Raw genomic sequence first — 144,179 nt, 5'->3', positions numbered from 1 at the left:
TGTAAATATGTTCTACAAACCAGGTTTAATAATGTCCTCATGAAATATGACACCATGACAGATGACCAGATATTACAGATAGAAAGTACAAGTAAGATAAACTTACAATAAGTTTTGTAGGTAAAAGTCTTCTCTTTCCGAAAGGATGAAATAGTCAATTATTGAGAGAAACAATGCTTACTTATTTCAGGGTCTAACTCTGCCTCAGGAAGATTTTACAGTAAATTATCAACAATAAATTCCAAAAAGCCAAGTTTATTATCAATTCAAACAAAAAACACAATATTCCCACTTCTGTATATTTTTAGGATACAAGAGTGAAATAGTTAAATCTTATGCCCTAGAAAGTGTTAATAGTGTTTCACAGGATAATGAGTACCCTGCTTCTGCCAGATGGAAAAATTCATAATTAGCTAAGGCTTAATCAAGAAATTAATCTTTCTGCCCAAAGAAACCAAATTTTGAATACTTTCTCTAATCTCTATAGAGGTCTAAAATGAAGTGCTCGGAGATCATTTAAGGTAACCATAAAGATAATCACTTAAGGTAAAACTTTCTTTTGTGTAACTACTAGGACTTTTTACAAAGCATATTAGTTTTTTGTTTTTGTTTTTGTTTTTTTGGTGGTACTGGGGGTGGAACCCAGAGGCCTTCTACCTCTGAGCTATACTCCCAGACCTATTTTATATTTTATTTTGAAACAGGGTCTCACTAAGTTGCTGAGAGCCTCACTAAGTATCTGAGGCTGGCTTCAAACCTGTGCGATTCTCCTGTCTCAGCCTCCCAAGTGCGGGGATTACAAGCGTGTGCCACCACTCCCGGCTTACAAAGCATATTAGAAGTAAACTTTCCTAGAAATACCATTTGTAAAAATTTGGAACTATACAGAGACTGATATTAGACAGAAAATAGGATCAATAGAAGTGAAACAACACAAAAAGAAAGAGAAACCATGTTGGGCAAGAAAATGTACCATTGTTTTAAGCTATCCAAAATTTATAATTTTTGCCCATACCTTAGAAAGAAATTTAAAACATAAGAGGTGTGTGTGTGTGTGTGTGTGTGTGTGTGTGTGTGTGTGTGTGTGTGTGTAGCTCAAAGATTATACCAGATACTGATAAAAGAGATTCCTTCTGAGTAGGGAAACTGGAATACAGGGGAGAAAGAGGCTGTATGTCCTTTTGACCTTATTATTTTGTTATATGTGTGGGTACTAACTAGCTAAAAGAATGATTTTAAATGCATAGATATAATAACTGAAAACATACCAATAAGTTAATAGTGGTTATTTCTGAAAGATATAAGACTGGTCATTTGTTCTTCTTTCTATTTTTATAGTTTTTTAATTTCCATAATAAATGTGAAGTAATCTTATGATCACAAAAATACATATTTTCCATTTCTCTAACATGAGAAAATTTTAACCAAAGAACTAAATACATAAAATTAGTAATACCATTATTCCCACTGTATTTTATTAGTTGTATATGATTTCATTTAAATCAAGCTTATTAAAAACAAAATATAGTTCTCATTAAATACAGTTCTTTTCAATAACATCCTTTGTTTTCCTTGAAGGCCATTCAGGTATTATTACAAACTAAGTGATCCCAGTCTCTGGATGTGTGGGTATCTAGGGAGTACAAAACTGAATAAACATGTTCTTAACATGCTTCAACATGTTGCAACAGGACTGATTTCTACATAGTATTTGCTCAAAACTGCACATGGTTTTGCAGCAAATGTAAGAATAGGAAAACTATAAGTTCATATACAAAATGTCATTAAAACTTTTATACTTTTACCTGCAGATGTTTGGATTAATATATGGCAGGAGAGAGTTTTAACTTTCTTCATTATAGAAAATATGCAAATGGTTAATAAGTGCCTTAAATAGAATTCAACATCACTAGCCATTTGAAAATGCAAATGAAACTTACAAGATATTAGTTCACACCCACTAGGATGGCTAGAATCAGTAACAGACAATGACATGTGCTGACATGGGCAAAATTGGTACCCTTATACTCCTCCAATGGGAATGTAAAATTAGGCAAGTGCTATGAAAACATTCAGTAGTTCCTCAAAAAATTAAACATAGAATTTCTATATGATCCAGCAATTGCATTTCTATGTATATATCCAAGAGAAGTGAAACACATAAACATTTGTATAAGAATATTCTTAGCGGCATTAATAATGATAGCACAAAACTGAAAATAATCCAAGTGTCCATCAGGTGATGAATGGCTCAACAAGAGGAGAAATAGCTATATTTCTTAAATCTCTACATTTCTTTTTTTTTAAAGGGGGGGGCTGGACTGGGGTGTGGCTCAGAGATAGAATATATCTGGGTTCAATTCCCAGTACTCAAAAAAAATCATTGTGATATAATTCACATACTATAAAATTTACCCATTTAAAAGTACAACTCAGTAGTTTTTAGCACACCAAGAGAAATGAAAACACACAAAAATTTGCACAAGAATATTATTAGCAATATTACAAATGTAGTCCAAAACTGGAAACAACCCAAGTGTCCATCAGCTGATGAATAGCTCAACAAGAGGAAAAAGAACTAAAATTCTTAGAATTCTTAAAATAGCTATATTTCTTTAAAAAATATGAAAAAATAACTAGAGGTGTAGCTCACAGGTATTATGCCTCTGGGATATTATTCACCTATAAAAAAGGAATGATGTACTGATACATGCTTCAACATGGATGGACCTTGAAAACAGTATGTTAAATGAAAGAAGCCATATACACAAAGTCTCACACTGAGCTTCACTTACATGATGTATCCAGGTTCAGAAAATAGGTTAGTGGCTGCCAGGGATGAAGGCAAAGAAAGAATGAAGAGTATCTGTCAAGGAGCACTGGATTTCTATGGGAGATGATCATAATAATATGAAATTGGAAAATAATGATTGTTTCACAGTTTTGTGAGTATGCTAAAAAACTACTGAGTTTAAATGGGTAGATTTTTGGTATGTGAACTATATTATAATGATTGATATATTATAATGATTGATTGATTGATTGATTGATTTTGGTGTTGGGGATTGAGCCCAAGTCATCCTATCTCTGAGCTACACACCCAGCCTCTTTTTTTTTTTTTTTTTAACACAGGGTCTCACTAAGGTGCTGAGGCTGTCCTCAAATCTGCAATCTGATCCTTCTGTCTCTGGCCTCCCAAGTACTAGGGTTACGGGGATATGAAACACTGCCTAGATTGATGATCTTTTTCTTTTTTTTTTTTTTTTTTTTTTTTGCAAGTCTGGGCATTTGACCTCCAACCTACACCCCCTGCCACAAACCATAATCCTCCGGTCTCAGCCTCCCAAATGCTGGGATTTAAGCGCACACCTCCACACCCGGCTCAATTATCTTTTTTATTAGTTCATTATAAGTAGCATGTCTAGGGGTCAGAGAATAACCTGGTCTCACTTATTGACCCATGGGCATTAGAATCATGTGGGCTGATTCCTGGGAGACTGTGGTGTTATTACTACCTGTTAAATAGTGTACTAAAATTAATGCAATCCAGTCTACATTTAAAATCTCTTCAAGGATATGCTAATTCTTAAAATTTACTTTGGAGTCTATCCCAAAAGAAAGGTAATACGGCACACGAATAAAAGCAATTTTGCTTTTTTTTTTTTTTTAACCCGGCTTTTCCTATGTTTCTTTTTTTTTTTTTATTGGTGCATTATATTCATACAACTTATTGGGGTAAAAAACTTGTGTGTATAAACATGTACTCATCGCTGATTTAACCCCTACCCAAATACCACCCCATTCCCTCCCCGTCCCTCCCTTCCTTGCTTGGCTTAGTGATTGACTTCGATATGTTTAAGTACATTGTGTGCTTTAGAGATTTTTCTCTTCCCCCTCCTTTCTCTTCCTTTAGGTTATCTTGTTTGCTCCTCTTTTCTCCCTAACTCTCACATATTAGGGAAAGCATCTGATTTCTTATTTTTTATGACTGACTAATCTCACTTAGCACAATGTCCTCCAGTTCCATCCATTTCCCTGGAAATGACGTAATTGAGTTTTTTTTGATGGCTGAGTAAAATTCCATTGTGTACATATCCTACAGTTTTGTAATCCATTCATCTGTTGATGGACATCTTGGCTGGTTCCATAGTTTGGCTATGGTGAATCGTGCAGCTATGAACATAGATACACATGCATTAGTTTGGTAGTTTGGTTTCTTTTCTTTTGGGTAGATACCCAACAGTGGTATTGCTGGATCAAATGGTAGGTGTGTTCCCATTCTTCTGAGGATTCTCCATACTGTTTTCCAAAGTGGTTGCACTAATTTGCAATCCCACCAACAATGTCTTAGAGTTCCCACTTCTCCACATCCTCGCCAGCATCTGTTGTTGTTTGTGTTTTGAATGATTGCCATTCTAGTTGGAGTTAGGTGAAATCTCAGGGTAGTTTTGATTTGCATCTCTCTGATTGCCAGTGATGTTGAGCATTTTTTCATGCATTTATTGGCCATTTGAATTTCTTCTTTTGTGAAGTGTCTATTTAGTTCATTTGCCCATTTTGTTATTGGATGCTTTGTTTTCTTAGTGTTGAGTTTCTTGAGTTCTCTGTATATTCTAGATATTAGTCCTCTATCGGAGGGGAAGGTGGCAAAAATCTTCTCCCATTCTGTTGGCTCTCAATTGAGGTTCTTGATAGTTTCCTTTGCTGAACAGAAGCTCTTCAGTTTCATGCAATCCCATGTATTGATTCTCCTTTTAATTTGTTGTGCCTTTGGGGTCTTATTGAGGAAATGTTTGTCTGTGCCTATGTGTTGTAGTGTTGGACCTATGCCCTCTTCAAGGAGCTTCAAAGTCTCTGGTTTAATTTCCAAGTCTTTGATCCATCGTGAGTTGACTTTTGTACAGGGTGAAAAAGTGGGATTAACATCCAATTTTCTGCATGTGGTTAACCAGTTTTGCCAACACCATTTGTTGAAGAGGCTATCTTTTTTCCAGTGTATGTTTTTGGCCCCTTTGTCAAAAATCAATTGGCTGAGAGTGTGTGGGCTTGTTTCTGGGTCTTCTATTCTGCTCCATTGGTCTATATATCTGTTCTTTTGCCAGTACCATGCTGTTTTTATTACAATGGCTTTGTAGTATAGTTTAAAGTCAGGTATTGTGATTCCTCCTGTGTGGTTTTTGTTACTGAGAACTACCTTGGCTATTCTGGGCTTTTTGTTATTCCAGATAAATTTAAGGACTGATTTTTCTATGTCTGTGAGGAATGATCTTGGTAGTTTAATGGGCATTGCATTAAATCTGTAGATCACTTTTGGGAGGATGGCCATTTTAATGATATTTATTCTGCTAATCCATGAACATGGAAGATCTTTCCATCTTCTAAGATCTTCTTCGATTTCTTTTTTCACTGTTTTATAATTTTCTTTGTAGAGATCTTTTACCTCCTTGGTCAAATTTATTCCTAGGTATTTTATTTTTTTGTGGGAGATCCTGAGTGGAAGTGTTTTCTGAATTTCTTTTTCAGTGGATTTATGGTTGGTGTACAGGAAAGCTTCTGATTTTTTTAAGATTGATTTTGTATCCAGATACTTTGCTGAATTTGTTGATCAGTTCTATAAGCCTTTTGGTTGAGTTTGTTGGGTTTTCTAAATATAGTATCATGTCATCAGCAAATAGTGAAAGCTTAAGTTCTTCTTTTCCTATTTGTACTCCTTTGATTTCCTTTTCTTGCCTTATTGCTCTGGCTAGAGTCTCTAGTACTATATTGAAGAGAAGTGGTGATAGTGGACATCCTTGTCTCATTCCAGTTTTTAGGGGGAATTCTTGAAGTTTTTCCCCATTTAATATGATGCTGGCAGTGGGCTTGTTGTAGATTGCCTTAATAATGTTGAGATATGTTCCTTCTATTCCAATTCTCTGCAGTGTTTTTATCATAAATGGATGTTGAATTTTATCAAATGCTTTTTCAGCATCTATTGAGATGATCATGTGGTTTTTGTCTTTGATTCTGTTTATATGATGAATTACATGGATTGATTTTCATATATTGAACCAGCCTTGCATCCCTGGGATGAACCCTACCTGGTCGTGATGAATGATTTTCTTGATGTGGTTTTGAATACGTGTTGCTAGTATTTTGTTTAATAGTTTTGCATCCAAGTTCATCAGAGATATAGGTCTGTAGTTTTCCTTCCTTGAACTGTCTTTATTCGGTTTGGGTATTAGTGTGATGTTGGCTTCATAGAATGTATTTGGGAGAGTCCCGGTTTTTTCTATTTCCCGAAATAGTTTGAGTAGTATTGGGATTAGCTCTTCTGTAAAGGTTTTATAGAATTCACTTGAAAAACCATCTGGTCCTGGGCTTTTCTTTGATGGTAAGCTCTTTATTGCTGTTTCAATCTCTTTGATTGTTATTGGTTGGTTTAAGTGTTCTATATCTTCTTGACTCAGTTTAGGAAGGTTGTATTTATCTAGGAAGTTGTCGATTTCCTCCAAATTTTCCATTTTGTTGGAGTATAGTTTTTCAAAGTAGTTTCTGATAATCCTCTGGATTTCTATGCTGTCAGTAGTAATGTCTCCTTTTTCATCCCTTATCCTCATAATTTGGGTTGATTCTCTCTTTTTTTTAGTTAGGTTGGCCAGTGATTTATCAATCTTGTTAATCTTTTCAAGAAACCAGCTTTTGGTTTTGTTGATTTTCTGTATTGTTTTTTATTCTCTATTTCATTAATTTCTGCTCTAATTTTAATAATTTCCCATCTTCTGCTGGCTTTGGGGTTCAATTGTTCCTGCTTTTCAAGGGCTTTGAGGTGTGTCGTAAGGCTATTTATTTGAAGATTTTCTGTTTTTCTTATGTGAGCACTCAGTGATATAAATTTTCCTCTTAATACTGCCTTCAAAGTGTCCCAGAGGTTTTGATATGTTGTTTCTTTATTTTCATTTGTTTCTAGAAATTTCTTGATTTCACCTCTTACATCTTCTATGACCCATTCTTCATTCAGAAGTGTGGTTTTCAGCCTCCACATGTTTATGTTGTTTCTTTGGGTCTTCTTATAGTTGATTTCTAGTTTCATTCCATTATGGTCTGAAATGACACAGGGAAGTATGTAACATTTTTTAAATTTGCTAGTGCTCATTTTGTGTCCCAGGATGTGATCTATTTTGGAGAAGGTTCCGTGAGCAGCTGAGAAAAATGTGAACTCTGCTGTAGTTGGGTGAAATATTCTATATGTGTCCAACAGGTCCATTTGGTTAATGGTGTTCTTTAGTTCTGAGACATCTTTACTGACCCTTTGTCTGGAAGATCGGTCTAGTATTGTGAGAGGTGTGTTGAAGTCTCCCAGTATTATTGTGTTGGGATTTATGTGTGACTTCATGTCACAAAGAGTTTGATTTATGAAAGTAGCTGCCCCTATGTTTGGGGCATAGATGTTGATTATTGTTATTTCCTCTTGCTGGACTATTCCTTTTACCAGTAAAATGTGACCTTCTTTGTCTCTTCTAATAAGTTTGGGTTTGAAGTCTAACTTGTCTGATATCATAGTTGCTACTCCTGCTTGTCTTCGAGTACCATTAGCATGGATAACCTTGCTCCAGCCCTTTACCTTGAGTTTGTTCCTATCTTTACTTGTAAGGTGTGTTTCTTGTAAGCAGCAGATGGATGGATTCTGGCTTTTAATCCATTTTGCCACTTTATTTCTTTTTTTTTTTTTAATTAATTTATTTTTTAAATTGGTGCATTGTAGTCATATATCAATCACATTGGAGTACAAGACTTGAGAGGATATACAAGCACACATCATCCAATTAGCCCTCCTCCAGCCCCCGTCCCATTCCCTCCCCCTCCCTCCATCCCACACTTCTTTGGTGATTTACTTTGATACATTTGTTTATGTACCTCCTGCATTTTAAAGAGGCTCCGTCCTCCAGTATTACATACCCTCTGATTGATCACATTAGTTGCTTCACTATAGGGCCCTTTCTATAGCTCAACCTCTTCCTGTTGCCCTTTTCCTCCTAGTTATTGCTGATTAAGAGAAGCGTCTGATTTATATTTTCTGCGATATTTCTCTGTGCATGCTGCGTTGCAAGTACCAATCCCACTCTTGATGGTCCCAGTAGTGGCCTGGCTACTCAGTGGACTGATCCAGACCTCGCTGGCTCACGCAGCGGCCTTGCCTCATGGGAGGACCCAGTTCTGGTCTCGCTGGCCCCTGAACCGGTCAAACCCCTAAGCTGGCTTTGGTCCCGACCTTGGAGGCCGCAGGAGTAAACTTGCCTCACGCCAGGCTCCGATGCTGGCCATTGGCCCCTGCACCGGTCTAACCCCTTGGCAGGATTCCAATCCCGGCCTCGGAGGCCCCAACACTAGTAATGCCTCACGGCAGGCTCCGATGCCGGCCTCACTGGCCCCAGCACCGGCCTAACCCCTTGACAGGCTCTTATCCTGGCCTCAGAGGCCCCAGTACCGGCCTTGCCTCACGGCAGGCTCCGATGCCGGCCTCGCTGGCCCCAGCACCGGCCTAACCCCTTGGCAGGCTCTTATCCTGGCCTCGGAGGCCCCAGTACCGGCCTTGCCTCACGGCAGGCTCCGATGCCGGCCTCGCTGGCCCCAGCAGCGGCCTAACCCCTCGGCAGGCTCCGATCCCGGCCTCGGAGGCCCCAGCACTGGTCATGCCTCAAGGCAGGCTCCGATGCCGGCCTCGCTGGCCCCAGCACCGGCCTAACCCCTTGGCAGGCTCTTATCCTGGCCTCGGAGGCCCCAGTACTGGCCTTGCCTCACGGCAGGCTCCGATGCCGGCCTCGCTGGCCCCAGCACCGGCCTAACCCCTCGGCATGCTCCGATCCCGGCCTCGGAGGCCCCAGCACTGGTCATGCCTCACGGCAGGCTCCGCTGCCGGCCTCGTTGGCCCCAGCACCGGCCTAACCCCTCGGCAGGCTCTTATCCTGGCCTCGGAGGCCCCAGTACCGGCCTTGCCTCACGGCAGGCTCCGATGCCGGCCTCGCTGGCCCCAGCAGCGGCCTAACCCCTCGGCAGGCTCCGATCCCGGCCTCGGAGGCCCCAGCACTGGTCATGCCTCAAGGCAGGCTCCGATGCCGGCCTCGCTGGCCCCAGCACCGGCCTAACCCCTTGGCAGGCTCTTATCCTGGCCTCGGAGGCCCCAGTACTGGCCTTGCCTCATGGCAGGCTCCGATGCCGGCCTCGCTGGCCCCAGCACCGGCCTAACCCCTCGGCATGCTCCGATCCCGACCTCGGAGGCCCCAGCACTGGTCATGCCTCACGGCAGGCTCCGCTGCCGGCCTCGTTGGCCCCAGCACCGGCCTAACCCCTCGGCAGGCTCTTATCCTGGCCTCGGAGGCCCCAGTACCGGCCTTGCCTCATGGCAGGCTCCGATGCCGGCCTCGCTTGCCCCAGCACCGGCCTAACCCCTCGGCAGGCTCTTATCCTGGCCTCGAGGCCCCAGTACCGGCCTTGCCTCAAGGCAGGCTCCGATGCCGGCCTCGCTGGCCCCAGCACCGGCCTAACCCCTCAGCAGGCTCTTATCCTGGCCTCGGAGGCCCCAGTACCGGCCTTGCCTCACGGCAGGCTCCGATGCCGGCCTCGCTGGCCCCAGCACCGGCCTAACCCCTCGGCATGCTCCGATCCCGGCCTCGGAGGCCCCAGCACTGGTCATGCCTCACGGCAGGCTCCGCTGCCGGCCTCGTTGGCCCCAGCACCGCCTAACCCCTTGGCAGGCTCTTATCCTGGCCTCGGAGGCCCCAGTACCGGCCTTGCCTCACGGCAGGCTCCGATGCCGGCCTCGCTGGCCCCAGCACCGGCCTAACCCCTCGGCAGGCTCTTATCCTGGCCTCGAGGCCCCAGTACCGGCCTTGCCTCAAGGCAGGCTCCGATGCCGGCCTCGCTGGCCCCAGCACCGGCCTAACCCCTCGGCAGGCTCTTATCCTGGCCTCGGAGGCCCCAGTACCGGCCTTGCCTCACGGCAGGCTCCGATGCCGGCCTCGCTGGCCCCAGCACCGGCCTAACCCCTCGGCAGGCTCCGATCCCGGCCTCGGAGGCCCCAGCACTGGTCATGCCTCAAGGCAGGCTCCGATGCCGGCCTCGCTGGCCCCAGCACCGGCCTAACCCCTTGGCAGGCTCTTATCCTGGCCTCGGAGGCCCCAGTACTGGCCTTGCCTCACGGCAGGCTCCGATGCCGGCCTCGCTGGCCCCAGCACCGGCCTAACCCCTCGGCAGGCTCTTGTCCTGGCCTCGAGGCCCCAGTACCGGCCTTGCCTCAAGGCAGGCTCCGATGCCGGCCTCGCTGGCCCCAGCACCGGCCTAACCCCTCAGCAGGCTCTTATCCTGGCCTCGGAGGCCCCAGTACTGGCCTTGCCTCACGGCAGGCTCCGATGCCGGCCTCACTGGCCCCAGCAGCGGCCTAACCCCTCGGCAGGCTCCGATCCCAGCCTCAGAGGCCCCAGTACCGGCCTTGCCTCAAGGCAGGCTCCGATGCCGGCCTCGCTGGCCCCAGCAGCGGCCTAACCCCTCGGCAGGCTTCGATCCCGGCCTCGGAGGCCCCAGCACTGGTCATGCCTCAAGGCAGGCTCCGATGCCGGCCTCGCTGGCCCCAGCACCGGCCTAACCCCTCGGCAGGCTCTTGTCCTGGCCTCGGAGGCCCCAGTACCGGCCTTGCCTCAAGGCAGGCTCCGATGCCGGCCTCGCTGGCCCCAGCAGCGGCCTAACCCCTCGGCAGGCTCTTGTCCTGGCCTCGGAGGCCCCAGTACCGGCCTTGCCTCAAGGCAGGCTCCGATGCCGGCCTTGCTGGCCCCAGCAGCGGCCTAACCCCTCGGCAGGCTCCGATCCCGGCCTCGGAGGCCCCAGCACTGGTCATGCCTCAAGGCAGGCTCCGATGCCGGCCTCGCTGGCCCCAGCACCGGCCTAACCCCTTGGCAGGCTCTTATCCTGGCCTCGGAGGCCCCAGTACTGGCCTTGCCTCACGGCAGGCTCCGATGCCGGCCTCGCTGGCCCCAGCACCGGCCTAACCCCTCGGCATGCTCCGATCCCGGCCTCGGAGGCCCCAGCACTGGTCATGCCTCACGGCAGGCTCCGCTGCCGGCCTCGTTGGCCCCAGCACCGGCCTAACCCCTCGGCAGGCTCTTATCCTGGCCTCGGAGGCCCCAGTACCGGCCTTGCCTCACGGCAGGCTCCGATGCCGGCCTCGCTGGCCCCAGCAGCGGCCTAACCCCTCGGCAGGCTCCGATCCCGGCCTCGGAGGCCCCAGCACTGGTCATGCCTCAAGGCAGGCTCCGATGCCGGCCTCGCTGGCCCCAGCACCGGCCTAACCCCTTGGCAGGCTCTTATCCTGGCCTCGGAGGCCCCAGTACTGGCCTTGCCTCACGGCAGGCTCCGATGCCGGCCTCGCTGGCCCCAGCACCGGCCTAACCCCTCGGCATGCTCCGATCCCGACCTCGGAGGCCCCAGCACTGGTCATGCCTCACGGCAGGCTCCGCTGCCGGCCTCGTTGGCCCCAGCACCGGCCTAACCCCTCGGCAGGCTCTTATCCTGGCCTCGGAGGCCCCAGTACCGGCCTTGCCTCATGGCAGGCTCCGATGCCGGCCTCGCTTGCCCCAGCACCGGCCTAACCCCTCGGCAGGCTCTTATCCTGGCCTCGAGGCCCCAGTACCGGCCTTGCCTCAAGGCAGGCTCCGATGCCGGCCTCGCTGGCCCCAGCACCGGCCTAACCCCTCAGCAGGCTCTTATCCTGGCCTCGGAGGCCCCAGTACCGGCCTTGCCTCACGGCAGGCTCCGATGCCGGCCTCGCTGGCCCCAGCACCGGCCTAACCCCTCGGCATGCTCCGATCCCGGCCTCGGAGGCCCCAGCACTGGTCATGCCTCACGGCAGGCTCTGCTGCCGGCCTCGTTGGCCCCAGCACCGGCCTAACCCCTCGGCAGGCTCTTATCCTGGCCTCGGAGGCCCCAGTACCGGCCTTGCCTCACGGCAGGCTCCGATGCCGGCCTCGCTGGCCCCAGCACCGGCCTAACCCCTCGGCAGGCTCTTATCCTGGCCTCGAGGCCCCAGTACCGGCCTTGCCTCAAGGCAGGCTCCGATGCCGGCCTCGCTGGCCCCAGCACCGGCCTAACCCCTCAGCAGGCTCTTATCCTGGCCTCGGAGGCCCCAGTACTGGCCTTGCCTCACGGCAGGCTCCGATGCCGGCCTCACTGGCCCCAGCAGCGGCCTAACCCCTCGGCAGGCTCCGATCCCAGCCTCAGAGGCCCCAGTACCGGCCTTGCCTCAAGGCAGGCTCCGATGCCGGCCTCGCTGGCCCCAGCAGCGGCCTAACCCCTCGGCAGGCTTCGATCCCGGCCTCGGAGGCCCCAGCACTGGTCATGCCTCAAGGCAGGCTCCGATGCCGGCCTCGCTGGCCCCAGCACCGGCCTAACCCCTCGGCATGCTCCGATCCCGACCTCGGAGGCCCCAGCACTGGTCATGCCTCACGGCAGGCTCCGCTGCCGGCCTCGTTGGCCCCAGCACCGGCCTAACCCCTCGGCAGGCTCTTATCCTGGCCTCGGAGGCCCCAGTACCGGCCTTGCCTCATGGCAGGCTCCGATGCCGGCCTCGCTTGCCCCAGCACCGGCCTAACCCCTCGGCAGGCTCTTATCCTGGCCTCGAGGCCCCAGTACCGGCCTTGCCTCAAGGCAGGCTCCGATGCCGGCCTCGCTGGCCCCAGCACCGGCCTAACCCCTCAGCAGGCTCTTATCCTGGCCTCGGAGGCCCCAGTACCGGCCTTGCCTCACGGCAGGCTCCGATGCCGGCCTCGCTGGCCCCAGCACCGGCCTAACCCCTCGGCATGCTCCGATCCCGGCCTCGGAGGCCCCAGCACTGGTCATGCCTCACGGCAGGCTCTGCTGCCGGCCTCGTTGGCCCCAGCACCGGCCTAACCCCTCGGCAGGCTCTTATCCTGGCCTCGGAGGCCCCAGTACCGGCCTTGCCTCACGGCAGGCTCCGATGCCGGCCTCGCTGGCCCCAGCACCGGCCTAACCCCTCAGCAGGCTCTTATCCTGGCCTCGGAGGCCCCAGTACTGGCCTTGCCTCACGGCAGGCTCCGATGCCGGCCTCACTGGCCCCAGCAGCGGCCTAACCCCTCGGCAGGCTCCGATCCCAGCCTCAGAGGCCCCAGTACCGGCCTTGCCTCAAGGCAGGCTCCGATGCCGGCCTCGCTGGCCCCAGCAGCGGCCTAACCCCTCGGCAGGCTTCGATCCCGGCCTCGGAGGCCCCAGCACTGGTCATGCCTCAAGGCAGGCTCCGATGCCGGCCTCGCTGGCCCCAGCACCGGCCTAACCCCTCGGCAGGCTCTTGTCCTGGCCTCGGAGGCCCCAGTACCGGCCTTGCCTCAAGGCAGGCTCCGATGCCGGCCTCGCTGGCCCCAGCACCGGCCTAACCCCTCAGCAGGCTCTTATCCTGGCCTCGGAGGCCCCAGCACCGGCCTAACCCCTCGGCAGGCTCTTATCCTGGCCTCGGAGGCCCAAGTACCAGCCTTGCCTCATGGCAGGCTCTGATGCCAGCCTCGCTGGCCCCAGCACCGGCCTAACCCCTCAGCAGGCTCCGGTCCCATCCTCGGGGGCCCCAACACTCGCCTTGCCTCACGGCAGGCTCCGATGCCGGCCTCGCTGACCCCAGCACCGGCCTAACCCCTCAGCAAGTTCCGGACCCGACCTCGGAGGCCCTAGCACAAGCCTTGCATCATGGCAGGCTCCAATGCCGGCCTCGCTGGCTCCAGCATCGGTCTAACCCCTCTGCAGGTTCCAATCCCGGCCACGGAGGCCTCAGTAGTGGCCCTGCCTCACAGCAAGCTCCGATGTCGGCCACTGGCCCCGGAACCCGCCTAACCCCTCAGCAGGTTCCGATCACTGTCTCTGTGGTTAGTATTTCAAAGGTTCCAGTTGTAATGTATCAGATCTCTGCCTCCCCCGAATATTGGCCACTGGCATTGCCACTGCCTCCACCGTTTCAAATCCTTCCCAGGCTCTTTTTCCACTCTGAATGTTGTCCAGTGTTCCTAAGCATGCGTGATGGTAGCATTCGACATTTGGTGTAATGTCTCCAAAAAAATAAAGTTGGTAAGATCCGGTTTCTGCTTCTCCTGTATACAAGTCTCTACCACCATCGCGAAGAACTCTTTCAACACCGCATTTCTCCTTGGTCTCCGCTAAACTCTCTCCTTATATGTGATGTCTGAGATTCTTAACAATATAGAGAAATAGCAGTCCTCTTTCACGGCGAATTTTTCCATAAGTTCCGGTGCATTTAGATAAGTTTTGTCTGCATCTCCAGTGTCCTGGCATCCATAACGGCTTTCTTACCACCTCTCCGATATTTTTCTTTATCTTTTTCTGTTCTGGGCCCGGTTTCTCCAGGGGTCTGGCGTGCTACTCGCAGTTCGGCCGGGACCCAGAGTCCCGCGATCCAGGCCCCAGCTGGCGTGCCCTGTGCTCGACCCCCGCCCAGAACCCAGCGTCTTACTGGGCCTTGTTTCTCCAGGGGTCTGGCGTGCTACTCGCAGTTCGGTCTGGGGCCCAGAGTCCCGCGACCCGGGCCTCATCTGGCGTGCCCAGCCCGCGACCCCTGCCCTAGTGGACTTTTTCTATTTCTTTTTATTGGGGAGTTGAGGCCATTTACATTCAGTGTGATTATAGAGAGATAATTTTTAATTCCCAACATGTTAAGATCTTATTTCTGTTTGAGATACTGTTTATTCTTCTTTGCTTAGTTGTCTGCTGGATGGGAATTCTTGTTTCTTTGGTTCTGGCGTGTATTACCCATTTCCTCTTTGCAGTTAATCTCCTTGAGTATTTTCTCTACTGCTGGTTTTGAATACATAAATTCCTTCAGTTTCTGTTTGTCATGGAAGCTTATTATTTCTCCATCTAATTTGATAGAAAGTTTTGCTGGGTAGGAAATTTTTGGCTGGAAGTTGTTTTCTTTCAGAGTTTGGAATATGTTACTCCATGCCCTTCTGGCTTTCATAACTTGGTTTGGGAAGTCTGGAGTGATTCTAATTGGTTTGCCTCTGTATGTCATGTGGCCTTTTGTTTTTGTTGCCTTTAAGATTCTCTCCTTGGCTTCCACATTAGTCATTTTGACAATTATGTGGCGTGGGGATCCTCTTCTTTGATCCTGTCTAAAGGGAGTTCTATAAGTTTCTTGGACCTGTGTATCAACCTCTTGCTCTATGTTTGGAAATTTTTCTGCTATTACTTCCTTGAAGAGATTGTTGATCCCTTTGGTTTCACCTTCTTTTCCCTCCTCTATTCCAATTATTCTTAGGTTATCTCTCTTGAAATGGGCCCATATTTCTTCAATGTCAGATTCCTGCTGTCGGTTTTTTTTTTCTAAATTAGAAACTATGCGTTCACTTTTGGAATGGTCATCTTCAAGAAGCGAGATTCTATTCTCCATGTGGTCTAATCTGTTGTTTATACTTTGAATTGAAGCCTTCACTTCATTAATTGCATCCTTTATCTCTTTTTGACTCTCTCTAAATTCTTTTCGAAAGTCCTCTATTATTTCTAGAGTTATTTTCCTAATTTGATCTTCTAGAGATCTTTGGATTTCTGTGTTATCAGATTCTGATGCTGTGGGGTTGTTGGCATTCACTGCTCCATTGTTATTTCTCTTTCCCATGATTTTGGAAGTTTGTGCCTTCTCTGGGTTCTTCCCTGAGTCACTACGAGTTCACTTAAGATGTTCTGGATCTCGAGTCTGTGGTATCTCAGTCACCACTACTCCTTTACTGAGTTGTATCACAAAGTCTCAGACCCAGGGAGTCAATTGAGGCTGCTTAGACCGTGGGGGGTGCCAAGTTGGGTGTTCTCTAGCGGGGAGTTGTGACTATGGTATGATATCTCTGCCACTGCCACTCCCCCACTGGGCTGCACTGCTAAAATCTCCGACCCAGGGAGACTATCTGCGCAAGTCCCTGGGAGTGCAGTACTGGGATTTCTCCCCTTGGGGCCTCAATTTGACTCACGTTTGTTGAGTGCGCTGATGGAGCTGTAGTGAACTCGGTGGATTCGCTGCTGCCGCCACTGGCAATATGGCACCACTGCCACGCCCTCAGCCGTGATGTGGCCTATTTCTTCTCTGGTTTTGAGCTCTGCTGAGTCCCTGCCAGGTGTGCTGTGCCCAGCCCTTGGGAGCTTTAGACGCTCCTTGCACCGGAGAAACTGCTGACTGCCGCCCGGCTGTTCAGCAGCGGCTTACCTTGGCTCGCTGTCCACCCCTCCTCTCAGGCGTCTGGTGGCTGGTTGTGTGGGTTGGTCTAGGGCCGTCTGGTGAATTCGCCGCTGCCGCCAGCAGTAAGACGCTGCTTCTGCATCCTAGGCCGCGAGGCCAGAGTACCTCCTCTCTGGATTTGAGCTCTGTTTTCAGTCTCCCTCCTCTCTGGAGCCTGGTGCTGCTAGGGGAGATGTAAGCCGCGCCGCTCCGGCCGCTCTGCACTGTCGCAATTTTGCTTTTTTATATAAATTTATATTATAATAGCATAGCATAGTGAACCTGGTTATTTTTAGAATTTTTATCACCAACCTTGAATTACCACACAGTAAAACTGATCACAATAGGTTCCCGAATATCAAGTTAGACTCATCACAGTAAATGTTTAGCAGATTACATGAGTGTGACCAAAGTCTGACTTCAAATATCGATCAACACATCTACATTTCACACACAGATTATGCAATCCATATTTTAATTACTATTAACCAAACATTATTATGGCTGATTTTAAAATGAGAACCCTTCTTTAATGTTGGGTACATATGTATCATATATGTGTTACTAAAAGCCTCTTAATCCTCTAGGTTTTCCTTCAGAATTATTTAGTTATTTGTTAATAGGATGAGAGGACAAGGATATCATTGAATAATGGTTTTCACCCCTTTTCTCTCTTCCTTCCTTACACAGATGGAGCACTCTTAGTTTCATTTAAGGTGGTAAGCCAGGCATAGTGGTGCACACCTGTAATCCTACTACTCAGGAGGTTGAGTCAGGAAGACGACAATTTCCAGGCCACCCTCAGCAACTTTGCAAGCCCCTATTTCAAAATAAAATAAAATTGGGCTAAGGGTGTAGTCAGAGGTATATTGCCCCTAGGTTTGAACCTTAGTACTGGTAAACAGAGAGAGGGAAGGAGAAAGGGAGAGAAGAAAAAGGAAAAAACTAAATAAGCATTATTTCTGATCTCTAGAGATTAATTATTTTGGTACTGGGGATGAAACCCAGGGAAATTATACCTCCAAGCTATACCCCCAGCCCTAGTTTTTATTCTTTATTTTGAAACAGGGTCTCACTCAGTTGCAGAGGGCCTCACTAAGTAGCTGAGGCTGTCCACGAACCACGATCCTCCAGTCTCAGCCTCCCAAAAGCTAGGATTACAAGCATGCACTACCATGCTCAGCGCAGAGATTAAAATGTGAGAATATATATATATATATATATATATATATATATATATATATATATATATATATATGTGTGGTAATGGGGTTCCTGGAAACCCTTTAATTCCGGGCTACACTCCCAGACCTATTTTTTATAGTTTATTTGGAAACAGGGTCACTTAAGCCAGAGAAACTGGCTTCGAACCTGTATGATTCTCCTGTCTCCGCCTTCCAAACGAGGGGATTACAAGTGTGCACCACCACGCCTGGCTTGAGATAATATTTTATGTGTGACAAGACCTAGGGCTAGCTACATATTCCATATTCTATAATCAAATTCCCAAGCTATTTTTTATATTTCAGATATTTGGTCACAAGTGTCACTGAGATAGTGAAAGGTAGATCAAATGTGGGAGGTAAAGAGTATGGTGCTGTTAAAAATATATATAAAAATTAACAAGTCACGAGCAAAGGAAAAACAAGAAAGATGTGTAAAATGTATGACAGAAAGAGGGAGCAAGATTATCTTAGAACCTTTGACGAGACTTCCGGGAAAATGGCGACCGAGAAAAGCGGGGCTTAAGAGCCCCGCTAACAACCAATCTCCATTACCACAAAATCAGCGCCTTTCATAGCCAGAAAACACCATCACCAGAGAAACAAAAAAATCACCAGGCTCCAGAGAGAAAGTGGACTGAGAACAGAGCTCAGAGCCACAGAGGAGATACACCGGCCTCACACCCGAGGATGTGGCAGCAGCGCCATATTGCCAGCGGCAGCAGCGAATTCACCGGACGGCTACAGCAAGGCGAGGTGAGCCGCTGTGGAACAGCCAGGCGGGATTTTTCAAAGCAGGGAACATCTAAAGCTCCCAGTGGCTGAGCTCAGCACACGCTGCAAGGACTCAGAGTGGAATTCAAAACCAAGAAGAAATAAGCCAGCCTCACGGCCGAGGGCATAGCAGTGGCACCATATTGCCACCGGCAGCAGCAGCAGCGAATTCAACGAGTCCAGTACAGCTACATCTGCGAACTCAAGAACAGTGAGTCAAATTGCGGGCCACAGAGGAGAAATCCCAGTACTGTACTCCCTGGGACTAGACCCAGTGGGGGAGGGGCGGTGGCAGAGATATCACACCATAGGAGAATGTGCAACCTGGCATCCCCCCACAGTCTAAAGCAGCCTCCATCGACTCTCTGGGTCGGAGACTCTGTGATACAAGCCAGGAAAGGAGTAGTGGGGTCTGAGATACTTCAGACTCGAGATCCAGAGCACCTTAAGTGAAGTCATCGTGACCCAAGGGAAGAACCCAGAGAAGGCACAAACTTCCGAAATGATGGGAAAGAGGAATAACAATGGAGCAATGAATGCTCACAACCCCACAACATCAGAACCCGATAAAACAGAAAATCAGAGATTTCTAGAAGATCAAATCAGGAAAATAACTGTAGAAATAATAGAGGTGCTTCGAAAAGAACTGAGAGAGAGCCAAAAAGAGATAAAGGATGCAATTAATGACGTAAAGGCCTCAATTCAAAGCACAAACAACCGATTAGACCACATGGAGAACATAATCTCGCTTCTTGAAGATGACCATTCCAAAAATGAATGCATAGTTTCTAATTTAGAAAAAAAAAACCCGACAGCAGGAATCTGACATTGAAGAAATATGGGCCCATTTTAAGAGAGCTAACCTAAGAATAATTGGAATAGAGGAGGGAAAAGAAAGTGATACCAAAGGGATCAACAATCTCTTCAAGGAAGTAATAGCAGAAAATTTTCCAAACATAGAGCAAGAGGTTGATACACAGATCCAGGAAACTTATAGAACTCCCTTTAGACAGGATCGGAGAAGAGGATCCCCATGCCACATAATTGTCAAAATGACCAATGTGGAAGCCAAGCAGAGAATCTTAAAGGCAACAAAAACAAAGGGCCAAGTGACATTCAGAGGCAAACCAATTAGAATCACTCCAGACTTCCCAAACCAAGTCATGAGAGCCAGGAGGGCTTGGAGTAACATATTCCAAACTCTGAAAGAAAACAACTTCCAGCCAAAAATTTTCTACCCAGCAAAACTTTTATCAAATTAGATGGAAAAATAAGAAGCTTCCATGACAAACAGAAACTGAAGGAATTTATGTCTTCAAAACCAGCGCTAGAGAAAATACTCAAAGAGATTAACTACAAAGAAGAAATAGATAACACACACCAGAACCAGAGAAACAAGATTTTCCATCCAACAGACAACTAAGATTGGGTATCTGTGGAGATTCATTATTTATGTTAGTCTTTTACCTATCTCTAAATGGTATTGTTTGCCTTTATTGTTGTTAATTTTTAGGATTTCTAGTTGGAATATTAATATACCTTCAGATATAACATTTGGAAATATTTTATCCCATTCTATTAGTAACTGTTAACTCTGTTTACATTGTCTTTGAATATACAATTTTTTTTTTTTAGGGAGTTTGTATACTCTTCTGTTGCCTGTGCCATTGAAATCATATCCAAGAAATCACTGCCAATTTCAATGTTGTGAGGTTTTTTGACCCAGATTTTCTTCTAAAAGTTTATAGTCTTAAGATTTATATTTAGGTCTTTTATCTATTTTGAGTTAATACTTGTATATGGGATTAGGTAAGGGTCCAATTTTATTCTTTTCCATTTAATTATTATTTTTCAACAATATTTAGTTAAAAGATTATTATTTCTACCACCAAATGTTCGTGGAAACCTTGTCAAAAATAACTTGATAATATATGGAAGAATTTAGCTCTAGGCTTGTATTTAACTCCAATGGTTTATATATCTGCCTTTACAACAGTACTACACTGTTTCAATTATTGTAGCTTTATATGGTTTGAAATCAGAAAATATATATCTTCTAGCTTTGTTCTTTTTCAAAATCATTTTGGGTACCTAGAATCCATATTCCATATTAGGATAGATTTTTTTCTGAGAAATAAATATATAAATATATGATAGTTTCACCTTAAAAAAATAGAAAAAAAATACTCTCTGGTAAGAAAGAAAGCAAAAAGAAATATTGAAATGTTATCTTTAAGTCATCAAAAGCTTGGTATCAGACAAATGAAACTGTTATGTGAGATTATCATTTTTAATTTTGGATAAATTGCTATAATACTAGATGTCAACCACTAAGCCAAGCATGGGAAGGAGGGATGGGGAGGGAATGGGGTGGGGATCGGGTGGGGGCTGACTGGCGATGTGTGCATGTATGTCTACAAAAGTTTTCTTTGTATCCCACTATGATGTATGAATACAGTGCACCAATAAAATAAATAAATAAATAAATAAATAAATAAATAAAAATTAAAAAAATAAAATAAAATAACATTTGGGGAAAAAAAAGATTATCTTAAAGAAAAACAAGTAGCCATAGGAATTCAATTCCTTTTGAAAAGAAGAGCAAAACATAAGGCCCAGTGAATTTATTCTGGTACTTTTTTTCCTGCAGGTGGCAGCTCTTGCTAAAGGTAGTGTAAAAATGATGGTAATTCCCTGTTTCCAAATAAAAACATATAAAAAATAGGTCTGGGAGTGTAGCCCAGAGGGAGAAGGGTTTCCAGAAACCCCAGTACCACCAAAAAGAAAGAAAGAAAGAAAGAAAGAAAGAAAGAAAGAAAGAAAGAAAGAAAGAAAGAAAGAAAGATGGATGATGGTAATTCTCTTATTTCCACACCACCTTTTTATAGGCAATTCTGAGAATTGAATTTCAGTTCTCACTTAGAAAAAACATGCCAAAGTTGTATTTCAAACACTTAAAAATACCTCTAAATTCCTAGAAAATATAAAACAAGTATTTTCAGGAGTATAATAGAAACAAAATAACAAACACATGCATATTTCTTCCAATACAAAAATTTTATAATTGATTTGAACTTTTGGGGGTCATCTTGTTTTGATTTATTTTGTTGCTTTTGTAAATTTGTAAGTGTCCTGTCTTATTGGCCACGTCATAAAGATAATTGCATTTTTTCAAAGATACATATTATCTTGAAATAAGTAACAGGAAGGTATATTAGAATGATATGCATACTATAACTGGGCATGGTGGTGTATGCCTATAATCCTAGCACTTGGGAGTTAAAACCAGGAGGATTATAGATTTGAGGTCAGTCTCAGAAGTTTAGCAAGACCCTCAGCAATTCAGTGAAATCCTGTTTCAAAATAAAAAATAAAATAGGCCTGGGAGTCTAGCTCAGAGGTAGAATGCCCTTGAATCAATTCCCAGCACCAAAACAAATAAATTAATTAATTAATTAATTAATTAATTAATCTGGGAGTTGTAGCTCAGAGGTAGAATGCCCCTGGGTTCAATTCCTAATACCAAAAAAAAAAAAAAAGAACACTGACATACATAAACTCTATTGTATATGGAGGAGCAAGAATGGAATTATGAATAAGAGATGAAAGAAGAAATATAGTCAAGTACATTTAGACTTATCCCAAATAAGTCATGGTTAATAGTATTTTTGTTTTAATTTTTAACTACTTTTTCTTGTTTTGTCTTGTTTTGTGGTACTGGGGGTAGAACCAAGGGGGATTCTACCTCCAAACTACGCCCCTAGTCCTATTTTTTGTTCTTTATTTTGAAACAGGGTCTCACTGAGTTGCAACCATGATCTGCAATCCTCCTGTCTTAGCTTCCCAAATGCTGAAATTGCAAGCGTGTGCCACCATGCCCAGCATAACTGCTGGCTTTTAATACATACATAAATATGATTAATATTTGCATATTGACCTTGTATCTTGAAATTTTATTGCCTTTATTTAGTAGGTTTTTGGAGAATTTAGTGGGTTTTTTATGTAGAGTATGATGTCATTTTTTAATATGGGTGAGAAATGTCTATTGCCAATCTGCATACCTCCTTTTTAATTTTTTTTCTCTATATTACTGTCTAGGACTTCTAGTTAGTAGAAGTGCTGAAAACAGACATCCTTTCCTGGTTCTGGAAAAAGTAGTCACTCTTTCCTCATTAAGTATGATGATAGATGTAGGTATTTTATAGATTTCCTGTATCAGGTTAAAATTTTTATCATGCATATATATTAAATTTTGTTGAATGCTTTTTTCTTTTTTATAGAATAATGATTTTTAGTATACTAATATGGTAGATTATACTGACTAGCTATTAATGTGAACCAATTTGGTTATGATGTATTATCTTTTTATGTAATGTTGGATTTGATTAGCTAATACTTTGCTGAAAATATTTGCATCTATGCTTATGTGTTACATTGGTCTTAAATTCTTTTTTTAAAGTGTCTTTGTTGGCCAGGTGGGGTGGCACACACTTGTAATCCCAGCATTTGAGAGGGTGAAACAGGAGAATCGTGGTTCTAGGCCAACCTCAGCTACTACTTAGTGAGGCACTTTGCAACTCAAAGAGACCCTGTTTCAAAATAAAAAATAAAAAATAGGGCTAGAGTTTTAGCTCAGAGTTAGAATACCCCGTATTCCATCCCCAGTACCGAAAAAAATTTTTTTAAATTAAAAAAATAAAGTGTGCCTGTTCAATCTTAAAATTAGAGTAATGGTTGTCTCCTAAATGAGTTGGAAAGTGTTCTATTTTATTTTCCAAAGAGTTTTAATAGAATGTGGAATATTTCTTTCTTAAATCAGTGGTACAACTCACCAGTGAGGCCATCTAAGCCTAGAGTTTTCTTTCTTCACTAAAAATTATAGGACTATTCAAATATCTTTTCTTGATTGAATAAAAGTTGTGTGACAAATTTAAGTTCTCAAACATATTTACATAGTTTTTCACAATATTTTTCTTACAACATCTGTGAGATCTGTAATGATTCTTACTGACTTGTGTTCTCCTGTTTTCTAGTAGTAACAGATAGTATGCTGAAATCTCATTTATATTTATGAATTTGTCTTTTTATCATTTTAGATATTTATAATGTGTGTCTCATCTATTTTGTCTTAATTAATCTAGGTAGAGGTTTATTAGTTTTATTACTCTTTTCAGGATTTATTGATTTTCTTTTATATTTCTCTGTTTCTTCTTTCACTCATTTTAGTTCTCAATTTCTTCTTACTACTTGCTTTGTTCTTCTATAGTTTCTTTTTTTTCTTTTTCTTTTACTTTTTCTTTCTTTCTCTCTCTCTTTTTTTTTTTTTTTTTTTTTTGAGGTACTGGGGATAGAACCCAGAGGCACTGTACCTCCAAGCTATACCCCCAGCCCTAATTTTTAGTCCTTTTTATTCTTGAAACAGGGTCTCAATGAGTTGCAAAGTGCCTCACTAAGTAGCTGAGGCTGTCCTTGAACGGAGATCCTCTGGTCTCTGCCTCCCAAATACTGGGATTACAAGCATGCTCTGCCACCATCCAACCACCACCCCACCCCATCACCCCACCCCACCCCATCACCCACCTCCCTCTAGTTTCTTAGGGTTAAAATTGAGGTCATTGATTTATTTTTTTAATATATATTTTTATTTTTTTGTAATCATACATCACTTTGGAATACAAGACTTGAAAGGATATACAAGCACATATCATCCTATAAGCCCTCATCCAATCCCCATCCTATTCCCTCCCCCTCCCTCGATCCCATGCTTAATTGGTGATTATCTTTGATATATTTGTTTACATACCTCATGAGTTTTAAAGAGATTCTGTCCTCTCCCATCCCCTCCCCTCTGATTGGTCACCTTAATTGCTTCTCAATAGGGCCCTTTCTACTACTCGACCTCCTCCTGTTACCCCTTTCCTCCTAGTCCTTGCTCATTAGGGGAAGCATCTGGATTTTATTTTATGTGCTATTTCTCTGTGCCGCATTGCAAGTTCCGATCCCACTCTTGACAGCCCCAGTAGTGGCCTGGCCACCCAGAGGACTCTGATCCTGACCTCTCTGGTTCTAGCACTGGCCTTGCCTCATGGGAGGCCCCGATCCTGGCTTTGCTGGCTCCCGCACCAAACTAACCCCTCGGATGGCTCCGCTTCTGGCCTCAGAGGCCCCAGCACTGGCCTAGCCTCACAACAGGCTCCGATCCTGGCCTCGCTGACCCTGGCACCGGCCTAACCCCTCAGCAGGCTCCTATCCTGGTCTCGCAAGTCCCAGCTCCATCCTTGCCTCACGGCAGTTTCCAATCCCAGCCTCGGTGGCCCCGGCACCGCCCTTAGCCCTTGGAAGAGTTCGATCCCAGCCTCGGAGGTCCCAGCACCAGCCTTGCCTCATGGCAGTCTCCGATTCCAACCTTGCTGGCCCCAGCACCAGCCTAAACACTCAGCTGGTGCCAATCCCTCCCTCGGAGGCTTCAGTAGCGGCCTTGCCTCATGGCAGGCTCCGATCATGGCCTCGTTGGCCCCAGCACTAACCTTACCCCTCAGCAGGCTCTGATCCCAGCCTCGATGGCCCCGGCACTGGCCTAACCCCTCGGCAGGCAACATTCCCAGCCTCGGAGGCCTCAGCATGGCCTTGCCTCATGGCAGGCTCTGATCCCGACCTTGCTGGCTCTGGCACTGGCCTAACACATCAGCTGGCTCTGATCCCAACCTCAGAGGCCCCAGCACCAGCCTTGCCTCACAGCTGGCTCCGATCCCAGTCTCGCTGACCCCGGCACCAGCCTAACCCCTCAGCAGGCTCCGATTCCAGCCTCGGAGGCCCCAGAACTGGCCTTGCCTCATGGCTGACTTCGATCCCAGCCTCATTGGCCCCGGCACTGGCCTAACCCCTCTGCAGGCTCCAATCTCGGCCACAGAGGTCCCAGCATCAGCCTTGACTCATGGCAGGCTCTGATCCTGGCTTCACTGGCCCTGGCATTGGCCTAACCCCTCAGCAGGCTCGGATACCAGCCTCGGAGGCCCCAGCACCGGCCTTGCCTCATGGCAGGCTCCGATCCCAGCATCACTGACCCCGGGACCAGCCTAACCCCTCGGCAGGCTCTGATCCCGGCCTCAGAGGCCTCAGTAGCGGCCTTACCTCACAGCAGGCTCTAATCCCAGCCTCGCTGGCCCCGACACCGACCTAACCCCTCGGCTGGCTCCGATCCCGGCCTCAGAGGCCCCATCACCTGCCTTGCCTCATGGCAGGCTCTGATCCCCGCCTCGCTGGCCCTTGCACCAGCCTCACCCCTCGGCAGGCTCCAATCTGAGCACCCTCTTCACCCAGCAGGTTATCCCACATTCCCGTGGGTGCGTGGTGGTAGTATTCTGCCTCTGAGGTAATTTCTTTAAAAGTTCCATGGGTATTATGTTAGATCTCTGCCTCCCCTGAGTACTTAACACTGCCAATGCAACTGCCTCCACCATTTCAAATCATTCTCAAGCTCTTTTCCCATACCATATAATGTCCAGTGTTCCTAAGCATGCGCGACAGTAGCATTCGACCTTTGGGGTAATTTCTTCAGAGGATCAGGGTGGGTTGGATCAAATGTCTGCCTCTCCCAAATACAAGTCTCCACTGCCATCTCAGCCACTGCTGTTGCCACCACCTTCCTCTTAGGTCTCCACTAGACTCTCTCCTTACAGGTGATGTCCAGGACTCTTAACGATGTAGAGAAGCAACAGTCCTCCTTCGCGGGAAATTTTTCCAAAAGTTCCAGTTCATATGAATATGTTTTGTCTGCATCCCCAGTATTCTAGCTGCCACTGCGGCCATCTTAACCCCTCTCAAATATTTTTCTTTTTTCTTTTTCCCTTTTTTTTTTAAATAAGAGAAGAGAGTATGTGTGGTTTGGGGAGGATGTGGGATCAGGCACTCAGTAGCGATGAAAATTTATTTTTTTCCGGGTGTGGAGGGGGTCGCTTAAGGATGCCCCACCTGCACCCACCCACCCGCCTGAGGTCAAGGCCTTGTGGCTCAGACCTCCCAGGCCCTTCCGGGTGTGTGTGGGGGGGGATCACCTAAGAGTGCCCCACCCATGCCCGCCCACCGGGGACAGGGCCTTCCTCCTGGACCTCCTGGCCCTTGGGTGGGGGAGTTGCCTAAGGGTGCCCTGCCCACACCCGCCCACCCACCCCGTGTCAGGGCCTGGCAGCTGGGTGAGGTCACTGATTTAAAGACATTTTTTAATAAAGATATTTAATGTTTACATTTATTTATAACAAAAGCTTCGACTGCCCCATAATTGTTGATAGGTTGTATTTTCTTTCATTCAAATTTTTCTAATTTTTCTCTTTGACTACAGGATCCATATTTAGTATTGCCTGGTAGCATTTATAAGTATCTCAGGATTTTCCCAAATACCTTTCTGTTATTGATTCCTAATTTGGTTCTCTGGCAAAGAACATACTTTATATGATTGCAATAATTTTAAATTTGTTGTGATTTTTACATATTATCTATCTTGGTAAATATTCTCTCTGCATGGTAAAGAATATATATTCTGCTATTATTAGGTGCAGGCCCTTATAAACACCAATTAGATCAAGTTAATAACTTCTATATATTCACTGACTTTTGTACTGTGTTTTCTATTAATTACTAAAAGAGAAATGTTGTGTACTTGTGTCTACTTCTACTTCTCCTTTCAATTCTATCAGTTTTGGCTTAGATATTCTTAAATTCTGTTGTGAGATAGGTACACATTTAGAATTATTATGTCATTATAAATTTATTCTTTCATTACTTTTTTATTTATGACAATATTTCTTTGTATTAAAGTCAACTTCCTCTGGTACTAATATCAACAATCAAATGTATTCTTGATTAGTTAATCATGGCTTCTCTTTGTGCAATCATTTTTTCTTTTCTTTTCTTTTTTTTTTTTTTTTTTTTTTTTTTTTTTGGTGGTCCTGGAAACCCTTCGACCTCCAGGCTACACTCCAAGACCTATTTTATACTTTTATTTGGAGACAGGGTCTCTTAAACCAGCAAGGCTGGCTTCAAAACTGCGTGATCCTCCTGTCTCCGCCTCCCAAGAGCAGGGATTACAAGCATGAGCCACCATGCCCAGCTCATTTTTTTCTTTTAACTGATCTATACAACCAAATTTAAAATGGTCTTCATTTAGGCAATAAATAGTTGGGTCTTATTTTTATACCCAATTTGACATTGTCTGCCATTTAATTGGAATATTCAATTCATTTATTTTTAATGCAGTTATTTTATGGTGTGTTTAAATCTACCACCTTGCTCATTTTTTTTTCCATTTACCCAGAAGTAGTAGTGTAACAATTATCATTGCTTGTTACATGGTGGGTAGATTTATGGTAGAATGGAGAGGGTTCTTGTTTCTTCCTGTCCATTTTCAGCCCTAAGCAAGCCTTGGGGATAGATTTTCACACTGTTTATGCCCTACCCCACTCCAAGAATCAAAATCTAGAGAGTCTCAGACAGGAGAGTGTTCTGCCCTCTCTCCAGCAGCACATTGCTCCCCTTGTTACTCAGTGTAGGATTCATGCTAGAAGCCGGGGTTTCTCCTGTTACTCTTTGTGACAGTTGGCTTTTGCTTCTACCTTAACAGTATTGTATTTTTGTGTGGGCCTAGGGCAGAAGGTCTTTCTCCTCTCCTCCAGCAACAGATAGGTTTGCTTCTAACTTTGCATTGAGGCAATGGACCATTGGCTGGAAGTGGGATATTTTCCTGACTCCCACAGTGGTTTACAGATTTTAATTTTCATGAAAGAAAGTCCAGAAAGTGGACAGATATTTATGTCTGTGTGCTAGCAAGAAGTACAAGAGTACACCAAAGGGTATATTCCCACAGCTCCTGGCCTAAACCCAATATTTCTTGTAGATTCTACATGGAGGCCAAAAAAAGGGAGTTAACAAGTGAATGAAGACTGGCCTTGTGCCTACTTCTCCAAGTATCCTAAACTGTCACACTAACACACCCTCCTTAATGGATTTATTAAAACTTTAACCATTTTCTTCTTCCTGATTTTATAGCTACAACCTCTTTTCACGTGCTCTGTCAAAAAAGGAACAGTTTGTAGGTACCATCTTTCCTTAGAGGACTTGTAACTTTTAGAATGTATCTATTTGTTCTATACGTCACTTCTCAGATGGGTCCAGAGGAGTTATGATTTTGTCTTGTTGCTAGATTTGTATCTTTGTTTTGTGGTGTGGGATATATAGGGAGATAAATGAACAAGACTTACAAAATGTGATTGTTAAGTCTGAGTGATGAACTTCCAGGAAGGCAGCAACTGAGGGAAGCAGCACATATCAGTCCTGCTGGCACTTGGTTTCTATTACCATGAAAATAGCATTCTGACAAAAGAAAGAAACAAGCAAAAATATAAAAAGAGCACAATAAGTGAAAGGTGGCAGAAAAAAAAAGCTAGAAGGCAGATTAGAGAGCAAAACAGTACCTCACCCACCTCCAACAGCTATGGCTGTGGGCACTATGGCAGTGCCATCTTGCCTCACCATGCCAGGACTACCAGAGATCTCCAGCAAAAAAAAAAAAAAATAGTCAATGACTTGAAACAAAGTAAGCGGCTACAGCTCATCAGAATTATAAGTCATCAGTTCCTCCTGCCCAAACACTGACTATGACTTGCAACAGTGATGGCTGAGCTAACTGTTCCCCCTCGCAGAGACCCAGAGTGGCACTCAACAACACCATAAGTGAACCTGCCATCCCATGGGAGACTGCCCAGCACAGTCACAGTGACTCGTGCAGCCAGTGATGAACTCACAGGGTCAGACTTTGCTGTTCAACCTGGCAAAGGTGGGGATAGAGTTTGCTGTTGAACATAGAAGAGGATTGGATTAGCAGACAGCACCCAGGGACAATCAGGCAAAAAGGCCGACAGACTCCTGGCTCAGAACCCTAGTAGGACCTCCAAGATCACTACAGACCACACAAATGTGATGAATGGAGAGAAGTCAGACCAACCCAGCCCTAGCTATATAGAACAGGGACTTCTAGTATAAACTGAGTCTGATCTAAGCAGCACTCACCACCTATGGAGGCAGGGAGAGACTCGGGCTCTACATAGGTGGAAAGTGTGGAGGGAGACCTATGCTTAACACTAGATCTATCCCCATTGATACCAGCCATCTGCATACATTGAAGAGATATGGGCCCATCTTAAAAGAGCTAACCTAAGAATAATAGGCATAGAAGAGGGAATAGAAGGTGAAACCAAAGGGACCAACAATCTTTTCAAAGAAGTAATATTAGAAAAAATTTTAAATATAGTAAAAAGAGGTCGATACACAAGTACAGGAAACATAGAATCCCCTTTAGATAAGATCAGAGAAAAGGTTCACCATGCCACATAATAATCAAAATTACAAACAAAGAAGTCAAGGAGAAAATCTTAAAGGCAACAAAAACAAAAGACTAAGTGACATTCAAAGGCAAACCAATTAGAAACACCCCAGACTTCCCAAACCAAGTTATGAAAGCCAGAAGGGCATGGAGTAACATATTCCAAACTCTGAAAGAAAACAACTTCCAGCCAAAAATCTCCTACCCAGCAAAACTAACTCTCAAATTCAATGGGGGAAATAAAAATCTTCCACAACAAATGGAAGCTGAAAGAATTTATGTCTTTCAAACCAGCACTAGAGAAAATAATCAAAGAGATTAACTGCATAGAAGAAATAAGTAATACACGCCAAAACCAGAGAAACAAGAATTTCCATCAAGCAAACAACTAAGCAAAGAACAAACACTACCTCAAACAGAAGTTAAAACTCAAAATGTTAGGAATTAAAAATCATCTCTCAATAATCATGCTAAACATAAATGGCCTCAACTCTTACAATCAAAAGACATAAGGTCGGCCGGGCGTGGTGGCGCATGCTTGTAATCCCAGCATTCGGGAGGCTGAGACCTGGAGGATCGTGGTTCGCGGACAGCCTCAGCTACTTAGTGAGGCCCTCTGCAACTCAGTGAGACCCGGTTTCAAAATAAAGAATAAAAAATAGGGCAGGGGGTATAGCTCAGAGGTCGAATGCCCCTGGGTTCCATCCCCAGAACCGCAAAAAAAAAAAAAGACATAAGGTCGTCTGGGCATGGTGGTGCATGCTTGTAATCTCCACACTTGGGAGGCAGAGACAGGAGGATTGGGCAGGTTCAAAGCCAGTCACACTGGCTTAAGAGACCCTGTTTCCAAATAAAAATATAAAATAGGTCCGGGAGTGTAGCCTGGAAGTAGAAGGGCTTCCAGGAACCCCAGTACCACCAAACAAAACAAACAAACAAACAAACAAACAAACAAAAAAGGCATAAGGTCCAGCCTAGCCAGCGCAGCAAGGGTGGGCACAAGAGAGCCTGATCCCTAGTGTCCTGGACATGCTTGCACCTATGCATGGTGGCCTGGGCTCTCAGGAGGGCACATGCATCAGCTGGACCTGAGCAGCAGGCACATAGTGCTGTTGTGAGGAAGGTAGAGGATGAGCCATGGTTTAGGAGCAGGGCAAGAGCAACCCAACAGCCATGGAGGCTGAAGAGACCATGGAATGCCTCCAGGAGTTTCCTGAACTGATTGAATGAACAGCAAGAGTAGGACCAGTTTACAGACATCACCCTGATTGTCGACAGACACATTTTAAGACCCACAAGGCTGTTTGAGCTGCTTGCAGTAAGTTCTTTTACAAATTCTTTCAGTGTAGTAATGAACCTTTGTTGGAGATAGAAGGTGTTAGTGAAATGGCCTTTTGTCATTTAATTGAGTTCACATATACAGCAAAATTAATGATATAAGAAGAAGATGCATGACAAGCAGCAGAATTTGTACAAATGCTAGAAGCTATCAAAGCACTTGAAGTCAGAAACAAAGATAATTATGCCCCATTCGAGGAAAATACCACAGGGAAAAATGAGAGGGAAAAAAGAAAGATTGCAGAAATGTTATCATTGAGTCATTGCCATCTGCAGAATTATAACCTGTTGAAATTGGGGTGGAGATTGCTGAAGGCATAATTGAAGTGGAAGATGAAGGCATCAAAACATGAGAGGAAGTGGCTTCTGCAAAGCAATCCATAAAGTGCACGCAGAGCACTGGTTCCTCTGATGATGCCACTCTAGCACTGTTCACAGATATCACCAGCTAGTACATCAAGGTGATAGAAAAGGGCAGATTATTAAAGAAGATGGCTGTGCAACTGACCCATAAGCAAACAGGCAGAAGGAATTGAAATTATAGAACTTCTTCTGTCATTTGTGAAGGACTTGTTCCATTGTGAAAAATGTAACTATTCTTTTAAATTCTTTTACCATTTTAAGGAACATATGAATTCACACTCCATTCAGAGTTTCAAGTGTGAAATATGCAATAGAAGGGATCTTTACAAGAGCACATGGAAACAGCATCTAAATTGTTACCACCTTGAAGGTGGAGTAAGTAATAAGCAAAAAACTGGGGAGAAATTTACATATGTCAGTACTGTGAGAAACAGTTTGACTACTTTGGACATTTTAAGGAGCAGCTTTGAAAAAATACAGGGAAAAAATTGTTTGAGTGTCCAAATCATCATGGATGATTTGCTATGAATAGCACCCTTAAATGTCACCTCCCTTCATGCCAGACTGGAGCAGGGGCAAAGAAAGGAAGGAAGAAGCTTTATGAATGACAGGTGTGTAATAGTGTGTTTAATAGCTGGGACCAGTTCAAAGGTCATGTGGTAATACATGCTGGAGATAAACCCAACCATTGTACTCGGTGTGACTTGTTATTTATGCAAGAAAATGAATTAAGGAGGCATCTCAGTGATATTCACAATATTTCAGAGCATTTAGTAACTGAAGAAGTCCTTTCAGTAGAAACACATGTGTAAACTGAACCAGTGACATCAATAACTATTATCGAACAAGTTGGGAAGGTGCGTGTGTTACCACTCTTTAAGTCCAGGGGGATTCAGCACAAATGACTATGGAACAAGTCCATCCAGATATGCTACAGGACAGCCAAGTACATGATTCACACCTGAGCAAGCTTCCGGAGCAGGTCCAAGTGAGTTATCTAGAAGTGGGTCAAATTCAGACTGAAGAAGGTACTGAAATACATATAAAGGAGCTACATGTTGAATGGGTAAACCAGATGCCAGTGAAAGTACGAACTGAGCTTCTAGAAGCAGACTTGGATCACATGAATCCTGAAATCATGAGCCAAGAGGAGGGAGAGCCTAGCCAAGCAGATGCCACTGAGGCTTCCGAAGACGATCACAAAGGTGCTGAGGGCTTAAAGGCTAAACCAACAGTGGACACCCATGCTGAAAAGTCAGAGAATGAGGACAGAACAACTATGCCACGTTTAAAATGAAATAATGAATATATTTTGAAATTTATGTGTTGGGTTTTTTAACTGAGTTGGGCAGTGTCACTGTTCTTAAGTTACAGACAAGTGGACCAAAGTTAAACTATTTCCTGTTGTGCTAAAGTGTTTCTATCAGAACAAACTGGTGCCCCTACCCCACTTAATACCACAGAGTAGGCATCTTTCTTATAAATGAAGAGGAGCTTTGAACAGTATACTTCTAGAAGCTTAAATGGATTATAATCTTATTATATAATTGGGTATGAATGTTTCTATTTTTATTGTGGTAATGTTTTTTTCCTCTTCCCCAGGATATGGCCTTCCTCAAAAATTCTTTCCATATTGTAAAATCAAATGTAAAATCATTAGAATACATGTTTATGTATGTATTCTAAGGCATGTTGGGAAACTGAACATATAAGAAACACAAGGCTGGATGAAAAAAAAGTGCATTGCTTCTCTGCAGTTAATATTTGGCTCTGGCTTTCCTTGGTTTGAACAACATTCTTGTCTACCCCAATAGTCACAGGTGTCTCTGCAACAGAAACAGAATGGTGGTGGCAAAACTTCCAGAATGCTAAAAAAAAATCCACACCATGTGCCTTTTAAAACTTCTATAAACATGTGCCAACTAAACTTCTATAAAGCATCTCTGGTTCTTTCAAAGTTTGTGTTGTATGAAGCAATGTGGGCAGTGCTATAGTACTTCATATTTTTACTTACAATGACAACTAACAGTTCCTTTTTTTTTTTGTGGTTCTGAGGATAGAACCCAGAGGCCTTCTACCTCTGGGCTATATTCCCAGAACTATTTTATATTTTATTTGGAAACAGGGTCTCACTAAATTGCTGAGAGCCTCACTAAGTAGCTGAGGCTGGCTTTGAACCTATGCGATCCTACTGTCTCAGCCTCCCAAGCGCGGGGATTACAAGCGTGCGCCACCACGCCTGGCTTTCCTTTTCATTTAAGTTAGGTTGAGAAATTTTGCTTAATGGCAGCTGAGGGGCCTATTTTCATTTGGGAAAATTCACTTACATCTGTGGTCAACTTTATTTTGATGAGAAGTTGCACTAGTATTTTATCACCAGATGAAAAATAATGAGCAACATTTAAAAATTACTGTATTTAAAGTACAAAGAAAATCAGATATATAATAAATCAGATTTTGATTTGAATAGAATCTTTTCTCTACTTTTTTTTTTTCGGGTCTGGGGATGGAACCCAGAGGCATTTGACCTCCAAGCTACATCCCCTGCCCTGTTTTTTATTATTTATTTTAAAACAGGGCCTAAGTTGCAGAGAGCCTCATAGAGAGCCTCACTAAGGAGCGGAGGCGAACCATGGTCCCCAGTCTCAGCCTCCCGAATGCTGGGATTACAAGCATGAGCCACCATGCCCAGCTCCCCACTTCTTAATATAAAAATCATGTGCCATAACTTTTAAAGCCATACAAATAAGAATGCTAAACTATGGACTCAAAAGTAGGTGTGTAAATATTTTTAATCAGTGATATTTAGAAAATAAAAAATAACTACATAAAATAAAACAATATGCTATTTTATTTACTTGTTAAAAAAGACATTAGGTGGCAAATTGGATTAAAAACTGAAATCCATCCACCTGATGCCTTCAAGAAAAACACCTTACAAGTAAGAATAGTAACAAACTAAAGGTGAAGGGCTAGAGCAAGGTAATCCATGCCAACAGAACTGGAAGACAAGCAGGAGTAGCAACGATGATACCAGACAAGTCTGACTTCAAGATTATCAGAAGAAACAAAGTAGGTCATTTTTTTACTGGTAAAAGGAACAATCTGGCAAGAGGAAATAACAATAATCAACATTTATGCCCCAAACATAGGTGCAGCTACTTTCATAAAACAAACTCTTTGTGACATTAAGTCACACATAAATCCCAATACAGTAAACTGGGAGACTTCAACACCCCTCTCACACCATTAGATCGATCTTCTAGACAAAAGGTCAGAAATATGCCTCAGATGTAAAGAATACTATAAACCAAATGGACCTATTAGACACAAAGAATTTTCCACCCAACTACAGCAGAGTTCACCTGCTCCCGAAACCTTTTCCAAAATAGACCATATACTGTGCAAATTCTTCTATATATTTCAAGTCCAGAAGACCCCAGTGATGCAGGAAAGTAATGAAATGTTCTCTGTCCCTGATAAAAAGATTCTTCTGTTTCTTAAGCCTATTTCACTGCCATCTTATTCTTTACATAATCCCAGGGTTTTTCCACTGCAGAATCATCCATGCATGAGGTCCCAAGCCCGATGGCAGATCCTTTACATACATTCCTACTACGTTTTAGCTGTCATCTAATTGTCCTCTCTAGATCCATTGTGATTATAGAGTTGGTCTCCAGGGTAGTGCTATTGGGAAGTGTTGAGACATTTTGTACGGGTGGGACCTAGTTCATTATAGATACAAAAAGCTAATACAATTCCCTTTGTACCATACACACTCTCTCCTGTTTCCAAGAGTTTTCTTATTAGCCTCATCTGCCACTCAGCCCCTGCTCTCAATTCTAGTGTCTCTAGACCTCACCTTTATCCACTAGTCTACTTCTACATACCCAATAGCTTTCTGGACTTCCACATAAGGTTTTTCATTTGCCCCTCAAATTTGCTGTATCTAAAATGGAAAGCATGCAATTTATGTATTCCAGTTACCCTCTTACATCAGGCCAGAAAATATATGCTAGAACAATATTATATTTCTAATCACTGTAAACACCAAAAAAATCTGTATACCTTAAACCCTATAAAGCTGCATGTGTGTTTATGTGGCATGCCTTACCTATGTCATTGACCATGCAAAGGAAAAAACCTATCAGTTTTTGGCAAAAATGGCTAACAAATCATCACAACATATAATAACCACATACTATAAGCTGAACATTTGATTATATAATTTCTATAAAGAAATTTCTATAAAGAATGGGCACAGGGCGACATTAAATAAAAATTACCTTCTGAGTTAATTTTTTAATATATTATTGAAAATATTGGAGTATTACCCTAATTCCATAAAAAGACAATAACTACTCCATAACTCCATCAAAATGTAAATACAAAGCTAATATGTGGAATTTTTATTTTCATTATTGTCTACAATGATACAATGATACAGAGATGGAAAATAATGATCAATATAGGGTATAAAATAAGAAAAAAAATAAAGAATGATTTATCAGTATTTATCTTCTTTTTCCATAGCAGAAAGTATTCAGGTTGACAATTAAAACTTTCTAGTTGGACTTTCTTTCTTTTTTTTTTTTTTTTTTTTTTTTCAGCACTGGGGATGGAACCCAGAGCCTTGTGCATTCTAGGTACTAAAGCACTCTACTCCTGAGCTATAGCCCTAGCCCAGGGCTACCTTAGTTTAATGTCAACTCTCCACAGCCTCACTCAGCACATTTGTTCTTCATACATATCCAGCAACTTTTTAGTATACCAAGTGACCATTCTTATTGGGAGCAGTTGTCCTCAGAAGTCAACTTCTAGATAACTGACAAGTTTTTTAATGTCTCTATGTCTGTAGCCAAGACCTGGACCTTTAGCCAGAAGTGACTAATTTATTTATGACACAGCACACCCCTATGGCTGAACAAACAGCACCTAGTCCTTCACCCTCCACATCTTAGCGTCAACTTCATTTGGTAAAATTTTGCTTGGTATGACCTAAGGATGTATTCCAACTTTTATTATAGACCTCAATTTCATTCTTTATTAGAAAGGTTAGTACATTTAGGTTTTGCAAGAAACATCTTAGATCTTCTAATTAAAATATTTTAAAATAATTTTGAAAAAATTTTATAAATGTCTTATCTAATTACTTGAATTTGTACAAAGAGAAAAATGTGTTGTTTTTCTACTTAAATATAGCTATTACCACTTGTCTGTTTTTTCTTCTGGCCAAATTGCCTTCCAAAAAGTGACAACAGTTCATAGCTCAGTAATGTACATATGCGGTAGCCATATAGTAAATGTTTTGAGCCACACAGTTTCTGCTGCAGCGTCTTTACTCAGCTGTTAGATGGAATTAATGACTATTACTCCACTCCAGTAACACTAATTGCAAACACTGAAATTTATGTTTTATTTAATTTTAGTGGATCAGGAAACATTCCTTTTTTTTTTAACCTCCAGTGTTCACAAATACAAAACCAGTCTCAGCTTGTGAGCCATCTAAAAGGCAGTGGGTTGGAAAGCCATGGGCCATGGTTGGTTGGCCTATTTAAGACCAGGTCTCTAGTTTTGACCTAGGTTTTAAACTCTACAGCCACATTTTCAGCTGTTTCCTATTCATCCTGATATGAATATCCCCAAAGCACCTCATACTAAAGCCATTTAAAACCTAACTCAGAGCATATGTCTCATCCAGACCATCTGTCTGCTTGTCTGAAATACACTATTTCTGTTCATGGCACCATCATCTCTCAGTCACCCAGACCCGAAACTCAGAACTCACTGAAGACTAACTCAACACTCTTGTCAAGAGCTGTGTTGTTCCACATGTGTCTTTGCTCTCAATCCCCACCCTCAGCATCTAAGTTCAGACCTTCATTGTCTAGCCTACACTGTCTCTATGGCTCTGTAACTGATTTTCCTCCTCCATCTATCAAGCACAGCTGTTATCTAATGCTGGTGTCATTCTAATACCGCTATCAGAACAAGTTTCCTAAAATGCTTCTTTAATTATGTCACTGTACTATTTTAAAACTTTGTGTAACTATTGCTTACCAATTTAATATAAACTGTTTCAACTGGCAGTTGAGGCAAGCCAAAACATTATCTCAAATATCTTTCTAGTCTTGTCACATTCTAACCCTCATTTAACCAACATGAATGAGCATGTATACTGTACTGAATACTCTGATATAGTAATGAAAAAAGGTGGATAAAGGATAAAAATAGCATATCGGAGGAGCCCACAGCAACTTAGCAGCTCCTGCCAGTAAAGTAAAGCAACAGCACTGCCTAACTGAGGCAGGAAGACCTTGGAGAAAGTTGATGGAAACCTCAGCAAAAGCAACTAGATGAAAATTAATATTCTGGTTTCTAGATTAGTTAGAGACTAAAGAGATAGTCTGAATCAGCACTGCTTGGGTGGGTAGGCAACCCCTGGCTTGCAGTGGCTCAAGAGGGGGGGTGGCTATCCTCACCAAAAAAAAAAAAAGTCTAAATAAAATTATTTGCCATGCTTAAGAAAAACAAATTCTCCAACATGTCCAACATACCTCAGTCTGGGAAGAGATTGTGCTGAAAAAGATGAGCCAAATCTGGCCAGGTGCTGAAGCCCTTGAAGAAATCATTGGACAAGTCTCAGCTGGAGAAAAGTCTCAGCTGGAGAAAAACAGAGCACCTCCATGCCAAAGAGCCTGCAGCCAGGAGGCCCTGGATTCAATCCCCAGTAACACACACACACACACACACACACACACACACACACACACACACACACACCACAATGTCACGATTAAAGTTGTATTATCAGGCCTCCACCATAGGCAATGCTTGCAGTAGGGCCTTCTAAAAAGTTAATGGAACAATTCCTCCCAGAATTATCTGCCTGAAGTTCAGGAAGAAGGAGCATTCATCTTTCCCCATTGGTCGAGGATTAATCTCAGGAGTAATAACCCCTCACTTCTGGTTCATGCTGTGTGCGAATAAACAGGTGTTCGCAACATAGAAAAGGCCCTTGGGTAGAAAGTAATAAAACAAATGACTCTTGTCTGGGGGATGTAAAAAAGAATATACATGAATAGAAAAATAGTCACCTTGGATGCAGCTTAAGTCAGAAGTGGATTAAAAAGATGTGAAATGGGGTACCAAGTTATCACCTACACTTATTTAGGAAATATGAGCAGTAAGAAAACAATTCCAGTTATAGTAGCATCAAAAATTATTAGATAGTAAAAGACTTATACACTGAAATCTACAAAACATCAATGAAACTAAAGAAGACACAAACAAAAGATACTCCTAGTACACAGATTAGGAGACTTAATATTGTCAAAATATCCATAGTACCCAAACCAATCTGCCGATTTAATGCAATCCCCTTTGAAATGTCAATGGTGTTTTATTTTACAAAAATAGAAGAATTAATTCTAAAATCAATACGGAACCACAAAAGACTCCAAAAATCCAAAATAAACTTTAAAAAAGCAAAGCCGGAGTCATCAATATTGATTTCAAAATATATTATAAAGCTACATACAGTAATGGAAGCCATTTGATACTATTATAAAGACAGACATACGAATTAATGGAACAGAATAGAAAGTTCAAAAATTCTGACCTTCAACATAGGTACCCAGAAAACGTGATGAAGAAAGGATGATTTATTTAACAAATATTAGGTAAACTGGATAGGTGCAAACAAAAGAATACAATTATACCCTTATCTGACATCACACACAATAACAAATGCAAGATGTTTTAAGGGCTTAAATACAGATTTGAAACTATAAAACTTCTAGAAGAAAATATAAGGTAAAATCTCATGGCATTAGCCTTGCCAATAATTTTATGGATATGACACCAAAATCAAGGTCAAAAGCGACAAGTGGGACTATGTAAAACTATAAAGCTTTTACACTGCAAAAGAAATAATCCCTATGTAAAATACAACTTATAGGGTGTTATAAAAATACATTTAAACCATATTTCTGATAAGGAGTTAATTTCCAAAATATGTAAGAAATGTCTACAACTTAACAGCAAACAAAACAAAACCTAATATCCTGATTGAAAAGCAAAGGACTAAGCCGGGCGTGGTGGCGCATGCGTGTAATCCCAGCATTCGGGAGGCTGAGACCAGAGGATGGCGGTTCGCGGACAGCCTCAGCTACTTAGTGAGGCCCTCCGCAACTCAGTGAGACCCGGTTTCAAAATAAAGAATAAAATATAGGGCAGGGGGTGTAGTTCGGAGGTCAAATGCCCCTGAGTTCCATCCCCAGACCTGAAAAAAAAAAAAAAAAGAAAGAAAGAAAATGAATACTCCCGAATACTGGGATTACAGGCATGCGCCACCATGCCCGGTTTATAAGCAAAGGACTTGAATAGACATTTCTCCAAAGAAAACTTACAAATGGCCAACAGATAAAGAAAAATATGTTTGCTATCACTGTATTAATAAGCTTTTCCATCACTGTGACCAAAACACATGACAAAACAATTTAAATAGGCTCACTGTTTTCAGAGGTTTCATCCATAGTCGACAACTCCAAGATAGAAACTCTCAGCTCAAGGTGGCCAGGAGAGGGGGGAGGGCCCAAGAACAGATATAGTCCTCAAGGCCACATCCCCAGTGACCCATCTTTTCTATCCATGCCCCAGTTCTGAACTGCTGCATAGCCTAACACATGAGCTTCTCTGGGGAACATTTTATATCTACATTATAACAATCATTAGTCACCAGGGAAGTACAAATCAAAACCACAATGACATATCAACTTGCACCTGCTAGCAAGGCTACTGTCAAAAAACCAAAAGACAAAAAATATTGGTGAAGATATGGAGAAATTGGAAACCTTGTAAAGTGTTGGAAAGAATGAAAAAGGAAAACAGTTTGGCAGTTTCTCAAATAATAACAAGATAAAACTACCATACAATCCAAGACCTGGGTATGTGCCCAAAAGAAATGAAATCAGGATTTTGAAGAGATATTAGCATTCTCATATTCATGATAGCATTAAACACAGTAGCCAAGCTATGGACACAACCTATGTTCATGGATGAATTTAGATTTTAAATTGTGACATATATAAATACCAATGTTATTCCACTTTAAAGTAGAAGAAAATTCTCCAATATGTGACAACAGGAATGAGGCTCGGGAACTTAATGCTGTTAAAATAACAGTCACAATAAGACAAAGACTGAGTGATTCCACTCACATGAGGTATTAAAATAGCCAAACTCATAGAAATAAGGAATAGAATGGTATTTGCCAGGAGTTGGGTGGGGGCAAGGAAAAGTGGGAAGTTGCTAATCAAAATTTCAGGTATGCAAGATGAATAAATTCTAGAGATCTGCTGTGCAGTATTTTGTCTATAGATAATGACCGAATTATACATTTAAAAAATCTGTTAAAGCCGGGTGCGGCTTGTAATCCCCACGCTTAGGAGGCGGAGACAGGAGGATCGCGCTGGTTCGAAGCCAGCCTCACTGGCTTAAGAGACCCTGTTTCAAATAAGAAAAAATATAAAATAGGTCTGGAAGTGTAGCCCGGAGGTAGAAGGGTTTCCAGGAACCCCAGTACCACACACACACAAAAAAAATCTGTTAAAAGGGCAAATTTCACATTTAGTGTTCTTACCACAATAAAAATAAAATAAATAAAAACAAAACCAGCAAGATATGGGGAATTTGCAGAAGGGAGCATCTTAGTCTATTCAGGCTTGTATAAGAGAATACTACAGACTGGATGGCTCAGAAATAACATAAATGTATTTCCTCACAGTTCTGGAGGCTGAGAAGTCCAAGCTCAGGAAGTGACAATTTTGTGTCTGATTATGGCTCACTTTTGGTCATGAGGGAGCTTACTGGATTGGGTCATTTATGGAACACTCATTCCATACATGACAGCTTCGTTCTTGTGACGTAATTACCCACACACACACCAAAAACCATCATATCGCACAAGTGGTTTCAAAATACAATTTTTGGATGGACATAAATGTTTAGTCAATAGCAAGAGTAAGACTGTAAAAACAGATTTGAAGGCATACAGAAACAACAGTGTACAGAAACAATGGTGGTTTCAGAAGAACAAGAAACAAAAAGTCTTACACCTTTCTGTTAGCAGAGAAAGTCCAGAAAATGAGCCTCCCTCCACAGGGTATCAGAGCTGCCACAGCTCGATGCTACTGAGACTGCTGCTGCTGCTGGTGGTGAATGCCAGCATCATTGCAAGATTTCTAGCCATCTCTTCATTCTTTCTTTGGTTATCCCAGATTTAGTTCTTGTAGAAGTTTATATCATTGTCTGCGTTCTTTTAGAAGATGACATGAACAAAAGATGCCTTGGCTTCTGTGACTTCTAAGCTTAGAAACAGTTGAAACAACCTACCGCCCCCAAAGAAAAAGACAGTCTTAGAGGCGAGAGCCCATGTTTGTTTTTTGATGTGTTGAGATTAAAACATGCAAACTGAGATGTCAAGCATGTAAATATGCATACAGGTCCAGAGTGTAACGTCCTCAGTGAAGCAGGTTCACTGCCTATCAGCCCCCAGGACACCCACTGTGTGGAGGAAAGCAGAGACCAAGACTCTGACAACAACTAGGAATAGAGCCTGGACATGTTTGCCTACTGAATCATGAGCTATACTTTATTACTTGTCAGAATCCAGTTAAACAGAACATGCACACACAAGTTGTATGAAACAGAATTATTTCTGCCTTACAGGTAGACAAAAAGAAACAACAGAATCCTAAAATTCAGTTGGGCATGTTGGCGCACACTTGTAATTTCAGCATTCCGGAGGCTGAGACAGGAGGATTACGGTTCGCAGCTAGCCTCGGCTACTTAGTGAGGCCCTTTGCAACTCAGGAGATCCTGTTTCAAAACAAAAAATCAAAAATAGGGTTGGGGGTGTATCTCAGAGGTAGAATACCCTTGGGTTCCATCCCCAGTACTACAAAAATAATATAAATAAATAAATAAATAAATAAATAATAAAAGAATCCTGAGATTCATGATAAGCCGACCCCTATAGGTTCAGGAAAGCTATCCAGCGTGGAAAGAGATTCATCTGCACATGCCCCATGCACCACAGATGAGGGATCCTGAGAGCTCAGGGTTCCTGACCCTGGGAGTCTTATGACTCCCTGGACCAAAGCATTGTGGGAAGGCTGCTCTAGGAAGGATAAAACAGAGCTGAGCTGTTTCAGACAGCTTCTTTCTATATCAGGGTATTGTATTTCCAGTGCATGCTAAGTTATTTTGAGAACAATGGGCACAAATAGAGAGTAAAACCAATGGCTGCCCAAGGCTGTCTAAGAACCATTCTATAGTCTCCTGTGTGTATAAGTGCCTTAATCTCAGGGACAACTGGTTCACACATCACGTACATGGTGCTTCTTCTCCTTCTCCTTCTCCTCCTCCTCCTCCTCCTCCTCCTCCTCCTCCTCCTCCTCCTCCTCCTCCTTCTTCTTCTTCTTCTTCTTCTTCTTCTTCTTCTTCTTCTTCTTCTTCTTCTTCACTGGTTCACACATCAACTACCTGGTGCTGCTGCTTTCTTCTTCTTCTTCTTCTTTCTTCTTCTTCTTCTTCTTCTTCTTCTTCTTCTTCTTCTTCTTCTTCTTCTTCTTCTCCTTCTCCTTCTCCTTCTCCTCCTCCTCCTCCTCCTCCTTCTCCTTATCCTTTTTTTTTTTCTCCAAGTACTGGGGATGGAACCCAGGGGCATTCTACCTCTGAACAACACCCCCAGCCCTAATTTTGTGTGTGTGTATGTGGTACTGGGGATAGATCCCAGGGGCTTTTCTACCTCCAGGTTATACTCCCAGACCTATTTTATATTTTATTTGGAAACAGGGTCTCACTAAGTTGCTGAGAGCCTAAGTTGCTGAGGCTGGCTTCGAACCTGTGCGATCCTCCTGTCTCAGCATTCTAAACTCTGGGATTGCAAGTGTGTGCCACTATACCTGGCTTTATTCTTTATTTTGAAACAAGGTCTCACTGAGTTGCAAAGAGCCTCACTAAGTAGGAGCTGAGGCTGTCTTCGAACCGTGATCCTCCTGTCTCAGCCTCCCAAATGCTGGGATTACAAACGTGTGCCACCATGCCCAGCAACATGGTGCTTCTAACATAGTTAAAATTTACTAAATATTAGTTAAGTAAATAAATTACTCTACCATATTAAATTCTGTTCCAGCTGGGAGTGGTGGCGCACACTTGTAATCCCAGTGCTTGGGAGGCTGAGAAAGAGGATAGCACAGGTTTGAAGCCAGCCTCAGCTACTTAGTGAGACTCACAGCAACTTATTGAGATCCTGTTTCCAAATAAAACATAAAAAATAGGTCTGGGAAGATAACCCGGAGATAGAAAGCCCCTGGCTTCCAACCCCCATACCACCAAAAAAAAAAAAAAAAATTATGTTCCGAGATTTCTGTTCTTTACATTTTGTTTGATATTCTTTTGCTCTGGAACAGTTTCTTTTCACTCTTTCTCCCTATTTATTAACTTATTAACTCGTATCCAACTTTCATTGAAGAATGTAGCTTTCTTACTTCAACCTTAACTCTTCATGAAGCTTTAATAATTTCCCATACAAGTTTTGTTTGTCTCTACCTTTAAAACTTCCTAGGTTTTATTTATACATATAATACTTAATTCATTTTTCTGACTCATTTTTTTCTTTTCATTTTATTTATTTCTCTTATTCTTGAGCAAATGTCTTCATGGCCTGAAGTATGTCTTCTTAGTTTACTTTTAAAGTAGCTAACTCGGAGCAGGGTATAGTGGTACATGCCTGTAATCCCAGTACTTAGGAGACTGAGATAAGATTGCAGGTTTGAGGCCAGCCATAGCAACTTAGTGAGACCCTGTTTCAAAATAAAAAGTAAAATGTGCTGGGGGTATAGTTCATAGGTAGAATTTCCTGAGTTCAATCCCTAGGAAAGAAAGAAACAAAGAACGAAAGAAAGAAAGAACCTAATCCTAATTTGGGGAAGTCCTTATACATAAGAGAAACTATAGCTGTAAATAAAAATGTGTTAAAAAAATACTTGACATATATTCACAGTCCTCTACTAATCCTAACTAGAAGTGAGCATATGAAGAAAGAATAAAGGATAAAATCAGTCTGATAACATAACTTTCATAACTTAAATGAAATAAGTTCAACCTATACCTTTTTTGAACACAGAAGTATAAAACCTAAGGAAGCAGTTAGTTGTTGAGAAATATCACCTGTGGCAAGGGAAAAAGATATATAGATATAGATATAGATCCTTATTGGTAAAAGATATGTAAAAAGATATATTAAAAGATATATAAAAAGATTATGTATACATATATACATATACATATACATATACATACATACATATATAACATATAACATATATAACATATATAACATATATAATATATAACATATATAACATATATATATATATATATATCTTTTACCAATAAGGCCATGTGTAAAGAGAACTATTCATTAGTAGATGGTAAATATGGAATGGAAAAGAACTAAAGAGTATAGGGTATCATAAGTATGTTCAGGGAAATAATGTGAAATTCCATCTGAAACAACTGCATTGTTATTGATTATAGGAAAATTAGCAGCTAGAGTAGCTAGGTAAGCCTGTGTTATAATAACATCAAAGTCTGTTCCAGGAGAGCCATGATTAACATCAGCTTGACTAATTAATGAGATAAAAAGATGTAGAAAGTAAGGTAAACTTAAACTGGGTTATCTTATGGCATAACTCAAACACCCTTTTTCTAAATTATGTTATAATTAGAGTAGACTTATATTGGAAGGGGTGGATGCACTTTAAAACTCTCAAGGCAGTGGTAAGTATAAATTCAACACATACACACACACACACACACACACACACACACACACACATCAGATTCAAAACAATATGCACCTATATTGTCAGAGAAACACTGAACTAAAAGTAAAATAAGTTCCATTATAGGGAACACTGTTGTCAGAATTTGAAACTTAAAGCTTTCATGGTTCAAAATCTCAACCAAATTGCATATATGTCTCATAAGGTTTTCCATTTACTTTTAAAGAGGTTATTTACTTATTTATTTATTTTTGTCTTTTTGGAAACAGGGATCAAACCCAGAGCACTGCACTTGCAAAGTAGGAGCTTTGCTACTGAGCTACATTCCACCCCCCCCATTTGCTTTTAAAACATTCTGGGTTCCAAATAGAAAGTGTAACTATGTAATAGACTATAAACCTAAAATCTGTTTCTCACAACTTTATGATTAATGGGTTGTAAGAATCTTTGCTTTTAAGGATTATTTTTGCTTAAATTAAGATCTCAGCACATTCATATGAAGGAAAACATTTAAATATATTAAATCTTACCTGAACTATCTGGTGGAGGACATTTACTTTTTGTCTAGCATCCTGCCCATTAGAGGATAATCGCCTAGTCCATATTAAAATTTCCAGGCTATGCAAAGAAGGAAGGACTGTCATGACTCCAGCTGAACCAATAAAAGTATCTCCCAATCTTTACAGGGTCCATAGATGGGTGCTAGGAAAAAGTGAGATATTCTCTTTTTCTAGAAAATGATTGGTAAGATGAAGTAGATTTGGAGCCAACAATAATCATATATCCACCATAATCTTCTCTTTCTAAGAATGAGGTCAGCAAAGGCAGGCCATCTGAGCTGAAGCGCAGAGTCCTAAGGACATCATTTCAACCCTGTGTGTAGCTATGCCCAGAGTTTTACCTCCTCCCACTGAAATGTCCATGTAGGTGACATTACACCTATGCGGACCACCTGCTGTGATGGGGGGGGTATTTGTTTTTGTTCTTTTTTTGCTTGCAACCAAAAGCTCCTGACATCTCCATGTGAATAATATGTAAAATATGTTGCTATTATTATATAATTGTTATGGGTTATCGAGCATCAGCAATACATTGTACAAAGTATTATACAATAAAAGCATATATTTAGTGTCAAAACTCCTCCTATGCAGGGACTTACCATTTAAGTTAGCTTATGAGGCCAGGCGTGGTGGCTCACACTTCTAATCCCTGAGTTTGGAAGGTGGAAACAGGAGGATGGCGCAGGTTCGAAGCCAGTCACACTGGTTTAAGAGACCCTGTTTCCAAATAAAAAAAAATAAAATATAAATAGGTCTGAGAGTGTAGCCCGGAGGAAGAAGGGCTTCCAGGAACCCCAGTGCCACAAAAAAAAAATTAAATAAATAAATTAGTTTACGAGAATGAGAAAGATTCGTTTTTCAGGAAAAATTAGGTAAATAGGGGAGAAAATATTGTGATACTACAACAATTTTTTTTTTTTTTTTTTTTTTTGCGGGTCTGGGGATGGAACCCAGGGGCATTTGACCTCTGAGCTACACCCCCTGCCCTATTTTTTATTCTTTATTTTGAAACCGGGTCTCACTGAGTTGCAGAGGGCCTCACTAAGTAGCTGAGGCTGTCCACGAACCGCGATCCTCCAGGTCTCAGCCTCCTGAATGCTGGGATTACAAGCCTGTGCCACCACGCCTGGCTACACCGATTATTTTGAAGTGTTGCTTTTGATTTAATTTTGTCTCATCCTTTGCAGTGTTGGGAATTGAACCTAAAACCTTGGGCATGCTAAGCAAGCACTGAAACACTGCACCATACCCCAACCCAGCCCTGAATTTTTTTTCTTTAGACCTCACCCTTATCCTTTCAGACAAAAACTTATAGAAAATTTGCTAGATTTTATCAAGTCTGAAAAGGTAGAATAATATCTGTCGACAGGAGGATAACTTAATTGCTGGATACTCATAAAACTAGTACCCTAAAACCACAGTTTTACACAATCAGGTTAATGACATAACACAGTGTTGAGTGGCACAGCAGTTTCAGAAAACTATTAAAACATATAACAATATACCATTAGAAGTACATACATAATGGTTAGTTGAACTATAATAAAAAATGAAGAGAGGACAAAACCAATACCTGGAGTTCCAGTTACCCTTGATAGGAAGGAGAGAAAAGTAATTAGAGGTGCATACAGATGTCCTCTATCTGAGGCTGAGACAGGAGGATCACAGTTTGAGGACAGCCTCAGCTACTTAATAAGGTCCTTTGCAACTTGGTGAGATCCTGTTTCAAAATAAACAATAAAAAGTAGCTTAGAGGTAGGGTGTAGCTTGGAGGTAGAATGCCCCTGGGTTCCATCCCCAGTACCACACACACAAAAAAAAAAAAAAAAAAAAAATATATATATATATATATATATATATATATATATATATATATATATTTCCTGATTGTATACTCAGTGCCAGACACTGAACTGGTAGACAGGGATTCAGTTGTGAGCAAATATAGATACAGTTCCCACCATGAAGGAATTAACACTGTGCCTTGTTCCATGATATTATTTTGAGAACCCAACAAGTCATTGTACTTGAAAGTATTTAGTTGTGATAGACTAGGGTAGAATTGAAAAAAAACCTTAGTGTTCACTATACTTATTTAGAACACCCAGTACCAAAAAAAAGCACTATATGTTATCTTCTAAATAAGTTAAATCATGTTACAAAACAATGTAAAACTATTTGCTAGTAATATTATAATTTCAAATCAGTTATTGAATTTTATATTTTCCTATTGTAACTTTTTATTTGATATAGGTGTGCCTATCTAAATGATGCCTTTCTCTTAGCCATGATTAAGAAAGTATGTGAAATTTACTTTCTCCAATAAATCAATTGGAGTTAAGTGAGTTGTAATCTCAATACATATGGAATTTATCTTAATATTAACAATTTTTACTTGGTGAAATTTGACTCATATTTTTTCAATTCTCATATTACTGTCTAAGATTTGTACATAGAAACTAAGCCTAGTATCCCTTCCTGAACTATCATATTTAATTAAATTTGCCTAATCACACAATATAGAAGAAAAGGAACATAACATTTCAATGATTACGCCTGTTTCTGTGTCTTGGTTTCCTGGGTTCAAATTCCAACTCTTCAATATATTTTTTAAAAATTATGTTTAAGGCCCAGTGTGGTGATGCACGCTTGTAATCCCCGCACTTGGGAGGCAGAGACAGGAGGATCGCGCTGGCTTGGAGTCAGCCTCGATGGCTTAAGAGACCCTGTTTCCAAATAAAAACATAAAATAAAATAGGTCTGGGAGTGTAGCCCAGAGGTAGAAGGGCTACCAGGAACCCCAGTACCACCAAAAAAAATATATATATATATATGTTTAAGTGGGATGCAATAGCACATGCCTATAATTCCAGACAGGAGAATCTCAGGTTGGAGATCAGTCTTGTCAATTTAGCAAGACCAACAGCAACTTACCAAGACTTTTGCAAAAGAAAACATTTAAAAAGGGCTGGAGATGTAAGCTGGAGGTTTAATGCCTCTGGGTTCATCCCCAGTGCCCAAAATTAAAATAACAATCCTATTTAAGCTATGCACACACCTGCATCCCCAACTACTCAGGAGGCTGAGGCAGGATGATCACAAGTTCCAGGGCATACTGGGCAACTGAGTAAGATTCTGTATCAAAATAAAAGAAAGCTGAGGATATAGTTCAGTGGGTAGAACACTTCTCTAGAATATGCAAGGCCTTGGGTTCAGTCTTCAGCATTGCAATATATATCCCCTTTATTATTATTAATTTTTTTTGGTGGTACTGGGGTTCCTGGTAGCCCATCTACTTCCGTGCTACACTCCCAGACCTATTATATTTTTTTTAATTTGGAAACAGGGTCTCTTAAGCCAGCGAGACTGGCTCCGAACCAGCGCGATCCTCCTGTCTCTGCATCGCAAGCGCAGGGATTACAAGCCTGCGCCACCGCGCCCGGCTTTATTATGTTTTAAAATAACCATTTGCAATATGATAATGCTTATGATAATTTTATTACCAAAATAAGTTTATGTGTTTACAGTGATACTTGGCACAGAGCAAGCACTGTCAGTTTGGCAACCATTTTTATTGTCAAAATAAAAGTTGGCCTGTGATAGAGGGAGCAAGATGGATTTGTCAAAATTCTCCTATAAGCAAAGCTGAAAAATTAAGAAAGGTAATAAAAGGGCATCTCCCAGCCCCAACCCCCTCTAGCTCTGCCCACCCTCCACATCCTCCTATCTATCATAAAATGTCTTCTGTACTAGAAAAACTTGGAGTCTCTGGCAAGGATAGAAGGTGGACTTCATGACCACCTCCATCTGACAATTGATTTTTTGTTTCTTCATGGCTTTCTCAAAGTCAAAGTCCTAAGGAGATTATAATTCCCACAGTGACCATTCAAAAATGTATCCAAATATGTTAGTGAGCTTTATGGTCACTGTGACCAAACTACCTGACAAACACAACTTAGAAGAGGAAAGGTTTATTGGAGTTTAAGGTTTCAGAGGTCAGTCCATGGTCAGCTAGCTTCAAGGCGGAAACTACAATGAGGGTTGTGACCAGAGAAAAGCAGCTGTCAGCTCATAGCATCTGGAAGAAGGAGAAGGAGGAGGAGGGGGGGGGAGGAGGGGGAGGAGGAGGAGGAGAACAGAGCCATTAAGGCTTTCCCCTAAATTAATATCTCTGACTCAGCTGACTCTCCTTCGCCCAGAGTCAACAAGGTTTGGGGTCATGGAAAGTTCAAAGTAAGAGGTCTGGGAGAAGATCAGATGGTGAGCATGAGAGTACTGATTAACCTATCGGTAATATATGTGCTTTGGATTGGTCTTTATTGTATTCTGGTGGTGGTAGCATGAGGATGTTGATTGACCTGTAACTGTATAAATACCTCTGGAAAAACAAACCCAGTGTCAGCGCAATAGAGAATACTGACCCAGGAGTAGTCATTGACAAGTAGAGATATTGACCCAGGAACAGGAGTCAGCCAGTAGAGATAGTAGGCTGGCGCTCCCGCCCCCCACACACACATGTTAGAATAAATTAAATATTCTGAGAATCAAATTCTTAGAGTTAAATTCTTCATCCTCATGCCTCTCTTCAGAACCCGTACTTTTGCTGGCTGGCTCCGGTGGTGGGGTGGGGGGTGAGAGAGACACTAGCAACAGTCCCCAAGGCAACACCCCCAGTGACTGATCTCTTCCAGCTGTCCTCTACCTTCAAATCCAGCTGCATCACCTAACACATAAGCTTTTCTGGGGGACATTAGATATCCAAACTATAATACCAAAGGATTGTCAGATTGTAGTAGGCAGCCACAGCATTGTGTGGGGATCCAGGCAGATCCTGGTCAGTTGCCCGCCAAGGTTCAAGCACTGCTACCAGGTATTCAGAAGCCTGATTTCGTCCAGGAGAACAATGTGTGATGTGAGCAAACTCTTTGATCCACAGAAACCTGGCTCACAGGCTTGCTGGCCAGAGGGCACCTGCACAAGCTCCCAGCTACACCAGGTGAGACACTCAGGCAAGAGCTAAGCCATTCATCTGGGGTTCTCTGGGACACTAGCTGACAGTCCCTGGAAGACAGGATTTGACAAATTCGCAGGGCCCAATCAAGTAAAAGAGACACCAGTCATCAGCTGGAGGAGCAAGGGCCTGCAAGCCTTTTATGTGCCAGGTACTAAACTCTTAGTTCTTGGATTTTAGACAGATGGGAGGGAAGGTCCTGAAAGAGAAACTCAAGAGTGAACATCATGGGACAAGGACACCCAGAGGCCTCAGGCCCAGCTGTTTCCCCACCAGTGTAAAAGTGTCTCACAATTTTTTTCTTTGTTTGGTGCTGGGGATTGAACCAGGGGCATTCTACCTCCAAGCTACACCCCTAGCCCTTTTTTAGATCTTTTGTTTTGAAAGAGGGTCTTTCGCTAGATTGCTGTGAGTCTTGCTAAATTAATGAGACTGTCCTTGAACCTGTACTCCTCTCTGAGTCTTCCAAGTACTGGGATTACAGGTGTGTACCACCACATAACTGTATTCCAAGGCCTCCACAACAGTGAATGCCATAGTTGTGTGCTCCCTACAAGGCAGATAGAGCAGACACCTTTATCTTGATCTTGCCATTGAATAATATTTTAGATAGAAATTGGTTTATTTTTTCAGCACTTAATGGTTTTCTGAGTTTTATTGTTGCTTTTGAGAAGTCTTTTGAGAGTGTCTTATTCATATATATATATATATATTTCTTCTCTTTAGTTCTTTTTAAAATATTTTATCTAAGTTGGGTGGCTTTTAATTTTCATATGTTCTGCCTAGATATGGATTTCTTTTTTAAATTTTCCTCAGGAATTGTTTCAAATCAGAGGATTCATATTTCATCAAGTACTGATGATACTTCAAATATATTTTTTTATATTTTCATCCCCATTTTTTCCTGCTTATCTTTCTAGAATCACTGTTATATCTTAGTTCTAATACCTTGCAGACCTCCTTTTCATATTTTCATCTTTTATACTAAATTCTGGCTAACTTCTCAGGATTTTTTTTATTAATAAATAACTTTCTTCTTTATCTTAAAATTTTTGTATCAAAGTAATACAAAGTAAAAGCAAATAAATGTATTAAAGAGCCAACTAATTTGTTTTTTTAACTGACTACTTTAGTTATGACTTTTGTATCACTAAGTAACATGTTGTTATTGCTAGTTTTTATTTTTCACATTTAAACATTATGTTCATTTTCTTTGATACATAATCCAAAATTTAGTGGTTTAAAACAGCAATTGATTATTTCTCAACATTTCTTCAAATAAGAATGCAACACTTCCATTTCATATGGTATTAGCTAAAATTCTGGACAAGTAGGAGGACTGAATGTCCTGGCTCCAGCAGGGAACTCAGCTGGGGCTGTCAGCCAGGCCTTTCTGTCCTCCTCCAAGGTCTTCTCTAGCCTGGCAGCTAAATTCCCAATCAGTTATTAGGTACATGAACATTTACAATGCCTTTGTCTTCTTAGTTAATGCACTCTCTTATAATAAAACATTAAGCAGGGAGCAGTGGCACAGGTCTGTAATCCCAGTGATTAGAAGGGCTCATTTTTGTCTTTTTCTCTTCAAAACTATCATATATCTTTTCTCATTATATTCATGTTTTCTTATTTATGCTTTTATATATGTAAATTGCTTCTGTTACAGTTCCTGCCTATGGAGTCAAATAGCTAGGTCTTCTTCTCTAAGTCTAATTTTTATTGACTATATCTTCTCTCTTAATCATGGATTTCATCTTTCTGCTTATTTTCATGCCTATTTTAAAATTAATTTATAAGCTGAGGATGGTGGTGCTAGCCTGTAATCCTAGCATGGGAGGCTGAGACAGAAGATCATGGTTTCTGCCATTGCCAAAAATGTGACCATCTTCCAGTGCAGGGATCATGGACCCTGCCACTCACTGGGAAGAAGGTCAACGTCACATTGCTGGACATTGTCAGATGCTCCATTGTCCACACAGGATGGAAGATATTGAGGCTATTTTGGAATACTCCATCTACTACAGACTTCTTCTGGGTTCCCTTTTAACCCATGAATTCACATTGCTGTCTAAACCTTGACTGGCTTCTCCTCCTCTCCATCTTTGGCAGGCCAACTCCCCATCTGTCCTTATTATGACCAAGCAGCAAGAGCTAAGCAGACAGCTACTGGGGCCTCTCTAGGCAAGATGAATACCTCATTTTCTCTTTGGAGATCATTTTGTTTGGGCATGCTTTTATTCATTGCTCCTTGCTGACCTCATAAAAATGTGAGGATTTAGAGGATTTCTAAATGTTAGAGGATTTCTTATTACCATGTGTATTTAATATCCTTCAATATATTAACCAGAAACAGAACTTATTAACTTCAATTTTTTATTTGTTAGTTCTATTTTAATTAACATTCATTTTGTATTTTCTTACTTTCTTCTTCATAACTACATTGTAAACTTGCTTATTAAAATAAGCAAGTGTCCATCTGATTTACTATACTTATTCTATAAAATTCACAAATTTCTTTTACTGTTATTCATTTATATCTGCTGATAATTATGAATTTTTGTTTGTAATATGTAATTTCAGGCTCATTAGCAATGTGGTACACACTACCGATCATTTCCTTAGGGCTTAGTGAAATGCACCACATGTTCTGGCTTACACAGGCTTCTGTTCCTCCTCTTTAATTTTGTCCCCAGAAGAATATTAAAACCTGTGCTAGTTATTACTCACTCTCTTTGTCCTGATTCTTGATGTTAGAACTGGACCGTGCAGATCATCTTTCTTTAACTGGCTGATACTATGATGGGATCTCCCAATAGAGGGTGCTGCAGGTACATTATATGCATGGAAGAACTAACATTTTTATTCCACTGTTCTGTCGACTTGTGGCAATTGGATTAGCCTCAAGGAGTCCTGGCATGAGTCCCACACTGGCCACAGCCCTCCTGCTGTCGTGCGCAGTGACGACTCTTACACGATCTTCCTCAAGCAGTTTTATTACCCCAGGTTCTTATACAGTTCCCGTAGATCTTCTCCATCTTTCCCCCATCACTCCACCAACCCTCTTCCGTGGCACTCTACGTCTCTGCTGCAGCACACACCGGTCACAGTGGTGGCTTTGTGAACATGTCCGTCCCAGCTCAGAGCCCAGAGCAGTCCGCCAAGAAACTGCTCTTCCTGTCCACCAACCCTCTTCGCTCCGCCCGCTAGGGCATGCGCGCTTTTTAACCTTCTCCTGGGCGGGCAGGTGGTAGCACGAGGCGCTGCGTCACTAATCATCCGTAAGGCGCCTGATAGGGCTCACTGCGCAGGCTCAGGGCACCGCCAGCCTCGTGAGCCTCGTGACTTGGCTGCAAGCCCAGGCGCCATCTTGAGTCCATGCTGGCAACAAGCCTGGGTGCCACCTCGGTCCTGCCGAGTGGGCCCCGACATCTCCCTTTTTGTTTTATTAAAATAAGGCTCGGGATCGTGCCTGTCTTAGGTTGTCGACCCTCAAGGACCATTCTTACCCGTCATTGGGAGAACAATAGCATGATTGTTTCCCTGTCTTAGGTTGAAAGGTCCCGGGGACGATCTTACCCGTCACTGACTACCGATCCAGCATACTGAGCCATACATGGGGAGATGAGCCAGCTTCAAGGGCTGCCAGAGCTTGCACCAATATGCGCTGTTGTTGCAGTGTGCGTTGTCGAGTTCGCCTGATATATCCAACCATGAAACATCATGCTACCACCAACAAGAATGCCCAGAACGCCATGCCACCCCAGTCTTTTAAAAAACCCAATGTTCCATGTATCAAGTCCATCCATTGTTGTACTGTGGCGACTTCCACGCGGGTAGAATTAATTGCAGTGATGGACGCTCGTAGCTCAATCATGGTGTGTTCAAATTCACGGCTCCAAGTTCCTAGAAGCGTCTTGCTTAATTGACGAAACAAATTGCCTGCATGGGAGAAATTCTGATACTGCACATACGTTATACATATAGTCCAGATAATTGAGCTTGCTGAGCCATGCCAGCAGCCACATGTGAGGATAGAGCATTCATAGTGGCTGCAATAACTGCCACGGCCACAGAGGCCACAATTACAGCAATAAGAGCAGAAATTCCAAAGTCTCCAAGGGTGCATAGAAGCATAGCAGAAAGTCAGAAAACAGGTATCAATAAAACAACCTAAACTATCATTAACCAAGGTAAAGGAAGAGGGAAAGTAGAAATAATTCCCCAAAGATCTTAAAGAAAACAACTCATCTCTACGGTACCGAGCAGCAGTTTACAACTCTTACGTTAGGAACTAATCTTCTGACCTATCCTTTACACATTAGGCGCCTTTTTCAACTAACCTCAGGTGTCTTCCATCTATGGTGGCGGATTAGGAGAGGGAGGGGGAGGAGCGGAAGGTTTAGGGCGTTTCATTTTTTCTATGAATTCTAACAGAGCTTCTTCCTTCTTAGAAATCTCTTTCGCTTTCAAATTCTCTAAAATGGCTGCTTTCACTTTAGCAACCTTAGACCTTTTCGTCGCAACACCTGCGAACCTTCACAGCGCTGTCCCTCGCTTATCCGCGAGCCTCGCTTATCCGCGAGCCTTATTTACTTCTGTCCCTCGCTTATCCGCGAGCCTCGCTTATCCGCGAGCCTTATTTACTTCTATCTTGTATCCTCCTTAATGGAGCCCCCTTTGATCGGGGAAAATAACTTGCTTACACTAAAAAATATCCTCCTTAATGGAGCCCCCTTTGATCGGGGAAAATAACCCTCCGTAAACGGAGCCTCCTCCTCCCTTTTCGGAGTCAAAGGAGTACTTACCAGCCAGCACTTACCAGCCAGCTGCCCTGGACTGCCGAGGTTCTGATCAAAGCGAAGGTCCCCGTACGGGCCACCACTTTTCGGGCGCAGTGACGACTCTTACACGATCTTCCTCAAGCAGTTTTATTACCCCAGGTTCTTGTACAGTTCCCGTAAATCTTCTCCATCTTTCCCCCATCACTCCACCAACCCTCTTAGCTCTCTCAACGCCCTCTCAGGTAAAAACAACATCAGTCTTCTATCTCCTCCCTCATCACTCCACCAACCCTCCTCCGTGGCACTCTACGTCTCTGCTGCAGCACACACCGGTCACAGTGGTGGCTTTGTGAACATGTCCGTCCCAGCTCAGAGCCCAGAGCAGTCCGCCAAGAAACTGCTCTTCCTGTCCACCAACCCTCTTCGCCTTCTCCTCCCCCCCGCTAGGGCATGCGCGCTTTTTAACCTTCTCCTGGGCGGGCAGGTGGTAGCACGAGGCGCTGCGTCACTAATCATCTGTAAGGCGCCTGATAGGGCTCACTGCGCAGGCTCAGGGCACCGCCAGCCTCGTGAGCCTCGTGACTTGGCTGCAAGCCCAGGCGCCATCTTGAGTCCATGCTGGCAACAAGCCTGGGTGCCACCTCGGTCCTGCCGAGTGGGCCCCGACATCCTGCTTTGGTGGCAAGTGCCATCTTCCATCATAACCCTTTCCATTATCACAGTGACAGCCAGCATGTCTTTATGGCATCCATGTATCTCCTCAGAAGTTTAAATGTCTACCTTGAAGGGCCTTTCAATAACTTTCTAAATTCCTCCCTTGTTCACTTTTCCTTAGTTTCAGGCATGGTTTCCTGCTCCAAATAGTAATCACATGTGTTTAACCTTGGAATCCCCTTCTAATATTCATCAGCACTGACCTACTTAGTGTTCTTTTTGTTAAGTTTTCCCTGTTCAAATTACTAATATGGTCTCTGACTTGGCATGAAAGATTTGAAACACACTCCAGAAGATGCACTCCATTTCAATCATATAACTACTAATCTCTCTGTGAAAGGTAAATGTTGGGTGAGTGAAGGAAGCAAATCACTGAGTGTGCATTGTTTTAAGTGATACTGACCAACTAATGAAGCTCAGTACACACCCCAAAGCCAGAAGGGTTGCTAGTGATTGAGCCAAGCATTAAGTAATTTCCCCTTTGTATCTTCTTCCCCATATTTTAAGAGTATTTTTATTGGTACACTATAGTCACACATCTTATTGGGGTACAAGATAGTAGAGGCATACCTACACACATCACTCATTTAGCCCTTCCCCAATTCCCACCCCATTCCTTCCCACCTTCCTCCTTCTCATGTTTGGCTTAGAAATTGATATTGATAGTGTTTGTGAATGTACATCATGTACATTAAGAAATTTTCCTCTTCTTCCCTCCCATCTCCTTCAGTTAGGTCACCTTATTTGCTCATCTATAGTTTCTTCTTCAACTAGAGTTCCTCTTATGAACTCTTTTTTCCCTAACTTATGCATATTAAGGAGAGTATCTGAATTTTTACTTTTTGTTACTGACTAATCTCACTTAGCATAATGTTCTACAATTCCATCCATTTCCCTGCAAATGACATAATTTTGTTCTTTATAGCTGAGTAAAATTCCATTGTGTATGTATCCTGTAGTTTTGTAATCTATTCATCTGTTGATGGACATCTTGCCTGACTCAATAGTTTGGCAATTGTGAATTGTGCAGCTTTGAACATAGATTTATGCATTACTTTGGTTGTTTGGTTTCCATTCTTTTGGGTAGATACCCAGAAGTGGTACTGCTGGATCATATAGGTAGGTTTATTCCCATTCTTCTGAGGATCCTCCATACTGTTTTCCAAATTAGTTGCACTACTTTGCAATCTCACCAACAATGTATTAGGGTTCCTACTTCTCCCTATCCTTGCCAGCATTTGTTGTTGTTTGTGTTTTGAATGAATACCATTCTAGTTGGAGTTAGGTAAAATCTCAGGGTAGTTTTGATTTTCATCTCTGATTGCTAATGATGTTGAGTATTTTTCAAACATTTATTGGCCATTTCAATTTCTTCTTTGGTGAAGTATCAATTTAGTTCACTTGCCCATTTTTTATTGGTTTATTTGATTTCTTAGCAGTGAGTTTCTTGAGTTTTCTGTATATTCTCAATATTAGTCCTCTATTGGAGGAATAGTTGGCAAAAATTTTCTCCTATTCTTTTAGCTCTCTGTTGAGGTTCTGGATAGTTCTTGTTTCTGTATATGCAATCCCACATATTGATCTTCCTTTTAATTTCTTGTGCCTTTGGGGTCTTGTTGAGAAAGTTTTTGCCTATGTGTTGAAGTGTTAGACCTATGCCCTCTTCAAGGAGCTGTAAGGTCTCTGGTCTGATTTCCAGGTCTCTGATCCATCTTGAATTGACTCTTTTGCAGGGTGAGAAAATGAGATTTATTTCCATTTTCTGCATATGGTTTACTAGTTTTGCCAACACCATTTGTTGAAAAGGTTATCTTCTTTCTAGTATATGTTTTGGCCCCTTTGTCAAAAACTAATTGGCTATAAATGTGCATATTTGCTTGTGAGTCTTCTATTCTGCCCCATTGGTTTATGTGTTTGTGTGACAGTAGCATGCTGTTTTTATTATGCTGGCTTTGTAATATAGTTTGAAGTCAGGTATTGTGATGCTTTCTGCATGGTTCTTGTTGCTGAGAACTACTTTGACTATTCTGTTTTTTATTGTTCTAAATGAATGTAAGGACCGGTTTTTCTGTCTGTGAGAAATGATCTTGATAATTTAATGGGTATTGCATTGAATCCGAAGATCACTTTTGGAAGAATGCTGATTTTGATGATATTTACTCTCTATCCCAAAGCATAAAAGATATTTTCATCATCTAAGGTCTTCTTTTATTTTTTTTATCCATGTTTTACAAATTTCTTTGTAGAAGTTTTTGCCTCTTTGGTTAGGTTTATTCCTAAGTTGTTTGTTTGTTTGTTTGTTTGTTTTCTTGTAGGATATACTGAATGGAAGTTTTCTGGATTTCTTTATTGGTAGAATTATGATTGGCATACAGGAATGTTTGTGACTTTTTAAGATGTAGTATCTAGACACTTTGATAAATTTGTTGATTAGTTCTACAAGCTTTTTGGTTGAGTTTGTTGGGTCTTCTATGTATAGTATTATGTCATCTGCAAATAGGGATAGTTTTAGTTTTTTTCTCTATATATATACTCCTTTGATTTACTACTCTTGACTTATTGCTCTGGCTAGAGTCTCAACTACCATATCAAAAAGAAGTGGTGAGAGCTGGGTGGGTGTGGTGGCACATGCTTGTAATCCCTATGCTTGGGAGGTGGAGACAGGTTCAAAGTCAGCGGTGCTGGGATAAGAGACCCTGTTTCTAAAAAAAAAAAAAAAAAGGTCTGGGAGTGTAGCCCAGAGGAAGAAGGGTTTCTAGGAACCACAGTACCACCAAATAAATAAATAAATAAAATGGTGATAATGGACATCATTGTCTTGTTCCTGTTTTTATGGAGCATTCTTGCAGTTTTTCCCCATTTAACATGATGTTGGCTGTGGGCCTATTGTATATTGCCTTTGTGATATTGAGTTCTGTTCCTTCTATTCCAATTCTTTGCAGTGCTTTTTAGCACAAAATGGATGTTGGATTTTGTCATGTGCCTTTTCAGTGTCTATTGAAATTATTATGTGATTTTTTTACTTTGGTTCTGTTTATGTGATGAATTACAGGGATTGATTTTTGTTTGTTGAACCAGGCTTGCAATCCTGGGATGAAGCCTACTTTGTCATGATGCATGATTTTCTTGATGTGGCTTTGAATGCTTGATTGAATTTTGTTTAACAGTTTTGCATCAAAGTTCATCAACGATAATAGGCCCGTCATTTTCTTTTCTTAAACTATCTTTATTTGATTTTGGTATTAATGTGATGTTAGGTTCATAGAATGTATTTGGGAGAGTCCCATTTCTAATTCACAGAATAGATTGAGAAGTTTTGCAATTAGCTATTCTATAGATTTTTTTTTTTTTTTTTTTTTTTTTTTTTTTGGTGGTACTCGGGATGGAACCCAGGGCCTTCTACCTCTGGGCTATACTCTCAGGCCTATTTTATATTTTATTTGGAAACAGGGTCTTTTAAGCCAGCTGAGGCTGGCTTTGAACCTGTGTGATCCTCCTGTCTCAGCCTCCCAAGTGCGGGGATTACAAGCCTGCACCACAACACCTGGCTTATAGAAATTTCATAAAATTTACTTGGGAAAACATCTGGTCCAAGACTTTTGTTTGATGTTAGGCTCTTTATTGCTGCTTCAATCCCTTTGATTGCTATTGGTAGGTCTAAATTTTCTACAGCTTCTTGACTCAGTGTAGGAAGGTTGTATGTATCTAGAAATTTGTCAATCTCTTCTAGATTTTCTATTTTGTTGGGGTATAGTTTTTGAAAATAATTTCTGATAATCTTCTGGATTTTCTATTCCTCTGGCAATATCTCATTTTTCATTTCTTATTTTAGTACTTTGAATTGTTTCTCTTTTTCTTTTGGTTAGTTTGGATAGTGGTTTATCTATCTTGTTTACTCTTTCAAGAAACCACCTTTTGCCTTTGCTGATTTTCTGTATTGATTTTTATTCATTTATTTTAATAATTTCCTGTCTTCTACTGGCTTTGGGGTTAGACTGTTCTTGTTTTTCATGGACTTTAAGGTGTGTAATTAGGTTATTTATTTAGTGATTTTCTGTTCTTCTTATATGGGCACTTGGTACTATGAATTTTCCTCTTAATACTACCTTCAAGGTGTCCCAGAGGTTTTAATTTGCCGTGTCTCTATTTTTTTTTTTTGTTTCTTTTTAGGAATTTCTAAATTTCACCTCTTACTTTTTCTATGATTCATTCCTCATTCAGCAGTGTGATTTTCAGTCTCCACATGCTTTATGTGGTACTCTGATGTCTTCTTATAGTTGATTTCTGGTTTCATTTCACTGTGGTCTAAAAAGACACAGGGGATTTTGTCACAGTTTTTGAATTTGTTTGTGCTCACTCTATGGCCCAAGATGTGGTCTATTTTGGAGAAGATTCTGTAAGCAGCTGAAGAAAAACTGTGAACTTTGCTGTAGTTGGGTGCAATATTCAGTATGTGTCTATTAGGTCCATTTGGTTTATGGTGTTTTATAGGTCTGAGGTTTACTGACTTTTTGTCTAGATCAGTCTAGTGGTGTGAGAGGAGTGTTGAAGTGTCCAGTACTATTTTATTGGGATTTATGTGTAACTTAATGTCACAAGAAAATTGTTTTATGAAAGTGGCTGCACCTATGTTTGGGGCATAAATGTTGATTATTGTTATTTTCTGTTGCTGGAGTGTTCCTTTTACCAGTAAAATAATAACCTACATTGTCTCTTCTGATAATCTTGGGTTTGAAGCCTACTTTGTCTTATATCATAGTTGTTATACTCCTGGTTACCTTTCATTTCAGTTGGCATAGATTACCTTGCTCCAGCCCTTCACCTTTAGTTTGTTACTATTCTTACTTGTAATATGTGTTTTTCACAGGCAGCAGATAGATGGATTCTAGTTTTTAATCCAATTTGCCAACTAATGTCTTTTTATTGGTGAGTTGAGGACATTTCTATTCAGCCTGATTATTAAGAGATGATTTTTAATTCCTAAAATTTTGAGTTTTAACTTCTGTTTGAGGTAGTGTTTTTCTTTGCCCACTTATTTGATGGAAATTATTGTTTCTCTGTTTCTGATGTTTATTACCTATTTCTTCTTTGCAGTTAATCTCTTTGAGTACCTTCTCTAGTGCTGGTTTGGAAGACATAAATTCTTTCAGCTTCTGTTTGTCATAGAATATTTTTATTTCCCCATCAACTTTTTTTTTTTTTTGCAGGTCTGGGGATGGAACCGAAGGGCATTCGACCTCTGAGCTACACCCCCTGCCCTATTTTTTATTCTTTATTTTGAAACCGGGTCTCACTGAGTTGCAGAGGGCCTCACTAAGTAGCTGAGGCTGTCTGCGAACTGCGATTCTCCGGTCTCAGCCTCCCGAATGCTGGGATTACAAGTGTGCGCCATCATGCCTAGCTTTTCCCCGTCAATTTTGAGAAACATTTTTGGCGGGTGGGAAATTTTGGGCTGCATGTTGTTTTCTTTCAGAGTTTGGAATATGCTGTTCCAAGACCTCCTAGGTTTCCTGACATAATTTGGGGAATTTGGAATGATTCTATTGGTTCGCCTATGAATGTCACTTGTTCTTTTCCTTTTTTTTTTCTTTCTTTCTTTTTCTTTCTTTTTTTTTTTTTTTTTTTTTTTTTGGTGGTACTGGGGTTTCTGGAAGTCCTTTTACCTTTGGGCTACACTCCCAGACCTGTTTCTGCCTCCCAAGCATGGGGATTACAAGCGTGCGCCACCATGCCCTGCGAATGTCACTTGTTCTTTTGCTTTTGTTGCCTTTAAAATCTCCTCCTTGGCCTCTATGTTAGTTTGACTATTGTGTGGTATAGTGAACCTTTTCTCTGATCTTATCAAAAGAGGGTTCTATACCCCTTGACTTGCATATCAACATCTTTTTCTCTATTTGGACATTTTTCTTTAATTTTTTATTAAATATTATTTCTTCAATTTCATTTTTAGAGTGGTCATCTTCTAACAATGAGATTCTATTTTCTATATTGTCTTAGTCTTTGTTTATAGCTTGTATTGATGCCTTCACTTCAATGATTACATCTTTCACTTACTTCAGACCTTTCTGATTCCTGTTCAGGGTATCAGATTCTCTGTTTATTCCTTTATTTCTTTCAGGCTCTCTCTAAATTCTTTTTCAGAAATTCTGTATCATTTCTACTATTAAAGTTCTGATTTGTCCTTCTGGAAATCTCTGCAATTCTGTGTTGGCAGGTCCTGTTATTGTGGGGTTGTGGGAGCTCATTGCTTCCTTGCTATTCAGGTTTCTTAAGTTTGTATTTTTGTTGTTTTAATAGCTTTCTCTCTATAGGTGTCAGCTGGTATGTATGAGGAAAAGTTGTTTTGTAGTTGGTGGTGAAGGTTGAGTGAGGAGAAAGGTAATGAAGTAGTAAATGCAAGAATAGGATAAAGTAGAAAATGGAATTGAGTAGAATGATAATTTGTGTGTAGCAAGGTAATATATAGTAGAAATTAGTGATTACATAAGAGGAGTCTAATAACGAACGTGGATTGAAGTTATTGGTGTTAGTGGTATAAGTAGTGTTGATATTCAAGTAAATGTGAGGATTAGAGTAACAAGTTTTATGGATTCAAATTTTCATTTTATTTTTATGTTGTTGGATGATGGGAATAGAGTTAGGGAAGTAGAATAAATTAGTCGGGTATAAAAATATAGGTTTAGTAAAGTTATTATAGCTATGATTAAAGATAATATATTAATATTATTTTTAATTAATTCTTGGATAATAATTCATTTAGGTAGAAATCCTGTTAGTGGGGGTAAACCTCCTAATGATATGAGAATTGTTAGGGTAATCAGGGTTATTAATGGAATATGATTTCATAAAGTAGATAGAGTAAGTGTAGTTGTGCTGTTATTATAAAGTATCATTATAAATATAGTAATTGTTAATATAATATAGATAATTAAGTTAAGGGAGGCGATTGATGGGTTTAGGGTGATGATGGCCATTATTCATCCTATGTGTGCAATGGATGAGTAGGCTATGATTTTTCGTAGTTGGGTTTGGTTGAGGCCTCCTCAACCACCTAAGGCAATGGATAACATTGCTATAGTTATAATTATTGGTTTGTTAATAAAGGGAGAAATTTGGTATAGGATTAAGATTGGGGCAAGTTTTTGTCATGTTAAAATTACTAGTCCTGATATGATAGTAGTTCCTTGGATTACTTCAGGTACTCATAAGTGAAATGGGCTTATGCCTAATTTTATGGTGAGGGCAATTGTGGCTAATGTTGACGGTAGGGGATTAGAAAAATTATATATTGTTCATTGCCCTGTAAGAAGCATGTTTGAGATAATTGCTATTATTAGAATCATGTATGCTGTAGCTTGAATTAGGAAATATTTAGTTGCAGCTTCTGTTGATCGGGGGTTAGCTTTATTGATGATAATTGGAATAATAGCTAGTATACTTATTTCTAATCTGATTCAAGTGAGTAATCAATGGAGACTGAATATAACAATTACTGTTCCCGAAAATAGAGTGAAATAAATGGCTGTAGCAATAACAGGATTGATTAGTACGGGAAGGGTTTAAACCAACATATTCGGGGTATGGGCCCGATAGCTTAAATTAGCTGACCTTACTTAACTAGGATATAGTGTAATTAGGTAGCACGAAGAATTTTGAATTCTTAGGTTAAGGTTCAATTCCTTTTATTCTAGAAATAAGAGGGCTTAAACCTCTATAATTTACTCTATCAAAGTAACTCTTTTTCAGACATATTTCTTAGGTTTGGGGTGGAAAGTTTGAGATAATAACTGGTAATGAAATATGTCATATGCAAAGAGCTAATGTCAGTGGTAGAAAATTTTTTCATAAAAGATGTATAAGGTGATCTATCGGAACCGTGGGTATGATGCTCGGATTCATAAGAAAGTAGATGTAAGGACGAGGGCTTTTGTTATAAAGCTTAGTGTGAATAGTTCTGGGTGAAAAATGTTGTTTAGGGCTCCTAGGAATAGTGTAGAAGTTAGGGCATTTATTATAATGATATTAGTATACTCTGCTATGAAGAATAGGGCGAATGGGCCTGCTGCATATTCAACGTTAAAGCCTGAGACTAGTTCTGACTCTCCTTCAGTTAAGTTGAAGGGTGCACGATTTGTTTCAGCTAGTGGGGAAATAAACCATATTATTGCTTGTGGTCATGTGGGAAAAATTAGTCATATATGTTCTTGAGTTTGTGTTAATATTATTAGGGTAAATGATCCGTTGTATATTAATACTGAGAGTAGAATAATGGCTAGTGTAACTTCATACGAGATAGTTTGTGCTACGGCTCGTAGAGCTCCAATTAGGGAGTATTTGGAGTTTGATGCTCATCCTGATCACAAGATTGAATATACGGCTAGACTAGATGTAGCTAGTATAAAGATAACACCTAGGTTTATGTTGATTAGGGGGTGTGGTATAGGTAGTGGAATTCATATGGTGAATGCTAGTGTAAGAGCTAGTGTTGGTGCGATGGTGAATAGGCTTATTGACGATGATAGAGGTCGGAGTGGTTCCTTAATAAAAAGTTTTATGGCATCTGCAATGGGTTGGAGGAGTCCATAGGGTCCAATAATGTTTGGGCCTTGGCGGAGTTGTATATAGCCTAGAATTTTTCGTTCGATCAGAGTTAAAAATGCTATGGCTAAAAGGATTGGAATGATTAAGAGAAGATTTATTAAGAACATATTGTTAAGGAGAGAATTTGAATCTCTGAATATAAAGTTTTAAGTTTTATGCAATTTACCGGGCTCTGCCACCTTAACGAACCCTTATTTAGGGTGATTGAGTTAATTGTTCTAGATTAAGATTAGTTCATCTATAAAAATTAAGGCATTATATTGATAATTGGCCTTGCTTCTCTTATCCTTTCATACTGGGAGAAACTGTAAATAGATAGAAACCGACCTGGATTACTCCGGTCTGAACTCAGATCACGTAGGACTGTTAATCGTTGAACAAACGAACCTTTAATAGCGGTTGCACCATTAGGATGTCCTGATCCAACATCGAGGTCGTAAACCCTATTGTCGATATGAACTCTAAAATAGGATTGCGCTGTTATCCCTAGGGTAACTTGTTTCGTTGATCAAATATTTTGGGTCAATATGATAAATTTAATAGATTTGACTAGTTTGTCTAATTTTTATCATTCGGAGGTTAATTTGTTCTCCGAGGTCACCCCAACCGAAATTGATAGCTTATTAATACTGTGTATTAAATATCTTTAGAAGTGTTGATGTGGTAATTAAGCTAGTTAATTTAAGCTCCATAGGGTCTTCTCGTCTTATTAGATTATCCCAGCCTCTTCACTGGGGGGTCAATTTCACTGATTAAAAGTAAGAGACAGTTAAACCCTCGTTAAGCCATTCATACAAGTCCCTAATTAAGGAACAAATGATTATGCTACCTTTGCACGGTCAGGATACCGCGGCCGTTGAACATATGTCACTGGGCAGGCAGTGCCTCTAATACTTAGGATGCTAGAGGTGATGTTTTTGGTAAACAGGCGGGGTTAGTGTTTGCCGAGTTCCTTTTACTTTTTTTAATCTTTCCTTGAGTGGTGCATTCCTGTGTTGGGTTAACATAATAAGAGATATGCTATTAGTTTTAATAATAATATGATGTTAATTATCAATGATATTAAGATTGATGTAAGTTTATGCTAGGAGAAAATTTTTTGTTACTCATATTAACATTATTGCTTCTATTATGTAATAGATTAACCCAATTGAGGTTATAGGAGTTGAACTAGTCTATATAAATTAAGAAAAATTGATATGTTGAGCTTGAACGCTTTCTTAACTGATGGCTGCTCTTAAGCCAACTGTGGTATAGAGTGGTAATTTACTCTCTGTATCAGGTTATTTCCTTGTCTAAAGAGCTGTCCCTCTTTAGAATATAATTTAATCTTACAAATAGGATTTTATTGTTCTTTAGGCAAGATTAAAGTTGAACTGAAATTCTTACTTGGGTAACCAGCTATCTCCAGGCTCGATAGGCTTTTCACCTCTACATACAAGTCTTCCCACTGTTTTGCTACAAGACAAGTGGATTTAATAAAAGACAAAGAAATGAAAAGAAAAAAAGCAATGGAGAGAAGAGAGTAGATTTTCATATCTTGAAAGATGAAAGATATGGAAGAAGCTTGTAAAAGGGATGAGGAAGATAACAAACAAGCACACACACACACACACACACACACACACACACACACACACACACCAAAATGAAACAATCCTACATATATATGGATACTGAGCAGACTTGGCCTCTGCAGTCCTCCTGAATCTGCATGAATTCTTTCAGGCATTTAAGGTTCACATTCTATAATAGGTTCTTGAGCATATAGCAAGCACTCTTATTTGCTCTGTAACTTATAGTAATGATGTCAGTTGTAGCCACACTTTTGGTCTCCTTCAATGATTGGGACCCTGGCCCAATCATTTGGTCTTTATCTGCACAGATGCCAAGTGCCACCAGCCCCTCTCCCACTGCAAGTCTGGGTCACTGAGCTCTCAAAAAGGTCCTGTCTCTGAGACTCTCAGTCTACACAAGCGCCAGTATCACTGGGGGGCTGAATCTAGTATAAGTGTAGGTCTCCATGTTTTCACAGACCCTGAGCTTGCATCTTTCCCAGCCAACCTAGGCAGCGGATGCTATACATAGGATACACTGCATTCTCCACAAATAGGGCTGATTTCTCCTGGGTCACCATAATTGCATGGTCTGTGGCAATCTTTGGAGGCCCTACTAGGTCTCTGCACCCTGTAGACTGTAGGCCTCTTTGCCCAGTTGGCCCTAAGGGCTGTCTGTTAATCTGTGCCTCTGCTGTATCTTACAGCAGACTCCACCTCCACCTTCACCAGGAAAGTCTCAGACCCTACGAGCCTATTGGTTGCTATGAGTCCCTACAGCAGTGCTGGGCAGTTTCCCTCAGGGATAGCTGGTTCACTACGATGTTGTTGAGTGCCACTCTGGATTCCTAGGATGAGAAACAAACTGGCTTGTTACAAGATGGATATGGAACCAAGCTAGTCTGTTACAACAGGATATGTTTTTATCAGCAATTTGGATGAATAGTCACAGGGTCTTTTTCTGAATCTAGAGCATTCTCCCCTCTCTTATAGACTTGCATACATCCATACACATAGGAGTGGGGGTGTCGTATGTCCAGTTTGGCTGCTTTGAGCTGGGAGGACATGATGTGGGGCCCCAGCCTTAGGGTGCATGTAAGTAATGTGTCGCACTCAGGAATGTACCAGGTTCCTGTGACCATCCAAGGGGCTCTTATAGTTGTTCATTCATGGTTCCATCTGGAACACCATCTGAAGCTTGATGGCTTCAATCCTGTTGGAGACAAACTTGACCACATAATTTAGTACACACAGGATGAATATATGCATGAGTATAATGGCTACTAAAGGTCCCAAAAGAGGTAGGAACCAAGTCATGGAGAGTAAAACAGTCTTGAAAGCTTCCCATACTGAGGAACAGTCGACTTTATTGAAGTTGTATAACCTTGTATCTAACTCATATATTTTGTTAATGTTGGTCTCAACTGTTCCTTATGTGTTAATGTAGATACAACACATTTTGTTTAAGGTTGCACATGTGACACCTTTGTCTGAAATCAGATAATCAATTCCCATTTGGTTGTCAAATACTTCCCCTACCAAGGACTTGTGTGCTGTTCTGAGCCCCTGTAGGGCATGGGTTATATTTTTAATTGTGGCCTTGTGATATGCAAACCCTCCCCAAAGAGCTAATGTGGTCTCTACCATTAGGAGCAGTACTTCTCTCTTAGTACATGGCAGTGTCCTTGCTATGTTGAATATTTGTACCTCACTGAAGTTGCTGGTCACCTGACCCAGAGCACACTGGCCTTAAAGTAGTGCTTATTATTGGTGCAAAAATATGCTAAAGCTATATGAGGGAACTGAAAAGAGCCTGCTGAAGTCAGAGATAGAGAGCTTATTTTAGGGTGACCAGTGGGGGCACAGGTTGGTTGGTAGGTAGAATCTCTAAACCTTCAAGTAAACTTAGTGAGCCATGCGGGTTTGTTGCCACAGTTGGGAGACAGTAATCCTCCTCTGGAGATGAGAATAGTTGGCAGAATGGCCTAAATTAGGGAGATATGTTTGTTCCCATCCTCCTCCCAGGAATCCTGTACACATGCTGTATCAGTATTAGGAAGAGGTTTCAAAATGTATTAATGTACCAGTATTTGGAAAGACTTTCAATTTTAAAATATATCGGTAAGGAAGAAAGCCAGGAGCTTCAAGGAATAGAAGCAGCCCAAAAGCTGCCTTTTTACATTTCTAAAGATAGGCAAACCTCCTCAAGAATGTGAGGAAAACCCAGATTCCGGATAAGCAACGTAACACATTTTGTGAGTGTAACAAAAGGTGCAAGGGGGGGGGGGGTTCTGTGCCTGAGACAGAGGGGGCAGATCTGGTTGGAGACAGGCAAGATATCTACATATCAAAAGACTTGCCACAGATCTGGTTGGGGCAGGTTAAAAAGATACTTTGTGTCCAGGAATCATTGGTGAATTCATTCGAAACACCACCGCCCCATGCCACTCCTGAATGGCATGAGGCTGTAACTATCTTCTGTATTTCTATCTTTTTAATAAACTCCTTTGAATCTTCAGCAAGAGTTAGGGCTATTGCATATTTGTCCTTAGTTCAGGACAAGAACCCGTGGTTTGTTTGAGGGAAATCATTTCCATGGGGTTACAGTGGTCCCAGGAACAGTTCCCCTAAACAGTAATCCTCACCCCCAAACAATGACATTCATCTCAAATTGCAACACATACCGCAGTGAGAAGTATTGTATAGATCATATTCTTTAGGGTACCAGCGAGTCCAATTAATTCAGCAAGTATTCCAATGGGTCCAGTCAGAGGCAGGAAGTATAAATTGAGGGAGGGGGAAATCCATGCAATGCCTGTAGCAAGGTGTTTAGGTAGATCATTTGAATTCCAAAAGAAACTTAAAAGAGAATAGAGACTTCAGTGAAAACAATCAGGATGAGGGGGGCATTTGGTTGTGCCTAGGCTGTTGCAGGTATAAAAATAGGTGTTATTAGGGCAGCAATAAAGCCCAACTGCTATGCTTTGGGATAAATTTGCTCATGGTGATAAATCAAAACAGGTTAGGTTGAGAGTTGTGTCATTAGTTAGGGAGACTAGCTGAAGAAGGCTCAGATCCAAGGAAGCACTGTTTAATAGACAGGCTTGGGAGAATAGCTAACAGTGTTTAATAGGTGAGGGGTGCTCTTGGAAATGGGTTGGGAGCTGGGCATGGTAGTACATGTTTATAATCCCAGTACTTGGGTGGCTGAGACAAGATAATCCAGTTTCACAGCCAGCCTTAGCTACTTAGTGAGGCCGTCTGCAACTTTGTGAGACCCTGTTTCAAAATAAAGAATAAAAAAATCAGCCTGGGAGTATAGGTCAGAGGTAGAATGCTCCTGGGTCCAATCTCCAGCACCACACACATGCACACAAGAAATGGGTTGGAAATGACATATCCAACAATCTTGTAATGATTCACCCTCTGCTACTGCTCATGTTAATTTATAAAGAAGATTGTGAGCCCAGAAATGGATGAAATGTTTCTGAAAGAGTTGTTTCCGGCCCTAAGATAGCAAGTGTTAATAAGGCAGAGTTTAGGAGTGGGCATGGTTGAATTCCTCAGGTAACACAATAGGATCATCATCAAATAACAAAGGGTTGTTGCTACACCCAAGAGAGCCACCCCCCAAAAGAAAGGAGATTAAAGGGCAGGACTATCAATCATCCGTCTACATATCACCAGATGTCTTCTTGAGTGGGAGTTTAAATCTGTCTAGTGGCTTGAAAGAATATTCTGGGGTAGTCTCAGGTGTGTCAGGGATCAGTGATAAATCTTTAGCAGTCCATCACTTGACTCTGGTATGGTGTATTCAGGATTCGATGCCAGGTACCTTACTAATGGTAGGGATAGAGAAAACGACAGAATATGGGCCAATCCAAGGGTTTTCCTTTTTGGCTATAGATTTTATATTAGCACTAGTTCCCCAGACAGGAAAAAAAGGCTCTCCTTTTCCTCTGGTACCTTTTGGAGTTAACCCAAATTTTTTTGATAAACAGACACCTGAGTAACATAGTCTGCTAATATGGACATTCTGAGGCCAAGTCTATATCTTGAAATAGGTAGGGTCTTACATATAATTTTTCAAAGAGTGTAAGATTTAATTTTCAAAGCATGTTGTGGATCCACATTAGAGCCATAGGGAGTAATTGCCACCAGGGGGCTTGTACTTTTTGAGCCAATTTTGAAATGGCTGTTTTCCTTACCAGAGCTCTTGTCTATGATGTGCAAAGAATGACACTTGCAGATGGCAGAAAGGCTTTTTTCTTTCAGATCTGGGGCCAGAACTTATCTCAATATTGGAGAATACATGCCAGGGGAGTTTGAGCTTCCACCTTGAACTGCTGGGATCACATAGAAGAGAAAAAGGGCATATTGTTGGGGGGGGGGGTGTTTGGGAGGCCTCTTTCCTCCCTTGCACCCTGTGACAGAAACAAGATAGGGAGCGAGTTTAACCAGGCTTCGTGAGAGTGGCCTCACAGTCCACCAGGGATGTCCTCTAAAAGCATGGGGCTTTGCCATTCTTGCCCCATCTCAATTCATCCTTCCCTGCCTGTTGTTCCCCCCTCTCTTTTTCCAGGTAGGGTCTCCTATATCCTCTCTTATATCCCAAGACAGCTCAAGGAAGGAAAACTATAAATCTATATCACTGGTAAACTTGGATGCAAAACTGCTAAACAAAATACTAGCAACACGCATTCAAAACCACGTTAAGAAAATCATATACCATGACCAAGTAAGGTTCATCCCAGGGATGCAAGTCTGGTTCAACATACAAAAATCAATCCATGTAATTCATCACATAAACAGAACTAAAGACAAAAATCACATGATCATTTCAATAGATGCTGAAAATGCATTTGACAAAATCCAACATCTATTTATGCTAAAAGCACTGCAGAGAATTGGAATAGAAGGAACATATCTTAACATTATAAAGGCAATCTACAATAGGCCCACAGCCAACATAATTTTTTTTTTTTTTTTTTTTTTTTTTTTGGTGGTACTGGGGTTCCTGGAAACCCTTCTACCTTTGGGCTACATTCCCAGACCTCTTTAAAAATTTTATTTGTAAACAGGGTCTCTTAAACCAGCGAGGCTGGCTTCGAACCTGTGAGATCCTCCTGTCTCTGCCTTCCAAGCACGGGGATTACAAGCGTGCGCCACCATGCCCGGTCCAACATCATTTTAAATGAAGAAAAACTGTGAGACTTCCCCCTAAAAACAGAAACATGACAAGGATGTCCATTATCACCACTTCTTTTCAATATAGTACTTGAGACTCTAGCCAGAGCAATAAGGCAAGAAAAGGAAATCAAAGAAGTACAAATAGAGAAAAAAAAAACTAAACTTTCACTATTTGTGGATGGCATGATACTATACTTAGAAGATCTAACAAACTCAACCAAAAGACTTATAATAACTTATCAACAAATTCAGCATGGTATTTCCAATTAATAAAACACTGCAGCTCCCAAACACTAGCAGCAGCCAGTACAGATGGTGGCTATTAGGGCTAAGATCTCAAGTGTGGGAGGATCCTGCCTTTCATCTGTCTTTTTATGCTTTAAGGAGAATATGGCATGGGTTAAATGGGGATAAAGACCTAAGGATGAGAGAAGAGCAGTAATAACTACCCATAGACATTCCTCCCTTCTGAATCCTATATTAAAGGTTTCTAGATGCATGCAAGGACTATGTTCTGTCAGGTGATGAAGAGGCAGGGCCCAGAGCCCAGAGCCCAGAGGTCCCTGTGGCTCCCATTGCTGAGTCTGATACATAAGAAAGCGGGTGCTTTCCCCAAGCTTAGCTTCCCACAGGGCTTTTAAAAGATTTTCCCATTTTAGGCAGGGACAAAATTGGCAGGCACTCATTGGGGGTACCTTACAAGATCAGGATGGGTTTCCCTGGAACCTTAATATAAGCCATAGCACCAGTTTAGTCTCATTTGTGTGACAACAGGTGGCAAAAGCCATTACCCCATAGGGTGAGAGGCTATGGATCACTTAATAGCTATCAGTGAGTTTAATAGCATCTGTCCTACAGTAGTTATAGGGACGATTCTCCTCCCTTGGAGATTCAGCCATAGCTAAGCTGTGGCCAGGGATGCTCCACAGCCATAAAGAGCCTTGCAGTGCTAAATCCCTAGTCATCTGTGAGGTTTTGATCTAGCTTGGGGGGAGTCACTGACCTTGCACAATACATGGTGCCAGACCACTGCTGGTGTCTCTGTTGATCCCCCCCATTGGGTGCCAAAACTGTTATGGTTTCATTGATGCTGTGGGTCCTTTTCCCAGTGTAACATAGAAATAGAGAGCCAGAAAAACCTGAATGCACTGCTAAAATAGGTTATTATAGTGACAGGAGAGTGCCTCATGCATGGAGAAGAGTGAGACAGAGTGCTCAAATGAGACACTCTTATCTTCTGGACCTCAGAGTTTTATATATGGATTCCGGTTTCCTTTTCTTGTGGGAAATGGGATGTGGGAACAAACTGGTCTGTCACAACAAGATGGATGTGGGACCAACTTGGCCTATTACAACAGGATATGTCCTTATCAGCCATTTAGATGAATGGTCTTTTTATGAGTCCTGACTGGTTCAGACCAGCATAAGTTTAGACTGGTATGGCAACAGAGAACACAGAATTCTCCTTTCAGGGATTACTTAACATATCAGAAAAACATAATAATAGTAACTGATCTCAAAATGAGGCAACATAATTAATAGCCAATAGGGTATTTTTAGCTTTATATTGAGGTGCTGCAGAATCAAACCCAAGGGCTCCAGCATGCTAAGCAAGCACTCTACCACTGAGTTACACCCTCAATGCCCTAATAGAGCATTTCTGAGCAAAGAAACTCAGTGATCACTCCAGAGTGATAGTACTATACCAAAGCACCTGTGTGGGAGATGAGGGGGTGGTAGCCCCCTCCAAAGTATACAATGGAATAGGACAAAGTCTTTCAAAAGCATGACTGGACTATACAGTCATGACAGCACAGGCTTTCAAAAGCCTGTACTGGACAAGGACAGGCAGCTGTCCAAGAGTCCCATTGAGAGTGGGCCTTCTGTCCCAGGCCCCATGGCTCCAAGAGTGCAACAGTGGCTCCTGAGATACCTGCACATGCCAGGGCCACTCCCAGACATTTTACCACCCTGTGGCTAAGGGTTTAGGTGCAGGGAGCAAGAGAGCTTTCCTCTTACCCTGGTCACAATTGGTGTTCCTCCAGGCTTCCTATTACTTCCAGAGCATAAGAAATCCTTCTATTACTTTATCTAAGGGGGTTGCCCAATGCAGTAAGGTTGCTCATTTAAAAGCCATACTGCCACAGGCACTTGTGCCTGCCACCTCTTCCAATGGGGCAAAGCCTTCACCTTCTCTTTTAGGAGTCTCTTAAAGCACTCAGTCCAGCTGTTAGGGGCTGGTAGGGAACATGCAACTGCAAGGGTATGTCATTGTTCTTAGCCCAGATCTGAACCTATTGGCCTATAAAATGAGAACCTCTGGCACTTACCACTACCGTGGGCTGAACATAGGCCACAGACAACTATTCAAAGGTGGCTACAATATGTCACTGGTTAGCCTGTACTGCAGGTAGGCAAAGCCCAAACCTTGGCCATGTCCTTGGCTGTCAGAATATACTAAGCCCCTGACGCATCCACAGTGGGCCAATGTAGTCAACCTGCCATTCCTGTAAATGTTGAGTAGCTCAGGGAACCTTTCCCCAGGATTATAGGAACCCTACATCTCTGTGGGTTGTATTCTGTACACCAAGGACACTGTCATATAGAATTTTGTGCTTGTGCATGGATAAGAGGCAATCCCCACAGCTGGGCTATGAGCTCCATGGTACAGGCCCCTACACCTAGCTAGCTTATGTAACCACAGTGCTACCAATGAAGGGTCTGGGGGTTATCAGAGAGCCCAAACTTTAGCTAAATCATCAGAAACATAATTACCAGGGGCCTGCTAAAACCTATGCTCTGGTACATGATGTACAGTAGCTCCTTCCTGGAGGCCCGGTGTCCACAGGTCCTCAAACACATACTTGCCCCACAATGGGCATTGCCCAACTAACTACCCAATCTTGTGCTGCCCTCTGGGGCAGCCACACGGTTAGTCCGCAGTAGACTTCCCAGCTATCTGTACAGGAATGCAAAGGCTCAGTCTCCTTCATGAAGACTAACTAGATGACTCAGAACTCAGCCCATTGGTTGGAGTGTCTGGCACCAATCTCATACCAAAAGATCAATGTGGTGGGCTGTAAGGCCACAGCCGCCCATGACAGGAGCCATAAGTACACCATACTTCCACAGGTATCAGGACTTTCCCTTCCTCATTGGGACTCGGGGGTATCTCCCACTTCCCTGGTTCCTATACCATGCTTCCATGGGTACTGGGGCTTTGACTTCCTTATAGGAACTTGGGGCATCTCCCAGTTCCATGGGTTCTGCTAACACACTTCCCTGAGTATTGGGGCTCTCCATTCCTCATATGAACTTGGGGGCATTTCTTAGTTCCATGGGTTCTAATACCACACACTTACCTTTCTCAGAAGTTGAGGTACCACCAACTTCCATGGGTTCTGAGGGGGGCTGTTGCTTGGAAATGTACTGGCCCCCAAAAAGCTTTCCCTTCCACTTAAGAACTTGAGGGTATCACCCAGTTCTGTGCATTCAGAGGGGGCAGTCACTTGGAACTATATTGGCCCTAGTAATGTAACTGTTCAGGCAAAAGGCTACTAGAAAACTGCTGGTTTTTCTAAGCATACACCCCCACTTCATCAGAGTCAGTGTTTGGCTATCCCTGTCTGGAGGGCCTGAGTCCAGGACCTCAGCCAGCCTTCAATAGGGTAGGTATTATGCACCATCACTGATCTAGTATCTGTACTGGGTTCAAAGGCTAAGAGGACAGCATGTACAACCACTATTTTTCAATGAATAGCAAGCCTCTGTCCCTTTCTAGAGCTGTGACCAGAATGCAATTGGGGTATTCCTACACAGATACATCTGTAACTATCTGACCATTCCAGGTCGAGAACAGGCCTGTATCTTGTCTATTACTGCTTTTAGTATCATCTTTTCTTACCTGACCAGACAGTTCCCAAGAATTTAACAGAATACCTATGTCCCCTGGACCTTGTCTTAGTTGATAGCCTAGCCCCATTCCTGGAGAGCAGCTTGGATAATGCATGCAGCTTCTTCTAACTCTAAGAGAATCAAGGGTTAGCATAATATCATCAATATAATGGTACAATCATACAGCCTCAGGCTTCTGCCAAGAGGCCAAATCCTGTGCCACCAGACTGTGACACAAGGTGGGACTAGGCAGATATCCCTGAAGCAATAACAAAAAGGTCCACTGGTACCCTTCCCAGGTAAAAGCAAACTGTTCTTGGCTTTCCAGAGTAATGTCAATGGATAAAGTCGTTTGTCAAGTCTACAATGTAATAGGACTATTCTAGTTCTGTGACAGATGATCCATCAGTTATGAAATATTGGTTACTGCTATAAGCAAATACAGTGTCACTTTTTTTTCTTTTGACTCTCAGTAGTTTACTATAATGTGCCAGGAACTGTCAGGTTTCACACTGGCTAAACAAAAGAGAGTTGAATGGGCTATAAGCTGGGAAAATTACACTTGCCTCTTCTAGCTTCAGTATTGCTTAATTTTCTCATGTTCTCCCCCACCCACCTCCGGGTAACTTGTACTTCCATACCTCATAGCTTGGAGGAATTGTAAGGGAACATGATGGGGCTGCCCTCTTATAATACTATTTACCAAATGCACCCATAGCCATAATTCTCCAATAGCTACCTGCACAGTGAATCCCTGTAACATGTTCACCCCTAGAATATACTCTGCTGTGGGGGATATATATGTCTTATGGCTTAGGGGCAGATGTCTGGTTCCCAAAGTCAGTGGGGCACATCTCTTTACTCAGTCTCTGGCATTCTTTCTTTTCTCACAGGCAGCGATGGTATCTAGGAGTTCTAACTACCACTGCTCAACCACATCCAGCAGCTGCTGGGCCCACTCATCCTGGGGCAGCTGAAGGGTTGGCCTCCCACTAAGCTCTATCCCTGCTGTCCATGCTGGCAGCCTACTGGTCTCTGCTCATCATCCAGTGGGTCAGGATCCCTTTAAGCAACCCAGCATGGGGGCAGGTGAGGGGCCAGCAAGCTCCACTCATACTGGACATCTTTTCCACCCCCCTCCAAGCCTTACTCTTGTAGTGCCAAGGACTTGGCTGTTATAGCTTGAGCACCTTTAAAGCCTTCCAGATTTCATTTGGCTGGGGATACCCCAATGCTCTATAATCTGCTACTGGGAACTACAGGAAGGCCAAGGGCCACATTTCCTCCACCCTGGGTTATTCCTCCCATGGCTGCTCCTCCAGGGGGGCACTGGAAGTGCTCACCTTATCCTGCTGACTACACCAGTTGTCAGGAGTCAGGTGTGGTTGCAGGGAAGATTTTGGCAGTGAGATTCCCAGCAAAAAGAAAGCATGCATAGTCACCATCTGGAAGAGAAGAGGAGCCTCATTTTTACAGACCCATCCCTTACATAGGGTTCTGGGGAAAATGGCACATATCACAATACAATGTTCATGTGCTTGTTGTGTATTACCTAGTCATGCATATATAACTAAGTGCTCATTTGTGGGTGCACAGGGATGAGAGCACATCTGCAGCTGTGTGGGTGAGCTAGGTCATGCCCTCACCACTGGCTTGTACTTCCTCTGGGTCCCAACAGGGAAGTATACTGTACCATGGCAGGAACACGAGCCTCACTGTCAGGAAACCTGGGTTTTCTTCATGTTATCCTTTTAATCCATTGTATGACCTTGGGAAAATTACTTAATTGCTCTATTAACTATTTCTCACCTATAAGATAAAGTTCTTCTACCTCACAAACACCCCTTCCAATTGTGGGGTTTCTTCCTGCCAAGTTTGCTTAAATAATAGTAGATCTTCACATAGCTTTTTAAAAATGTCAAAATTATGTTACAACAAAAGCAAGATTCTTGATGTTAAATTTCATTTTCAGTGAAAATGTGCATGATGATAAATTCCAAATACCTCTCATATTAGCTTGGAGGTATATCTATAGAGAGAGAGAGCTTGGTAATTTCTAAAAAGAAAATGTTAAGTAGCTTTCTGCTATGTATTATCTACCCACATTCAAGTTCTCTTAACTTTCTAAATGTCTGTATTGGTTATCAAACTTTAATTGAGCCAGGCATGGTGAAGCACCCTTGTTATCCCTGCGCTTGGGAGGCTGAAACAAGAGGATCGCACAGGTTCAGCTACTCAGTGAGGTTCTCAGAAATTTAGTGAGACCTTGTTTCCAAATAAAATATAAAATAGGCCTGGGACTATAGCCCGGAGGTAGAAGCCCCTGGGTTCCACCTCCATTATCACACACACACACACAAAAAAAAAAAACTTTAACTGAACTGAGCTGGGCGTTGTAGCACACGCTTGTAATCCCAACATTTGGGAGGCTAAGACAGGAGAATCGCGGTTCTCGGACAGCCTCAGCTACTTAGTGAGGCCCTTTGCAACTCAGTAAACCCTGTTTCAAAATAAAGAATAAAAAATAGGGGTGGGGCTGTCTCTCAGAGGTAGAATGCCCTGGATTCCATCCCCAGTATCGCAAAAAAAAAAAAAAAAAAAAAAGAAAGAAAGAAAGAAAGAAAAAAAACTGAACTGGTTATCAACTACTATTTTCTGATGATGGGCCAGATTTAAAAATTTTCTCAGCCTCCCAAGTACTGGGATTCCAGGAATCTGAGCTTTTGAGATTGGCTTTTTTATTCTACATAATTCATAGAAGATTCATTCAAGGTATGTTCATCAATAAGTGTGTTCCTTTTTGTTGATGAGTAATATTCCACAGGTATACCAGTTCCCTTAAACATCTGTAAGTTTTAAAGACTATTTCGTTAATATATTTGCTTGACTCCAGGGACTGAAAGTGGAGAGAAAATACAGTCACTATTTAGGAAGTCATCCAGTCCTTTAACATTCATGGAGTGACAACAGATCACTGGGTGAATATTATTCTGTACAATTGATTTCCAAAACGACCAAGACCCAAATGAAACTAGTTAAGCAGCCGCCCTAATACTGAAATATTAGTTTGTCTGGATTTCAAAAACCAAGAAAATGAGTAATTCAAAATGCATTTTGTCATTAAGAATTTTCTAAAATATAACAATTTCACTAGGATTAATTATAATAGGCTAAAAGTCCACGTGTCTGGTCAGTCAATAAAGCATCATGTCCAATAACTAGGCATTAACTAACCTACGTCTTATATCTAGTTTTAAGGTCACCTGCTGACATAAACCTGATTTCAAAGCAGCATTTGAAGAGGGGTGCCACAGACTAGGATCCTTGTTTTTCCCTTTATAACAGTCTGAGCAGCATGCTTAAATTGCCAAGGATGGTGTCTCTGAAAAATAAAACAAACTCGAGTCCTCTGGCCGATTTCCTGCGTCTCAACTGCCTTACCTAAAATTACTTGAAGATTTTATTTTGAACAGAACAAAACCTGGCCACTGATGTACCATTCCCTGCTACACTGAGAGTATGTATGGAGATGGAGCCACAAAGGAGAGATCCGGAAGAAAAAACACTTAGGTGCATGCAAAGTAATTTCAATCAGTTCCCCTAAATCTATTTCCAACAACGGTGCATTGACAAAACACTAAGCGTGAGCAGCACAGAGAAACTCCCTTTCACACTCGATGACTTCCGCCAGGGCTGCAGGTTCGCCGCTCTCGAGGTGTTGGTTCAAAGTTCGGAGCCCAGATCACGCGGAACCGGCACGTGGACCAGGGACCGGAAACTGCCAGGAGAAAAGGAACTCCAGTCTGGCCAAGGTCCAACAGAAACACCCACACCCAGGTGGCCCGGGAGCTCCGAGACCGAGGCGGAAGAACCTGCCGCCTGCGGAAGTGACGCCACCCGGAAGTCGGAAGAGGCGGGCCTCCGGGACGCGCGCCCAATCGCGGCCCAGGAGCGGCGGGGGCGTGGCGGCGTCGGCGGCGAGGCGAGGCGGGCCGGCGCGCGGGAGGGCGGGGCCTGTGGCGGGCTGGCCTGCGCGGCGGCCGAGGCGCTCACTCGGGCTGGGCCAGGGGCCGAGGTGACGGGCTATGCGGCGGGCGCCGGAGTCCGAGCCCCGCAGCCCCGCGGCCCTCGCGCGCGCGGCGGCGTTCCGGCGGCCGCCCCAGTAGCCTCGGCCTTTGTTGGAGCCGGACCCTCCGGGCGCCCAGCCCTCGCCGCCGCGCTCCGGCCGGCCCGCCCTCGCCCAACCCTCTCGCCGGGCGCCGCGCGGATGCGGCTGCCGGACCCGGGCTCCGGCTCTGAGCGGGAGGAGGCGGCGAGCGGCGGCGGCTCCCGGGAGGCATGCGATGGGGAACTGCTGCTGGACGCAGTGCTTCGGGCTGCTCCGCAGGGAAGCGGGGCGGCTGCAGCGTGTAGGAGGCGGCGGAGGGTAAGCCCAGCCCTGGTGCGCCTCCTCCCGCCCCGCGGGGACGACCCCTAGCTCTCCGGCCCCGGGCGGTGGTCGTGGAGGCCCGGCGGGGCCGGTCTCGGGCTCCTTGGGAAGGAGCTGGAGGAGGGGGCTCCGCTCCGGTCTCCCCGCCCCCTGCCCCCCGTCACGCGGGAAGGAGTCGGTCGGGGGCGGCACCCTCGCGCCGGGGGCGGCAGGGCCGGCTGTCCAGCGACCTGGACACACCCTACGGCGAACTTGAGGTTGTTGCCAGAGCTCGGGTCGCTGTGTGTGATCCTCTAGCCCTGACAGAGCAGGTGAGAATCTGGCTTCAAAGTCAGTGGATCATCTAGAAGTTGGAAGGTTCCAAGCACTCACAAACTCTTTGATAGGTCCAAAACTGCTGAGTTTCCATTGGCCATTCATATTTGTGGTGGTAGTAATAAGAGGGACAGTATGCATTATTTTCGTATTCAGGTTTTTGAAATTTGAAGAAGAATGGCATGCTGTGATCTGTGACACCTTCTATGTAACACTAGGTTAAATCAAAGTGCTTTTCTTCACTAAAACTGGGTTATGCTAAGGTCTTCCTACCCACACCATCCACAGAATAAGTAAAATTTTATGATTCAGTTTTACTTTTTTTCCCCTTAATTACATAGCAGTATTGAAAAAATAGGGCAAATCCCTTTGGAGTTGCTGTTGCTATCTCCCGGGAATTCAAACCTAGAATTGAAAATTAGAACCAAGTCACTTTGTGTAAGGGCTAAGACTATTTCATACTTTCTTAAACATATTGCTAAGTTTTCAGCATCTGTCTCATTTAGCCGATAGTATTAAGTAATAAAGTGTTCAGCCTAAACAAACTGAAACCAGAGGATTCATAATTTGAATCTATGGGTAATGGAGAACTTATATATAATATGATTGACTTATTCATTAGGCATTATGTCTCTGATACAAAGTAGTTAAGGTTTTACACTAAGTGTCCCCAGAATGAAAGTTTACAGGTTTTTCTACCTACTTTATTTAGTTCTCCCTAATTTATGTGCTATTACTGTTACAGCGGAGCATGAGAGGCATTTTATCTTGTCATCCAGAATTATCTAATTTACTTCATATTTTTGCGTATGAATGCCCCTATATAGGCAGGCTGCTTAAGTAGGCTTCCCTAAGGACTAGATGCGCACAATGTTTTGCATTATTATTTGTAATTGGATTGAGGCAGTTAAATTCCAACTCTTGAAAGAGGAAAATGGTCTTATTCTAAATAGGTAAGCAAAAAAATTACTTGTATTTGACTTTAGGCAACATATGGATTCTGTGGAAATTTTGTTTTTCAGTATTTGGGGGTTTTTGTTTGTTTTGATTTTACAAGATAATTCGGTTTTTCTTATAGTATTAAAATTATAGATCCTTCTCCTTGAGCACATGAGTTTGGAAGTATAGGGAATTAGCAAGAGGAAGTCAGTAAATCCATATGAATATTAATTGTAGGTATGTCTTAAAAACATAATCGTTATATCTATACATTTTGTTTTGGGCACAACTCCTGAACAAGCCCTGTTTAGGAAATGAGAATCTGTGGGTTGTGGATGTTGTCATCTAATATATAATCAATATTGATCCTGTTTTAATTCATACATACAGGTCTTCACAGTTCCTTTGCTGGAACCTTCAAATTAATTTGTTGTCTTAACATTAATCTTAAGATTTTTCTAGCAGATTCTTGTAAGTTTTTAGACAAGTGGGTATAGATATTTACCCAATAAGGCTAAAATTTGCCTCTCGATTTAGTTGCTTTTTTTTTTTTTTTTTTCTAGTACTAGGGGTGGAACCCAGAGGCTTTCTACCTCCAGGCTATACTCTCAGACTTATTTTTTTATACTTTTTTGGAAACAGGGTCTTGCTAAGTTACTGAAAACCTCACTCAGTAGCTGAAGGCTGGCTTCGAATCTGTGCGATCTCCTTTCTCAGGCTCCCAAGCGCCTGGATTACAAGCGTGCACCACCACGCCCGGCTTAGTTGCTTTTTTTTTTTTTTATCACCTAGTAACTTTGATTTTCCTTTGGGGATAGGCCTGTGTAGTTAACTAGTAGTTCTTCTAAGGGTGAAAAAGCTTAGAAATAATCACAAAAGAATAATTTGGTCTTATGTTAGTGGTCACAGGGTAAAAAAGAAATAGGGGATCCCGAGCTTTCTTAGACTGATTTAAGCTTGACTTGACAGGTGTTTTATGGGCCAAGGCCTGGTTTCTTACCCTTGCAAATTTCCCAGGAGCATCTCAAAATCAAATCACTCTTGTTACATTATTCAATCTCAAAGCCCGAATTACCTAAGATATTAGAGATACCTTGATATTTTATATTCTAAAATATCTGTTGGCTAACTAAAATATTAATATCAGTGTTGAGATGTGTTGGAAGACTTGCTACTACCAAAGTTACTTGATCACTAAAACAGTTTTAAATCTCTTTAAGAAATAAAATTTAGACATCATAATGAAATCCTTCTTTACTATGAAGTTTAGCCTACCAGCACATTCTAGAGGGCTCCATCTGCTGGTCATTTCTTCTATTTTCTCTGGACAGTACGAGAAATCTTTCATATAGACTTTTATTGTATCCTTTAGTTTTCTTTTTTCTCACACAGAAGACCCAATTATGGCATGTTATGTTGTAAGTTAATTCCCTTATTTATATTGCTGTATAATTTCACACAGTGGGTCCAGTTAAGATGTTCTATAGTTTTATGTAAAAATGATCATGTTTTGTATCCTCCTTGACAACTGTCCCTCTGGCTCCAAAGCAGAGTTGTCTTAAAAAGTAATTTACAATGATTTCATGGTTTTCCTTTCCCAGTAAAAGTGATTTTAGTGGTAAGTGTCAACATTAGGTTACTTTTTATGTGCTAGGTACAATTCTAAGTACATTATCTTATTTCTTACCACACTCCTGTATAAGTACTGTTAGAGATTGAGTATCACATGATTTCAGGATTTTAGACTATTTGTGTACACATATCTTAGGGATAGAGCACAAGTCAAAACACAAATTTCATTTTTGGACTTTTTATACATTTTACACATAGCCTGAAGGTAATTTTACAGTGTTTTTAGTGTACTTGTAGGGGTTTTTTTTTGTTTGTGTGTGGTACTGGGGATGGAACCCAGAGGTCTTCTACCTCCAGGCTACACTCCCAGACCTATTTTATATTTTTATTTGGAAACAGGGTCTCTTAAACCAGCAAAGCTGGCTTCAAACCTCCTGTCTCCACCTCCCAAGCCTGGCTAGTATGCTTGTTTTTTGACTGTAGTCTATCACATGAAGTCAGGTGTGGGATTTCTCACTTGTGGCATCATATTGAGTCCCAAGAAGTTTCTGATTTTGAAGCTTTTTGAATTTTTAGATTAATCATGTTCAATGGTGTATACATGTTGTAGGTTGAAAGCTGAAGCTTAGAAAATTTAACTTCTTCAAGATAGCAGATCTAGGATTACAGCCCACGTTTCTCTGAATCACACCCTTTGTCCTTTTCCAGGAGTGGCTCATGGTTCTTTTTCCTATAGATTAACCTTTGGTTGCTATACCTCTATGCATTATCTTATACTTTGTCACTGAGAGATCCTACGACTGTATCTCAACTTGACTGTGTTATCAGCTATTTTCTTGAATTTATGCACTTCTGTAGCATCACTTTTTTGGGGTTTTTTCCCTGTTTCTTTTCTATTCTTACTCTGCATATTAAATATGGGGTTTTCCTCTCTTTTTTTTTTTTTTAATTTCCTCAATCCATGTGATAACTACCCCTGAAGAAATTTCATCTATTTCTACTGTTTCAATCACCAACACTTTCAAATCTTATTTTCTGCATGGGCCTCTTTTCAGTTGCCTATTGAAGAGATATACTCCAAATATTCTAGTCAGTCTCTTTTTATATATTCTAAACCTTTTTCCTTCCCCTGTACTTCTGCCTTAAATGTGGCCTTACAAATTACCTGTTTAGTAACTGCTTTCCCTATAGTATCTCTTTGCCCATTTTCCCCTCTTGTCACTGGAATTAGGCTTTCTAAAACTTTTACTCAATCATACCATTCCCTTCTCTATGACTTCCATTTGCTTTTGGTTTCTAAGGCTAAAGTTCCCAGTCTTTTTTCCTATGACAGTATGATGAATTGCATGGCATTCAAATATGAAACAAAATGTCCATTTGTATAGCCAGGATGCTATGGGTATCTATAATCTCACTTTTCGCCTCTCATTTAGGAACATCAGTATCAATACAAATCAGGGGGGAAAAATAAAAGGATAATGTTGAAGCTATTCTAATTTCAAAACACTTACACTTAAATATTAGAATTTTATCCTTTTTGATAAATTATGATCCTTCTGTTGATGGTAATAGCAAATTTAAATTTCTGACGAAGTAACTTAACCTTCCTGTAGGTTACCAGTCTTCTTCATTGCCATTCTCTTGCTTACTTCACCTTCAATGTCCTGTCTACAAGATGAACTAAGCCCATTTCTGTTTTCTTAAAATAGTGTCTTCTTATCCTGTACCTTTACGTGTGATTTGTTTTAACCTCTTTTCCTGCTTTTGGTGAGCTTTTACATATCTTTAAATATTACCTGCCCTATTAAACTTGCTTCAATCCTCTGAGACGATGTCCCTCCCTAGAAATAATATTTTCTACAGGCTTACTCTGTTCTCTAATGGGAGTTGGCAAACTTTTTGTTTTTAGGCTTGGCAGGCTAAAGTCTGAGTTGTAACTCCTCAACTTGGGTGCAGTAGCAGCCATAAACAGTGTAGCAACAATTGGGTAGTGGCTATATTCCAATAAAACTATATACAGAAATAGACAGTGGGCCAAATTTGGCCTTTTGCAATAGTTTACCAACTCCTGTACCATGATATAGGCTAAGAGCTCCTCAAGCTCTTACATTGTGTTTTATCTTTATCATTCTCCATTCTCAGCATCTCAAATTTGTTGAATGATTGATATTATTTATGAACTTGTAGGACATACAAAACAATCCTATTCTTTATATTTTTGAACCTCAAGATAATTCCCTAACATTAGCAAAAATACGACGTACATGGTTCAGCACATTTACCAATATTATGTTGACTTTTTAAAAATTTTTTGAATGGTACATTATAGTCATACATCTTAATGGAGTACAAGATGTTAGAGGCACACATGCACACATCACTCAATTAGCCCTTACCCAATTCCCACCCCATTCCCTCCCTCCTCCCTCCTTGCCATGTTTGGCTTAGTGATTGACTTTGATATGTTTGTGAATGTACATGTACATTAGGGAATTTCCCTCTTCTACCCTCCCATCCCTGTCAGGTCGCCTTATTTGCTCATTTATAGTATCTCCTTCTTCATGTAGAGTTCCTCCTATGACCCATTTTCTCCCTAGCTTCTGCATATTAGGGACAGTATCCAATTTCTTATTTTTTTTGTGACTAATCTCACTTAGCGTAATGTTCGCCAGTTCCATCCATTTCCCTGTAAATGATGTGATTATGTTCTTTATGGCTGATTAAAATTCCATTGTGTATATATCCCATAGTTTTGTAATCTATTCATCTGTTGATGGACATCTTGGCTGGTTTCATAGTTTGGCAGTTGTGAATTGTGTGGCTATGAACATAGATATGTATGCATTAGTTTGGTAGTTTGATTTCCATTTTTTGGTAGATTCCCAAAAGTGGTATTGCTGGATCATAGTTCATTCTCATTCTTCGGAGGATCCTCCATACTGTTTACCAAAGTGGTTTTAAGAGACTATTTACAGTCCTGATAACAATTTTGAAAATATTTCATCATAGGTATGTTGCTAAAGTATAGTATTCAGTGGTGTTAGTATAAATAATCAATAGTATAGTAGTATCAGTGGGAAAAGATTCATTTCGGTTTTCTTGTATTTGTCAGCTTTGAAATATATAAAAGTAGACATTTCTCTTGAAATTTCAGAAGCTAGGAAGGAAGCAGTAGTGGATTTAAATAGATATGAATATCTTGCACATTTTGTGTTACATCTTAAAGACTCCCCAGGGCTCTGTTCTGAACTTTATTCCTTAACTGTTTTTTTCCCCTAATGTACTTTTGAGATAATAGTGTAAAAACCCATGTTGTTACCTACTACCCATGTACTAGTGAGCTTATTCATCTCATGCTGAGCTCTGAAATATCTAAGTGTCTATTGAGTATTTCCACTGGATATCAAATATAACCATAAGTTCATTTTATAAAGCAGAACTCTTTTTCATTTCCTTCTTATAGACCTTTTTTTCCCTCTCTTAACATTAGCATTTTTTCTCTTCCTAAAAGTAAAACAGTCTAGTCACCTAAACTCTGAGCCAGAGAATCACATTAAACTCCTCCCTTTGACTCAGCTTATATCTTCTGAATGTTCCTGCATCTTTCCCTTTCCAACTCTTAAATGCTTTTTGCCTTAGTACAGATCTTTCTGCCTATTGTATATGTAGTTCTTTCTTCTTAATGGTACCTTTTTGAATGTGTGCCTCTATAATCCAAAAACCAAAGAGAAAGAACCACGAAAATGTATAGACTCTCATGTTTCCCTCAAGCTGTCATTCGATTGCCCATCTCTTGCATTTAACAATTTAAGATTTTAGTCCTGTCTAGTCTTACTATATCCATTTTCTCTCTTCTCACTCAGCCTTCACTCTAATATCACTGTGTTGTGGAGGACCTCACTGAGTTATTGAGGCTAGCTGCAAACCTGTGATCCTCCTGTCTCAGCCTCCCAAGTACTAGGATTATATATGTGCAGCAGCACACCTGGTTTCTGATAGCTTTTAATACACCCACTTTTCTCACTGCTGCCATCTTAATCCAAGCTGTCATCATTTGTAGCCTAGATTCCCAGTAACATGTGATAAATCTTTTCTACTTTTCCTCCTTCACCATTCTCTGGCACTACTTTATTTTCATTCATAACATTTACCACTCACAACTTTATAGACTGAATGCTTATTTGACTTTCTGTCCCCCTTAATAGTATAGATTGTACTATTAAGGACAAGGATCTTTTTTATTCTCATATCTGCAGTACTCCAGCAGTACTTGCCACTTAATAGGTGCTTAATAAGTATTTGTTCAGTAAGTGAATAGACTGCCAAGGGGTTCTACCCACATCTCTTCCTTTTTCAATTTACAGCAGAGTCCACATGATCTTAAGTGCAAATCTGTGTCACAAATGCAGCACAAAATTCTTCATTTTAAAGACTTACCCAACTTTTAGGATGAAGACTGAAATCTAAAATGCCTATTATAACTTTCAAGGTCCTCCATTATTTATTACTTGCCTACCTGTTTTTTGTTTGTTTTGTTTTCTCATCTTTGTGACACTGTCCTGAATTAATTTTTTCCTTTTACTTAGATAACTACTACTCACTCATCTTTTATATGTCAGTTTAAGAATCATTTCTCACACAAGTCTTCTTAAACCATCTCCATCCCCATGGGAGGCAAGAATTTTTACCTTTATGGAATGATCTTTCCTTCTGAATATTTCTTCAGAGGATAATTATCCTTGAAGTGGTATAATTATTTGGTTGATATTTGTCTTTTACTCTTAATATAAAGGAAGTAGTTCATGCTAGAATTTTCTTACCATTAAATGCTCAGCTCTCAGTTAAGTGCCTAGTAGTAGATGGTTAGTCAGTAAATACTTGTTGACTGAATTAATGAATATAGTTTCTTGAAATGTGATGAACTTTCATTCCTTCTTACGGTTTGGATTTACAATGTCCTCTAGAAAAAGCTCATGTGTTAGCAATGCAAATATGTTCAGAAGTAGAATAATTGATCAGAGATCAATTGATAAATCCATTGATGGGTTGATAGGATGAATGGACCTACTGGGTGGTAACTGTAGGCAGGTAGGCTGCGACTGAAGGAGATAGGTCATCGGTGGTGTGGCCTTAGGGACCATTTCTGACCCTGGTCCCTTTCTCTGGCTCTCTGCTTCCTGCTGCTGTGATGTATGAACAGTTTTTCTCCTCCACACACAGTGCTGCCTTGGTTTCTCTCTTGGAACTGGCTGACTGTGAGTGGAACCTCTGAAATAATAATCTGAAATAAACTTTCTCTAAGTTGTGGCAAAAAAAGGTATCTAAAACTCTAACTCTCTCTCTCTCTCTCTCTCTCTCTCTCTCCCTCCCTCCCTCCCTCCCTCTCCCTCCCTCCCTCCCTCCCTCTCCTCTCCTCTCCTCTCCTCTCCTCTCCCTCTCTGTGTCACTTTTGGTTCCTTTTACTCCTAAACCACCCTTTCACCTATTCAAGGTCCTATTTAATTCCTCTTCTTCAGGGTGAGTTTTGATTCCCTTTGTCTAAGTATACCTCTCAAAGCACAGTAGTGGTTAATTTACCTGTGTTTACCCTGTTTGACTGTAAGCATCATGGGTATCTGGATCATCTTTTATTTACTTTTGTCTTAAATGCTTGCCTATGACTCATTCAGTAACCTATTGAAAGAAGAAAAAATGTTAGAAGAGTTAGTGTCATAGATGGATAAGTGGCAGCAGTTTCCAGAAAAGAAGGTGGCAGTGATTTCAGATGCTGTACACAGATGGCAGAAGTGAGAAATAAAAGCCCTTTAAGGTCCTTTCTTGTTATCAATTTTCTCTAAATCAGGCACTCTTCTTAAAAAGCAATAACAATTTTTTATTTGTGTGTGTGGGGGGGGGTCTGGGGATGGAACACAAGGGTATTCAACCTCTGAGCTATACCCCCCGTCCTATTTTTTATTATTTAGTTTGAAACATGGTCTCACTCAGTTGTGGAGGGCCTCACTAAGTAGCTGAAGCTGTCCAAGAACCACAATCCTCCAGTCTCAGCCTCCCAAATGCTGGGATTACAAGTGTGCACCACCACGACCGGCTGGCAATAACAATTTTTAAAATTCATTTCTTCTCTCTCTCTCTCTCTCTCTATCTCTATCTCTATCTCTATCTGCAGTACTAGGGATTGAACTCTGGGGGCGTTTTACTTCCTAGCTATACCCCCCCAGCCCTATTTATTATTCTTTATTTTGAAACAGGGTCTCAATAAGTTATTGAGGGCCTCACTAAGTAGCTCAGACTGGCCAAGAACCTTCGATCCTCCTGTCTCGGCCTTCCAAGTACTGGGATTACAAGTGTGTGCCACCACGCCCAGCTCATTTTCTATCTCTAACATATTCAGAAGAAAGATTTGTTTTCTTGCAAGACATAAAACTTATTTTCTGAATGTTGTCCTTAAATTTGTCTTTGTTCAGAAGGCGGTTTATTAAACAGCAAGTATTATTATTTTACTCTTGCCACTTCTATTTTTATTAGGGTTCTCCAGAGATCGAGAACCAATGAGAGATACTGTAAAGAATTGGCTGATGTGATTGTGGTGGTGAAGTCCTGCTATCAGCCATCAGCAAGCTTTAGATCCAGGAAGGTCAGGAGTCTGTGTCATAAGCTGTGGGCAGGAGAGGACCAGGGTTTCAGAGCAGTCAAGGAGAGAGAAGTCAGCCTTTCTTCACCTTTTTGTTCTATTCAGGTCTTCAGTAGCCTGGATTATGCCTACCCACATTGGAGAGGATATTTTGCTTTACTGGATCCACCAACTCAAATGCTAATTGGTTCCAGAATACCCTTGCAGATGCGTCCAGACAGACAGACAGACAGACAGACAGACAGACAGAGGGTGTGTGTGTGTGTGTGTATGTGTGAGAGAGAGACAGACAGACAGACAGACAGACAGACAGACAGACAGACAGACAGACAGAGGATTGAACCCAGGAGCATTTTATCTCTGAGCTATACCCCATTCCTATTTATTTTTTATTTTGAAACAAGATCTGACTAAGTTGCTGAGAGCCTTACCAAGTTGCTGAGGGTGGCTTTGAGCCTGCGATCCTCCTGTCTCCACCTCCTACATACTGGGATTACAAGCATATGTCCCCATGCCCAGCTCAGAAATTATTTTTAACTAGATAATCAGGGCATCTATTTGCCAAGTCAAATTGATACATAAAAATAACCATGACACACCTCTGTTGATGCTGTACCTACCTGGACAGTCTTGATTTTTATCCCTTCAGATTTGATTGTTTAAGCTTCCATTTAAATGTTTAATACTCATTGTAAAAACAGTGTTTCTGTCATCATTTTTGTAATAATTTTTGCTAGACATCTGATTTAGAACTTTTACAGCCTTTCCTCAGAGGGGAAAATTGTTGGGAAGCTTTTAATTTTTAATAAACTTTGGAACAATTTACTCTGGTTCTTCATCATTTATTTATAGTGTCAAATAGAAGATATGGGAAAGCACTTCCTCACTGTATTTTACCAGATGTGATACAGAAAAATACAAAGAGAAAAAAGCAATGCCAATGTAGACCTTTTTAGAATTGTTCAGTTATTTTTACTTAACAAAAGTATTTACCTGCTATGAAAAATAATAAGTGAGGCATAAAAAAACCCTACATTTTCTGTCTCTTCTCAACAAAACTGATTTTTATTTTTAATAAAATGTTTGTCTTGCCAGGTATGGTGGCACAAGTCTGGCAAGAAGTAAATAGCTAAGAGGTAGAGTGTCCCCAGGGTTCAATCCCTAGTACCCCACCGCCACTAAAAAATTGTATGCTGTCTACCCTGATAACATTGATAAATAAATGTAAGAATCTCTACTTCTGTTCCATGTTACTTTTCAAACTCTTCCAAATTCCTTCACATGCCACCATCAGTTAGGGATTAATCCCTAGGAAGCAGACATTGCCTGTCTTCTCTGCCTCTCTGATACCCTTTATATATTTGAGTCCACTTTCACATATTCTGTAAGAGCAGAATGGATATACAGAAACCTACTTCGTTTTGTTCAGAGACGTGTCTCAGGGACATAAGTAGCATATATAAATGAATGTGGATGACTTTGGGGACCTCCAGGTCCCCAAAGGGAAACTGCACTTCTGTTTTAAGCCACTGTTTTTGGAGGCCGTGTTTCAGTTGCTCAGCTTTCCCCCTAATTAATACAGCTGGATATACATGCTCTCAAATAGAATGTTGGGTTGTTGCCCAATTTATCTCTCACCTCCCCCTACTCTCCAGGATATGTGTCTGAATTCATGGGAGTTAAAAGCACATATGATATAAGCTTAGCCATTTTCTTCACAACTAGCTTTATTTGACACTACCATGTTTCTTCTCTCTCTCTCTCTCTCTCTCTCTCTCTCTCTCTCTCTCTCCCCCCTCCCTCCCTCCCTCCCTCCCTCCCTCCCTCCTTCTCTCCCTCTCCCTCTCCCTCCCTCCCTTCCCCTCCCTCCCTCCCTCCCTCCCTCCCTCCCTCCCTCCTTCTCTCCCTCTCCCTCTCCCTCCCTCCCTTCCCCTCCCTCCCTCCCTCCCTCCCTCCCTCCCTCCCTTTCTCCTCTCTCTCTCCTCCCCTCTGCCCCTCTCCCTCTCCCTCTGCACCATCTGTGTGTGTGTGGGGGGGGGGTGTGGTTCTAGAGATGTAACCAAAGGGCTTTCTACCTCTGGACTATGCCCCCAGCCCTATTTTATTTTATTTGGAAACACTCTCACTAAGTTGCTGAGGCTGTCTGGAAACTGTGATCTTTCTGTCTTAGCCTCCTACGTACTGGGTTTATAAGGGTGCGCCCCTTCACCCATCTGTATTTCTAGAGGGCTCTTGTAGTGTCCCACATCACTTTGTCTCTTACCCTTTCGCTCCTGGAAGTCTTATGTCTTGGATTTTCCACATTTACTTGTCTCTTGTACCTGCTATAAACTTCTGTTATATTTCCATTGGGTTTCTGCCACTACTCCCCATCATCTCTCATTTTCCAGTTCATGCCCACAAACTAGATGATTTTTATCTTCTAAATATTTCTCTAATTCATCCACTTCTCTTACTGACACCACCCTAATCCAGGCTATTATCATTACTTACCATACCTCAAATTTGATTACATTCATTATCATATATTCACTAGAGTATTCATTCAAAATTCCCATTTTTATACATGTAGTTACAGTTCATTTCTATTCTCAGGTAGCATTCATTATATGAATAATGAATCCGTTGTCCAATTGATGGGCTTTTCTTTTATATATATTTTTTCTTTTTTTGCTAATACTACCTCAGTTAGCATTCTAATAAATGTCCCTTTCTACACACATATGTATGCAATTCTTTAAATAGACATAACTAGTAATGGAATTGCAGGGTCATCACTGTTTAGATATCATCAGGTATACTAGAAAATTCTGAACTGTATCAATTTATATTTTCTTTCTTTTTTTTTTTTTTTTTTTTTTTTTTTTGGTGGTACTGGGGTTCCTGGAAGCCCTTCTACCTCCGGGCTACACTCCCAGACCCGTTTTATATTTTATATTTTTATTTGGAAACAGGGTCTCCTAAGCCAGCACGCACAGCTGGCTTCGAACCTGCGCGATCCTCCTGTCTCCGCCTCCCAAGCACGGGGATTACAGGCATGCGCCACCACTCCCGGCTCAATTTATATTTTCACCAACAGTATATTTAATTGTTGCTTTATTTATTTATTTATTTATTTATTTATTTATTTATGTGCTTCTGGGGATGGAAGCCAGGAGCATCCTACTTCCAAGCTCTACCCTAACCCCAGCCCTATGTTTTTTTATTCTTTATATTTTTTAAACAGTGTCTCACTAAGTTGTGGAGGGCCTCACTAAATAACTGAGGCTGTCTTCAAGCCACAATCCTCCTGCCTCATCTTCTAAGTACTGGGGTTACAAGTGTGCCCCACCTCGCCCAGCTCATTGTTGCATTTCTTTTTCTTTTCTTTTCTTCTGCGGGTCTGAGAATGGGAATCCAGGGGCATTCGACCTTCCGAGCTACACCCCCTGCCCTATTTTTCATACTTTATTTTGAAACAGGGTCTCACTAAGTTGCGGAGGGCCTCACTAAGTAGCTGAGGCTGTCCACGAACCGAACCGCAGTCCTCTGGTCTCAGCCTCCTGAATTCTTGGGATTACAAGCATGCACCACCACGCCCAGTTTATGGTTGCATTTTTAACATTTGACAATGTTAGGTATTATATAATGAGTGTGTAAGGCTAGAACAACTTAAAACCCTATTAAGTAAATGGAGAGTGATACACTGTTCATGGGTTGGGTGAAAAGATTCACTATGCTTAAGATGTTATCTGCCTATTGACTAGAACTCAGTGCAATTCCAGTTAAAATTGCTAATGGGATTTTTTTTCTGGAACTCAGAGAAGCTGATCCTTCATATTTTTAAGAAAGTCATTTGTTTCACCGAAGAGTAAGTGCTAATGATTAAAACCTTGTAATATTGACACAGTGATAAATACATAGGTTTAGCAGAATAGTACCAAGGCTCTGAATGAAACTGAGGGTAAAGTTCAGTAATTTCGTTTTTAATAAGGTGATTATTTTTGCCAAAGTATGAAAACGGCTGCTTTATTTAAAAATGAATTGTAATTGGAAGTATGTTTGTTTCTATCTGGTTCAGGGACTCATCATTTTTTCTTTTTCTCTACCACAAGTACTAGTAGTCTCATCTCTCAGTAATAGTAACTTACTTTGATCATTTTCACCCAGAGTGGAAGATGGATACATCCCTAAATTTTCTGTTGCCATTTTTGCATATTGTTTCCTTTGATGCCCAGAACAGTCAAACCTCCAGGAATCCCTTATCTCTGTGAACTTGGGAGTTGTTGTGTTAGCATTGTAAATTAATTTGAGATTCAGTAGCTTTACACAGATGTTACACATAGGAATGCAGAGAATAATGGTTTTAACTTCTTTTTTTTTTTTTTTTTTTTTTTTTGGGTGATGGTACTGGGGGTGGAATCCAGAGGCTTTCTACAGAAACTCCGGTTATACTCCCAGACCTATTATTTTTATATTTTATTTGGAAACAGGCTCTCACTAAGTTGCTGAGAGCCTCACTAAGTAGCTGAGGCTGGCTTCAAACTTGTGCGATCCTCCTGTCTCGGCCTCCCAAGTGCGGGGATTATAAGCATGCGCCACCACGCCCAGCCATGGCTTCCCATTTTAATTCTCAAATATGTTTACATAATAAAAAAAATTTAGTTCTATATTGATTTATGTTATACTTTTTTTGTAAATTTAGAGATTTGACCTACTTATATGCTAACAATAGTTCTGAAAAAGTAGGATAACTATTCTTTATTTTTAGATCTTAAGCAATTACAATTGAAAGTATTAGATCAGATTTTCTTTTTTATGTCACCAAAGTTATTTGTTTCTATTATTTAGTGAAAAACTATAAACAATGATTATTTATAAATAATAAATGTTTTGTGGCTAATACAAAATAATTTTTTCAAGAATGTACTATAAGCACATAATATGACCAGTGTTGCATATTGAATGAGCTCATTTCAATATTCCAAACTGCACATATAATATTGGAACATGCATAGCAATGTTTTTAGCTCTGGAAGTATGCTGGATTAACCATGGAGGGAAGATGAATTGAGGAAGAGCCCAAAGTTACTTAACTATATTTGACCATAAATATATGTTGAAAATAGCTTAATTATTGGACTTAGATGTTTTATGTTTTTTGTACTAAGTCTTCAAAATCCAGTGTATATTTGACAACTTATGGCCTTCAAAATTTAGACTAGCACATTTCAAGTGCTTCATAATCACATACAGCTCATATCTATTATTATTGGACAGTGCACATCTATCTAATGAGATAACAGTACTCCATAGGAATATTGCTGAAAGGAAATTTATATAAAATACATGTAAAAATTCATTCAGAGCCAGGTATGGTGGCATATACTTATAATTCCAGCACTTGGAAGGCTGAGACAGGAGGATTGCAAGTTCAAGGCCAACCTCAGTAACCTAGTAACACCCTCAGGATCATAGTTAAACCCTATTTCAAAATATTTTAAAAGTCCTGGATGTATAGCTTGGAGTAGAATGCCCCTGTGATCAATTCCCCAGTACCAGAAAAAAGAGAAAAAGGAAGGAAGGAAGGAAGGCAGGCAGGCACAAACAAACTTAGTTCCTGGCTCATTATAACCACTTAGTCAAGCTTCATAACTCTTAATATATTAATAGTTGTTATCTTTTTGAGTTTTGTAGCATCATATATAGCTGGAAACTTCAAATCAGTAAAATACTGCCTTTTTCAAATTGAAGAAAGCAAAATGTTACTTCTCTAAGCTAACAGTAACCAAGAGTTAGGCTTTATAGTAGATATTGTTCTACTTATTTTGATTTCTATCTTTCCAAGACTCAACTTTTGTTGAAGATTGTTGGAAATGTACTTTAATTAGTATCAAATTTCTGCTTTTGAATTAGAATTCAACTTCCTTCGTGTGTTCTTTTTAAGTGATGCTACACTATGCAGAACTGAAACTTTATCCTTGTAAAAAATATTCTCAACCAACATCCATTTACTATAGTAAAATATTGCTACACAGGACTTGAGAGACCTAAATAAGACAAGTCCTGTGATCCTTCCTCCCTCCCCCCCCCCATGACTGTAGCTAGTTTTGCTGTTCCATTTAAACATGATAATTTTGTTTGGGCATCCACACTGATAATTTCTCCATGTCTCAGACTTTCAACTTTGTACTTATTAGGTCAAATAAAGAAAAACAAACTGGGCGTGGTGGCGCACATTTATAATCCCAGCATTCGGGAGTCTTGAGACAATAGGATTGCTGTTCTTGGACAGCCTCAGCTACTTAGTGAGGCTCTTTGCAACTCAGTGAGACCCTGTTTAAAAATAAAGAATAAAAAAATAGGGCTGGGGGTGTAGCTTGGGGGTGGAATGCCCCTGGGTTCAACCCTCAGTACCACAAAAAAAAAAAAAAAGCAAATAGTGAAGTTGATAATTTAAGAATACAACTTTCAAGAAGCTGTGTTTTATTGTACCTATTTGGTAAGGACAGTCATTTGCTATGAAAAGAATACTGGGGTGAGAGATGTTTTTGAGTATAGATTCAGAACAAATAAAGTAATGATGCAATTTAAATAACCTATCATTTTGGAGTACTACCTACCACTTGGGCCAGACAGCTCAGTTCCTTGAACCAGGGGACTATTTAAATCTTAAAAGCTAGAAGCCATTCTTTATCCACATGCGAAAGTAACTTATTAGGTATTGTTTATAGTTTTGTTTTTTGTTTCTTCTAATTTCCAATTTACTGGGAGATAACTCGAATTGTGCCTCCTTGGAATAGGCTATTATTATTACAAGTAAAGTCCTTAAAAATAATAAGCATTTTGTATGTATTGGTAGTAAGATGAAGTTAATATATGGAAAGGGAAAAAATGCTGACATTGCCATCTTTGTCTACAGCCAGCATTCCTTGAGATAGGAAAATAAAATAATTTTTTTAGTTTGAAGCAAGAAAAAAAAGTGCTTTTACTGATTTGGAATTGAGAAGTACCCCAAGGATTAACTACAAAACGTATCCTGAAAGTTTTTTGGACATACTTTAATGTTGTAGATTTGGGATTTGAATAGAGGACTCTCACCCAGACTATAACTTTGTATAAATGTCAAGCTTAAGGCATCTAAAAGGTTGGTGTTGAACTTTGTGATGAAGTATTAGGCTGACAGTACTTGCACCTACATGTTAATCTTAGCATCAGTAGAGGTGGGATTAAGTTTCTCATCATTTGATTCAGAAGCAAGTAATGCACATGAAGAATTTTTACCTACAAAAGTTGAACTCAATATAATCAAGCTTTTAAACCAAATTACCAGTATACAAGAAATAGAGGGGCTTGGGAAGGGGTGAAGCTAAACAGCACCAAGAGGGAAAATACCAGTTAAATTCAGAAATAAAAAATTCTACGGGATAAATAACACAGTTCTTCCAGCTAATTAGTATTATGAAAAAAAAGACAGTGGTACAAGCAGGAGGAAAAAGAGGTTTAAGAGGCTAACCAGCCCTTGTTTGACTGATTCAAACAAATTATGTACTAAAAGATAATCAGGGAAATTGAAATAACAACTGAACCGGGTATTGGGTGGGAGTTAAGGAATTTTAATTTTGTAAGGTGTGATAACATGGTGGTTAGGTTTTTAAAAGGCTTTTAATAATGAGAGCTGCAAGTTGAAGTAAGGATAAAATAACATGTCTGGGATGTCCTGCAAAATACTTCACCAGAATAAAATAAAACAAAGGAGATGTGGTATAAATGAAACAAGAAATGGAAAGTGGTAAAAATTTTCATGATAATTGAAGTACATTGAGCTTCATAGAGACAGCACTGGTGCAAGTGAGAGCCAGACAGGCACTGGGTGACTGTGCCTCACAGAGGAAAGACAACCAAACATCGGCAGAAGAGATCCTAAGACGCCAAGAGGCAAATGTCATCAGATGCATTCTTTGTGCAGACTTGCCGGGAGGAGCACAGGAAGAAGCACCCAGATGCTTCAGTCAACTTCTCAGAGTTTTCTAAAAAGTGCTCAAAGAGGTGGAAGACATGTCTGCTAAAGAGAAAGGAAAATTTGAAAACATGGCAAAGGCGGACATGGCCCATTATGAAAGAGAAATGAAAACCTATATCCCTAAAGGGGACACGAAAAAGTTCAGGGATCCCAATGAACCTAAGAGGCCTCCATTGGCTGCCTTCTTGTTCTGTTCTGAGTATCTCCCCCAAATCAAAGAGCATCCTGGCCTGTCTATTGATAATGTTGCAAAGAAACTGGGAGAGATGTAGAATTATACTGCCACAAATGACAAGCAGCCTTATGAGAAGAAAGCTGCTAATTTGAAGGAAAAATATGGAAAGGAAAACTTGATGCAGAAAAAAAAAAGGGGTTGTCAAGGCTGAGAAGAAAAAGAGAAGGAAGTTAAAAATGATGATGAATAAATTGATTCTAGCATTTTTTTAATCTATAAAGGATTTAACCCTCCTGTACACAACTCGTTTTAAAGAAAATAATTGAAATATAAAGCCGTGTAGGTTTGTTTTTAAACCGTACGGTATCTTTTTTTGTATAGTTAACACAGATAGCCCAGTTTTGGTGGTACTGTCAGTAGCCTCTAACCTTGCCTGGTACAGTATGAGGGTTGTAAATTGGATGGAAATTTTAGAGTAGGTTCTTGTTGGCACACAGCACAAATTAGTTATATATGGGGAAGGTGGTTTTTTTTTTTTTTTTCATCTTCAGGTGTCTCTGATACAGCTTATACAAAATAATTGTTCTGTTAACTGAATGCCACGTTGTAATTTAAAAATGCAGCTCTTTTTATAACATTCTGAATGCTTCTAAGGAAATACAATTATTTTATTAGTATTGTCATTTTCATACGTCTGAAATATTTCTTCTTGAGCGGAAACTCTTGCTTTTGCCCATTTTGGATCACATGAATATTACAGTGTTTATCTTTTCATATGGTTAGCTGATAAAAAGATTTTGTCTACACAACCTGGGTATCATGAGGGGGGTAATAAAAGTTAAATTGAGAGCATATTCATCCATAAGCTCCAAATTATTGATCAGTTGATAACATTTCAAAAAGACCATTTACATTTCCAAAGAGAAGAGTAACCAGTTCTATTCACAGCATAAGATTATTAGAATCAAACAATCTAAAAGTCTGTCCTTGAAGAACTAGTAGAATATGTTCTAATCTTTGCATGAGGACTCTATATTCTACATTACCATGTAATGGCAGTTATATTTTGCAGTTCCCATTTTAAATAATAACTGAGAATGCAGCCCCAAAAGCACGAGCTTAAAATACGAGACTGCCATATTAAATTTTCTTGTTGAGATCAGTCCCAGCACAGGCTATGAAAGTGCTTATTATAAATGCCTTTTCACATTTATCGAAATATGGACTGCTTAGGAAACATGAGACTTAAAATTTTTCTTAATTGGGCCAGCTTTTAAAAATATAATACCACATCTAAAATAGGGTATATTTTCCCATATTGTTGTTGCCCCATTATAAATCAAATAGATGTGAAGAAAAATAAATTTTACATCTCAATGCAATTATCCAGTTTACTTGATTTTGAGTTTTAGGGAACAACTTGTTAGTTTTGTGTTTTTTGAGATTATCGTTCTTTTAAAGTGTTAGTGCTAAGATAGTGCTCTAGTAACTGTATACTCTTGTGATGAAGTGCTGTTTTGTTATGCAATTTTTTTCCTTTTTTTGTGTGTGGTACTAGAAATGGAACCCAGGGGCATTCTACCTCTGAGCTATACCTCCAGCCTTATTTTTTTTCTCTTTGTTTTGAAACAAGGTCTCACTAAGTTGTAGACGACCTCACTGAGTAGTTGAAGCTGTTGGGAGAACCAAGATCCTCCTGTCTCAACCTCCCAAGTACTGGGATTATACGAGTGCACCACCATGCCCAGCTTTGTTATATAATTTTGACTTGGATTTTTTTCCATTTGTATTTTTTTATGTAATTGCAGGAGGAATACTGAATATGAGAATCCTGGATGATACTAATAAACTAATAATTGCAGAGGGGTATTTGGGTTGTTTAAGTGATCTCTTCTCTGAGTTCTCATCAAGAGTTAAATCCAGGCCTTTGTGTGGCCTAACTGGGCTTGTGATCTGACCCTGGCCATGTGTCATTCCTTGGCTCTTTGTCTTCTCCCTTCCAGCCATTCTGTCTCTTTCCTTTTCTTAGTTTTGCCTCACAACCTTTACATTTGCACTTCATCTGTCTAGCATTCTTTTCCTCCAGATATTCTGGCTGGCTACCTTATATCCTTCGAGTCTTTGTTTCAATTCTACTTTAGCAGAAACACCACCCCAGAGCACACTACATCATAAAGTCTCCTTTCTCCAGACAGGAACCTTTTCTTTATACATGATTCTCCCTTACTCACAGGTGTTTTTATTTCATGGCTAATATTGCCACTTGATGCGTTATCTATGTTTACATTGTCATTCACTCCCAAGAGTGTTACCCTCTACCTGTTTATTGACACTTATATTGACAGAATATCTCTCTGATTACCAATATGGTACTTTCAAACAATTGACTTTCTAATCACTTAAAATAAATATCACATATTTATTAAAATATTTGCCACAGAAATATATGTGAAAAGCTATGGTTTTTATATGGCTGAAAGTTGTCAAAATATCAGTGATTGAATTTAGTTCTTACTGCATGGATCTATTTGGGTGCTATCAATGTTTGACTAAGTAAAAACACATCATGAATTCATAAAAAACTTAATTATAAATTATAGTATTTCTTCACCTATTTTATTTTCAGATAAATCTCAAGGTATAGTTTTTCTGATAAAAATGTTGCACCTGAGTTGTCAAATTCAATATTTACTTTAACCTATCAAAAATCTGCATTTATGGAAAGTAGGGGTCAGTATATGCCCTTTGCAAATAAGGTCTCAATCTAGTCTGTTGTAAAAAGAAAATTTGATTTTTTTTTTTAATCCCAAACTTATTCTGCCTTTGTTTATCTTCCATTTTGTTCCTCTTTCTCATTCTGTCACTATATCTCATAGACTCATCTTTATTAGTCAGGACTTTGGTATTGGGGCAGAAGCCTAGATTAAAGTATTTTAGGCAAAGAGTGGAATTTTTTAGGAGATATTCAGTTTTTTGAGTAATACCTAATCTATAAGCAAGGCGGGGATGTACCTGGTCCTTAGAAATAGCTACAGTGGTGTTAAAACACTGTCACATGTTGATTTCATTTCTATTGCAGATTGTCAGGAATCATAATCCTCAGCAGCTCCTAGGATCTCTCAGGAGGATATTATCTCTCTGCTCAGTTTCTGAGTAACTGAACCAATCAAATAAGGTCTAGGGAATGACTGTGCTCTAGCTGGGTTAGATAATCAGAGACAGAGTCATGCAAGAACACAATGGTCCTCACTGTAGGAGAGGACAGATAAGGGAAACATTTTCAACCAGCAACACTTGGCTTTTACTAAAGTTAATTTATACCTATGTAAACTTAAGCAGAATAGTATACCCTCATGTGAGTGTAGGGATATAGCTACTTCCCATGGCTTTGACAGCATCCTACCTGAGCTTTATGCTTTACTTCATAGTGATGTTTATATTGAGCTACTTAGTATTATTCAGGTTTATTTCATTATTCAATTATACTATTAAGTAAGTCTGGAAGAAGAAATTCAGAAACAGATTCTTCAGGGAAGAAAATGATAGTTGCAGGGAGAGAAGCAGGAATCATACTGCTAGAACATAGTGTTACTGGAATCTCCAGCTCATTTCTGGTTTTGTTTGAGAAATAAGAAAGAGAAGAGAGTGGAAGCACTAGATGGTTAAATGATTAAAGGTATTGAATTTATGATATGTTCCTTGAGATCTGCGGAATAATTCTCTGCTTTTGCCAATTACCTGGAATAGACAAAATACAACTGTTTTGCATCTATCAGATAAAGATTGTAGAAAAAAATATGGTTTTATTGCTATTTTTACATTTTAGTTAGGATGGCATGGCATTCTCTTTCATTGAACCTATTAGCTCCCCTCTGTGTATGTTCATGTGACAAAAGCATTCAGACCTGTCCTAAACCCAGCTGTCTCCCTAATTTCTTAAAGGGGTGCTTTCTTTCCAAAACTCCTCAGAAATTAGGAACTTGATATGGAGCCTGGACTCGGAGTTGGGGTCCCTCTCTTACATCAGTTTTGGTGGCTATAACAGAATCCACATTGTGAGTAAAAGCCTCATAACTTCCTGTCACTTCCAGTAGTAAAGGAATTTTGAATGGCTTTGTCCTAGAGAAACTTAGATGCTATAGTAGTTAAGAGTATAGGTATTGTTGGAATAGACATAGTAGAGAAGATGCTTACTTGACTATTTGTAAGTTTCTGTAATAGAAAAGAATGATTAAAAGTTAATATTTGACCCTAGTTGGAAATTAATGTTTGATTGACATATATAGACATTGTTTTTCTTCTTTTACTTCTGAGGGAATGGGAAAAAAATGTTTTAAACCTTGTATAAAGATACATGTTTCAGCATTCTTACTGCTGTAATCAAAAGAACTGACTATACAACTTACAGGAAGGAAGGTTTATTGCTCACAGTTTTCTTGGGGATTTTGGGTTCAGTTCATGTGAGGCTAGGGACTGTGGATCTCATGGCGGCCTCAAGTGGAGAGGAGAGCCCAAGGCTTTGCTCCTCATATAGACTAGAGAAGCAAGAGAGTATGAACAGCCAGCAAGGGGACTCAAAAGACAAAATCCCCAAGATACAAGCACAGTGACTAAAGCCACAACCAGCCCCACTTCAAACATTGCTACCTTGTTTCCCCGAGGGCTAGTGGGACATTCTAAACCCAAACCATAATAATATGTGAACCCATTATCTATAGAGATAACTACTTTTAGCATAATGGCATGTATATTTTAAATTTTTTATGTCTCGCATATGTTTAACAGAATTTGGAGACACACTCATATATTACTTAGCACAATATTTTTAACAAGGTATTTTTTGATAGAGTAAAGATAAATTTAAAAATGTAATAGTATTCTCTTCTGTGTAATATTGGTGTAAACTAATTTATCATAGTTTAGTGTTAGTACCAATAAAAGAAATGTTGATTGACTAAACAAATTCATAATAATGTTTTAAAATCTAGAGTATTGACATTATTTGATCTAATTTGGTTGTTTCATTTGTAAACAGGTTTTATATATTAGAGAATCTAAAGTTGCTATTAAGGAAACATTTTATGACATCATTTTATTTCACTTTTAGAGTTAGTTGTGATTTTTTTAAAGTTATTTTTCTGTTTTTCTTTTCAGATCCAAGTATTTTAGAACATGCTCAAGAGGTGAGCACTTAACTATAGAGGTAAGTAGTCATGAATTTGATGGGATTAAATGCCTTCAGACAAGCAAAAGGAACTTTTTTTTTTTAGTTAAGGGGGAAGAATCTAGACACAAATTTAATAATATATGATTTACTTACGTTTTAATATTGTTGATTCTAGTAAAGAGTGAAATAATTAGGGTACTGGGGAAAAGAATAGGAAGAAGTTTACAGATTAAGGTTCTGTTCTACTAGGTTTGGTTTGGTTTGGTTTCACCCTGTACAACTTGAAGAGAGGTTGTTCTTCTATTGTTAATAATAGCTCAGTAAGGTATTAATTGTATAGACAAATAGCTGACCTGTGGGAGCAGAGGTGTAGCAGAATCAAAGTGGCAAATTGTCTTTAAGCAGCTCCATAGCAAACTCATTGAGTTGCTTTTTCTTTATGCAAAAGACAACCATAAAAGCTACTATTTACTTGTCCCTACTGTGTACCAGCCACTCCACCATAGAGTTAAATAATGTCATTACACATGATTCTTACTACAACTCTGGTAAACAGATGGTAGTCACCCTTAAATTTTATGGGTGAGAAATGAGAGGCTTAGACAGGTGGAAAAACTGAGCCATGATATACAATCTATAAGTGGCAGAAAATAAATTTAAGTCCAAAACTACATTGCTCCAATGCTTAAAAAAACTATTTCACTGCCTTCTACAAGGAAACATGTAAACTATGAATATGTTTCTTATCAGAAAACACAAACGAGTATGAAAGAAAAATGAGCTAAAGATAATTTTGAATAGCTTGTTATCCCTTTAGATTTTTTTATTTCCTAAACCTTTTGAATTCATTTTTCTTCATCTTTAAACAAAACAGTAACACTAAAACATTTTTCTTTCAAGCAGTTATTTATCAAGTTATTTGTATTTAAAATATAAATACTTTTAATAATATAATAGTAATGACTTCCATAAGATAATTTGACAGTAGCATTCCTCCCATTATAATTGTCCACATTCCCATCTCAAAAAAACATTGTTAGCCAGGCGTGGTGGCACACTCTTGTAATCTCCACGCTTGGGAGGCAGAGATAAGAGGATCACGCAAGTTCGAAGCCAGCCGCGCTGGTGTAAGAGACCCTGTTTCCAAATAAATATATAAAAGAGGTCTGAGAGTGTAGCCCGGATGTAGAAGTGTTTCCAGCAACCCCAGTACCACCCAAAAAAAACAACATTGTTTGGGGATGGTGACTACCATCTAGTAGATTTTCAATAAATAATTATATGAATAAATGTGAATAAATATAGACCTTTAGAGAAATTCTTATTTAGGTATCTTTTCAGTTCCTTTTTTTTTTTTTTTTTTTTGAGTAATTCTTTTATGGCATTGAATAACTTGTTCTTAACTAAAGTTGAAAATTCTGGTAATATGGGCTTAAAATATCTATATGAAGTTGGGCACACACCCTGTAATCCCAGCTACTTGGAAGGCCTGAGACAGGCAAATCATGTTGCAGAATAGCGTGGGCAACAAGCAAGACTATGTCTTGAAAATAAATAAACCCATATTCACCTCAGGTGAAAGATTTAGCTTATAAATATAGTTTCTGCCTTATGTAGAAATAAAGCAGAGATAAAATTTTTCATCTATGAAGTCAAATGCGAAATAATAAATGTACTTGGCCATTTTGTAGGACTGTTGAATGTATTAAATGAGCTGATATATAAAAAGGCACTTGATATCTCATAAATATGAAAGTATTATTTTTAAAGTGAAAATTAACAATTTCTTGTGAGATGTGTACTTTAGACAAATATCTTTCCTAACTTCTTTTCTTCTATTTTTTTTAGTTTGAGAATCTAGTAGAAAGCGATGAAGTAAGTATTTCTATAGTAGTATAAACTCATATTTGTTACTCTCATTAATCATCTCATTAGTTCTAAGTTACTTTTAAATATTTATTTTAGAATTTTTATTTTTGCTTTTTTATCCCTTCTGTACTCTTTCCTTCTTTTACATATATTGGCAAAGAATTCAAAATTTCTACTATATATGTATATAAAACAAAAACACATAAAGGTCTTAAAGCCTCCTGCAGAATTCAAGAAACTTCAAAAATGGATATTTCTAACCTTTTTTTTTTTCAATAGCATACTTCAGCAGTCTAGAATGGAACTTTAACCATAGTTTTTAATGGGTTTCTGAGGGTAGAATTTATGCATGTTCACTTTATTATTAATTTCTGATTTTACCATTAACTCTTAATAGTTTTTCTTCATATTGATTCTCAGCATCTCATTTCATCTAAAATTCAGTCAATTTTAAGCTGCATCCTGAGGATAGAAATACTAAAATATGGTGAAATAAAGTGCACTTTAGAATCAGCAACTATGGTGTATAGTTCTTATGTACAACTATATTTTTTAAAAAGCTTTAGTTTTAAGCCAGGCATGGTAGTGAACACTTGTAATCCTAGCAATCAGGAGGCTAAGACAGAGAATCACAGATTTGAGGCCAACCTCAGCAATGTGAGGTCCTCTGCAACTTAGTGAGACCCTATTTCCAGATGAAAAATAAAATAAGGCGTGGGATATAACTCAAAGGTAGAGTGCCCCTGGGTTCAATTCCCAGCATGTTGACGGGGTGGGGAGGGAAGTAATTATAAGAGTTTATGTAAACTTGGGGGGGGCGGTTCCTTTGGAGCCTAATTTCCATGTCTCTAAAATTGGTTAAAAACTACAAGAGCACTGCAGGCTCTGTCAGTCCTTTTTAATTTTCTAAGGAAATGGGGAAACAGAAATGGTATCATGTCTTTTTTAAAAATTTTAAATTATTTTTTAGCCCAGTATTCCCCAAAGTATGTATAAAGTGTAAGTCTCAAGATGGATTAGCATAATAAAAGTTCTGAAGAGAACTATTGTTAAAATCATTTAAGATTATTGAATTAAGTATTTCCTAAATTAATTTGGGTATAAATCCTTTATAAAAAAAACACATTTATCATTTTAGTAGGACACATTTTTGAAACTCTCTTAGCCTTTTGTTTTACCAATAAAATAATACCTGGAAGTTTCATTGAACCTAATATCCTTCTCTTCTCAAATGTTACTTTCATCTTTGGACATGTCTTTTCCTTTTAAAAAGTTAAGCAAATACTGGACACAGCATTTTTAAAGCTTTTTACGAGTAAGAATTCTTTCAGCCTTCAGAGTAGTTCATCTCAGTATTACATACCATTTCAAAAGAACTTGTGGCCAGGCGTGTTGGTATATGCCTATGATCTCAGTACTTGGGAGGCTAAGACAGGTTTGAGGCCAGCCTCAGCAACTTAGTGATACCCTATTTCAAAATAAAAAATAAAATAGGGCTGGGGGTGTAGCTCAGAGGTAAATAAAACACCACTTAGTTCAGTCCCCAGTACCACAATAAAAACCTTGTGATTTCATCTTGTTTTCTTAAGGTACTTTTTTTTTGTTTATTCTTGTTAAATAATATTAGCAATAAAACATTTTTTTCTTTCAAATGGCTATCAATCCATATATATTTAAAACACAAACATTTTACTGTAACTTGATAGTAATGATGCATGTTAAGTACGGGATGTTAAAATAGGAAAAACAAAAGTACACTTTAGAATCACTAAAATGTGGTATATATTTCTTCAGCACAGCTATTGTTAGAAGAGTTTTAGTTTGTGTGCTGATTTCTAGTTCACTAAGCTAATTGTAAACTAATTATCCTCTCATTTCCTTTTCAGTTTAGTTGAATGCCACTGTTTTATAGTGCTATTTCCTAATTTGAATTATTTAGAATATTACTCCTATTATTAACATATACACACATACATATATACACACATAAACACACACATTTACTTTTCCAGAACTAGGTATCTAACTCAGCAGTATTCTACCTCTGAGTTATGCCATATTCCCAGCCTGTTTTATTTTTTATTTTGAAACTGGGTCTCCCTAAGTTAGCAGCACTAGCGCCAGCCTTGAACCTGTGACCTCCTATGTCAACCTCCCAAGTACTGGGAGGGGCATGCTTGTAATCCTAGTACATGGGAAGCTGAGACTGGAAGATCTCACGTTCAAGGCCAGCACCAGTGCTGGTAACTTAGCAAGATCCTGTTTCAAAATTTAAAAAGATAAAATGGGGCTGGAGTGTAATTTAGGGGTAGAGTGCCCTGGGATTCAATCAATCCCCAGTACCACCAAAAAAAAAAAAAGAGAAAAAAGTAAGAAATACTAATACTTAATACGTATAGTACTTCAGCGCTGACAGGTCATTTTAAACACTGAAACCACAAACAAAATGCAAGCACAAAATGCAAGCAAGGTGGCACTAAATAGATCATATAAAGGCACTTTTCACAGCATGAGAGCAGAAATGAAAGGAATGAGCAGCACCCATTTTACCTTGGCTTGGAATGTACATTATTGGTCAACCCAAGTTTTTTGCTGCTCTGCACATGTATTCTAATGGCAAGAAAGTATAGAGTATTGATTTAGGGGTTACAAATACATTTGAGCAAGTAGGTAAATTTACAGATTTAGAATTGGAAAAATGAAGATCAACTATAAATGGTGAGGACCTAGAGAGCCTTGGGCTGCAGGCGTTCATTTAGTATCTAACAAATATTGTTAGACACTGGGAGTGGCGATCCACAACTGTAATCCCAGTATTTGTTAGGCTGCAACAAACAAGAGGATTGCAGGTTCAAGGCCAGCCTGAGCAATTTAGTGAGAACCTGTTCAAGGTAAAAAAAATGAGGCTAGGGGTGTGGCTTAGGGGTTGAATACCCCCTTAGTGGTCTCCAGTACCACTAAGAGTGTGTGTGTGTGTGTGTGTGTGTGTGTGTGTGTGTGTGTGAGAGAGAGAGAGAGAGAGAAAACATAGCCAGCAAATGGTTGTTACATAATTAAATATTAAACTAAATTTTGCCTTTGAATTTTGAAAATTCTTGTTTAAACACTTTTGTGAGGGGGAGTACTGGGGGTTGAACCCAGAGGCATTCTACCTGAGCTACACCCCCAGCCCTATTTTTTATTTTGAAATAGGGTCTCTTAAGTTGTTGAGGGCCACACTAAGTTGCTGAGGCTGGCCATGAACCTGTGATCCTTCTATCTCAGTCTCCCATGTGCTGGGATTGCAACCATACACCACCACACCTAGCATTTCAAACACTTTTAATAATGAAATGTACTTACTGTGACAAAAAAAAAAAGGTAAGTAGAAAATAGTGATTAAATGAAAATTTTATTGGCTTACCTAAAATAGAAATGAAAGTTCTTTAATTGTTTAATTAATTTCTGTACAGGGGGAGAGCCCAGGAAGCAGTCATAGGTAAGACTTTTTAAAAAAATAAACACTTCTGTGTGAACTACAGGAGATTCTTATGAAATCAGGCTTTTATCATTCACTTGCTCTGAGACATTGAACAGTTTATCTTTCCAAACCTTAGTTTTCTCTCTGAGATTAAGTCAAATAATATAGTCTCAAAAATTTGTTTTGAATATTAAAAAATTTAATGAATATCAGTGTTTGGGTACTTCCCTATTGGACCTACATTATATATTTTTTACTTTTTTAAAAATCATTTAACAGCCGGGCATGGTGGTGCATGCTTGTAATCGCAGCATTCAGGAGACTGAGACTGGAAGATCACAATTCTTAGACAGCCTCGGCTACTTAGTGAGGCCCTCTGCAACTTAATAAGACCCTGTTTCAAAATAAAGAATAAAAAATAGGACAGTGGTGTAGCTTGGAGGTCGAATGCCCCTGGGTTCCATCCCCTGGCACGTAAAAAAAAAAAAAAATTAATATTGATAAGTACATTACTGAACTTTTCAACTTTATCTCTCCTTTTCTCTTATTCTAAAACTCAGTCTATTAATCAAAAGATTTTTATATCTTTCAATAGTAAATAGAACTTTGATACTATATTTAAATAGTTTTTAATATGCACCACTTCAAAAACAAGCATCTGTTAGTTCATATTTGAATATGTGCTTCCTGCCTTTTCTAAGTTTGGTAGACATTTAAACACCTCACAAAGGCCAGGAACTGTGCTAAACACTGGGATTTAAAAAACAGAAATGGTCTGTACACTAGAAGAAAGAATACCCTGCTCTGGGAAATAGATTTCATGGATAACATTTAAGAATAAGATAAGAAAAATAATAAAATAACAGTTAAGAAACATGCTAGGAGCCCCTTGTCTATTGCATTTGGCAACATAGACGCATTAGTTACCTTTGCTAGCTTTCTTGGAGTGATGGCAGCAAGAATGCTAGCAAAGAGTTCTAGCTTGGAATGAGGTAGACTGCAGTGAGTTGATAAGTCAGGTGTGGACCTGAAACCATTGAAAGCAAGGAGCTAGACTAGCTGGGTTGCTACTTGCTGCATACAGTGTCACTTGGGCATTCTCTTAACCTGTCTTCATCTCATTTCTCTCATATATAATCTTTGTATCTACCTTTTTGTTACGGTTTTGGAGTGAGGGTTACCATCTGGGGGAACCGTCCCCAGGGATCTTTATTAGACCCCTGGGAATAATTCCCCAAAAACACCACAAAAAGAAAAAAAGATTTAAAAAGGTGTGGGTTCTTGTCCTCAGCTAAGGATAAATACACATTAGCCCAGACTCTTGCTGAAGATTTAAAGAAGTTTATTAAAAAGATTAGAAATACAGAAGACAGTTACAGCCTCACGTACCTAAGGGTAACATGAGGGGGTGGTTCAAACGTATTCACCGAAATACAAAGCACAGAACAGACTTTTTATACACATGACCTCCATCTTGTTCACGTAATTCTTACTTAGTAAAAGTCCCTGTAAGATACCTCCCCTTACCCTGTCAGGTTCCTCCCCTTACTTTCCTGCCAAGGTGTACTTTCCAAAGGTCATGGTCGAAGGTCATGGTTGAAGGTAGACCCCTCCTCCCATCTTAGCTAGATTATCCAATTATTATGTAAACCTCTTTAGAATGAGAATGAGGAAGTCCTAGTTTCCCTCTCCTATGGACTTGCTAATTACCTTTAACTAGGTTAATTTACATTGGAATAGTTGCCTGGTTTTTTTGGCATAAACCAAGTCCTTTCACCAATTTTTGAAATGTATTAATAATCAGAGCTTTCTCAAATCTTTCTAGTCCATTCCCAATACTGGTACACTTTTAATATTGTTAAGATCAAAGTCAGTTAATATGTGTGAAGCACTTAGAAGAAAGCCCAGAACAAGTTAAGTGCTGGCTGTCCTAACTGTGGACATTTTAAGTTTAACTTCAGGAATTATGGTTCCAAAAGGAAGAAGAGAGGAAGCAGTAGCTAGCGGTAAACACAAGTCAAATTAAGGTTTTTCTCTACTTTCTTCCTCCTTCTCATGGAAGAAAATTGAAAACAGATAAAGGGGACAGGTGCTAATTGATAGAGCAGGGTCCTAAGGACTTCTAGAGCCAAGACAGGGAGGTGGTATAAGTGATGAATGAGTCAAGAGTATAAGGGTAATGTTTGACCTTGAGCAGGTTGAGGAACACTAACTCTTTAGAGGATGGGGAAAGAACACAGAGGTCATTCTTAAGTAAGCAAAGATGTGGAAGTAGAGTGAATTACTCATTAAGAGAAAACAGTTTGAATAAGAAACTTATGGAGTCTGTAAAGATTTTGCATAATTAACATATGATAAGAGAGAGAGTTGACCCTGTATAAGTAAAAGGACTTGCTTTAGGGGTACGGGCCAGTGACTTTAGAGTTTCTGTAGCTGCTCACAGAAGAAAGAGCTAATCCTGCAAATGATCCAGGGCCAGAATATGAGTTATCTTGAGTGAATGTGGTATAAGAGTGCCAGAAGTGTGTTGTAAGAAAGTAGTTCAGATCTGTCATGAGGTTCCCATTGTAAGCGGAAGTGAAGCCAGAAGATTTATTGGTTAGCTATGCCTGGGGAAGACAGAAGGATTGAGAGGGATAATTAGGAAGACTAAGAATTCAGGATGTATGAGGGCTGAGATCAGGGTATAGTATATTCTTGTTTATATTTTATGATGAACAGTGTGGAGTAGGGCCAGGGTATATATCCATAGGTCACCTGGCTGGAATGGAGCCTGTGGAAAGGTCGGGGATGTTCACATCTTATACAAGGTGTCTAGAGCAGAAACATACTCTAGTACTGTATCATCGTATTCAACTTGCATACCAGAATATAGTGTTAGAATGTGTACTTTTTATTCTTAACAATTAAAAGTTGTATCATATTGCTTTAGTACATTTTGACAAGATTCCAGAATTTCGCTGACTTTTTGAAATTTTTTCTTCTTTTTTTTCCCTTCCTCCATTTTTTCCTATAGGCCTCTTACTGAGGAAGAAATTGTTGACCTACGAGAGAGACATTATGATTCTATTGCTGAAAAACAGAAAGATCTTGATAAAAAAATCCAAAGAGAGGTAAAGTCTTCATGTTGCTTAAATTTGTAGTATCATAAAAGCTCAGGTTTATATGGGATAGTAGTCAATGAACCTATATTTAGGTATATAAAGATAAAAATAATTCCAAAGTAAATAATTATTCTAGCCTCTTACAATTTTTTTAGTCTGGTTTAATTTATCAGACATGAAAATGCACCAAAATATGAAGATAGCACATTTTCATAACAATTGTTTTTTCATTCACAAATAGTATGCTAGCAAAAACATACACCTTTTTGTTTAAAAACAACTTCTTAAAAATTGTTCTGTTTCACAGTAAGTTGTACTTAAGTTTTTGTCTTGGGTTTATTTGTTCTCAGTGAAACAAATATTTCTAATAGTCATAATATTATATTTATCTAATATATTTATAGACACAGCCTATAATTATGGTTGTACTATCACTAACCTAAATGGAATTAGTTATATTCCATTGTACATTTTAAAAATTTGTTTAGTGCCAGATAATGATTTCAAATGCACTAACAACACAGCAGATGTTAATATTAATCTAAAATATGTTGAAATTTGATTTTTAACTTGGATTTGAAATGCAGTAGCTATCACTAAAGCAGCATGTATGTTATTATGAATTGTAAGAAGAAAATTGAATGTAAGTTTTGAATAGCTTAATAGTAAAATTAAGACATATGCATTGATGTCAGATAAAGAGACATGAATTTTGTGAAAGCTTAGTTCACTTTGGTAGACAGTGATGTGATTGGCTTTGCTTTTAAAGATACTTGACTTAGGAGAGTCAAAACATTAAACTACTCAGGTGGATAAGTGTTAGAATGATGGCTGAAAATGAAGATGGTTACATGTTCTAGTGCAGTAAACAGATCTGTATCTTTACAAATTAGATGCTAATTTTTTGGAACTCAATTTCTAAAGAATGCCATTGTGTCTTTCATATCATCTGGGTTAGTCTATAAAAGGAGAAAATGAAATGAACTATCACAAAAATATCAATTTTTGATATGTTTTATAGGAATCAATTCTTTTTAATAATTTATTTTTATTTCGTAGATAGAAACATTTTATTTTTAGAGCAGTTAGACAGGTTCTGATTTTTGTTAATCCTTATCGTTTTGTTCATGTACAGTTAGCCTTACAAGAAGAGAAGTTAAGACTAGAAGAAGAAGCTTTATACGCTGCACAGCGTGAAGCAGCCAGGGCAGCAAAGCAGCGAAAGCTCTTGGAGGTGAGGGGAAAAGACCCCAACGTATATTAGGGTTGCTTTTCTCCTTATTTTCTCTGAAAAAATCTGAGTTGGCACCTTTTTTTCCCCTAGAATCAAAGGCTTCTTATTTAACAACAGTTGTATTTACTATTGCATATCCTTAGGAATTACAAAGGCAAATTAGTTGATCTTTAACTGCTTAAAAATAACAGTTATGTGCTTGCTACTGAATGCTGTTTAGCTTTAGATTAACAGAAGCTAATTCTTGTTCATCCTAAAATTGAATTTTCGTGCTCCAAAATTGAGTGTTCTTTTGGAAAAGTAAATATACTTTTAAAGTGAAAACATTTCAAAACTAGTCTTGATATATTTTACAAAGCATTTAGTAGTATATTTTTGTGACTTTTTGTAAACAATTTCTTGAACTGTTAAAATTTCTTATACTTTAAATCAGATAAAGCTGTATGATTTTTTTCTCTATAGCAATATTGTTTACTTTTCATCTATATTCTTGTATCTTTGAAAGAATGAGAATTAAGTCTCTTTGACACATTATCAGAAAAGGAACAGATTTACCGTGTTTTGGGTGCCATGCTGGTATGACATTGTCACAGTGCCTGACACTATAAGTAGCTGATGCTGTGGAGCCCTAGCTAAGTGTCAGGAAGTGCTGTAAGTAGCTTCCTCGTGTTTAATCTTCATGGCAGTTACAGAAAAAAAGGTAGTTTTTTAACCCCCATTTTACAGATAGGGAACCTGAGGGACACATGTTAAACAGCTATCTTGAGATCCTGTAGCCCATCATGGCAGAGCCAGAGTTCAAACAGAGCAGTGATAAGCCACTGTACTTCTTAGTGTCTTCCTCCATATTTTGCTGTATGGATTCACTACTCCAGTGCTAATTAAAGTAGTACAAAGATCAGTCATACACTGAAACTTAGAGGAACTAAAAGAATGTCTATCATATTGTCATGTGATTTCTATGTGAACTCTGTCCTCTCTCCCTCCTCTCTCTCTGAGTAGATGTCAGTAGACTAAATTGTATGAGAAAGTATCTTTTTCACCTTCTGAGAAATAGAAGTGGTTTTGTGGTTATAGGCGCTCACAATAAATTCTCTACTTTCTGCCTTCCTTTTAGAGACTAAAGCATTCTATGTGCAGCATCCATTTGGGTGATTTTCTGAGTTCTCTGGGTATTCCCTCTCTGACTAAATATTTGTGATAGGAATACATAATCTCCATAACATACACTGACAAGCAAACATACACATACATGTACCAGTTCTTTTGCTTTTCATGGTAATCCTGAGTTTGCCAGGGCTATAACATAACCATATGTAATACCAGATGGTTAAACAGAAGCAGCAGAAGGAAAGGCCGCACCAGGGATACACAGCTGATGAGCTGCAGAGTGCCATCTCTGACAGGCCTTCTAAATCTTGTGAGTCCTAGGGAATCATTCACCTTTATTATTTATGAGTCAACTTAGCCAGGCCTGATAAATCTATTTCTTATGTATAAGTGAGGAGTGATGAAGTGAAAGGAAAAGATTTCAACAAAATAACTTAAAGTTTTTCTTTTTAGAAACCAGGAAATAATACTTTTCGGCATTGCATGAGTGGTTTTAACATAACTTTACAACAGAGTGATTTTGTATTATATTGTGTTTCTAAAGCAAGAAAGGCAGAGAGTTGTGCAGCGATACCATCCTTCCAACAGTGGAGACTATCAAAGGTAAATAGTGGCACATATTTCCTTTCCTTAAAGCTGGAAAGTGGCCATTTATTTAAATTGACTTAAATGAATTTTTTAAGAAAAATCACATCTTCCATAAGGAAAGTGGTATGTGATAACTGAATGCCTTTGAGTAAGTTATTTAAAACCTTACTTGTTTGTATTTTCCTTACCCCCTTTCTTTTCTTATAATAAAGGTAATGTGTGATTACTTTTTGGAACAAACATTTCAGTGTTGCCTTTCACAAATAGCCTGCTTATTCATGCTTCATTATTATAAACATGTAACTAAGTTTTGGGAGATTTGATTTCAGAATTAGCCAAATTTTATGTCTTTCAATTATATGCTAGCATTAAGAAAATTAAGACCTATTTTCATTAGATTATTCTGATTGTATAGCAGTTATGAATTTGTGAATATGGTTCAAATCAAGGTGTCATCATTAACTTAAGCGTTCCTTCTGTTGTATCTCCTATGAATATTTTAAAAACTCACTTTTATTACAGTTCAGGACCAGAAGACGACTTTGAATCTTGTTTGAGAAATATAAAGTCACAGTATGAAGTTTTTCGAAGTAGTAGTAAGTCTTTTAAAATATTCTGTGTACATTTTTAATTAACTTTGTGCTACATAAAACATAGTTGGCTTTTTTTTCTATACTATACTTTTGTGTTTTTTGTGTTCTTTTTGTTTTGTTTTGTTTTGTTTGCAGTACTGGGGATAGAAACCAGGAACACTGTACCTACAAACTATACCCCCAGGCCTATTTTTTAGTTCTTTTTTAATTTTGAAACAGGGTCTCACTGTGTTGTGAAGGGACTCGCTAAATAGCTAAGGCTTTTGGCAAACCGCAGTCCTCCAGTCTCAACCTCCTGAATGCTGGGATTACGAGCATGCACCACCATACCCGACACCTATACTTTCTCTTTTATTTTATTTTTAATTTATTTTTTATTGGTGTGCTGTAGTCATACATCTTAATGTGGTACAAGATGGTAGAAGAATACATGCATGCATCACTCGTTTGGCCCTTCCACAATTCCTCCCCATCCCTCCCCCCTCCCTCATTCTTATGTTTGGCTTAGTGATTGACTTGGATATGTGTATGAATGTACATCATGTACATTAGGGAATTTCCCTCTTTCCCCCTCCTATCACTGTCAGATCCCCTTATTTGCTCATTTAAGGTTTTTCCTTCTTCATCTAGAGTTCTAGGATCCATTTTCTCTCTAGTTTTCTCATATTAGGGAAAGCATCCAATTTTTTACTTTTTGTGTCTGACTAATCTCACTTAGCATAATGTACTCCAGTTCCATCTACTTTCAAATAAAATTCCATGTGTACATATCCCATAGTTTTGTAATCCATTCATCTGTTGGTGGACATCTTGGCTGTTTTTATAGTTTCTCAATTTTTCTCTTTTAAAAAGGAGTTGGAGCAAAGAAAAATTTCAGGCTATTTCTGTATATCCACACAGGAAGTCAAGCACTCCTTTTGCATTTCTTTTCTGATCCCACATCCCTTTTCCCCAGAAAAGAAAGAGAAAGTAGAAGAAATAGTTTTTATTTTATATATATTACAAGTTTATATTTTATATATATTACAAAATAATTTATAAGAATAAAATGTTTCCTCGAGTTTCAAAAGTCAAAACTCTTAAAAATATAGGTAACCTTTTTTGTGTTATATTATTTGTTTTTGTTCCTCCTTTGTAATTACCAATAGAAACATTACCTACAGTTCATCATTTTGAACAGTTTATAATTAATTTAAATTTGTACCAAGTATGGTGGCACACACCATTCCAGTCCTCAGAAGGCAGATTTGCGGCCAGTGCACCGTGTTTTAAAATAAATAGGACTGGGAGTGTTGGCTCCACAGTAGAATGCCCCTAGGTTCAGTCCCCAGCACCACAAAAACAAAACAAAATAAATATGATGCTTGTTGTGCTTACAAAGCAAATAAAGAAGTTCTTTAAGTTCTTTATACTATTCCTAACAGAAAATAATTATTTTTAAGTTTGGAAAATAGTAATATTTGTAGAGATAATTGTTGCAAAAGAAAATGCTGGTTGTGGTGAAAGAGCACAAGTGACAACATTTAATTGTATTTGGTAATTTGGTATATATTCTAGGACTCTCATCAGATGCCACAGTATTGACACCAAATACAGAAAGCAGCTGTGACTTAATGACCAAAACTAAATCAACTAGTGGAAATGATGACAGCACATCCTTAGATCTAGAGTGGGAAGATGAAGAAGGTATTTTATATTTCATAGTTTTACCTGAAGAGTTTAATTTATTCTATGTTGATATATATAACCTTGACATTTTATATAATTTAAACTGAATGAATACAAGGTCTTGAGAAATCATTAGGTTTCTTAGACTGTTACTGTCCTAGTGATTACTATTTGTTGGTAAATAGTTTAGAAAGTTGCTTAGTTTTTTGTGTTTCTCAAGATCTAGAAAATAAAGGTGTGTGTGTGTGTGTGTGTGTGTGTGTGTGTGTGTGTGTGTGTGTGTTGCTGGGGATCAAATCCAGAGATATTCTATCTCTGAACTACACCTTCACCCCTATTTATAACTTTTGAAAGAGGCCTAAGTTGGTGAGGCTTGCCATGAACCTGCCCTCCTCCTGACTCAAGATTTCCAAAGACTCGGATTACAGGTACACACCACTACATCCATTTTAAGGTTTTTGTAATGCAACCCAAGACATTACTTCACTATTTAAGAGATTTTTCAGTATTATTGCCCCCTTGTGGGCAGTGTAAAACCATAAGCCAATTTTTGGTTCATTATAAACCAGCAGTTTAGTTGTTAATTTGTGTAATATAGAATAAGAGCCATTGCTCAGATGTGAATTTGGATTTTAGCTGATACGTCTTTCTAGCTATAGTACCTTAGGTAAATTATGTACTCTTCCTAAGCCACAGTTTGTTCATTGTACAATGAAAGGATAATGTTTTGTTTCACTGTTAAATACTTGGTACATGATAGAATATTTGAATAGGGCTGGGGATGTAGCTCAGGGGATAAGCACTTGCCTAGCATGCAAGAAAGAGGCCCTGGGTTCGATATGTAACACCACACAAAAAATTAAAATGATTAAATATATTTTAAACAAATAAAAGGATTGAATATATAAGCCGGGGGTGGTGGCACACGTTTGTAATCCCAGCATTTGGGAGGCTGAGGATCATGGTGCACAAATAGCCTCAGCTACTTAGGGAGGCCCTCTACAACATAGTGAGACCCTGTTTCAAAATAAAGAATAAAAAACAGGGCAGGAGGTGTAGCTTGGAGGTCAAATGCCCCTGGGTTCTGTACCCAGACCCATAAAAAAAAAGATTAAATATATAAAATACAATATAGGGTATGGAACATATCAGGTACTCAAAATTGTTGCTAAAGTTTTTCTTTTTTTTTTTTTAAGGCTATTTTACTAAATAAGTTCCAAGTTTTTATTTTCATTTTAAGAAATAGGCAATCCAAGCCAGGCATGGTAGCACACACTTGTAATCCCAGCTTTTCGGAGGCTGAGGTGGGAGGATTGCGGTTCACAAATAGCCTCAGCTACTCAGTAAAGCCCTCTGCAACTTAGTGAGACCCTGTTTCAAAATAAAAATACAAAATAGGGCAGGGATGTACCTTGGAGGTCAAATGCCCCTGGATTTCAACCCAGACTCACAAGAAAAAGAAAGAGGAAGAAAAAGAAAAAGGAAAGGCAATCCAGGAAATAGGCTCTCAGTGGCAGAATGCCTACCCAGCATTTGTGAGGCCCTGGGTTCAATCCCCAGTGCCAAGGGGAAAAAAAGAAATTTCTTATTTTCTCAGTACTTGGAAGGCTGAGACAGGAGTATCACAGGTTCAGGGCCATTGTAGTGAGACCTTGTTTCAAGACGGGAGAGTGTACCAGGCATGGTGGCACATGCCTATAATCATAATATTTTCTATAACTATATTCTCACAATTCTTCCCAGTTTAAAATATACATCATTATTCTTAAAATTCTGTTAACATACAGCAACTCTTGCTCTCAAAACATGTTTGACTAGAAGTTATTTTGGTAATCTGTGGAGGATTGTTTGGTTAGAACTATCTTTGTCTTGTTACTAGAGCCTTCACACAGAGAGTTATTCCACATCCTATGAGGATCATTATTCCAAATACTATAATAAAGAATACTATGACCAAAATCATTATTTTTCCTTGCTTTCCAAACCATTGTCCCATTAGGCCGAGGAAAAAATCACCTTTCTCTGAATTTTTTGCTAACTCAGTTGCTAATGGAGTCAAGCCTTGCAGGGCTTTAGTTACATCACCATCTGATGTGGTATTTGGGATAAAGGTGCAACATTGGTCCCTTTTTATGGCACAAAACTTTTCCCTTTTTTTAAGATTGTATCTGTTAGTCTATTTTCCCAGATTTTGTTAGTAGCATCTAACTCTTTAGCTCTTTCCTTAATGGAATGTAGGATGTAGTTGACAAATCTCTGTTGATTATAATATATATCATTCATCTAATCTTTTTTTTAATAGTGAACCACCAAAAGAATATCATTATAAACCATGTAACTATCTGGTTTTTAGTCTTAAATTTGTTGAGACCACCCTTTGGAACCCTGATCAAATCTATATATATGTGAGGGTCCAATGACTCACTAGAGGGTTGAGGGATGTCCCTGTTGGACCTATATTGGGCCTTAATGGCCTTAGTTGGGGTTTGAAATGCCAGGGTAAAAAGGGATTGACAGTTGTACTAGAGTACAAGTTTCATTTCAATTGGCAGGTAAGTAACAGTCCTCCACAGTACCTACAGAAGTTTGCTTGAGCAATCACTAATCAGACTGATTATCTAGCTCCTCGAAGGACCAGCATTCACTACAGCCAGTAATGTTGCCCCAAAACATTGACTATCCCTTCCATCTTGAGATGCACAAAGTACAGTTTGTATTTGGGATCAGAGGCTTGAGAGTTTGGAGGCTCTTGCTTTGAACCCTGAATTACTGGGAACAGGAGTGAGAGGGTCTTACAAGACTCGTTCCTCCATGCCAGATTGTTCTGAAAGAGGACTATCATATATCTTATGACCACTAGGTCTGAGGTTCATCCGAGTGGAAATGGTACCACCACTTGAGCCTCTGGCCTGCATACTGCACAAGTGTTAACAGTCACTTTTGTTTAAGGTGTTGGCAGAATTTCTAATCCATTTTGACCATGCATTTGTTTTCCCATATCCTGTTTTAAATTCTGTCATCTGGTGTAAATCCTCTGTTTTTACTCTAGTGGCCTGAGTTGAGGGGTTAACATTAATAGCTGAGGTTGAATTATTAACTAGTTTAGACCAGACCAACATTTAATAGAAAGGGCTGACTTTCCTGGTATGTGAGTTAACAAGAGTAGATTATACTGTAAGTTAGCACAGGTTTCAAGGGAAACCTCTTCAGTCCTGGTTACTTTTTCTTTTAACTCCCTCAGAATTGAGACAGCTCTGTATGTTGGTACTGTCCACATGGGGTTGTCCCCTGGGATTTGTCCCAACTAAAACAAGGGACTTTCTTTGGATTATTTTGCTGTATCACTCAGACTGGTTTTGGGCAGATATAGGACTTGACATGCATTAATCTTTATAGTTAGAGGGTTTTCTCCTACAGTTACATTTATAGTTAATTGGGCTGAATAATGACTATCCCATACCTGGAAGCTCAACAGAACCAAAGAACCAGAATGAATTTAGAGTCTTTTTATAGTTAATCTCTTTGACCTGTGTGTAATGAGTTCAACCTCTTTCAGTAGTGCAAACAGCTCTCTTGGTTGCAAGCAACACCTGAATGGTCGTTCCCAGGCTGGCTGAGCTTGTTCTCCTTCCAGGCCTTTGTTAGGATGCTGTAATACCCTATTAACATTGTTATCCATGGCACTCAGAAGTGAGACCACCTCAACCCAGTTGGTATGGTGGTCAATTATTAAATACCAAATGGTATTAAGTCATTCCAGCTTTGGCATTTCCATGTAGTCCACTTGGATAGTTTGTAAAGGCCTGATTCCTAGTTTTCTCCTGCCTTCTGGTTTTCTTCTTAGAGCCTGCTTATTTACCTTTCTAAAGGTAATGCAGCCCTCATTTACTTGTCAGTGTCCGTAGACCCTCAGGACTGCATTTCACTGCCAGCCCCGGTGACTTCCCTGGTATAATTGGGCTAATATTTCCCTCATAATGGGTTTAGAAAGCATCTCCCTTCCATCTAGTAACAACCGTTTTCCATTAGGAGGAGTCTTACAGGCTCCCAGTTTGATCAGTCATTCCTCTTGGGGAGTGAACTCTGGGGTAGCAGGAGGTAGAGGGATGACAGGGGTGAGATGGTGAATCTTAAGGGATAAGATGAGGCCTCTGGTTGCAAAGCTGCTTCCTTAGTAACCATGTTTACCAGTCTTATTTCCCTGAACTTCTTTGGAGTGACCCCATTGATGCCCAGAAACTACACTATACCAGGAACTATACTAAAGCTATTTCTTCAGGTAACATTAAGCTGTCTAGTACCTGGGTAATTAACTCCTTGTGTATTAGTTCTCATCCCTTACCACCAGTAAGACCTCTTTCATCCCAAATCTTTCCAAAGGTATATACTACTCCAAAAGCATATTTGAATCTTTGTATATAGATGGCTTCTTCCTTTACTTTCAGATGCTTTAAAACTTGGTTTAGGAGCCAGGCATGGTGGCGCACGCTTGTAATCCCAGCACTTGGGAATGCTGAGACAAGAGGATTGCACGGGTTTGAAGCCAGCCTCAGCTACTGAGAGAGGCTCTCAGCAATTTAGTGAGACCCTGTTTCCAAATAAAGTATAAAATAGGTCTGGGAGTATAGCCTGGAGGTAGAAAAGCCCCTAGGTTCCACCTCTAGTACCACAATAAATAAATAAATAAATAAATAAATAAATAAATAAATAAATAAATAAATAAATATTGTTTAGAGCAAACAGTTCACAGGTCTGGGCTGATCACCCATTGAGAAGTGTTCCTGCCCTTATGACAGTGAATTGTTCTCCATCTATGACTGAGTATCCATTATGTCTCTTTCCCTGAGGTATTTTAGAGGAGCCATCTACATAGAATCTAGCACCCATGGAGGAAGGGTTCTCCCTGAGATCAGCTCTGACTTTGGTCTGGTAATCTCTATGCACTGCTCTAAGGGTTCTTGAACTCCACCTCCTATTAAAAATGCAGCCAGATAAAGTCTATTATTGATAGTGAGGGTCAGATCATGTTTTTCTATTAGGATTGCTTCATATTTCAGTAGAGAATCTGTCAGACATCTACCCACCCTCTGGTTTAAAATTGTTCTGACCTGATGTGGAGTAGTCACAACTAAAGTTCTAACAAGCTGGGCATGGTGGCACACGCTTGTAATCCCAGTACTTGAGAGGCTGAGACAAGAGGATCGTAGGTTCAAAGCCAGCCTCAGCAGCTTAGTGATGCTCTCAGCAACTTAATGAGATCCTATTTCCCAAATAAAATTTAAAATAGATCTGGGGGTATAGTCCAGAGGTAGAAGGCCTCTGGGTTCCATTCCCAGTACCACAATAAATAAATAAATAAATAAATAAATAAATAAATAAATAAATAAATAAATAAATAAATTTCCACCAAAGGTCAGTTTTCTACCCTCCTCTGAGCAGGACTGTGGCTGCTACCAACTGAATGCATTCAGGCCAGCCTCTGGTAACAAGGTCTGAGAGCTTAGATAAATAGGCCATGAGCTGTTCCCCCCTCCACCCCCACCCCGTGCTCTTGAGTTAACATCCCTAACATGGTACCTTTATCTACATTAATGTAGAGGTGGAATGGTTTTTCTAGGGACAACAAGGCTAATACTGGGGCAGTGATCAAGGCCTGATTGAGAAACTTGACATTGCATTTCCTCCAGATTCCAGAGGATGGGGTCAGGTTCTTCATATAGGAGTTTAAGATATAATTCCTTGGTTTTGGGGGCATATAAATTAATCCATATCTACAGTACCTGACAAGCCCTAAAAATTTTCTTAATTCCTTTTTGGTACCCGGAAGGAGCATGCTAGTAATCCTTTAGACTCTGTGGACTCAACCTCCTTTTTCCCTTGCTGATTAGATGCCCTAAATATTTTACTTTCTTTTCTACAAATTGCAATTTGATCTTTGAAACTCTCAGGCCGCGTTGTCCCAGAAAGTTTAATAAGTGTCTTGTAACGTCTATAACCTTTTCTTTATCTCTTCCAGAGAAAAGTAGATCGTTCACATATTAGATCAGTCCAATTGAGGAAGGATCCTCAAATTCCTCTAGCACCTTTTCTAGAACTTGTCCATACAAGTTGGGTGACCCTGTGAATCTTTGTGGAAATACAGTCCATCAATATTACTGTTTCCTCTCAGTCCCAGGGTCCTCCCACTCAATGGCAAAGGTATCTCTACTTTCCTTAGCTGGAGGACAGGCCCAGTAGGCATCCTCTAAATCTATCACACTAACAGTTATGTTCATGAGTGATCCTACTAAGAAGGATGTAAAAGTTAGGGACTGTTAAATGGGGACATGCAGGGTTCAAGCAGGCAACCCTGGAGTCCGCCTTCTATAATGAGTGTGACCCCATCCTTCCTTCTAGGAGTATTAGGTGTTACTTTCTCCTAACAGCTTCCCTTTCTCTTTTTAGTTCAATCTGAATAAGAGAAATCTTAAGCCCCCCTCTGTTTCCTTCCTTGCTCCGGACTGCAGGATATATATATCCTCTTCTTCCAGAGTGGATAGAAGATTGAATGGTGCCTGAATCCTTAGTCGATCTACTTTTAATACAAGTCCTAATTTAGTCATTAGATTTCAGCCCGAAAAATAAGTTCCCACCTCAGGTACAAAAAGGAATTCTTTCTGGTCTGGCCTGGTCTTATACTCAGCCTGTGTTTTCTTAAAAATAAGTATATTAAATCCTTCCCCCTTCACCTCTGAAACCATTAATGAATTATTAGACAGCCTTAAGGAGGGGGGTGATGGGCAAGGGAAGATCTGGCTGCCCCAGAATCACACAGGAATATTAACCCCTCCCTTTCAAGTTTTAACTGCAGATTTATCAAGGGCTCTTAGGCCCATTTGCATAAAAGAGCCCCTGACTGCCTCGAAGGTCATGAGGGATATGAACACTTTTCCTTCCTGAGGTCCAGCATTCCTTTTTTAAATGGCCCTCCTTTCTGCACCAGTAGCATTTCTTTTTCCCTTGCCATTAGATCACCCCCCGAGTCTCTCCTCCCTTTGGGGGTCCCTGGATTGAGGATCTTTGTAGTTTCTAGGCCAGTTTTCCCCTGGGTTATTTGTTCTATATAAGAGGCCATTATTTTAGCTTTTTGCTTTCATTTCTCTTCATCCCTCTTTACATAGACTCTTTGAGCTTCCCATAACAATTCCTCTAGGATCTGATTTTCCCAGGTTTCTAATTTTCTAGCTTCCTTGCAATGTCTGGCCAACTTTTAGTAACAAATGTAACTAAAACATTTCTTGTCCTAGAGAGTCCTCTGGGTTTAACCCAAAATATTTCTGCATTTGGTCTCTCAATCTGTTAAGTAAATCAGCTGGCCCCTCCTCCTTTTCCTGCTGTACATCAAAAGCCTTGGTCATGTTCTGGGATTGAGGTATGGATTCTCTAATCCTCTCAATTATTAGTTCGCGAAGGTCTCTCTTTTGACTTTTTTGTTCTGGGTTGTCATAATGTTGTTATCCCATGGGGGCTCCTGATTACAAAACTTAACCTCAGAAGCTAGGACGTCAGGGCTGGCTGGGTGCCCTCATTCCCATGCAGCCATGGCTGCCCTCTCCTCTCCAGTAAAGACATGCCCCAAATGGACATTATTCAGTCCATGTATAAATCTGTGGCCCTAGAAATTGATCTGGCTGGTCTATGGCCCTGTGGGGATTCTCTATAAGAGGCTTGAGTTCCTCTTAGAGCTCTAACATCAGAACTAGTTTGGGGAGCATTCACAAAACCAAAAGCCTTTCCACCCAGAGGAACTTTCCTAAGTGAGTAAAGAGGCTAATGGCTGTTCCTTTTTAGAAGAAAAAGGGAAATTTTGGATATCCTGTTCACATTGTTGAACCTCTCTTCTCAGTTGGAGAAGAGAGGTACATAATGAAGGGGGGAGTCTGAGATCACTGCAGATGACACAGATTCCCTCCCTCCTCGTGGCTTAAGGTGATCCAGTCTGTCAATTCCCTGAATTACAGGAGGAGGCAAATAGTCAAGGAGTCCCAGTTGCCATTTTGTTCTTGTTTTTGTTCATTTCTGCTTCATAAGGAATAAGACTACAGGACCTTTCCTCCAGCAGAGCATGTAGTCTATCTCTTCCAGGGTAAAAGGACTTTTATCATTGACATATTCAATTAAGAGTTGTTAAGCCCATTCCTCACTGGAACCAAATTTTGGCCAGAATATTGATGGTTTGAGGATGAGTTCTTGGTCCAAATGAAACAGCAATATTTTATCATTTCATGCTTCTTTTTCCCTGGTGTCCTAGAAATGTCTTCCCAATATCAGGAGCATATGTCCCAGGGTACTATCTGAGGGAATTTTGTTTAATGCCTCTCCCTCCCTGGGAACCTCCTTACTGGGTGAAGAAGTCTTATTTCCCATCTTGGCTTGCGTAGTTGTATAACCACAACTAGATACTTGGCTGAGACCCAGTCTCCCCTTGCTGAAGGCTTCTAGTGTTCCTCCCCAGATGTACTTTTTCTTTCTCTGTCCATGTCCCTTTATGGAAAATACATCCATGGTAAGAGCTTCTTATCTATTGGTGGGCTAGTATAACCCCCTAGCATGCTCTTCCAGGAGGCTGCCTTATGCCATATGCAGTGCCAAAGATATAACAGAATTGCAGGTCCAGACTCTACACCTGCTATTTGTCATTCAAGTACACACCCAGCCTTTACATTCCATCTACCCCAGTCTTCCTGGGTGTGTACCCACAACTAGATGCTAGTCTCCCTGCTGGGGTGGGGGTTTCTAGTATTCTTCTCCCTCTGTGCTTTGTCTTTCTCTGTTGTCTCCCTCCCAGGAAATATATTCAAGGTAGGTTCTTCTTACCTATTTGGAGGGCTAGTATAACCCCCTAGCAGACTCCTCTGGAGTGGCCTCTTATGCTGTATGAAGCATTGAGGATATCACAGAACGGCAGATCCAGACTCCACACTCACTCAAGTGCATGCACGGACACACACAGCCCCCAGGATTCCCCGGCCACCCAGGTGTTACACACACACACATACTAACACTAACACAACCCACGGGATGTCTCGGCCACCCAAGTGTTACTTGCTTCTCCCCTGAAGCATTCATACCTGAGTCCACACATGGAATTTCTGGTCACCGCAGAATCTGTTAAGGCCTCCTCCACGTTCGTTGCCTTGGGATTTTCTCCTGAAGATTTGTCTCCTGCTCTAGAGATTGTGGGTCCCCTTTCCCCTGAGGCTACCTCAATAAGAGAGTTGACGCGTCTTCCTTAAGAAGAAATCCTCACTAACTTGGAGGGATTCTGTGTCCCAAATTTTGTGCCAAATTTGTTAGAAATAAATTTTCATGCATCAAAAAGGCACATGTTTGAAAATTGCTTGGGAAGGTGATCTTACTTTTTTGCAAAAAAGGGTGCTCCCAAGTATGTGAGAGCACACCTGGCAAAGAACCCAATGGGTCTTATATCCCTGACGCAAAGCTTCTGAGCTGAACTCCTGTTGGTGGGAATTTCAGCTTCACATTCTTCCAGGTCAGAGGAAGACCATGAGAGGTTAACACCTGCAATCTCTTATTACTTTAGGATCTGATTTGTTATGATCCAAAAGTGAAATCATTGAATGTGTCTAGATATTCTCTTATAATCTCTTTGCCAATCCTAGACTTTAATTATGTGACCAGTGTTGCTTCTATACTTAGAAATTCAGATTTCTTTTCTGTTCTCTCTCCAAGCTTTCTACTGCCAATTAAATGACATTTTTTCTTCCAAAATGTTTGATATTTTTCACTTTACCAGTTTATTTCTGTTCTTAATTAGATCTAGAATAATTTGCTCTAGAAACATCTCTACTCTCTTTTGTTAGTAAATCAGAATACCATGAGAGTATAAACTTACGAGCCAGATTGAGTAAAGTAAAATTCTTACTCCAAATCTAGGGCTATAGCTCAGCAGTAGAGTGCCTGCCTAGCATGCAGCCCTGGTTCAATCCCCAGCACTGCCAAAAAAATTTTATCCTCCACTTTATAGCCATGTGACCTTGGACAAATTACTTACCTTTCACTCCAGTTTCTTCAACTCTAAAATGGAGTTAATGGAAGCCAGGCGTGCGCACGCTTGTAATCCCTGCGCTTGGGAGGCTGAAACAGGATTGCGTAGGTTCGAAGCCAGTCTCAGCTACTTAGTGAGGCTCTCAGCATTTTAGTGAGACCCTGTTTCCAAATAAAATATAAAATGGGTCTGGGAATGTAGCCCAGAAGTAGAAAGCCTCTGGGTTCCACCCCCAGTACCACCAAAAAAAAAAAAAAAAAAATGGAGTTAATGATAGCACTATACTTCATAGAGTTGTTAAGGATTAAATCTATTAATGTGTTTGAAGTGCATGCAGCATTAACAGGAATCTAGTAAGTACTGGAAACGTATATGTTATCATTGGAGTGATTGTCATTCTCTGGGAAATGAAATTATCATCTAGGTAGAAAAAGATCTTGGCAAATAAATTGATTTCTCTGTATAAGACTAATGGCAATTGAAAACCTTTGTCCATTCTGTTTGATACATGACTTTTCAGACAGTTCATCTTATCAGATGAAAAATGTTACATCAAAACTGCCCCTTTTTTTAGTATTTATTTTTATTGATTGATCTCTTGGTACTGGGCATTGAACCCAGGGGTATTCTGACGCAGAACTACAACCCTAACCCTTTTTACTTTGCAAGGGGCCTTACTAAGTTGCTGAGGGTGACCTTGAACCTGTGATCCTCCTGTCTCTGCCTCTTAAGTGCTGAGATCACAGGTGTGTGCCACCACGCCCAAAGAGTATTTACTTTTAGTCTTAAGGCAGAAATTTCCAGAAATTTCCCTTAAGGCCTTCATAGGACTAGCTCCTTTAGTTAATTCATAAATTAAATCTGATAATAAGAGACAACAACTATATTGTTAAACTGGGAGGTCTTTTAATACAGCTTTTTATCTTTACTGAAATTTTTTTTAAAACTCTATTCACATCATAGGAATGAATAGAATGCTTCCAATGAGAGAACGTTCCAAAACAGAGGAAGACATTCTCCGAGCAGCGCTGAAGTCTAGCAGCAAAAAGACTGGAAGTAATCCTACATCAGCCTCCGATGATTCCAATGGGCTGGAGTGGGAGAATGATTTTGTTAGTGCTGAGATGGATGATAACGGCAATTCCGAGTATTCTGGATTTGTAAATCCTGTATTAGAACTGTCTGATTCTGGCACAAAGCAGTCTGATACAGATCAACAGATGCGATAGAGTAAAATTGTATGAATATTTATTAGCTGTGACCAACTGTTAAAAACCAACTAGAATGTGTAAATGGTTGTACTGAGCCTTTTTTTAAGGGGTGGTGAGACACCATGTTGTAATTGTTATTTTATTAGAAAGGAGTAGGAATGATAGGATAGATCTGAATTGCTTCAGAATTAAGTGCAATTTTATCATCTGCCTTCTGCTTTTTGAGATAAATTTAATGGTTTTGTCATGTTATCAATTAAATTAATTTTAACTATTGGATTCTGGTTTCTCTTTTAGATTTTTCACATTTTTAAAAATATCAGTTTTACTTTGAATGCTTTAGTAAGCTAATATCATTATCCATTTGTGAAAATATTGAGGTATTTTTTGTAGATTCTCAGCAGCTGTGAAGGGAGCACATGGGAGGGTTCTAGATTCAGATCTAAACCAAGACCATTTTTTAGCATTATTTACTTCTCTGCCTTTTGTTGTGCAATTGCACGCACAGTAATTTGAGTACATTATTCTGAGAAATGCTAAAGTATCTATTTTTGTTTGTCCTTATTATATGTCCTAGTATGATGAAATTGATTCAGTCTGAACAAATGACAGTATGATAAAAAATAAGCTTCAGTTTGGACATTGTTAGTAATAGTAAAAATAATACTTAAGAAAATATGTAATGTATTTAGATTTCCCACTTCCTTTTACATGCCACTGTATTGATTTTAAATTGATATATTAAGATTAGGTGTCATTATTTTTTTTAATTCTTCATTTCCAGTGAATGATCTTGGATTTTACACAGAACATATTCTCTGAGTGATTGAAGGAAGGAAAACAAACAAAAGTAATACGGGTATTTCAAAGTAAATAAAGTCCTTTCTGGTAAGAAAGGTTCCACTGATTTTACCATATTTCCTTTGCCTTGTAGTACAAGGTGCTCTAATGGGATGGAACTAAGTATATCTATCTGTATATAACTGCATTTTGTGATAGACAAATTAACTTTTCCTTTCCCTGAAGTTTATGTATCAGTATCAGTATCAAAGGCTGGGGATATCAAACACTCCCTAGTTGCTTACCTTGATTTTGCTGAGGATTGAGTACAATTTTAGTAGCAAACTGGGTTTTCTTAGTTTTCCTCAATGTGTTTTCTTTTCATGCAACAGCAGCAATGCATGTTCTCAAAAATACAGGAAGGTCCAGATAAAAATAATAACTTAAAGTTCTTACTGTACTTTTAAAAAAATAATCATGTGGCCCTTTCAATATTGGAACTGCTAGGCAATGGCATCTATAGTATTTTGACATTTTTTTAATTTCGTAGAAATATGATACTTTAAAATGTAAATATAAAACATTAGGTAATGCTGTTATTTATATCTGTCCTAACGTAATTTAAGTTGTAGTTATGTCATTGGAAACACTTTAAAGGTACTCTATATTCACATTGCCTGTGTTAATGCTTTTTAAAGTTTATATACATCAAATGTATATTTTTGGTTTGACATAAGCTAGTATTGCAATTTTTCTTGGCTTTTTGTTCATAAGGAATTTTCTGAAGGAATGATAACTTCTCGAGGATTGTGAATAAACACATTTTTACAGATAATAAGTTATTTGATTTTTACTGGTTTTACTTCATAAAGATGCAGATGTTATGACTCCTGACTTAGAAAGGAAGAGGAAACAAAATTTAAATTATGTGTCTTAACTACTAAGAAAAAAAAAGTTAGGTTCTTTGTTTATATTTTTAAAAACCACTAGAAATAGCTTATTTATTCAGAAACCAGGGCTTCTGCTCTTCTGCTTACCATTCTGATAAATAAGACATAAATGAATAGACATAAATAACAATATCTTAGTAGTGTGCAGTGGCACATGCCGGTAGTTGCAGCCAGCCTCAGCAGCATAGTGAGACCCTGTTTCATAATAAATAAGACTGGGGGAGCCAGGCATGGTGGCACACGCTTGTAATCCTAGCACTTGGGAGGCTAACACAGGACGATCCGGGTTCACGAACAGCCTCAGCTACTTAGGTCCTTTGCAACTCAGTGAGACCCTATTTCAAAATAAAGAATAAAAAAATAAGACAGGGGGTATAGCTTGGAGGTTGAATGCCCCTGGGTTCCATCCTCAGTACTGCAAAAATAAATAAATGAGTAAATAATAAAGACTGGGGGTATTACTCAGAGGTAGTTTGCCCCTGGGTTCAATTCTCAGTACCTGTGTGTGTGTGTGTGTGTGTGTGTGTGTGTGTGTGTGTGTGTGTGTTTCTCTGTATCTCATAGATCAGTTAAATCTACAAAGTGATAGGACAGAGGTTACAGCCAAGTAACTACTTTCGATGGTTCAGGAGAATCTTTTCTAAGGAGACATTTGAGCTGGGATATAATTGTTGAGCTGGTGTTTTTGAGATTTGAATAAATTCTGCAGCTCAGGGGACATATCTAGGTACAAGTTTGGGAGTTACTGGAAGGTTAGTGGTCTTTTAAGTCATTATACTAGCTCAGTTCACCCCAGGTAAATACCAACTTCTTTAATGTTGACCTCAGAGGTTGCAGTTAGAGAACAGCGTAAAAGAGCAGATACAAGAAGAATGCAGGGAATCAGAATATAGTGTCAGAAGCCAGGAAAAGAGAGGGGTCACCAATATATTAAATGCTTTGAAAAGAAGATGGGTGAGTTACAGCTGGGTTTGGAAACCTGGCTAATGCATGCTGTCAGTTGTACTATTGAAAGGATGGAAACCAGAGAGTTTGCAGATGGGGAAATAAGAAGCTTCCACGACAAACAGAAACTGAAGGAATTTATGTCTTCAAAACCAGCGCTACAGAAAATACTCAAAGAGATTAACTATAAAGAAGAAATAGGTAATACACACCAGAACCAGAGAAACAAGATTTTCCATCCATCAGACAACTAAACAAAGAAGAATAAACAGTATTTCAAACAGAAATAAAATCTTAACATGTTAGGAGTTAAAAGTTATCTTTCAATAATCACAATGAATGTAAATGGCCTCAATTCCCCAATAAAAAGACATAAAGTGGTAAAATGGATTAAAAAACAGAACCCATCCATCTGCTGCTTACAAGAAACACACTTTACAAGTAAAGATAGTAACAAACTCAAGGTAAAGGGCTGGAGCAAGGTAATTCATGTTAAGTAGCCATCCCAACAAATGAAGTAGTATTTCACTATAGTTTTTATTTGTATTTCCTTAATGATTAGTTATGATAATGAGTGATATGTGTTTATTGGTCATATAAAAATCTTTTTTTAAACAATAGGTTTTTTTGTTTGATTTTATTTTATTTTTATTTTTTATTTTTAAATATTTTTTATTAGTGCACTGTATTCATACATCATAATGAGATTTAAAAAATACTTTTGTAGACATACATGCACATATCGCCCAGTTAGCCCCTACCCGATCCCACCCCATTCCCTCCCCATCCCTCCTTCACATGCTTGGCTTAGTGGTTGACATCTAGTATTATAGCAATTTATCCAAAATTAACAATGATAATCTCAGAACAATTTCATTTGTCTGATACCAAGCTTTTGATGACTTAAAGGTAACATTTCAATATTTCTTTTTGCTTTCTTTCTTACCAGAAAATATTTTTTCTTTTCTTTTTTTTAGGTGAAACTATCATACATTTATTTATTTATTTTTCAGAAAGAAATCTATCCTAATATGGAATATGGACCCTAGATACCCAAAATGATCTCGAAAAAGAACAATGCTAGAAGATGTATATTTTCTGATTTCAAACCATATAAAGCTACAATAATTGAAACAGTGTAGTACTGTTATAAAGGCAGATATATAAACCATTGGAGTTAAATAAAAGCCTAGAGATAAATTCTTCCATATATTGTCAAGTTATTTTTGACAAGGTTTCCATGAACATTTGGTGAAGGAAATAATCTTTTAACTAAATAATGTTGAAAAATAATAATTACATGAAAAAGAATAAAATTGGACCCTTACCTAACACCATATACAAATATTAAAATAGATAAAAGACCTAAATATAAATCTTAAGACTATAAACTTTTAGAAGAAAATCTGGGTCATAAAACCTCGCAACATTGAAATTGGCGGTGATTTCTTGGATATGATTTCAATGGCACAGGCAACAGAAGAGATTACAAACTCCCTAAAAAATAAAAAAAATATTATATATCCAAAGACAATGTAAACAGAGTTAAAAGTTACTGATAGAATGGGATAAAATATTTCCAAATGCTATATCTGAAGGTATATTAATATTCCAACTAGAAATCCTAAAAATTAACAACAATAAAAGCAAACAATACCATTTAGAGATAGGTAAAAGACTAACATAAATAATGAATCTCCACAGATACCCAATCTTAGTTGTCTGTTGGATGGAAAATCTTGTTTCTCTGGTTCTGGTGTGTGTTACCTATTTCTTCTTTGTAGTTAATCTCTTTGAGTATTTTCTCTAGTGCTGGTTTTGAAGACATAAATTCCTTCAGTTTCTGTTTGTCATGGAAGCTTCTTATTTCCCCATCTAATTTGATAGAAAGTTTTGCTGGGTAGGAAATTTTTGGCTGGAAGTTGTTTTCTTTCAGAGTTTGGAATATGTTACTCCAAGCCCTTCTGGCTCTCATGGCTTGGTTTGGGAAGTCTGGAGTGATTCTAATTGGTTTGCCTCTGAATGTCACTTGGCCCTTTGTTTTTGTTGCCTTTAAGATTCTCTGCTTGGCTTCCACATTGGTCATTTTGACAATTATGTGGCATGGGGATCCTCTTCTCCGATCCTGTCTAAAGGGAGTTCTATAAGTTTCCTGGACCTGTATATCGACCTCTTGCTCTGTGTTTGGAAAATTTTCTGCTATTACTTCCTTGAAGTGATTGTTGATCCCTTTGGTTTCACCTTCTTTTCCCTCCTCTATTCCAATTATTCTTAGGTTAGCTCTCTTAAAATGGGCCCATATTTCTTCAATGTCAGATTCCTGCTGTCGGATTTTTTTTTTCTAAATAAGAAACTATGCGTTCATTTTTGGAGTGTTCATCTTCTATGAGCGAGATTCTATTCTCCATGTGGTCTAATCGGTTGTTTGTACTTCATTAATTGCATCCTTTATCTCTTTTTGGCTCTCTGAATTCTTTTCGAAACACCTCTATTATTTTTACAGTTATTTTCCTGATTTGATCTTCTAGAAATCTCTTAATTTCTGTCTTATCAGGTTCTGATGTTGTGGGGTTCTGGGCATTGCTCCATTGTTATTCCTCTTTCCCATGATTTTGGAAGTTTGTGCCTTCTCTGGGTTCTTCCCTTGGGTCACTACGACTTCACTTAAGGTGCTCTGGATCTTGAGTCTATGGTATCTCAGTCCCCACTACTCCTTTACTGGGTTGTATCGCAGAGTCTCAGACCCAGGGAGTCAATAGAGGCTGCTTTAGACCATGGGGGGTGCCAGGTTGGGCATTCTCCTAAGGTGTGATATCTCTGCCACCGCCACTCCCCCACTGGGTCAAGTCCCTGTGAGTGCAGTCCTGGGATTTCTCCTCTAGGGGCCGCAATTTGACTCACTGTTGTTGAATACGCTGATGGAGCTGTAGTAGACTCAGTGAATTTGCTGCTGCTGCCACTGGTGGCAATATGGCACCGCTGCCACACCCTCGGCCGTGAGGCTGGCTTATTTCTTCTTTTGTTTTGAGCTCCACTCTGAGTCCCTGCAGGGTGTGCTGAGCCCAGCCTCTGGGAGCTTTAGATGCTCCCTGCGCTGAAAAATCTGCCGAATTCCGCCCAGCTGATCTGCAGCAGCTTACCTCAGCTCGCTGTCCGCCGCTCCTCTCTGGAGCCTGATGGGCTGTTGAGTACGTTGGTGTGGAGCCATCCGGTGAATTCGCCGCTGCCGCCAGCAGTAAGGCGCTGCTGCATCCTCAGGCGTGAGGCCAGCATATCTCCTCTGTGACTCTGAGCTCCATTCTGAGCCCCCTCCTCTCTGGGGCTTGGTGCTGCAAGTGAAGATGGCGTGCCGCTCCACTCCACACCACGGCTCCGGCCACAGCACTGCGGTCTGGTATCTTTCTGGTGTTCGTTTTTCCAGCCCTCTTTTTCTCTATTCCTTGCAATTACATTTTTTGTTTCTCTGCTGATGGTGTTTTCTGGCTATGAAAGGCGCTGATTTTGTGGTAATAGAGATTGGTTGTTAGCGCGGCTCGTAAGCCCCACTTTTCTTTGTCACCATCTTCCCGGAAGTCATATAAAAATCTTTGGGGATTCATTATCTATTTTAGTCTTTTACCTATTTCTAAATTGCATTTTTTGCTTTTATTGTTGCTAATTTTGGGGATTTCTACTTGGAATATTAATATACCTTCAGATAGAGCATTTGGAAATATTTTAACCCGTTCTATCAGTAACTTTTAATTCTATTTACATTGTCTTTGGATGTACAGTATTTTTCTATTTGTTATGAAGTTTTTTAATTCTTGTGTTGCCTGTGCCTTTGGAATCATATCCAAGAAATCACTGCCAATTTCAATGTTGTGAATTTTTGTTTTGATTTTTGTCTTTTTTTATTTTTGGTGATACAGGGGTTCTTAGGAGCCCTTCTACCTCTGGGCTACACTCCCAGACCTATTTTATTTTTGGAAACAGGGTCTCTTACACCAGCGCAGCTGGCTTCGAACCTGCGCGATCTTCCTGTCTCTGCCTCCCAAGTGCGGGGATTACAATTGTGCGCCATCACACCTGGCCATTGAAGTTTTATGACCCTGGTTTTCTTCTAAAAGTTTATAGTCTTAAGATTTACATTTAGGTCTTTTATCTTTTTTGAGTTAATATTTGTATATGGTGTTAGGTAAGCGCCCAATTTTATTCTTTTTCATGTAGTTATTAATTTTCAATAATATTTAGTGAAAAGATTATTATTTCTCTCACCAAATGTTCTTTGAAAGCTTGTCAAAAATAACTTGACCATATATGGAAGAAAAAAATAAACATATCAAAGTTAATCAGGAAACCAAGCATGGGAAGGAGGGATGGGGAAGGTAGGGGCTGATTGGGTGATGTGTGCGTGCATATCTCCACAAGTTTTTTTATCCCTGTAAGATGTATGACGACAATGCACCAATAAAAATTTATTTAACAAAAAAATAAAAAAAATAAAGGGCTGAAGAATATCCCTGGTTTCAATCCCCAGAATCCCCTCCCCCCAAAGAAGAATAAAGAATAGCTAGTGTAGATGTTTTATTTGAAAAATTTTGCTGTCAATGAACAGAAATAGGATAACTGGAAGGGCATATGGAGTTATGTAAGGGTTTTTATTGTTTTTATTTAAGATACTAGAAATAATTTAAGTACCTCTAAATTGTATAATTTGGAATGATGCCTTTTTCTTAGTAATTGAATAGATACATTATTCTACCTTACATAATGATTTCCTAACTATAAATCTTTGACATCTTAAAAACAGGTTTTATGTCAAACATATTTATAATGTCCTGCCTTCACTAATTTGATATCTGGTAATGATTTGATTAATGAGATCACAGAAGAATTCTGAGAAACACAGATGTCCTGCATCTGATCCTTGCATCCTTAGAAAACAATAAAAGTGAAAATGAAATGAAATTATTTAAGGGAGTTTTTTCCCTTGGTATCTAAGTATTGTAATGTCCTCTATAGCTGGGAGACCTTTCATATGTGACTGTTAAATATAAGAACCTAACTGCCCAGTGTGTTTAGAGAACATGTGCTATGTGGAACCCTGATAAAGGCACAAAGTACTTTATCTCAACTGATCACACACTGAGGGTTGCACTATTTTAACCCTTGTTTTTCAAAAAAGGAAACTGAGTGCCAGGTTACACAGGAAATAAAATCTAGGCAATATGATTCAGAGCACACGCTGAATACTATATGTCTAAAGAAATTAGGTCAATATTATTTCTGATGGGTTTTGTTTTGAAAACTGTTTAGATATCCAAAGTGCTACTATCATAAAAAGACACTTTTGTCTAACGTGACCTCTTTTTGTACCTATTGTGACTAATCTCAGAAGTTTGTTTTAAAATGATTTTGGCTTGTGAGCAGTGATTTTACTCATGCTGATTGCAGTGTCAAACTGGTCATCTCTGGCCCTTTGGTGGCATTCCATCAGCATCGGAACAGTGAAACCAGCAACAGCGCTGAAACCAGTTTTCCCATTTAGTTCACCACAGCCCAGACCCTAAATCCCTTGTGTAAGAGGCATAAGGCAAATAAATAGTTTGGTGTAGATTCCATAGGTGAAAGATAAGTGGTCCTCCTTACTCCTTCCTGAACTGTAAGCTCTGATGGTTTCAGTCATGGTTTACACAATAAAATAGTATCCACATCTGCTATTTTAACAGATAGCATTTAATATAAGGAATTAATAAATGTTAAATGAAAAAGCAAAGAAAGCCATGAGGTAACATGGAAGAAGCTACCATGTACACACACAGAATGTTAATAGTATCACCTGGTAACAAGATAATGGCTTGATTTAAAAAGACATGGTGGTGTACACCTGTAATCCCTGTACTTGAGATGCTGAGACAGGAGTATCACAAGTTCAAGAACAGCTTCAACAATGTAGGAAGATTCTCAGCAACCTAGTGAGACCCTGTTTTAAACTAAAAATAAAATAGGACTGGAGAGTGTGGCTTAGAGGTAGAACTCCCCTGAATTCAATCTCCAGTACCAAAAAAAAAAGACATAATTATGATCTATATGTTACATATATAGATATATTTAAAGTAAAGCTTTAAGTGACTACATACCCCATTCCTCCTTCATTGAAACAAGTGTCACCCTTCATATTAGAGCCAAAAATAATGCTTTTGTAAGTCAAGTCAGATAGTAGACAGAGCTTTCTGGAAAATGGTTATATAATCCTGTGGCATGGGATTTCAGCAGCGGAAGTATAACCAGGTCATGAAGCCACAAATTCAAGAACTGGCAATGTCAGTAACACTGGCCCTCCCCTTAATACCCCCCACACACTTAAGGGCACAAGAGAAACCAATTCTCAGGGACAGAGAAGCCCTTGAAGGTGTGTGTATATGGAAATTTTCACAACTGAGCTATAGTACTTTGTATCAAACACCAGTATTTTTGTTGCCCCCCCCCACACTGCGGCCATTTTTGAGGAAATGGCTTTTCCAATCTGCATGGTCGGTGACCAGAGCAGCTGTTATATAATGTGGCCATGTTACTGAGGAGAGCTGGTTGGTGGAGGGGTAGGCACCTCACCTGAGTCCACGCTTCCCAGGAACCTGTTTAGGGAGATCAGGTTGTTTTTGATGACCAGTAATGTGTCTTGAAGCTGTGGCTGTGCATCTCCATGCCGGTAGAGAATAGAGCCCACGTGTGCTGATGGGTTGAGTTGGAGGCATCTGAAGCCTGCTGTCTTCTGAGAGCTTCAGTTTCCTCTGATAGCACCTCTCTGTGCCTAGGTAGCTCTGGCAAAGATTTCATCCTTTGTCATCCAAACAATCCTAATATTAACCTGTCGTACCTTTGTTATCTATTAGAATCGAGCTATGGAAGGTTTACGTTCTTTGGAGAATAAGAATGTTACTATTTAGCAACCCACTCTCTCCTTTGCCAATTTGTTTTAAAAAATTAGTAATTTTTTTGTGGTACTGGGAGTGGAATCCAGAGGCTTTCTACCTCTGGGCTATACTCCCAGACCTATTTTTATATTTTATTTGGAAACAGGGTCTCACTAAGTTGCTGAGAGCCTCACTAAGTAGCTGAGGCTGGCTTCGAACCTGTGTGATCCTCCTGTCTCAGCCTCCCAAGCGCGGGGACTACAAGTGTGCGCCACCATGCTCGGCTAAAAAAATTAGTACTTCTCAAATTGAATAAAACCCTTAACAAGATAAACATTAAGAATAATCATTAACTGTTTCATATGAACATGAGGTATTTTTCTCCTAACACATTGTTTGGGTTCAGTAACAATGAATAAGAATTCTTTAATAAGACTGTAACTTAGCTCATCTATCAGCTCAAAGGTAATAAACATTTGAAACATGTTGAAAAAGTTTTTCAACATGTGGCATTGCTGTACATTATAGTATATGTACTTCACTCATAGGTAACCTTTACCATAAAAACTATTTACACTGTAAGCAATTCTAACAACCTGGGTGATCTAGTGTGTAAATCCACATCACACTGAAGTTATAATTCTACAAAAAGATAATAAAGGCGATCGATGGTGGCTAGGAGTGACAGTAGATAATGGTAGGCCAGGGGAGAGTGTTAGTTTTCTATCTGCTGCTTTAAAAAATTAGTGCAATTTAGTACCTTAGAACAACATAAACATCATCTTAGTTCTATTGCTCAAGCACAAGTCTCAAAGGACTAAATTCAAGGTGTCCACAGGACTTGGCTCCTTTCTAGAGTTTTCTCAGCCTCCTCTTGCTTCTGGGTGTCCAGTTTGCATTCTCAGCTTCGGGACGTGGCTTGTGTTCCTTGGCTTGTGGCCTCCTTCCTCCACCTTCAAAGCCTGCACTGGCAGGTCAAGTCTTCACGCTTCATCGTTCTGAAATCTTGTTCTGCCCTTCCTGTAATTAACTGGGTATAGGATAATCTGCCTAAGATCAATCACCAAGCAGCCTCAGTTTCATCCACAGTCGTAATTCCTTTTTGCTATGTCACAGCACGTTCAGTTCTGGGGATCAGCACCTGGACATCTGGGCACCTTTGGGTGGGACTTTACCTACCCTGGGAAGTAGGCAGGAGAGCTAGACAGAGGAACTGAAATAGTCACTGCGGCCACTTTACAGAGGGACAGAGTTCTCTCTACAGCAACATTTCCAGGACTGAGATGGGGGCCAAGCTGCCGGACATCATATTCTACAGCCCAAGAGTGACCGATGGTCTGAAACTGTACAAGGTTTACTAGGGTTGTCACTTGGTAAAAAGCTGAAATTTATTTTTAAAAATTTTTAGAAAGGTTACAGCAATATGGTCAATTTTTTGCTTCAAACATTGGACCTCTTATAGCAGGAAATCTAATTTACCTGAAATGTTACATAGGGAGCCCAATTTCCTGGTAATGCTAGAGTTGAATGAGAATCTTTTAAATAAAGACAGTTTATTTGAAGCTAAATTTTTAAAAATATTTATGCATTTATTATAAATATTCACATATATTCACTTACATACAGCAGCCTAAGAACAATTATTTCCCTTCTTTAGAAAGTTTCAAAGAAATGGTTAGGAAATTAAACTTTGACTTTATTATGTGTATGAATGCTGTTAAAAATTGAGATTTGTGGAATTTAAAAATTATGTAAAGTACATAAAAATCAAATTTTAAATTCAGTAAGAAAATGATTCTAAATACAGTGGTTCTTTAAAGTGTTTAAATATTAGTTTTAGATGATAAATACAGACAAGGAGAACTGTTATCTTTGGAAGACACTATAATTCCATTAAAAAAAAATCAGGGTGTTACTGCTCAAACCTTCTCATATTGAAACCACAATGATGGGCAGACAGTATTCCAGAATTCTACAAGTACGAACAGGCACAGGCACCAGCTAACAGCCTGCCTGGCCAGGCGCCCTAGGACCATGAGAATGAATGGCAGTTGTGAAATGAGGGAGACCAAGATAAGGTTCTGTGGTGGCTCATGTTTGTAGTCCCAGTACTTGGGAGGTTGGGACAGGAGGATCACAGGTTTGCAGCCAGCCTCAGCTACTTAGTGAGGCCGTTTCAAAATAAAGAATAAAACTCAGGGCTAGCGGTATAGCTCAGAAGTAGAATGCCCCTGAGTTCAATTCCCAGTTCAAACCACACACACACACACACACACACACACACACACACACACACAGAAAAATAAGACTAAAATCAAGCAGAAAAAGAAAAATACATAACCTTATTTTAAGAGCACAGTTTCATCACATTTTTTATGCACTAACCTTCACTGACGTACATTTACTTCTTCATAAATCCAGGAAGGCAACAAGTGACTAAGTTGATGACTGGCACAATCTACAGAATCCCACAAAAGGCGAATCCTGAACTTGACAGTGTAACAGATGACTATAACATCCAACACGGATCAACTCTTAGTAAGGAGGAAGTCTGCCGAGGAGCATCCTTCACGCGTTCCTCTCCCCCTCCGTGTTCACAACTCGTTTTCATCCATTTCTGTAGGAAATGTGCTGTGAGTGGAAGAGGAGAGATAGCTGCCACTCTCGGGGACCGGTGTCTGAGCTGGCCAGTAGTTTTCTTGCAAGAGGGGTCTTGGAGAAAACACAAAGTGAGTCTCAAATGAGTCGACTGACTCTCCATCTTCCTTTTCCAACAGAAACTGAAACTCGCCGAATCTGACCATGCACCTGTAGGGCAGGTCCATCTTATTTAGGTAGCCCAGCACCTGACTGTCTACAATCAGACTGGTTTTCCTACTCATGTTTTTAATTTCGAACGACAGAACTGAGCTGTTAAATTGTTTAAAGGGCTGCAGCGAAAATTGAACTCGGGAAACCTGTTTGTCCTGAAAAATATAATGACAGATGTTGGAATTTCGTCCAAATGTTACCACTTCACTGGAGGAGAGTTTCTCTCTATGGTAGAACTTTATTGATTGGAATATTCCACTTTGCAACTGGCCAGGATGGTAAACAGTCATCTGGAGACAAGTCATTGTCTCTTCTGTGTCGGCATCTTCAAAATTGGACATGATGTGGACCAGAGGACCAGCCTGCAACAGTAACACCAAGTTAGTCCACACGCACACTGCACCTACTGAGAACTATGACTCTAATACTCTGAAAATCTGAGAGATGATTTATTTAGACTCTAAATTAAGAAAACAATAGAAGGAATTAAAAGTTAACTAATGAATATGTAAAATCCTATACCAATAAGCCCATGAGAATGGGGGGTATCATCTTTTCTTATGTCTGTATTTTTCATTTTTAGTTTGACCATAAGACCAAACATTGCATCTGGACAGTAACAATGGAATGCTTTTTGACAACAAAGTGAAGCGAGTAAACATTAAAGAAATTTCAATTCCTTTCTCATTGCAACAGAGGCACTTGGGCCCAGAAAAATATAGCAATTTTACTTTTAAGAAAAAAAAATCAGGCCGGGCATGGTGGTGCACACTTGTAATCCCAGCACTTAGGAGGCTGAGACAGGAGGATCGCACAGGTTCGAAGCCAGCCTCAGCTACTTAATGAGGCTCTCAGAAACTTAGTGAGACCCTGTTTCCAAATAAAATATAAAATAGGTCTGAGAGTATAGCCCGGGGGTAGAAAGCCTAGGTTCCATCCCAGTATCGCAGAAAGAAAAAAGAAAGAAAGAAAGAAAGAAAGAAAGAAAGAAAGAAAGAAAGAAAGAAAGAAAGAAAGAAAAAGAAAAATTAGGAGCATGGCACAGTGGTGGAGGCCTGGTACTTGGGAGGATGAGACAGGAAGGAGGATCACAAGTTCAAGGCCAGGCCAGCCTTGGTAACTTAGTGAGGCCCACAGCAACTTAGTTTCAAATAACCCAGTTATAATAACCCATTTATAATAACCCAGTTTCAAAATAAAAAAATAAAAGCCGGGCGTAGTGGCGCACGCTTGTAATCCCAGCATTTGGGAGGCTGAGACCGGAGGATCGTGGTTCGCGGACAGCCTCAGCTACTAAGTGAGGCCCTCTGCAACTCAGTGAGACCTGGTTTCAAAATAAAAAAAAAAAAAAAAAATAAGGCAGGGGGTATAGCTCGGAGGTCAAATGCCCCTGGGTTCCATCCCTAGACCCGCAAAAAAATAAAAAATAAAAAAAGAGCTGGTGGTATATATCAATGATAGAATACCCATTCAGTCTCCAGTACCACAAAAATAAAAGGAAGAAAGAATCTTGGGTTTGAATACTCAGAGAATATATACATATTGGATATTGACTACATTTTTATTGGATATTGACTGCATTGTAGTGAGGTTATTATAAATTGTAAAACCTGATTAAATAAAAATTTTAAGTTGTAAAAAAGTAATTACAACATCTATTCTTCTGTCTTCACTTAGATTTTTGGTAGCTAAATGATTAAAAATAGTAAATCCTAGCCAGACGTCATGGCACATAAATGAAATCCCAGTACTTAAGAGGCTGAGACAGGAGGATCACAGGTCAATGCTGACCTCAGCAACTTAGTGAGGCCATGTTTCAAAATAAAATAGATCTGGTGGTGTAACTCAGAGGTAGAATGCTCCTGGGTTCAATCCCCACTACCAAAAAAAAGAAAAAAGGAAAAAAAAGAAATGCTTTAAATGGTTATATTCTATAACTTAAAAAATTTAGACATTATATACTTTTTTAAAAAACATATCTCCTCAAGGTAGTTCTAAATATCATAGTCTGTATTATTATTGGAGTTACTTATTTTGTCAGTGGTTTCTAAAGACGGGATGGATAAACGGTCATTAGCCACCACCTAACTGCTCTTAACCACATCCCTAGACACAGTAGCCTCCAGATGCCCCCCCTGGGGAGTACTTAAAATAGTATAACCAGAGAGGAGAATTAATTACTAAAAATTTTGTGAAATTATTTTGACATGGAACTGCCATTAAAAAGGCTATTTAGAACGGGACGTGGTGGCGCACGCTTGTAATCCCTGCGCTTGGGAGGCAGAGACAGGAGGATCGCGCAGGTTCTAAGCCAGCCGCCCTGGCTTAAGAGAACCCTGTTTCCAAATTTAAAAAAAAAAAAAAAAAAAGTATAAAAAAATCGGTCTGGGAGTGTAGCCCGGAAGTAGAAGGGTTTCCAGGAACCCCAGTGCCACCACCACAAAAAAACGCTATTTAGTTTTTAAATTACATGCATATGATTAAAAATTCGCATAACAAAAAAGGATTTAAAAATAGCTCCCTTTCCCCCTCCCCCAACCATTTGCCTTTCCCTCCTAAAGTCAAACACCATAAAAGTTGCTTTTAACCTTCACACTAGCAGGACTGCACACCAGGATGCATGTGCATATCCACACAAGTTTCTCCATCCAGAGAAAAGCTGTCCTATACAAATAAAAACATGCTGTATTTCATTCTGGACCTTGCACTTAATAATGCATACAGGTGATTTTTCCCATATCTACCCATATAAGCATGGTTTCTTTAACAGCTGCATAGAATGCCTTCAGTGCGGTGATAAACTGTATCAGCAGAGATTTACTCAGATCTGCTGAGGCTGCCCCTGCCTGGCATGACGAGCCTCTATTGCTTGTGTTACTGGACTATATGATTTGTACTTTTATTGCTTTTTATTTGCTATCTGCATTAGATGGTATCAGCATACTATAACTGGTTTGAAATAACAAAATACTTTCATTTCCTATGTTTTCTTTTTTTTTAGGGGGGGGCAGGTCTGGGGATGGAACCCAGGGGCATTCTACCTCCAGCTACACCCCCTGCCCTATTTTTATTCTTTATTTTGAAACAGGGTCTCACTGAGTTGCAGAGGGCCTCACTAAGTAGCTGACGCTGTCCACGAACCGTGATCCTCCAGTCTCAGTTTCCCGAATGCTGGGATTACAAGCGTGCGCCACCACGTTCCACTCTATGTTTTCTGCCATTAACTTTAAAATACAGTCTTCCTGAAATCCAAACTTAGTACTTGGGAGGCTGAGACAGGAAGGTAGCAGGTTCAAAGCGAGTCTGAGCAACTTAGTGAGGCCCTCCACAACTTAGTGAGATCCTGTTTCAAAATAAAGAATAAAAAATAGCGCTGGGAGTGTAGCTTAGAGGTAGAATGCCCCCATGCCACTGAGTTCTATTCACAGATTCACAGTACCAAAAAAAAAAAAAAAAAACCCTATCCCTTCTGTTTTGCAAAGGTATGCTGGTAAAATCAAACTCTATATTAAACTATTCAAAAAGTGACCAAGCTGAGAAAAATTTCTTTTTTGCTAACCTGGGAATAAATCTTTCATCTTAAATTTATATTCATAATACACATATTGGACATTGTTACATCATATTGGACTAACAAACAAGATGTATCCAGTTATGGGCAGAAAAAAAAAAGGGACTATCTTGGGCCCATACTGATAAAACTAATGATGAAGTCAAAGCAGCAAGAATTTACCCACAGTGGATAGAACTGGTTAATCCATCCTATGCTGTGATTTGAAGACACTTTAATTAAGATAATAAAGGCTCATTATTCAAGAAGCCAACAGCATATAAAATAATAATTATAATAAGTCATAAGGTGATGCAATTAGCAATTGACAAGAAAAGAATGTGCTGTTGTGATGTGTGAGTGATTTCCACTTTCCTTCCATGTCTCCCTATTTATTTTCCACAATAAATTTTCCACACACAAAAAATACAGTGAACATGTATTACAAGTTGCAATTTAAAATTTTTCTTTTAAAAATAGGGAGGCTGAGACAGGAGGCTCACAGGTGCGACCAGTCTCAGCAACTCAATTTTTTAAAAAATTGTTTTAAGTCTAGAGATATATTTCAAAGGCAGAATGCCCCTGAGTTCAATCTCTACTACCAAACAACAAAAAATTGCTGTTAACTAGTAAAAAGGCTGAAAAAGAAGA

The 144,179-nt window shown here is 40.0% G+C and overlaps 2 protein-coding genes and 2 pseudogenes across 6 annotated transcripts; 3 read left to right on the top strand and 1 right to left on the bottom strand.

Annotated features, from left to right (window-relative positions):
* Positions 1 to 30,796: 30,796 nt before the first annotated feature.
* LOC308264015 (zinc finger protein 131-like) lies at positions 30,797 to 32,621 on the top strand (annotated as a pseudogene). The gene has a single exon. The product of its transcript is annotated as a zinc finger protein 131-like (transcript).
* Positions 32,622 to 79,824: 47,203 nt separating this feature from the next.
* Positions 79,825 to 127,614, top strand: AP1AR (adaptor related protein complex 1 associated regulatory protein; the record flags this gene model as incomplete). 3 transcript variants are annotated; one of them, XM_080697897.1, is made up of 10 exons in its annotated part: positions 79,825 to 79,907; positions 102,699 to 102,747; positions 104,560 to 104,586; positions 108,033 to 108,058; positions 111,057 to 111,153; positions 112,280 to 112,378; positions 114,033 to 114,091; positions 114,599 to 114,672; positions 116,227 to 116,355; positions 127,349 to 127,614. In XM_080697897.1, the coding sequence occupies 10 exons, from the start codon at positions 79,825 to 79,827 to the stop codon at positions 127,612 to 127,614; spliced, it is 909 nt and encodes a 302-aa protein (XP_080554023.1). The 3 variants fall into 3 exon arrangements, with proteins under 3 accessions (XP_080554023.1, XP_080554024.1, XP_080554025.1); XM_080697898.1 differs by lacking the exon at positions 112,280 to 112,378; XM_080697899.1 differs by lacking the exons at positions 111,057 to 111,153; positions 112,280 to 112,378; positions 114,033 to 114,091.
* On the top strand, positions 96,546 to 97,755 carry LOC308264486 (high mobility group protein B1-like; annotated as a pseudogene). The gene is made up of 2 exons: positions 96,546 to 96,606; positions 97,237 to 97,755. The product of its transcript is annotated as a high mobility group protein B1-like (transcript).
* Positions 127,615 to 139,761: 12,147 nt separating the features above from the next.
* TIFA (TRAF interacting protein with forkhead associated domain) lies at positions 139,762 to 140,319 on the bottom strand (the record flags this gene model as incomplete). Its single annotated transcript, XM_080697900.1, has 1 exon — positions 139,762 to 140,319. The coding sequence occupies one exon, from the start codon at positions 140,317 to 140,319 to the stop codon at positions 139,762 to 139,764; it is 558 nt and encodes a 185-aa protein (XP_080554026.1).
* Between the last annotated feature and the right edge of the window lie 3,860 nt (positions 140,320 to 144,179).

Source organism: Muscardinus avellanarius, assembly GCF_963383645.1.
Source record: "Muscardinus avellanarius genome assembly, chromosome: 6".
NCBI lineage: Eukaryota > Metazoa > Chordata > Mammalia > Rodentia > Gliridae > Muscardinus > Muscardinus avellanarius.
This window is presented reverse-complemented; position numbering and strand designations above follow the sequence as displayed.